Raw genomic sequence first — 124,861 nt, 5'->3', positions numbered from 1 at the left:
TTAATGTTATTAAGCAACTGTGGTACTCTGCATTACAAAACCATCATAATCACGCATGTGCACACGCGATTTGTGGGTAAACCACAATGAAAGCCTTTGTGTGCCTCAACCAGTTCAAACGATGAATGCCACTCTGTTCTACTGCGCTGGTTATCTGGCGGAGAAACAAAGTGTCACTTTGTGCCTCCTCAGCACAGCAGCACTAACAGACATAAGAGAACGCCCATCTCTCTTGGTTCAGCATTCACTCTGCCCCCTGCCACCCTCTTCCACTACGACACACCCCCATCCCCTTAAACCGGACACACACACACACACACACACACACACTGCACATATAGCCGTTTTGTCTCTCCAGTGTGTGACTGTCTTAGAATCAAATATTCATCATTATGAGAATATCAAAGGATGTTTCCTGAGCCATTTCCTTCTGCACCCTCTCTCTCTCTCACACACACACACACACACACACACACACACACACACACACACACACACACACACACACACACACACACACACACACACACACACACACACACACACACACACACACACACACACACACATACACACAGACACACACCTGCCAAGTCCTTACTGCATCTGACACCTGACTCCAGGTAATGCCCTAGATCCACAGTGACAGCAGGCAGGTGGAACGGCCCACACTCACAGATACCCTCGCATGCAGACCGACTGCAGGACGGTAAGACGGCATTCTCTCACACAAATGTAGCCTCAGCTTTCATTCACAGACGAACCTTGACTGTATTTCTGCATTCGGCCTCACGTCAGCCTGCAACATTGTTGTCAGCAGCTCGTACAACCTTGTACTTAGAGATGTCTGTCATTAGTACTTTGCGCCTGGTTTGGTAGATATTGCCAGCAGTGACCATCAGAAGTGCTTGTGGTTTGAGTGTGGGACGCTCAGGCGGGAGGAGATGGACTACTTTCCGTTGTTGTTTGCGTGCACACCTGAGCGTGGTGAGTTCACTGTTAGCTAATGTGGAAAATATAACCGGGGTCATGTGATACATCGTGCGTGTGACTCCATTGTTGCACCTCATGCACATGGGTATGGAGACATTTGACAGTTTAAGAGCAATCTACAGATGCAATAATAATAGTAATTATTATTATTATAATTATATAAATTCTTTGAATGGTTTTAGTGCCACATCTCTAAAGAATGGAGCTGCATCTGATCAAGCCTGCATCCAAACCCAAATGAAATAATAAAATATAATACTTGCGATATAATTTGTGATAGGAAAAATTTTACACCAGAATTTTAATGTGTTAATGTGTTTAATGCGCTGCAAGTTGCAGCTTGTAGAAAAGTAGAATCATGCAAAGATAAACACGAGCAGGAAAATCTCATAACTACATAGATTAATTGGCAACAGGTCTGAATGAAAAACAACCTTTCTAAGATCCAATATATTAAAAAAAATTGGAGGTATCGCCATCAACAGTACAGAATATCTTAAAATTCAGAGAAATATGTACATGTAAGCGACAAAATCTAAAACTTTTTAACAACAACAAAAAACTTGGGAGTGAGGGTATGAGTTTGAATGTCTTTCTTCATTGCATACACAGATGCAAAACTTGACCAAGCGACAAAGTGGATATGAAGAAACCAAATGTAGCGATGCTGCTGTGTCCTTGGTGCTCTTTTAAACTGGACTGATATTAAGTAGAAATTTGTCTTGAAGAACAGCAAATCAAAAATGTAAATATGATCCCTGAAAAATATCCTCTTACTTGAAGGGCAATGCCAGCACCAGGCGCAGAAGTAGGAGTTCATCGACGAAAGCAAGTTTAAATGAGCATCAGAGCAGTTTTGTGGGTTAAGAGGAGCGCTTGATGGGATCATCAGTGGTGGACATCCACTGAGGAGTGGTTGTGAACGAGATGTCGCTGACATATCAAAAAAACAAAATGAAGGGAAAGAAGGAAACTTGTAACCATAGAGCTACATCTTATAACAAGGAAGAAGACTTTGACCAGCTGCCAAACATCAGATTGAGGAGGAAGAATGCTGATTCAGCAGTTCAGTTTTTTACCCTGTAGCAGATTAATGAGGGACCATCGGAGTGTGACCGACAATCTACATTTTTCTCTTGTGGATCTCTAAAAGGCAAACAATTAAATCTTGTTGGAAGTGATTCAGTAGCACGGAACAAATATCTGGTGGTTTCGGTATGCTCGATGTGAGATCTGTGGCCACACGCATGATTTAATCGAGGTGGGTGTTCAGACAGTTTCAGTCTGATGTTTTCTTTCTAAATGGAGTTTCCAGTCCTCCAGACGTGTCAGCCACTGAAAACTTAAAGTATTACTTCTCTGAAGAAGCCACTCCTATATCAACTGATGATTGGAAAACAATGTATGTGTCCAAATACAGAAAACAGAATAGAACGGAATCAGTATGAAGGCAATAGAGTTGTACGATTGACACATAAACAGCATTTAAACTGATTTAACCACAGTGTGACTGGGTTAGGTTCGTGTGTTTGCGCACATGCGGTTGTTTGCCCAGTGAACTATTTCAGTCTGTTTGCACTGGTGAGAGTTGGTTGAGTGTGTTTCCTTGTGTCCATGTGCTTGTGTGAGCGCATGTCTCCTCTCGTCCCTGGCTGCTGCGTACACGTTGCCATAGAAACCACTGCTTCCTTGAACTTCCAGGACAAGCACAGTGCTATAAGACTGTGACAGTTTCGATTAAAGAGGTCACCGATGATGTTGCGAGTGACCGTAGGAAGGTGCAGACCTTGCACTACACATTAATTTCCCTAATCACCTTTGCATTCCCTGTCTGCGGCTGACTTCACTTCCTCGCCACCATCCATGCCATGTTCCTCCCTCCGAATGCTCCTTGATGCTAACACGCCCTAACATAACCCGAACCTGCTGTTTTTGTCTCTGCTCTGTATTTGTTTCACCGTTCTCTCCCCAAAGCCACAGCGGAGGCGGCATCGAGGCTCATCTGGGTAAAACTCGCGTTGTGCATAAAGGGCAGATCGATGTTCCCTAAGGTTTTACTGCAGTGGTGCGCAGCCATCTCGAGCTGTGCTGCTGAAATAGGTAACCCGTTATACGGTCTCCACCACGTTCGTCTGTCTGCTTTGTCAGCAAGCTACTTGTGCTGTAAGGTTATGACTCCTAGACGCCGCAATGCTCCGCTATGCCATCAGGACACCCCCACCCCCTGGTCGCCGTCTGGCCCCATAGAGATGTTTAGCTGCTGGGTTGTTTGGGAAGCGCTGAGACGTGAGCATTGTGTTATGCCGCTGTCATACTCTGATGCAGCTGTATCCCCCGTCAAAGGCATTTCTCTGCTTCTGCAGAGCACATGGCTGCTCATCGTGCTTTATTCATCTCATGTTTATCCCGTCCCCCTGCAGCGATTTGATGGTGCACCTACAAAAAACAAAACAAAAACAAAAAAGGAAACTCTTTTTCTTCAGGGATGGCAGGCGAACAATGAAAATATTACACAACACCTCTTAATTTCAGCAGACACAACGCCACACTGTTTACTTGCTCACCACACACACACTCTCTGTGTTCACACACTCCCAATGAACATGCTTGTTTGCTCCTTGTTCTGCGGCTGGCAAGAGTCACGCAGGACAAAGAGGCTTATTTTAGGGGTGGGGGGTGTGGGGGGGTGAATTTCTGACACAGTCCGTCCGCCGCTTGCGTCATCCTCACGAAGGAAGCCCACAGCATGCTGATCCCACTCGGGACAGCGGGCTTCTTCTCGCTGGCTCTCTCAGTAATCTCTGCCTCACTCTCTGGGGGTTGTTTTTTGTTGTTGTTGTTGTTTTTTGTCCCGCTGACCTGGGTTGCTTGTGATGATTACTCACACACGACATGCATTTCCTTCAGAGCATCAGAAAAACCTTTGGCTCAGCAGATGTGATGTGTTGACAGGCGGCTTGAGGACATGAAGGATGTCAGTGTTGAGAGGACCACCTTGAATGTCCTATTTTTAAAATGCAAATAAGGTGGCATATATGACTTGTGTGCTGTTAGTCTGTTTTATGATCTCCCAATTCCAGAAAATTGGCACCTTTATGGAAAGAAAAGCAAAACTGAACAAGATTCTGCATATTGAAACCTAACAAAGGTTTTGTCTTGGAAAGATGGATGCTTTTTTCTTAATGCATCCATGCTGTATGGTCTTATAGCTTATTGGTAAATTTGCGATAAATCTGATTGCATATATAGAAGAGGGAGAACCGTGTCACATTTAGTCTGTTCGCTTCCCAAACACTTCCAGATTTTTGGATCACTGACATCACATTCAAAATGTACATGTTTTTTTTTTTTTTTTATCTCAATATATGTCACAATTTATGAGTGTGTCAAGCTCATATAACTGCCTTAGCATCTGTGTCTTTACCAGTCTGAAGATTTTCGTGCCACATGCATACAGGCCAATCTCCAAGAGCCCTTCTGGAGGAACCAACAAAGTCGACCTTTCTGGTGAAAATGCTGGAGGCATTGGAGACTTAGATACAAAGCAGGACATCTGGAAGTCAAACCGAAGCGCTGCTCGTGTGCAGTACACATTTACTCATCCTCTTCTTTCCCTCAATTTGAAAGTTCAAACTTTCTCCTTCACTCCTTCTGCAGTAAAAAATAAATAACAAATTTCTAATTGCATTCCCATATTCACTTCCCTGTTCTCTCGCCACAGCCAAGGTGTGCAGCAACAATGGCGACGGACGCCACCGAAACTAAGCATGGCATGCTTGTAGAGGTAACCGAATCCAAAGGCCCAGGTAAATAGGAGAATTGAGTGCTTTTACTGGCATCTTAAAGAGACAGTGTATTGAAAACAAATTAGATCGATTACATCCTGAGGCTTAAGTTACCTCTTGTCACTGTCTTTCTAAGAAGTGCATGGTGTGGCGTTGGTTTTTACTTAAATGAGATTTCATAAAAGTGTGCTGTGTTGTTGTGCAGTGTCCATATTTCTTCTGACTCTATCAAAGCTTCTCCTTTATCCTTGAGAACATTTCAGTAATCTAACAAAGACGTGAACGCCACTATTCAAAAATAGATGATTAAACTAACTAAAGAAACAAGTGTTACATTGTTGAAAAGCTTCATTCGAGATCTTAAATTGTATGCGACAGCACACAGCAGGATCAATGCTTTTTCTCAAGATCAATGCTTTTTCTCATGTCAGTCTGCAGCAGCTTAGCCTAGCACAAACGCACACAGAGTCACTCTGTCTAACAATCAGTATTCAGCCTACAAACATCCTGAGAGGAACTGGGTACTATGCAAAAAAATTGTGTTTTAAAAATATATTTTAAAATGATTCTCTATAATCGACAGAACAACAATAAATTCAATGTCATTTCAAAGAGGCCAATATGGAAACACATCATCAGACATTAGCAAGTTTAATAATTAATCTGACATCATCAGTTAAATCACAGTATATCATTAGATTTATGGAGACACTCTAGTGTGGAGTCTACTTTGCTGCATGAAATGTTCCTGAATCACAATACTTCCGAGTGTACTTTGTACAATGTGGTGATATACAGTCTCTCTGGTCTGCATTGTACTTTGCACAATAGGTTGATGCATTTAGTGTATAGTGCACCTTTTTAATCATAGTTTGTTGTAGAGCCACTGTACGGTCTAATCTACTGTGTACCCTGGGATGATGTAAATTCATCCAGTGTAATTTGTAATATGGGATCATATGAAGTAATTCTAGGGTTTACTGTACTTTGTACCATGAGCCGATATCAGGTCACTCTGGAGTGTAGTGTACTTTGTACTACTTAATGATGTAGAGCCAGTAGAAACAATGATAGCGCAACTGTTTAACAGTGACGGCATCAAACAGCTGAACCTTTAAGAGCCAGACTTATACCAGATTTATTGCACAGCACAGAGAGACAGCCAACCACACACACTCACCTTAACACCTATAGGCATTTCAGGGTTACTAATTAAACATCGAACGCATGCTTTTGAACTGTGGGAGGAAATTGCACAGGGAGAACATGCAAACTCTTCCCAGGAAAGCCAGGACCCTAAATTCAAAGACTGGGATTTCTCGTTAGGCAAGAATACAAACGGCATCCCTGTGTAGCTCTTATTTTTTTTAACATTTTCTGGGAAAATCAAATATCAGTTGTTGTTGTTGTTTTTTTGTTTTTTTTTATAATTTGCCTATAATAATTTCAGACCTTTTTTTTCTAGTGTTGTTTGTTTGCAGGTCGTATTTATTTTCAAATCATGACCTTATACTAAGCTGGCAATCATAGTCTTTTATTTAAAGTATATAAAGATGACATAGAAAAAATATATATAGCAACTATAAAACACCCTGATTTTTATCTTTTTTACCTTAGATGTGTGAAGCAAGAGGTCTTTTGAGAAGTAAAGATAAGATGTCAAATTCTCCCTGATGGAAGGTCCAGGTCCACAGGACCAGAGTCACCAACAAGCTGAACTGCAAGCACACAGGAGGCTGCTCTCTCTGTAGAGTGCTGCCACTGAGTCGTCTCGTCTGCAGAAAAAAAAAAAATTGTCCTTTCCTGTTTCACGCATGAGTGTTTGAGCATGCCCATGGCAGAGCATTATGGGCTTTGTGCACGCTGCACGGCTCCTGATGCTGGGAGAGCATGCTGCAGGGAGACCGACCATCAGTGTAGCACCACAATATCAGACACTGCACTCAGAATCCGAGAGCAAGGGTGCTTCACAAGGATGTAATTAGCCACAATCCTATCAAAACGATATGAAAGAACGCTGTTTTGGTAGTGTGCTTCTGTCTTCATACGATGGGAACTGAGGAAATGATATATTTAAATTTTAACAAAAATGTCTTTTAAAAACCTCTGTGCAAGCAAACATTAGGACATCACAGAGTAACAAGGGCCCACCCCTGTTGTTCAAATAACAATTTATTTGTACCTTTATTCAGAATAATCTACAAAATCAAGTGGACTGCTTTTGTTAGGCATGAGGGTGGAAGAGAAGCTCTTCTGGATCAGCCTTCTTTTAACGTTCAAACTTAGCATGGAGATATATACATGCCCTACCCGAAATGACTAAAAGGAAACTTGTTTGTTACCCGTTTCTCTACAGAGCATAAACTGGCATCAGTTTCCACCAAGAAAAACATTTGAATCAGCAAATAAATAAACCAACGTGAAGTCTTAAAGTGGCCGTAAATAACAACATACTCAGTTAAGCCAGTGATATGAAAAAGAGTTACACACATATTACTTTCAAGTTTTGGCTCATAATACAGAATCTACAAAGTGTGAGAAAATACTCAAAACAGTGTCAATTATCACAACAACAACAAAAAAATCCACATTTGTGGATGTCAAATAGAAACTGCATGAATGTTTCATGAAATCTGGGTCAACGTTTGCCTTGAGTTCTCATACGTGTTGCACAATACTCACCTGAGAGTGCTGACGACATTCAAGTGACAAAGTGTGTTTCAGTGCGGCTGACAGAGTACACACTTGGTGCATCAGTCACGCAACAGTAATGCAGAGAGATTGAGAAACTTGTACATAAACATGTACACACAAGATCCAGTGAGTTATTTTTTCCAAGAAAACCATGTAAAATAAGAAGTGCAGAAGCTTCTGGATGAGGAGCCCAACCTGAACGAAAACCAGACTGGCAAGATTGGTGTGTTGGCAACTCCTCTGCGTATTCCTGTTTAGATTTTGGTGGAGCAGTAAGATATGACCTATTATTTGGAAATTTGGATTTTCCCCATTTCCTGAGGAAAAACTCTTAACCGTTGTAAAGCGTGGGAGGATTTAAATACTACAACATTTCTCCTAACATTTTCTCGTACATTATATCAATATGAAGTGTGGACAAGAATAAAACATGACTGTGCGCAGAATGCACTGTATCATCTCTCCCCTGACCTTAGATGTCCTGTTTCAAAACATGTTTTTATTCTCCTCAGGGTCTGGCTATGGGGGAAAATAGTTTACTGTATCATTTCCCATGATGCCTCTGGTTTAGTGAGCAGCATGCGAAGTGAAATCCCACACCAGTTGCTACTTATAGCTCTGAAAAAGACACCCACGGAGCCCTGAGAACGCCTGTCTGCACAGTGGTGTAGAGTGGCTTTGTAGCTGTGTAACCTCACCCACTTAGTTCAGTCAGTGGCCTTCCAGAAGTACATAGACACACACATACACACACATGCATTACAAATACACAGACAAAGGGAAAACACAAAGTGGGACAGATGTAGACAGAGGAAGCAATGAGAAACGTTCCCCACTGCTGATATTAAAATGTCTGTTTATGATTTTAAAAGACCTCAAGTCTCATCTTTGCAATCCTGAGGAAAAGGCCGAGCGACGTGCTTTTCTCTGTCTGTGGGAATGTTTAGTTAATGTAAAAAGGGTTAAACTTTGCTGGCAGTAAGGCCGAGGAGGAAATGAGGACATGAGTTGAAAGTCCACTGTTGGCTTCTTAACATTGAGTCTTCCACTTAAAACAGCACCAACAAGGTTTATTACACTTTCCTTGTTTATGACATCCCAGTAAACCAGTCTTTGGCTTTGGCAGCGTGTTGCTCCTTTATTGCCCTAACGTCACAACGTTAACTAGATCACTTCACTGACAGACACGCAAAAGTATAGCAGCAACTTTGGCCGTTGTTATCAAGAATGGATAATACAAATGATCCAAAGGACCAGCGTTGACTTTTGGAGCTGTGTGAACAGGAAGGGGATCTTTGTGGGTTTCACTGCTTTCTATTCTCTCTGGACCAATCGTGGATTTTCGTGTTCAGTCAGTAAATCAGGGATTTGGTCACCATTTATTATAAAGCTGCTGTGGCTTTGGATGCTATGTTTTTGTGCCCGCTGTTTATCTTTCGCACTTCCTGTAAATACTACTGAGTATAAACGAAATGAGCCAAGGTTTTCTTCTCACCCCATCTGCTATTTTGATTTGCTTTTGTTCTTAACTCTGGTATTTGCACTTCATCATCTGAAAACACACACTGAGGGAAAAAAACCCCACTGCCATAGGCATTGCCGTTCTCCTTATCTCATCGCCTGGAGGTGGAGATATTGAGATTGATGAGCTGATTGCGTTTAGCTATGGTCATCATCTGATTTCTTTTTTCTGGCAGAGAGAAGGCGACAAGGCAAATTCCAGCCATTCAGGCGGCTGTTCGGGAGGAAGAAGAAAAGAGAGGGAAAGGGAGGCTTTGATGGAGCAGAGCTAAAAGCGAGTTTTTCTACTGGAGAGGTGTGCAATGGGGTTGTGTCAGACGAAGAGGAGGCCTGTCAAAATTTGAGGTCAGTAAATTGTTATTTGTCTGTGTTACATGTGAGAAAACATAGCTTTTCTTTTGTATGTTTAACATTTTCTGACTTTTCCTTGGACTTCTTTCAATTTGATGCAAACTTTTTTGAAACAAAGATTGTCACATTATGATTGTGTTTCGAACTTAAGTAGGGAAAAGGTTGAGGGTGTGCTAAATAAAACAACTGCTTCCACAATAAAAGGCTCCACACGATTCGACTTTCACTTCGTGTAATAACGAAACTGCCCGTGTGTAAGGAGGTCATTCATTTCTGTGTGTAAAATGATTTGTGAGGCGATGCTGCAGTCGGCTCATGATGAATGAATTAACGGCTGAATGGTAACAACTCTGCAATTCTGAAGATGCTTTGATTTTTTTTTTTTCATTCTACAGGGAGTTGAATCCCATTGGCTCTCGGGCTCTCTCGCACGACAGCATCTTTATCCCAGAGGAGCCGGTGAAGGAGCCCGGGCTGGATCACAGCATGTCCCAAGAAAACGTCTCGGATAAAGTCAGAAATCTGCAGGTGAGTTTATTGGCTATATTTGGGTTCAAAAAGTCACTGAGCAATTCTCTTTGGTATGCCAATCAGTTTGCTGTGATCTCTTTGGTTGACCATACAGAGGCAGATAGCACAAGGCATAAAGTTTGGCCAGAGGCCCTCGTCTCTGAGGAGGAGTGAAGGAGATGAAGGCAGTTCAGATGAGGAAGAGGTTCCCCGGAGTCCTATGAAGGTTTTGGCTCAGGTCGAATCTGAGCCACCAAAAGCAGAGCCAAAGGTAAAAATGGATTAACTATTCAATATTGCACATTAGATTCTTTACAGGTCTAATTTGTAAACCTTCTCAAGCGTTTAGAAGGTCCAGAGATAAGTAAATGAAGTTTGATTGAACGTTGACTGCATACTTTCAACTCTTTGGGTACAAAATTGTTAATTGGACTCTGTTGAGCTATCAAATCTAAGCTCAAAATTCCATTCTGTTTGATTCAATCAATTTGTGGTTATCAAGCGCTTCAGCCATAACTGTGTTGCCTGTTACCTCCACCACTTTTGGCCCATGCTGCTGTTTTTTTTTTTTTTTTTTTTGTTGGAATGAGGGGCCAGACTGACTCAGCTGGCAGTGTTTTTACGTGTTATCTGACTGCTCACTCACATTTCGGTTCAAAGAAAATGGATTGAAAATTCAGGTACAATTAAGGAATCAAGGCATGGAAACAGTATACCATGTTAAACAGTTCATATCATGTGGACATTTTAAATTGATGAATCTTTTCATATTTTGTATTGTCCAGATTATGTGGCATACAATTGAAGCATAACAGAGACTATCTAATGAGAATAATTCTACCATGCTATATAAGCAAGTCTATAATCGTCATGATCAGCAAGATGCATTGGTGAAAAAAATCTGGGCAAATTAGTAAATGCTTAAAAAGTGGGCTGAACAATGTCCCAAGGTATGTTTCGCTTGAGTCTGTAGTTAACTTGAAAGTAAAAAGAACTAAAAGAAACAGAACAATAATAAAACATGTATTGGTTGAACATGAATCTGTAAAAATGTAATTTGGAAAAGAAAACCCCAACATAATTTGACTAAACAAACCAAAACAAATCCTTCATTGCTGTCGTTTGAGTGCGAGATTTTTCAGACCGAAATCCTACTGTGACAAAGGAGAGAGGTCGGGACCCAGCATGGCACTGTTGTTTGTTTTTGTAAGGAAACCCTATAGACTTGTGTACAGAGAACAATTAGCTATAATTGTTTAAAAAAAAATCGAGAAAACTCGACATTTGTACGTAAAGATGACGAATTGGATGCTGTTCGTGGTGAATGTCAACTATTTTACTACTTTTGTGGACTATAAAACTAGTGTATTTCCCCTTCAGGGGGAAATTGTGGGGGAAATTGTGAGCCCACCCCCCCGCCCCCGCCACACACACACACACACACACACACACACACACACACACACACACACACACACAGACACACACACACAATATTTAATTGTGTCGTTACACAAATAATAAAAACTTGGGGTTAGGGTTAATAATTAACCCTAATTATTGTATTATTGTGTTTAAAGCAGGTCCAAGGAGCTCCTTCAAGTGGACCACACAGCACCCCAGTGAAGTCGCCGAGATCCAAACAAGTTCTTCCGCCTGCTGGCACAATTGAGTCCATCAACTTGGACGCCGTCCCACAGTTGGTTCCTCGTCTGGATAACACGGCTGCCAAGCATAAGCTTTCCGTCAAACCGAAAAATCAGAGAATTTCTCGTAAGCATCGACGTTTCACACAGGTGAGTCACGTAAATGATACTCAGCATGTTGTTGATTTCATCTCTGACAGCTCACATTCTTTGGTTGGGGTTAGTGAAATAAACACTAATCAGACATTTGTATTCTTAGGACTTCCAAGAGGTTTCTCTTCCTGGTGTGGTGCATGAGGATCTGGAGGCAGCAGGGGTCTCCACTGATTACCAGCGCAGGGCTTCGGTCGAGTCTCTTGAAAGCCTCAAGAAACAGAGACTCCATGAGGATGAGCGACAGGAAGCCAGGAGGAAAAGGGAGCTGGAGGAGCAGCGGCTCCAGCAGGAGGAAGAGGATAGGAAGAAGAGAGCTGAGGAGCTAAGGCTGCGTGAGCTGGAGGAGGAAAGATGTCGTCTACAACAGCGGGAAGAGGAGGAAAGGAGGCTGCGAGAGGAGGCGGAGAGGAGGAGAAGAGAAGAGGAGGAGAGGAGGATCCGGGAAGAGGAAGAACGGAGGAGGCAAGAAGAGGAAGATCACAAGAAAAGAATGGAAGAAGAAAAGAGGCTGCGAGAAGAGGAGAGAAAGAGGAGAGAGGAGGAGGAGGCGGAGAGGAGGCAGCTGGAGGAGCAGAGGAGGAAAGAGGAAGAGGAAAAGAAGAGGAGGGAAGAGGAAGAAAGAAGGAAGCGTGAGGAAGAGGCGAGACGGCAGCATGAGCTTGAGGCAGAGCAGAAGAGGAGACTGAAGGAGGAAGAAGAGAAAAAGAGAAAGGAGGAAGCAGACAAAGCGAGGTTGCATGAGATTGAAGAAAAGAAAAAGATGGCAGCAGAGGAGAGAATAAGAAAAGAGGAGGAGGAGCAAAGGAGGATGTCATTGGAGGAGGCTGATGGGGGCTCTGACACACAAGAGAGGAAGAGGAGGGCAGAGGAGCTGCGTTGGAAGGAGATGGAGGAGAGACAGAGGCCTTTCTCTTTCAAAGTCTCTTCTGGAGAGAAACAGATTCTCTTCCAGAAGGTCAACCTCACGCCCGTTACGCCAGCCTCTGGCCACCAGAGCACCGCTGCTGCTGATCAAAGAGAGGGCGCTAAAGCTTCCTCCTCTGAAGGACCAGATTCCCCCAACCTGCCAACGTCTCCATACGTCCCACACACAGCCATCTTAGTGACCGGTGCCCAGTTATGTGGGACAGCTGTCAATTTAGACCAGATAAAAGACACGGCCTGCAAGTCCCTGCTGGGTTTGGGCGAGGACAAAAAGGCCCAGGGAACGCCACCGACAAAGTCCAAGACCTCTCCAGACCGTAAATCTGGAAAAACAAAATCACTCAATGAATCTGCACTATCTACAGACCAGGCCAGTGCAGCCGTCCTGGCAGAGTGGGCGAGCATCAGATCAAAGATATTCAAGGGGGTTGAGGAGGGGAAATATGATGAGTACCCAGACCCGGGCAAGACCCCAACTTCACCCAGCAGTGAAGAACAGCCTCTGTTTGCCCACACCAACCTCAGGAAGACCATGTCTGCCAGCGCCAAGTTCTCCATCACGCCTGCAAGGAAAAAGTTTGGGGACTCGAATAGAAACTCTGAGGTGTTTGGTCCAGATGATAAAGAATCAGTAGAAGAAGCTGCTCTCTCTGATAGCCACACTGCACCCTTCCCAGGTCCGAACAGTAAACCTCAGACAAGGACAAGTAAAACAGTTCGCATCGTAGAAAGAGGGTCTGAGGAGTGTATGTTTGCCAAAGACCTCCCTTCTTTCCTGGTTCCGAGTCCTGGAGCCAAACACGAGACGGCCGAGCTGAAAAGTAGGGCTCAGAGTGAGATAGAAGCATATGAGAGCAGTGAGGGGGGTGAGGACCAAGGCCAGGATGGTGAGGATAAGCCCACCCCATTCGGCATAAAGTTGAGGAGGACCAATTATTCTCTACGTTTTCACAGCGAACAGTCCACCGAGAAAAGGAAGAAACGCTATAGTGCCGGGGACAGTTTTGATGGTGTTCCTTCACCGCTCACCCCCATCGAACCAGACTCTGATGTTTCATCTGTCTTCTCTGACAGATCAAGTCCCACATCACCTCTGAGAGAGGGTGTGGTTGGCAAATACTCACACGCAGCTTCTTCCCCGTCTGCGTCTCACGGGAAACTGGGTAAGTCCACCAGTCCCACGCCATATGGCGAAGGTGAGAAAGTGTTTTCTAAGCCACCGGTCTATCGAAGACCAACAACCTCACCCAAACCCACGGGTGCAGTCCCAACACCTCCTCCTTCACCACTGCCCAAGGCAGTTCATGGGCTTCCCAGCAGTGACATGATCCAAAGGACAGGAGGTCCAGATTCATGCAGCCAGGACCAGCCATGCAGGAGCGAGGAACCATCAGCAGTGGCCCAGCTTCACAAGACCAGCCAAGGTCAGGTCCAAGGGGAAGAAGAGCAGAAGGAAAAGAGGTCCTTCTTCCCCTCCATTAACATCCCGTGGAGAGAGAAGGCAGATAGAAAGTCTGAGCTCATTAGAAAAGGTCAGTATCAGCAATCTTGCATTTGCTTTGTTCATGATTTATAGAGAAAATGTTTTCCATGGGGTGGTGTCTCTAAAGAAGAGTGACTTTTTAGGGAACATATATGAGATGTTTCTATTCTGGTAAATGTAAAGCTACGGCTATTCAACTCGGTCTGTTGAAAGACAGCTGACTGACACGAAAGATGCACAAGTATTCTTCTTTAAAGGTGCCTGGAAACAGGTGTTATGAGGAATATTTCATTTGATTTGATTGCTTCATTTACAGTGAAGATTTTTTTTTTTTTTTTTTAAAAGGACATACATCTTGTAATGCCATTTCCGGTAGCCAACACTATTGAACAAGATGTGAGTGTGTGTCACTGCCTGGGACTCTGTATCTGTGCTGTGATGGACTGGTAACCTGTCCAGGGTGTATCCTGCCTTAGCCTTCAGTTAGGTTAACAACCTAAAAGAATAAAGTTTTACAGTGGTTTGCTCCAACATCCACAACCAGTCCTGTTGTTGGTATAGAACAGATGTATGCTGATTGTTGAAGCTGTGTACATGTATCAAGGAATGGTATATACATTTGAATGAAATGACTACTAATGAAGGCATCTTTTTGTGTGGAATTTGCATGTTCAATCTGTCCCTGTGTCCTCATCTTCCTCCCGCCATCGAAAAACGTGCTTGTTAGGTCAATAGATGACTCTCAGTTGCTCTATGGTGTGTGGATGTGCGTCTCTGCGGTAGCCATGCGATGGACTTGAACCAAATCCTGGTTGTACCCTACTTTTTGTCCAGCTGGGATAGGCTCCAGCTGCCCATGACCCTAATCTTGATAAATGTGCTATGCAGGATTGATGGATGGATAGATTTCTGTTGGATGCAGATTTAGTAAACCCCCTTGAGACCAGGATGAATTATCACAACCCCTGTCCAGGGTTGCGGGGAGCTGGAGCTTATCCCAGCTTACTGGGGGCGAGGGGAGGTCACCCTGGACAGGTCACCAGTCCATCACAGGGCAAACACACAGAGACAAATAACCGTACACACTCATACAAAAACCTAGGGGCAATACAGCAACACCAACTATACATGTTTTTGAACTGTGGGAGGAAACCCATGCACGCACAGGAAGAGTATAACGCCACAGAGAAAGGCCTGAACGGTTTTTGAACCCAGACATTCACACTGTGAAGCAAGAACGCTAGCCACCGTGCCACCATGCAGCCTTTATACCTATCTATTCATTCCACATTGTACCTACATATTATCTCAACGTGCTGCTGTTTCTCTGCAGAAAAGCCCTCTTTACAGAGCAGGCACTCTTTGGACAGTGCAAAGATCCAGGAGAAAGAAGCTGGACCCCTATGGATCACACTGGCTCTACAGAAGCAAAAAGGCTTCAGGGAGCAGCAGCAAAACCGGGATGATCGCCGCAGCCATAGAGAAGCTAAGTTGGCAGAGAAACATTCTAGAGACAAAGATAGTGTAAGCACCCCAAACCACTCTTCACCCGGTATTCTTAATATCTCTATTAGCAAAATGTTTCCGCTGTTTTACACAATCACAAATCCTATTTGCAGGCGACACTGTTGAGCCCCACAGAGAGCAAAGGGAGTGGGAGCACCAGTCCTTCCTCTAAACCTCAGACACCAGAGGAGCCCAAGAGACCCGACAGCCTCCTGGGACGATTTGACCGCAGAGAACATCTAAAAAAAGCCAACACTTTACCAAGCTCCGTCACTGGTAAAAACCTACATTTACGTTCAACACTGTGGGAATTAACAGTCTTTTATGTGTAATATCAATCTTTTGTTTGGTGAATCAGCTCTTCTTTGTTCTTTTGTCACATAAATATAGTTTAAAGACATTTATTTAAAGCTTTTGGAAATGTTTTCTGGATCAAACTGTATAAATAGAAAAAACACTTGCCTGTGTTCTCATTGGAAGGTAGTCTTTTTGTCTGAGACATAAAGGTCAAACCTTCATCCTGCATGTTTTTTTTTTTTCCAGTTGAAATTGCAGACTCCACGCCGTCGCCACCTGCTGTCAAGGAGGTGTCAAAACGATTCCCCTCCAGCGACTCTCCGCAAGTGTCCACAGAGCCGGCGTGGCTGGCGCTGGCCAAACGAAAGGCTAAAGCCTGGAGCGACTGTCCGCAGATCATCAAATAACACCCCACACACCCCAGTTTGGCACGGGGGACTCTGGCCTGCATCAAAACTGCACACTGCCCATGGACTCAGAAGCACCTGTCCCCTTCCCAAGACCTCCACATCTCATCTCTCACCATGAACACTCGTCCTGACTGTGAAACAAGTAAAAGCCCTCAATCACCTCGTGACTCCACACACACACAGACACGCATACACAAACACACACACACTGGCTGGTATTATCATCATGTTAAAGTGCGCTTCACATTCAGATATTCCAATACAATCGCACAGATATATGTAAACAATTGTTGCGAGCATGCACAGACTGTATTCAAACACACAAGGTATGTCCCCCAAAAGAGTCCTCAGCAGCCAATCATGACCATGTCTGGCCATTGCAATAGCCAATCCTGATTCCTTTATTTTGTAGCCAACTGTGTCAACATGGTTGTAAATATATCATTTGTTCAACTCTTCTGAATCCTAGAGACGAAGCTCTGACATATGGCAGTGTTTACTCAGCTGATGGTAACTGTCTGAATTCTATATTAAGGGCTACCAGTAAAAATAATAACTTCTGGACAACTGATGGAAGTGTTACAGGCATCTTCTTTGCGCTCCTTGGTATTATTTATGTGAAACAGAAACTAAACTATCTTCTATCTGAGCCTTGTTTGTCATGTGAAAGACACGCCTTCCCCGTTTTTTAAACTGGAAACCTTAGCCTAACAATCCACACTGTGTCCGTGATGACTGTGATAGCTGTCTAAGAAGCTATTGTACAATTTTGCTATTATAAAGTAACGGAATTTGTTGTGATCACTCATGGTGGGTGCACCTAAACACAGCACTGACGACAACAAGTGTTATGGGGCATTTATATATAACTGTGCGTTGTCCTCGCAGCTGTGCGATGGCGTAATGAGGATTTTCCCCCCATTTTTTTTTTTTTTTGTTGCTTTGCTTACAGAGACTGAACACCTGGTGGCTGTAACTTCTGATTCTTGTAGCTGTTCTCCTGTAACACAAATACGCCATCACATCCTACATAATGTGATATGAGCTTACAAAGCATTTCCTCAATGAAAAAAAAAGAAAATCAATCCTCATTTCCTGCCACTAACTTAATGATCTGTATGTATGTAAGTATGTACTGTTTGTAAGTCAAAGGCATTACCAGAGCTTCGGTCAGAAAGAGGCCCTCCGCTGCCCAGTCACATCATTCTGTTTCTAACTTTGGTCGTGCACAATAGTGTAGTGTACGCAGTGTTAAGTGTAACAAAAAATGTTTGGTATTATTTGCACTTTTTTGTCCCACTTAGAAATATTCATGAGAAAATTATTAAAAAGATACAAACTGTTATGAATAATGTAAATTAAATTACTGATGTCTGAACCAATGGGACTGCTGGCTGATTATTCCTGCTCTACATCTTAAATCAAGAACTTTAATTAAAAGCCAAGTTCCCAAAGCACCCTCTGTGCTCTGGCACAGAGACTGGATTTATTATTCAACACATGCCTTTTTGTTGCCCATGAATAGTTTTAGGTAATTTACGTGATTGTTGTGACACCTGACTGTAAGAGAGCACACCAATGGGGATGAAACCAACTACCAGAGCAACGTGTGTGAATCCATCATTGACATGATGCCATTAATGAATGCCCAGCCCACCCGAAACCACCTTCTGCCTTCCCCAGAGTCATCGAACAAACCCAGAGTGGCATACACCTTGAAAGTCCAAACCAAAGAGCCATCTGAGCAGTTCAGAGACAGTACAGGCAACAGTCATGTGAGCTGTTTGTTGGACATGATGCACAGAGAGGAGAAGACCGGGCTCTTTGTTAATGACTGCCGCAGCTGCAGAGAAATACAAGAATTGGACATTGAATCAGGACAGTATTTTACTGTTCCTTCAGCTCAGAAATTGCAAACATAGTGTCCCAGTTCTGCTTGTCATTAGTGGTCAAAGCAGCATGTTTCAATCCACAGAGATGATCACACAGTAAGATAATCCCAATGTGACCAGAACGCTGGTCAGTGATGAGAAGCTGTGAAGGAATACAATGAAAGGAAGCACTTGTAAGACGTACAATCCCAACAATACATTATACAATTCTTTGTAATATACCACGACATGCTATTCCTCAATCGGGATGTGAAGTCATCACAAATATATCTAATTTTGCATTTTACCGCTAGATAGTGATGTGCTGGAGGATTTCAAATGGCGTGATATAAAAGTGGAGTGGTCTGTCCCTTTCCTTATTTTTGTTCAATAAAAGTCACCGAGAGGGACAGGTCGAGGTGTGGTGAAGAACTTGTTTCCAAATGCACTGACTCAGATGACAAGGCAAAGTTAATTTATCTGTCGAACCAAGTTTCAGTAATAAAACATTTCAAAGTCCACAGCATCAAACAAGTAAGGTGAGAAAGGTCTAGTTTGGGTTTTTAAAAATCCAATATCAGAAACAGTGAAGTGGTGAATAAATGAGCTCTTTCTCGAAAGTTCACCGTGGGGAGTTAGGCACAAGGTGGGGCGAGATTCAACGCATCAGAAACTCTGTGCGAAGGCAGCGGCACAGACAGCTGGCTCAGGGCGAGGCTATTCAGATCTGAGTCTGTGCCGCTCATCTTCTCCAGGTGGTGTTTAACAGAGGACGGGGTGGGAGGTTCGTTCTGCACGCTGCTGCGTGAGGAGGTGGAAGCTGACGGCTGGTCTCCAGATGCAGATGTCATGACAAGGACAATCAGTTAAAAGCTTTTAAGCAAACCAATAGACTGAGCCACGTAACCCTTTTATTCTTGAAACACAAAGTAACTCTTGATATATAGTCTTCAACGGTTTTCACAAATGATTTTACATTAAACCTTATTCATGTTTCAATGAATTATTTGATAGTATGGGACATGGATGGATGGATGGTTTTACCCCAAACTTGTTTTTTTGTGTGTGTTTTTGCATTTTCCCTCTGTTACTTTGCAACCCTCTGATTTCCAGATCTGTGCTGCTGGTATGCCAAACCTCTGTACCTGATTTTAAGTTTGGCAACTTCATTCAAACATCCACAGTCACATATCTAATGGAATCTGTATGAAACTATTTGATGGAGAGGGAAAAGCACATCCGTAGAAAAATCTGGCTTTGGTTATAGTCAGCTGGGATTGGCACCAGCAAGCTAATAGTTGGATATTACTGTCTGAAATGACTGTACAATGAATGAAACTGCAAAATGAGGAATATTTCAAGGAACTTACTTATTTTTTTAGAGTAAAAACAACAAAACATGACCAACTTTGTGAAAATGTTGGAAAAAGCAAATCATTATTTTTTTTTTACATTAACAAATATAGCAGGTCTCAGTAAACATGACTTTTTATACAGTCTAATGCCCTTACAGTGGATATGTTGTATCCTGGATCACTATTGACCTCGTAGAATTGTATTCTTTTGGTGTTGATACACAAACAAACAAACAGATGGACAAACAGAAAAACAAACATACATATACAACATATATGAACAAATACTAGACTGGTGTTGATCTATAAAAAAAGATGTGCAGTCATTTTAAAGATAAATGTCGAATTCTCATTTCTATGATTTATTCTAATTGTATTAATTAAAAAAGAAATCCTATCCTGCTATGTTGTTTATGTCTGTTGGCTGCATTTTTTGCACTACCTACTCGATGTGCCGTTTAATAGGCCCCCAATGGAAATCTTTTGAACTGAAGTGAATTGAAATATTGCTTCTGAATAATACTCAATAAGCAAGTATTCGATAAACACGTTTTCTATGATATGGCGCCATCTAACGTTGCTATGCTGCAACTGACTGGAGTGCTTTGCATCGACAACCTTGCGCAACCTTGTTTCTTCAGCGTTTGTAGTCTCTATTTAATTACAGTGGTTTATCAGCATAAGTATCATGTTTGGTTGTTACTCCTGTTTTCCCAAGTGTACCAACACAGCAAATAATATGAAGACTCCAAGTTGGGGGAACTGCAATACTTCTACTTCTTACCAGTACTTGGTACCACATATCCTGTAAAAAGGAGGAGGTAAGAATCAGTTGCTTCAACTAATAATAACTTTTTTTTCAAAACACACTACACATACCTAAATGAAGCTTTAGAATTGGTTGGATTCATTGCTGGCATTGGCAGTATTTGCAAATATTTCGTCAACCTTCTGGTGATCAGGCCTCGCAGTTGATGGAAGTGACAAAGCTTTGCAAAGCTTTATTCTGCTGTTCTTTTCTCCATTCACAACTGCATGAACCCATCAAAAGAGAAGCTAACAAACTGGAATAAAAGGTTCAATTCATCATCGATAGATCTTATGGAGGTTGTCATCTTTGATGAAATTAAAACAAATGCTGTTGTCCATTTCTGAAAGTGCCAATCCAGCAATCTACAGCAGTTTATCGGCCTTTTACACATTTCATAAACTCCAAATGTTAATCAGTGAGTTTTGTTATTTGTAGCTTTAAATGTCCTTCACAGTTTTGCAGCTGGACCATTATTGCAACATTTATCAGGTGGTGTGACGCCTCAGATCCCAGCTGATTAGTTCTAATAAATTTAAATAATTAAATGTAGAACAAAGACCTTTAACCTGCTGTGCCATGAAATGCTGCAATAGTCTTAAAATCGTTGTAAAGTGGACTCTCTTTCACAAAACAGGCAAAACACAGCTTTTGGGATCCATTAATAAAAAAGTACCGAAAGAAGCCGGCTGGAGGTTTTTAATTATCCAAAATTTTTAGTCTTTCTACCATAAGTTTTTATCCAAAGCTCTGCCACAACTGGACCAGTTACAATTATTTTACCGGAGCTTATTTTATAACAATAGCTCGTCTAAAATCTGTTGTGTAATGACAAATAGACTGTGACTAGAGAGCTGGGGCTGAGCATGTCCCCTGTCTTTCCTTTCATAGAGGCTCATTGTTCAGCTGATGAAGCGTTGCCCTCAACTGGCTTGGAGCGGCAGCACCACTCACCTCAGCCACCCCCGCCTCCCATCACTCCCATGCCCCCACAACAAGGAATTCAAGAGACTTTCCAACAAGTTTGTTTGCCAAAAGAAATCGAGTTGTTCTCACTCCCTCCCTAAACACTCAGAGGAAAGCGGAGAACTCTATTTCTCGGTCCATTGCATCGATTAACTTTCTTTTCTCTGAAAAAAATGTTACAACACATCACTTTAGGTGAAAATGTAGCTTCTGAAGTTGAAAACCAAACCATTGAAGACGCATTTTCTTTTTGTAGTTTTTCCACTTTATTAGATATTTTCATTCTTTCTTTTCAGGGAATGTTTCAGCGTTAAGAAAAACAATTGGAAAGTCAAACAAATGCAAATCCCCATAGTGGCTATTTTCACATGAATAAAACAAACTGAGGACTTTTCCGTTTTTGGTCACTCGTCTTGTGCGTTTTTTCTCTCTTGACATGGCAGTCTAATGCTCCTGTTTCTGTTTGAAATACATGAGAAAACATTAAAAAAAAACACCTACACTTTCATGTCACACAGTACACGTCATCATCAGTGCCGCAGAGGTAAGGAAACATAATTTTTTCAGTATATTGCTAGAAGCTTGGAGCAGGACAACAACTGTGTGCCGTACTTTTGCACCATCTGTTTGTGTCCTTGGGGACAGTATCAACATTGGATTGTCCTATCAAGGTCTGGGAGTTGAACATTCAGTTCTCCAGCTGGATGTTACCACTCCAGCTCCACTGGGTATTTCCCAGTCAGGCAGGCAGTGCAGTGGCCCACTCTCTTGCTGGACTTATTGGAGTCGATCTTGTCCTTCTTCTGATGGGAGGCAACCCCCTCCTGGACGGCCGATACCAGGCCCTCCACAGACAGATATGAAACACTGGCGGCACCTGTGTATCAACATTAATTGGCGGTTCACCCTCTGACGTGCACTTGAGTTATGAAACTTTGCAGCAGTAGGTCAAGCTATCATATACTTGTTGTGCACTGATACTTTACCAATATAACCAGCGATGTCGTGGAACTCGGGCTTGTTGGCAATGAGCTCCTCCTTGGTTGGAATATTGATGCCCATGTAACAAGGAAACTTGATTGGAGGAGATGCCACCCTGATGTGGACCTGGTTGAGATTACAAAGGCAAATTTAACGTGGTGACTTTCAGCGCTTACTTTTAGTATCAAGCTAATGAACCAAAAAGTGACGACATCCCAAAAATGCATTTCAATTTGACGCTTCGGTAATCCATTCAGAGGCTTTACACCTTCTGATTTAAATAAATAAAGAAGTACATTATCTTGGAATAGGTCAACAGAATGCTTGTTCAATGATGTTATAACATTATGTAGGAACTCCACAGAGGAAGCATCTCAAAACCATTGAAATCAGTTCAAATGGTCTTGGTTTTATGTCTTGGAAAATAATTGGCCCTTCAGCCTAGTCAAGTGTACAGAGGGAACTGATGAAGCCATTTGGATATGATGCGATTGCTTTCAGTAATAGCAATACATTTCAGAAAAAGTGTAACGTGATGGTTCTCATAAAGGATAAAAACATAAAAAAAGAAACATTGAATAGATATTTTGCCTCATCATTTCAGTATCAGTGCTTATAGTCCTGCAGTCTAACCAAAACTACTGATGTTTTCCGTTTGGTTTCATTGTTTGAGGTTTTTAATTGACCAACCTCTGTTGCACCAGCTTCCTTCAGCAGTTTAATGATGGGGGAGATGGTGTTGCCTCTGACGATGGAGTCGTCTATCAGAACCACCCGTTTCCCTGCAAAGTTGTCCGTCAGGGCTCCGAACTTCTTGGCCACGCCGAGCTGCCTCAAGCGCGTGTTTGGCTGAATGAACGTTCTCCCCACGTAACGGTTCTTACATAGGACCTCTATGTACGGAAGACCAGACTGAAACAGAAGAAAACATGAGGTGGAAAAAAAAAGTCCCTTCACTTGCAGACTGGGATTGATTCATCACTTCGGAGCACGTGGGCCTGGCACAAACCTGCTGAGCATAGCCGAGTGCAGCAGGGGTCGCAGACTCTGGAACAGTGCTGACCACGTCGGCGTCTGTTGGAGCTTCGATGGCCAGCTGCCGACCGCAGCGCTGCCTCACGGTGTAGACCATCTGCCCTGCAGGACGACAATGTTTTAACGAGGCTGATCTGCAGCTGCACAGTAGCTAATATAGAAATTATTAAGAGTGTTGCATATTATAAATATTCATACCTTCGAAAATCGAATCTGGTCTGGCAAAATAGACGTATTCAAAAATGCAGAAGGCTGGGAGCTCTCCCTCGGGCCGTGGGACGACAGTCAGAGACTTCACTCCGTGCTTGGAGATCTGAACGATTTCTCCTGGCAAGACCTCTCTGTAATACCTGGGAATTAGAGAACAAGTGTAACCACCCAGCAGTGCACACTGCTGCTGCAAACACGGACGAAGCGCAAAACGTGATGAAGCCTCACTTGGCACCAATCGACTGGAAGCTGCATGACTCTGATGACACGACCCAGCCCTCCGTGTCCTCCTCCTTTCCATCACCTGCGGAGGGAACGAAACAATCAACCTAATTATCCACAGGAAACCATACCTGTAAATGAAATACTCTAAAATAGCTCAGATTTAATTCACAAAATAGGTCTTGTTAGGCTTTATATTACACTGTAAAACTGGCCTCCTTCATAAATTGCATTGAAATATTTATCAAGTCATTTTGAATTCTGATGTTAAAAATAAAAAAACAGATTAGTAAGATAAGGTTGAGGTCTTTTGTGGCCAAAAGCATCTGTTGCCAGCAGACATTTGTCATACAACTACCATGTGGAATAAACATATATTCGGTACCACTACTGTGCAGCTTGGAGATGGGAACGAGCCGTCCGAGGCAGAGGGGCCGATTTCCATACGGGTCACGCACCGCATAAACAACATCTTTGTACATGACCAGCAGAGAGTATGATGTTGGCGTCTCAGTCATGAGATTTTTAATTCTACAATGCAAAAAAGAAAAAAAAACATTTCAAAAAATTATGTGAAAAAGATGCTGTATGTTTATGAAACAAAAAAGCCAATATGTCAGGAGCTTCTGACCTGGCAACCCAGTCAGGCGAGTCCAGCTCCTCCATGGGCGGAGTCAGTGCCAGCAGCTGGGTGATGAGCTCGCTGTCCGAACTGGTGGAGAGGCCCACTCCATGGCGCATAACCTGCATAATGAGCAATGAACAACTCACTTTTACCACTGCGTATGAGCCTGTAGAACAGGCCACAACATAAATAGATTTATCAACATAATGGATGACAGCAAGAAAAAGGGCCATGGCTTTCATTGAATTGATTTATTATTAGAAAACTAATTATAATACGATCCAGACCTGCAAAGTAAAACCTGCAGCAAAACCAATTTGTTTTTAAATGTAGAGCCATTGAAGGCAAAGCTGTTGTACAGTCAAACATGAAATGGGTATTGATCTAATGAAGTCGCTGCTGACTACACGAGTTCAGCACTGACCTTTCAAATAGGCTTAACAAGTAATCGGTTACTTTTATGTAGGTTGGTACAATAGAATGAAGGCATCTTTTATCCAGCAACACACTTTAACTGAATTTGCCAAGTAGCAATACAGTGATAATCCCAGTAATAATTTTTATTTTATAAAATTTTTTTTAATGATATGGTTAAAAACTCATAATTTTGTTTGTTAAGACTGACTATACGCATGACGCTTGATAACAAGAGCTGAACAAAGAATGCTCAAGAAGGGGCCATTAAAATGTGCAACAAATCATCTGGATGAGCATTGGTCAATTCTCACCTTTTTCCGAAGGGCCTGGGCATTCACCAGCTCCCCGTTGTGTGCCACAGCGATCTTGCCATGCAGCGTGTCCACCACAAAGGGCTGGCAGTTCTGCAGCTCCGAGATCCCGGTGGTTGAATAACGTGTGTGACAAATACCAAGGTTACCATGGCGCAGTTTGAGGAGGGCCTCAGGCGGGAAAGCAGCGTTCACTAATCCCATACCCTAGAAAAATAAAATAAAATAAGGACTAAGTAACCAAAATGATTTAAAAAGTGGAAATGGGAGAAATGCAGCGGCCTTGATGTTCATGTTTAATATAATCCTGTGAGTCTGTGTGTGTGTGTGATTGTAGTAACTAGGATTAATTCATAGAGCAGCTTGTAAAACAGCTTAAACGTGCAACACCGGAATGAACAGTCCTGTATAATTACAGAAGGAGCTTCGAGTCACAATTTATTGTTACCTTGTGTGTTGCATATGTGGGGGGGTTCGCTCCATTACTTGTTGCAATCCCAGCACTTTCTTGACCTCTGCGGGGGAACAGATATTCACAGTACAAACTGAAACATATCAGAGTGAAGAGGCATTTTCAACATATTATTCTTGTTGGGTTTTTTTTTTTCATCTCTGCAGGACTAAACGTGAATTGACGTGTTCACGTCTTGGTGGTTTGCTTAGAGCCTTGGGGTGAGATTAAACTGGTTTGACGAGAAGGAGTCAGAAAAAGGAAAACAAAATAGCGAGCGCCTCTCTGCAGTGCAGCTCCCATTTATGGAGAGCCGCCTTGCTGCAGTTCCCAACACATCTACCAAGCTGCTTCTCAGATTACCGTTGGTCCCACCCCCTCGGCACACAGCTTAAGCCAGTGGTAAGGCTGCTTTTGAGCATGGAGGCGTTGCTTTCAGGCTTAGCCGCCTGGTTGCCCAGGGAACTGGGCAGTGGAGACACGCAGGGGAGGGGGGGTGGGGGGGGGAGAGAAAAAAAGCGTTTCCAGGTCAGCTCAAAATATGGAGAGAGGAGCAGAGAGACAAAGAGGAGGTGAAAGAAAGATGGAGGAGGACAAAGGCTTGGCGGAGAGGCAGTGGGGGGAGGCAGAGCAGATCGCTCTAGTGTCAGTGTGGGACGAGGTTGCGGCTCAGCACGTCGCAGAAGGTAGAGCCACATTCGAGTTGATTTCAGAGCGTCTGAGGCGGCTCAGCGTGCTGCGCAGCTGGAGGGAGTGTCAGGCCGAATGCAGGAGCCTGAGACTCCAGGACAGGAAGCCCGGCGCTGCTGCAGGCACTTCGACAGGCTACAACCAGGGAATGGACACCAAGCCGGTGAAGGGCTGGGAGGAAGATTTGGAAGGTGTGGGTACTGAAAGGGGAATCTACGATTCTTCACTCACTATCTCAATGCAGGAAGGTAAATGTAGGCTAAAACCCCAAAACTCACAATAGCAGATTACATTTTTATTTTTAATCAAAATTAATACAAAAAAAAAAGAGTTAGACTGATGGTGGCAAAAGTTTTAGTTTTTTTTAAATGAGCTTTCATTCTGCACAAAACTAATAATTTCCATTGTATGTTAAAATCTGAACTTTATATACAGATATCAAGACTAAACTACAACCACCCATTCTTTACAACTCAACTGTGGCGGAGGAGGGCGGCCGCCACTGGACGGACGACGAAATCCGGGCGCTACTGTGCGTCTGGGCGGACAAGAGCATTCGCGAGCGCCTGAAGAGCACCCTGCGCAACAAGTCCATCTTCCAAGAGATGGCGCGTCAGATGCAGAGAAACTACGGGGTGGTGCGCAACTGGAAGCAATGTCGTACCAAATACAAGAACTTGAAGTACGACTACAAGACTGCAAAGAGTGCGCAGGCTGTAGGGGGGAGTATTGCAGGGAACCCCGGGAAGTACATGAAGTTTTTTGATGAGGTGGAAGCCATACTGCTGGACCGGGAAATGGAAAACGGTGCAATGGAAATGCAGAAGAGGCTGTATAATGGAGAAGTTGGGAAGATGCCACCTCTCACGAGCCACACGGGGCCACCGGCGGCCTCAGAGAGCGAGGTTGTCATAGAAATTGATGATGGTACGTATTCAATTTGCAAACCCGTGTTCCAGTCTTGGTTTTCAGCTTTGACAAATGACTTCTTCGATCTTCAGATGAATACAGTGATGAAAACGGGGTCGAGGGAGACACGGAAGCAAAATGGAGAAGCACAGGTACACCAGGAGGAATCTGCTCACGCGCTTGTATAAGTTCACCAACAAAAGTAAACTCGTATTTGTCTCTATTCCATCCAGATGCCCATCTAGTGCACACGGACTCGTCCAGCTCCGACCAGTTCCACGTCGTCACCGTGTCGGACACGGGCAGAAACTGGAGCGACCAAGAAGTCCAAGCGTTGATTCAAGTCTGGTCCGATGAGCGCGTGTGCAGGCAACTCGAGAGCTCCACCAGAAAAAAGGACATCTTTGTCCAGATTTCCAACCGGTTGATGCAGCAGGGAATCGAGCGCGACTGGAAACAGTGTCACACCAAGTACAAAAACCTCAAGTACCTGTACCGCTCCCTGCAGAGGGGAAAGACCGACGAGGCCGACCCGAGACGCATCATGAAGTTCTACGATGAAGTGGATGCCATCATGAATCACATAGTTAACGGCTCACTGGACGAGACGGGAGCAGCCGACTCTCGACACGCAGGCAGGCCCGTAGAGATGGATTGTTGCGGGGAGAAAAGGGACCCTGTTGCCATCTTTTTGTCAAATACAGACACGGCGATGGTGGGGGCGCCGGACTACAGTACCGATTCCATTTCAATTCTAAGTCATAATATCACAACACAGACGGAAGAGGCCAAGACCTACAAGGCCAAGGGCCAGCATTTGGAAAACCACAGACTAATGGGTAAGCAAGCAACCAGCATGTATTCATGTCTCGTATTGAATATATTAATAAAAAGTATTGCACGCAAAGCATGCAGCTTCCATAAGAGCAGGAAATGCAAGATACAAAATGGTACATATATAAAATGGTCCCGTTTTAATTGAATTTTCCATTTATTCTTAGTCTTAGTGGATTTAATATTCTTGAAAAGGTAAAGAGGCAAATAAATCATTTCACAAGGGTTGAAATACACTCACAAAAATTAATCTGTGTTAGAGTCAGGCTGCAAAGCAGTTATAAAAATTATAGCTCTGTCAAATCCAACTTTCACCGGTTAAGCAAGTGCAATAATCATTCTGTCTGTTAATGTAAAGATTGTTGTTTATTACATAATATTATGTAGCATGTTCATTGGCAGGCACCCCTGAGACGAAGGATGGAAAAGACAACTCAGCAAATAGAGGAATGAAGAGGAAAGCTCCAGATCAAGGTCTGCAATCACGTCGCCTGTCACATGATGTGCACAATTGACTGAAGCCTTTGTAACCTCTCACTTCGTCCCATGATCGACACAGAGCCCCTTAATTGAATTATTGATAAGGAGAACGCTTGTAACTGCTAACAAATGCCAAAACCCATGATGGACTCTATCTTAAGAAAAGGGGCCTTTGTATGTCTAAAAGAAACCAAACAGTGTTTAAGGTGTTGATAAAGCAGAACGTAGTCCAGCAGGAGGTTTAACCTTTATGTTTGAATTTCAGATCCCAGCCTTCACACGTCATCCAAAAGACAAAACATGGGCCGCGACCTTGGCGGAAAACTGGAGACGCAGTGCAAAGAGGAGCAGGATCACGTTCCAATAATAAAGATCAACTCAGTCCGTTCAATGGCCTCGGCTAATTGTTCCCAAGAGAGACAGGTAATGTAATATCCTGTGTGACCCACTAACGTAAACTGCACACCACCAAAGTTCACTTAATGATGGCAAGTTTGCGTGTCAGCTTCAGTAGCTGGAGATTGAAATTAAGAGATTGAAGAAAAAAAAAAAAATTGCGTTTGCAACCCATTTTTTTCCCAACGGATTGTCATTGTTTTCTATTGTAACAAAAGTATTATGTTGCATAATACCACTATGTTTTGTACTATTTGAACTAAAGTATCATGCTAATAATAATAATATAAAACACAATAAACAAGAATATAGAGAATCTATGTTAAATGGTGGAGCAATATAGACAACACAGATTATTTATTTAAAAAAATTAAATTAAATCAGAACTCAACCGACAATGAAACTGATACGATAAATTATCTTTGCCTGAAATGTTTTATGACAGCAAAAGGCAGCGAGATACAATTTCAAGAGAATTTCTTATGACTAACATCCGGTGATAAATCGAATCACGTGACCACGAGAAAGATTGTCAGGTGAAAAAATTTGCAACAAAATCCTGTCTTTTGATCTGTAACTTTTTCATTAAAACGAGCCATTGCTCAGTCCTTGCCACTAAAAATCAGAAAACCTGGTACCGTAAACTTCTGCAGCAAGATGTGATGCATGTCTTTTTTGATAGATGATGTGGGGACATTTTCACATTTGAAAAAATTGTGTCTGAGAGACTGTTGCACAGCAAAACATGTTGATATAATTTCTAGAGAACAACAAATGGCAGCTCCTTAAGGATCTAAAGAGTCTAAAAAAAAAAGGTCGTCAAACTCTTTGAAGACTGAAATAAGTTACATTTCACACTATGAAATTTGCTCTGAAAATGATAGATGAATCAATTGATTTAATATGTACACATTGTTGTAATACCAGAATATAAAAAGAAAAAAAAAGGGAGTTGCAGAGGCTCGACCATCCCTGTTGAGACAAGCCACTTAATTTTCTCCGAGATCTGTCAGGGAAAACTGAGTTTCTTTAGCGGACTGGAGGATAAAGAGGGACAAAAAAGTTCAATGGCATGTTGTTGCTTTGTGAAGCTTTCCCAGCCGAGCTGTTTACCTCATTACACAAAACAAACAAGAGCTGATCCCAAAGCAACCTCACAAGTACTTTCTGGACGAAAAGCTTAACGTTTGCATTAATAACGTGCATATAAAGTTAAAAGAGTATAAAATAACTGTAGTAAATCAACACACACTCACCTGTGTTGTAAGGCCACCAGTCCCAGCGTTAAGACCTGCGCCACTTCCAGCTGAGTGGGCCAGTCCCCGGCTGCGACGCATCCGAAGACCCCGCACTCCTCCCCGATACCGGACTCCTCAAACTCCATGTCGCCGCCGTCAGTACCACCTCACTCGGTCCTCGGTTTCAACTTGACGCGCAGTTCCGTGCAGCAGCACACGCGGCGCGCGTTCACGCGGGCGAGCTCGCGACCATGTGGTTCAACCGTAGAACACGTGGCTCGTTAAAACAATACAACGGGCTATGTTGAAGTGGCACGCTATAATCACGAGTCCGGGGGAAAAGAAAAAAAAAGTTTTATAAGCAAATAAAGACTGTTTTATGTAACTATTAGCGTGAATCAATTAAACGCTTGATTTAATCAAGTGTGGTGATGGGAGATAAACACGTGCTGGTGACTGTCCTGGATCTGCTGCCCAGATCAGATCAGAACAGAACGAAAGTCTCCTTCCCCCCGCGAGAACTTTTAATATCACGAATTGATCTTCTCAAATAGAAAATGGAGGCACTTAAGGAGGAAAACTTCCCCAAAAGTTTCACGTCCTGTAAATATTTGAGGCGGACTCGCTTCCCGTCCACGTGGTGACCTATCCGGCGCTGTGATTTGTTGTTCGATTTCCTGATTGGACGCGATTGGCTGTCGGAGCTCGTAAGAAACGCGCCGCTTCCCTCCTCTGCCTCGCGCACACCTCCTCGCTGCACCCCGAGGTTCACGCACACGCTCAGCTCGTCTCGCTTGTTTCCTCCTCCAGGCTCCTCCAGAACAGACCCGAACCATGGCCTCCACTCCAGGTTAGTGCAGCACAAACTCATGCACGACCCCCCCCCCCCCCCTAAAAAAAACAAACACAAAAAAGTAAACTGCAAACTTTCTTTATTTCCAGAGTTGAATGTCGGCAAGAAGCTCAACGAGGGGAAAACCAAGCAGATCTTCGAGCTGGTGGACGAATCCGGTCTGGTTCTGGTCCAGTCCAAGGACCAGATCACCGCCGGGAACGCGGCGAGGAAGGATCAGATGGAGGGGAAGGCTGCGATCGCCAACAAGACGACGAGCTGCGTGTTCAGGCTGCTGCAGGAGTCCGGTGAGGACCGGGAGGTTGTGTCACATTCAGCCTCGGGAGGCTGTGTTCTGCAGCAGAATACTTTAGGGGCTACTGGTTAAAGTTTTATTAGTGCCCCGACACACATTTCTTACTTGCCAATAAGTTAAACCTACAGTTTTTTTGTTGTTGGTTTTTTTTTGTACTCTACGATATCAAAGGCGGTAAAGAGTTCCAATGGTCAGGAAGAAAACATCAACTTTGACCTGTTAATCATTTCACCTCATTTGAACCCAGGAATTTTATTGCATAAAAAAAACATCTCAGTTCTGCAGTGTCAACAACTAAAATTGTCTACTAGGAAATTGATGTTCTTTTAAACTGATCGCAACACGGCATTTTGCCAGACGTGGCCTGTTTTTTAAATTTTTTATCAAGGCTTCGGCAAAGAAATATGTTATATCTGCAACTAAGATATGGCCGAAATTGCATTGCTTCCTTCCATGCATATAACTTTTTAATACACACATGGACCTGTTGAATGAAGCCTAGTCTGACTCTTTAAAAGTGAAATGGAAGCACCAAGTTTGACCATTAATTCAGTTTAATCCAACTTTATTTATAGAGCACCAGATACAGCAGTCATTACTAGGTGCCTTTAACGGAGAGAAACCCAACAAATCTATCACAAGGCAAGAAAAGCAACTTTTTAATTCAAGGAGTACAGGATTTATTTCTCAAGAGTGAAGTGGTATCCCGCTTGCGTGTCTGACATGTATTTATTTCATTAAATGACTTCCCGCCTCACTTGAATCTACTCAGTTTAAACTACACATGATTCTGTGTGTGTGTGTGTGTGTGTGTGTGTGTGTGTGTGTGTGTGTGTGTGTGTGTGTGTGTCAGCAGACCTGCGGTAATGAGTGTCTTGTGACAAGAAATTATGCTTTTTTAATTCACCAAAACGTGACCACCAATCACATCTCATCCATTTATCTGTAATTTAATTAGGAGTTGAAACATTTCTTTTCTCCCTGGGAAGTCTTTTAACCACCGCCATTATAGAGCTGGATACCAAAGGGATCCTAAAGTTGTGGATTTGTTGCTTTGCTCTTTTCACACTTCAGTTTAGTGAAGAGTCATGGGTGTCGAGTCCACTGATTTTAAACATTTGTCTTCTTTTGTTACAGGAATAAAGACTGCATTCGTGAGACAGCACTCGGACACTGCGTTCGTCGCTACCCACTGCGAGATGATTCCCATTGAGTTTGTGTGTCGGAGGGTGGCAACCGGCTCCTTCCTCAAGAGGAATCCAGGGGTCAAGGAAGGCTACCGTTTCGCCCCCCTGAAGATGGAATTGTTCTTCAAAGTGAGTGTCAATAATGTCTTAAGATGTTTGTTTGTTTTTTTTTCTCTCAAGTCTGAGAACTGATTTAATTACCGGGCGTCTCTTTGTCAGGATGACGCCAACAACGATCCTCAGTGGTCGGAGGAGCAGCTGATGGAGGCCAAATTCTGCCTGGCTGGCCTCACCATTGGCCAGTGTGAGATTGACATCATGAATCGCAGCACTGTGGCCATCTTTGAGATCCTGGAAAAGGCCTGGGCCACACAGAACTGCACACTGGTGGATATGAAGGTAAGCAGTGGAACAGTCGCCCTCTGCTGGTTAACAGCCAATGTTGACCATTAAAAACGGCTTTATCCTTTTCCACTTGAAGATCGAGTTTGGCGTGAACGTAAAAACTCAAGAAATAGTGCTGGCCGACGTGATTGATAATGATTCATGGAGACTGTGGCCCGCTGGAGATCGGAGCCAGCAAAAAGACAAACAGGTAGGCATGCCTTGAGAATAAAAACAAATGCTTCAGACTATATATATACATTTTGTGTTTTTTTTACATTTCCCCCCTTCCCTAATACGTTTTTAATCTTTAGGTGTACCGAGACCTGAAAGAAGTTACCCCAGAAGCAATGCAGATGGTGAAGAGAAACTTTGAATGGGTCTCCGAGAGGGTGAAGGTACACTCAACCCATGGTTTTGAATCAACTTTGTTTGGTTTTTTGGCATTCGTGTGCATCGGGGTTTCCTGGTCACTTCACAGCTCAGTGACTGACCCCATTTTTTTATTTTTTTTTTTGGACTTGTGTAAACACAACTTTGTCCTCTTCTGGCTGCAGGTCCAATAAAATGTTAGTGACTCGCCACACCATGTTGTGGCGCAGAGTGATCTTGCATTGCTCGACTGTCTAAAGCGAGTTGGTTTTCTCCGTAAATAAATGTATTCCATAAGCACAACACTTTAATCTCTTAAGAGCTTTAATGAATGGTTTCCATATTAGATATTTTAATTTGAGTAAACTTTGCGTTTCCGTATGTAGTTTATATTTACCTAATCAACATATGTTTAAAGCATGTTGGAGTACAAATGGAAATGGACACACATATACACATTTTTTTTTTTTTTTTTTTTGCCCCCCAGCTGTTGCTGCAATCCGAGGCCAGTGGCAGGGTGGTGGTCCTGATGGGCTCCGTGTCAGACATGGCCCACTGTGAAAAGATCAGGAAGGCCTGCACCTCCTATGGGATCCCCTGCTTCCTGAGGGTCACCTCGGCACACAAGGGTCCAGATGAGACTCTTCGCATCAAAGCTCATTATGAAGGTATGGCTTCATCCTAACACTCTTGATTACATTTTTTAACACGAACTGAAGACATTGTTGTCATAACCTCTCGTGCGTTTTCCCACAGGAGACGGCGTTCCCACTGTGTTTGTGGCCGTCGCTGGCAGAAGCAATGGTCTTGGTCCAGTGATGTCTGGAAACACTGCGTATCCTGTCATCAACTGCCCTCCTCTCACTCCGGACTGGGGAGCGCAAGACGTGTGGTCCTCCCTCCGGATGCCAAGTGGTGAGCTGTGATATAAATGAATAATCCAGTTTGACTTTATTGGTGAGGCTAAACTAAGCTGGCTTTTAATTAATTATTTTCCTCTTCCTTCCTGCAGGTCTGGGTTGCTCCACAGTCCTCTCCCCTGATGCTGCTGCCCAGTTTGCAGCGCAGATCTTCGGGCTGACCAACCACCTGGTGTGGTGCAAACTGAGGGCCTCCATGCTAAACACATGGGTGTCACTCAAGCTGGCTGACAAAAAGTTAGAGGCCTGCACACTCTAAAGTGACTAGACCGCAGCATTCCCCATTCATCCATGTCGTGCTCTTGGTTAGTCTTCTAACATTAGAGCAACACTTACTCAAATCATTCCATTAAAACATTTAATGAAACCTTGATTGTATTCTTGCTGATTCATTTATTTTAAATTGGGTGTAGTTTTTAAATAAGTGTGGGAGGCCACTGCCATGACTGGTATATATGTGCAATGCTCTGTCTCTGTTTGTTGTTGAATTTGCAGATATAGAATGTATGGAGCTATTGTCACGAGAAGTCGGCATACCAATCTGTGACAGCATTATCTTAAATGGCTAAAGTCATATAATGTTTTAACGACTTGATTTCCCCCAGTTGATGATGCTGATATTTTCTCTATACAGGAACATGTAGCAGAGAAAATCTTGCTTTGGCTTTTATTACAGCCTAAATTCAGCTGAGGCAACTTTCTCCTCAGCCTGTGTTTTTATTATCGGCATGAATGCAGCTGATGACTCATTGGAAGACATTCAGTAAAAATCGAATCAATAAATTTAAAAACCAAAAAATTCATATCTCTTGTGGAAATTCACAACATTGCTCCTCATAAATATGGTAATTCATACATAATTCAGGGGCAACTTTTAAGATGCACTGGGCTTTTTCTAATTTAATTCTGTTGCTATCCTATACGTATGCTTCTAATGCTCATTCTACTAACAACAGTGGACTCTTCAGAGCCGCTTTAAGGGGAAAGAAAACCCTTTCAGTGACCTGCAAGAGTGGTTTGTGCTTGAGGTGGTTTAGCTGTAGTTCTATTTCTGTAATGAATATCTGCAGGATTTCTGCATGATTGTGTCCCACTGTTGCCTTATAATATTATTCCAGTCCAGTGCACTTCACCTCAGCCATTGTCAGTTAATTATGCACAGGGTTGGAGAGCGGCTGATCCCACTTCACAAGCCTTCACCTTCTGTTTGCCATCTCAGACGTGTTTCATGCATCTCTATCGTCCGCACAGTGGCAGGACTTATTATCAACCACACGAGGGAGCTTGGAGCCCATTTTGCCAATGCAAACGCTTAACCTTTCAATTCGTTCCAGTAGTTTGGAGCCAAGGGAATGAGTCAGAATATCATGGCACTATTTTACTTTATTCTTTTTTTTTTTTTTACTTCTATTATAGCACAGCTCTCCCTTTGATAAATGATGGGTATAATGACCTATGATGTGCAAAATCTTTGCTCACGTGTGGGTGGCAGTAGGAGGATGGAAGTGCTGAGGTTTTAGAGTGTGGTACAGATGAGTGCACGGAGGATGATATCTGATACTGAAAACCCTCTGCATTGTAATTTGGAATTGAATTCTGTCCTTTAAAAAAAAAAAAAATACTATTTGATGTACAAGAATCTGCCTTGCTGTCTCCCACTCGATATGCAGCAAAGAGAGATATAGCCACAGAGCTCGAACGGACTTCGTGAGTAAGTCTCAGTGACTCCAGGTTTCCCTGACAACAGTAACATGGCAACAATCACTCTATATACAATAATCTGCCTTTCCTCCACTGCTCCTTTTCTTACTGTCATGCTGAGCTCTGTATGTCCAGTATTCAGCTCTGTAATTCCCCAGTCTCTGCCTGCTGCTTTCTTACTTTTTATGCAGCCGACCATCAAAGAAATGCACATAAAATGAATGATCAGCAAAGTCGAGCTCACTGATAAGTTATGAATTTATGTGCTCACCGTGGTTACACACCGTTGTTTAATTTGATTACTGCTTTCCTCTTCAGTGTCATGGACGAATGGGAACAAACTCATGTATTAACAGAATCCAAAATGCAGCTTTCAAGACTCAAAAAATGCAATTTATTTAGTTTCAAAGCTATAAGGGTGTCAGTTAAGTATCACTACTACAGTTTATTTACACGTTTTCTACAACAGTATCTCTCTTTTATTGTGATTGGTCTTGTGTACAAAATTGTTCTATCATCGTAAAGATAAACATTATCACTAACTTTTGTTCTTCCTGTTTTCCTCTGCTGGGTGTGGGTGTTGATCACACACAACATAGTCCTGCACTGTACTCTGGGACCTTCACACCGCCTCTGTTGGTCACATCCTCTCCTGCCAACTAATTGCTGTATCACCTCCTCCTCCTTCCTTTCTTGGTATACTACACCACTTCCAGCTAGCTTTGTAAACAATCTAACCATCAAACACCTCCTCGTGGCACAGGATCACAGTGCCCCCAAGTCATGGCACGAGCGGGACTTCTGCCTCAGGAACTTCCCCACCTCACGCTCTCGGGGGTGACGAGGCATCAGGTTGGACAGGAAACGTTTGGCACGAGACGTGATGCTTTCACGTTGGCCTCCGCCACTCATGTCCTCTGCGCTGGTCCCCGGCGGCCATGGGGGAAGACCCCTGGCTAGTCGCACCGCACACTCCAGGAGCTCCGGGGTGCGGTGGTCCAGGGAGGCAGAGATCTCCAGGTACAGACAGTTATAGAGGGCGGCGCTGGACATGGCTTCTGTGGAAGGAAAGGGACAAGATTGATTGGTGAATAAAAGGAAAAAGTGTTGCGTGTAGCAGCTACCAATTGATATAAAGACATCTATGCTCAGGTGGATGTTTATTGGACAGGAGTATAGGGTCTCCAATGATCCATTGACCTACTGAGACAGGTTGCTATGATGATAATTACTAGTCAAAAGTGGAAAATGGAGGAATAGAAAGCAAAGGCCAGGTTAGGTTTCAGACGAGCAAAAGTAACTCGAAAACAGACTCATGAGAAAAAAGAAATAAGTTGCACCGATAATATTGCGTCTCCATTCAGGGCAAAAACTGCTGCTGGAGATCCAGATATAATTTAAGACGTGAAATAGGTATTAAAAAAGTAGATGTGACAGGTTTGAGACAAATAGTTTCTGCTTCACATACAAAATATCACACCTCAAATTGAATGTGACTTTTGTTCGGGGCATTACTGACTCTGATCTGATATTAGAAAAATGTAAGCCACTGACTGAAATAGACACTAATGGGAGAGAAACAACCATTTCTATAGTGTGAATCCTGATTTGTGTCATAACGTTTTTTATTTAGCTGTTTTCTTTTACAAATTGCTCTGTAGATTTGGCATGTTTTCACACTGGATTCCCTCCCACTGCAGGACACAAATACAGCAATCAGCTCGTCTAAGAAAACGTTTACATCAGAGAGGTGTGCCCACTTGCTTTTTCATTTTAAAGTAACGAGGCTCGTGCTACGGAAAAATATCTGTCACATGCTGCTGCGATATCTCCTGAATCTTAAAGGCAAATCATCTAACAAGAGCTCGTCCTGCCTTGTGATTCCACTGCAGTGAGTCACTCCACCTCCAGGTCTCTCCTCACTCCAAGTAGTGGATAAAAAGACAGCAAGTATTTTGTGAAGCAAACGAAAACCTTCTCTTGTTTCACACTACCTTTTGTTGATTGTAAAGGATCTCCTTGATGGAACTGCTGTGATTATTTTTGATGTGGTATTTCTGTGTGTCTGTAATTTTCTCACTGCTTTCGATTTGGAAGGGCTCAGTTGGAAAACAATGATGTTTTGTTCTCACATGCACTGATCGTCATTTGTAGGTAGTGGTTGCTGTTTGCTTTGTGCTGACAGCACACCCACACAGTCCCGATGAAGCTGATAGTCTGAGATTTTTGCATGCTAAACATTTGATTATTGACATCTGATGATAGGCGCTGAGGAGGAATGCTTTTAATGTGGAGGTGTCAAATTATGGACTTTGTCACAATACTAAGACGCAAAGCTCGTGTACTGCTGAATGGTGTCCTGCTTTAACTGTAACTGCGCCTCCCCCTCCAACTCCCACACTGCAAAGAAGCATGACATTTACGTTAGTGTTTACTGACAGAGAGAAGCTGAAAATGTCAACTCCAGCTGTGCAGCTGAAAGAAACGGCAGGACAAAACCATGAAAGAGGTAAAAGGAGGGCCAAAGGGGGAAATACCACGAGGATGAGAATGTGGACGTTCCACTCACCCTGATAGTTGACCTCACGTGTGCGCACCAGGTCACTCTTATTGCCAACCAAGATGATGGGGGTCTGGGGCTGATTCTCTCTCAGGAGTAGCCGGAGCTGAGCGGTACGGTGAAAGCTGCGGCGGTCGGTTACAGAAAACACCAGGACGCACACCTCACACTGCAGAGCTGACAGGTCCTGAGAGGAAGACGCAGGAAAATCCACATGTCGTTGCACACGCACGCTACTGACAAGTAGTTACCTCTAATTAGAGACACAGGTATTTTATGTCAGTGTTTATAGTGTAGCCAGAAATGTCGAGGAATGATTGAATGCAAATTTCCTCTTTAGTGAAAATCCCAAAGTTCGGATAACGCCGACGCGGCTGTACGTCTCTTTTTGACACACACATACACTCATTTTCACACAAACCTCCAAAAATAGCATACTCTTGAGTAAATGCTTTGCAGAAAATATGTTAAACGTCACCGTGTTTTTACTTTTAGTGCTCTCCAAGGTCTACTAACTCTTCATTTGGGTTTTAGTCAGTGCACATTCGACGACCGACATTGTCGACATACTGCCAGTTATATAAGTATATTTCAGATGAAGTAAAGAATACAGTGTCTGTCACATTAGATATATCTGGAGGTGTAACACGAAAACCCCACAGCAAATAAGACAGATTGTATCACCGGGTTGTGTGTGCTACCTCAGTGTCTTTTTCACACATTCACCTAAATCAGAAATAATATTGGTGTCAGCCAGCACATCCGTATTGTGGGTGACTCTCTCTCTCTCTCTTTCTGTCTCTCTCATCAACTAACAGATGCCCCTGAACCGTACTCGAGGGAATCGAGGAAAAAAGTGTGCAAAACAACCTGATAATGAGCTTTCCTCGCTTGCACAGACGCAGATGCAGCAGATTTATTGCCCTCCTTTCGTCACAGCCTTTTCTCTTGAGCTTGGCGTCAGTTCTTGCTATAGTGCTATAAACAATGTCAAAGAAGATGCTCCAAATAAAGAATATGGGAAGATCACGTGTTTTACAGTGCCACAAGCACCTGCTCGCTTATTGTAGTTCCTCTGATGCTACTGCTTGTTTACTCTATGTATACTTTGTCTATAATTTGCCAAATGCATTATTGTTTTTTAAGATGATTTTTTATTCTATATGCTAGTGTCCAGTTGTATCAGTGACCTTGAAGACATGAAATAATCCAGAAAAGCTCAAGTTCAAACATGAGTGGAGGGGTGCATGATTTCTTGACACACTCACTGGGATATCTCGTAACACATCCAAGCCCCAACTTTGCAGCATAAAAAGTTTTTTTTAAAGCATAAAAATCTATTGAAGCTCAGAGGTTCAAAAACCCACAAAAAGTGCATTTCTAGTGTTTTATCGAAACACACTCAGCAGCCACAGTGAAAAGTGTGCGTGTGTGTGTGTGTGTGTGTGTGTGGGGGGGGGGGGGTAAAGCAGCTGAGCACACGGTATGCAGCTGCAGTGAGAACTCAGTGGCCTAATGAGGGAGCAGGGAGCAGGGAGGGAGGGAACAATGAAGTGTTGTTTGGCTCACCTGTCTCCAGTTGTCATAGATAATGATGGTGCTCTCCTCATCGTCCACGGTGACTGTGCGCACGTAACCCTCCCCTAAGGACAAGGAGAGCAGCAGTTAAGGTCTCATGTGGGTGATGGGTGCTGTGATTTATTTACTCGCTAACTGTGAAATAGCCCTGCAGCCTGCCTCTCCACTGCATTATATCACTTTACTGTCAATCGCACCATCAGAATCCACAGACGCCGTCCTGTCCATGTCCCCGGCGAGGGCAATGGCCAGAGATGACTTCCCGACGCCATTCTGCCCCAGCAGGGCGATCCTTAAAGGCCCATCGGTCCTGCCCTCCATGGTCACGGTCACAATGTCCTCCAGGCCCGGGCCGAAGCTGATCGGGGAGGTGGAAGGTCCTGCGCCACCTGATGTCCAGTCACACTCATCGTGGACGGCTTCTTCTCGCCTCAGCTGGTGCTTAATTGGCAAAGGAGTGCTTCCTCTGCGAACGGTCGGGGTGCTGGACAGAGTCATGGTGTCACACTGGAGAAAACACCAGAAGGCGGCCTCGTCATTATGTCACATTGAAAACCGCACTGTTCTCACATAAGGTGTTTTTCATGTACCAAACACGCAGATGTGCAAATGTGATTGGCATCATATGTGTGCATGTGTGAAGTTGAATTGAAATAGCAGGAACAGACAGAAAGATTAAAAAAAATCAAAATAAAAAAAATTCTAGTTTTCAATTACCAACTCTGAGTAAGTGAAACCAAAATAAGTGTAATTACCTTTATCATCTATTTTTTTTTTTTTTTTTTTACCATGGAGATGTGTTGTATATACCTCATGTCACTGTCTTTGCAAAGCTGGACAGAATGCATGATCACATGTAGAAATACAAATTTGTCATTTTAACTTTGGTTAAACCAGTGCTTCTCAAATGGTGGGGCGAGCCCCCCTGGGGGGACATGGTGGGGTGTTAGGGGGGGCGTGAGGCGGGCGCGACTTTCAGGATGAGTGTCTTTATTCATGCTTGAACGATAAAAAAAGGGCCTCCAGCTCATTTTATTAATTTATTTTGATAATCAGGCGATTGTATGCAGAATGCTGGTGCCAGCAACTCATACAGTGGTTTATACAGATAAATAAATAAATATTATCAGGTTCTCAATGGTTGTACAATTCAGGGGGGGGGGGCCCTGAAAAAAATTCTGTCCTCTCGGGGGGGCATGACAGAAAATAATTGAGAACCACTGGGTTAAACTATGGCGAATCTCCAGATTAGCCAATAAATGGTACTGGTGATTTGATTTGTGTTAACCACGTTTCAATGGGTCATGCATTCATTGGTTTACCAGACACTAACCAGTAAAGTCAAAAATGATAATATGGCTGACTTTAATGTACATTTCTTATCACCACTGTCAGTTTACTTGGCATACATCTAGCAGACAGTATAATCTGTTTCAGGCTGGCAGTAGCCTTTAAAAAACCCCAAAACAAGCCCTTTCCAAACAAATAGTCCATCAAGTCACAATTCAAAGACTGATGATTAAAAAACAAGTCATCCACCACGACCATAGAACACTGGTACTCAGCTGACAGTGACAATATAAAAACCTTCTTGTTTCTTGATGTTAAACACTTTGAAGTTACCTTGTTGCTAAAATGTGCTTTAAAAATGGAAGTTCCTTCAGTCTTACATATCAGTTTTTACAGTAACTCTCTTTAAAGCTTTGGTTCTGTACAAACATCACACCGTCTTTGTATGGCAAGTATCTTGATTACTTGATAAATGGTTAAATTGATTTTTGTTGAAGAGTGTTTGATGATGGACCTCGCTGTAGCGCAGTGGTTGACACTTTTGCCTCACAGTGTCAATGTTTATCCCCCACGGTACAAAAACATGTATGTGAGGTTAATTGGAGCCACCGGTTGGGCCATAGGTGTGTATGTGTGTGTTGTCTCTTTGTGTTTGCCCGGTGATGGACTGGTGACCTGTCCAGGTTGGACCCTGCTTTCACCATTGTCACCTATTGGCTCCCAGTCGGAAAAAACAGTATAAAATCTGAAACGATTGGTACTTGATATACTTTGGCTTCCACATAAAAGCAAATAATGGAACATGTCCTCCTCAATCCACCTGAATAAAAAAAACCGCTGCTGCAACAAATGGATTTCATTATTTGTTTTCACATAAAGGCTTGAGAGATGCCTTCACTTGAACAGTAACAGTTTAAAAATATTTATTTGTGCAGTATTCAAACAACAGATAAACATACAAAAAAACTAACAAAAAGGAAACAGTGGTGATCTCTGAGGGTTTGAGCACTGTTAAATTCTCAGTTGAGTGTGAGACTCACGCTTTTGGCTCTAAACTCACACTCTCACACCACACGTCTCTTCTCTCAAGGAAATCTGCAGTTTTTCACCAAAACCTCTTGTTATACACACTCATAGTTGATTTATCCACCACCAACAATCCCGAAACGATGATAACTTGTATGCACATATTGAAGCTTTTATTGTTTTTGCCTACAGCAGTCACATCTATCACACTTACAGTTTGATACCAGGCCCTGGTTTCTAACTTTTAATTTGTTGTTGTTTCGCATGTTACACTACTTATACATATAAACTATATAGTTTACATATATACTTATAAACTGTTCCAAAAGACACTTTTGTGAAAAAAATCTAGTTTGTTCTATCTGCTATTTAAAAGCTATTTAGCTTGCTCGATGTCCCCTCCTTCTTCATTCAATTCCCTCCTCCTCCTCTTTTTCAGCGATAGCATTATCCATCAGCAAACAGCTGACTGTGATAGGGGTGATAATTAATACATTGCGTGATCGCTCCATGTGTATACATCTGCAAAAACAATAAAGATTCCACCCTAAGCTGGAAGGTCTGGTAGGTATTCATGGAAGCACAATCAGACAGCTGAATTTTTAATGAAGTCATTCTTAGCAGCCAATACAAACAGTGTGTTTCTAAACCTGCCCCAAGCCTTTGTTCATATTAACAAACATCCAGAGCTTCTCTGCAGACAGTTAAAATAAATACAGGGATGAGAGTGAAAGCAAACGGTGAAGCACCATGAAAACTCAAAACCAATTAACTGAAAGATGCTTTACAATTGTGAGGTCTGGAAACAGCCTGGAACTCTGCTCGACGAGTTTAAAAAGAAATAATGTGCCCAGCTTGCAATACAGAAACGCTCCTATACCTATCCCGCTAAAAACTTCAGTTGTGGACGTAAGAAAGAGACTACGAGTCTATTTATTTTGTAGTGCGGGACACAACCGCCTTCCTGCGATATTACGCACACATACGCGCGCACACGCACACGCACACTCGCGCGTAGATGTACCTGGAGGTGCTGTTCGTGCTCGTGCCGCTCCGTGCGTCCTACCTTGGCCGCATTCTCCTCGTTGTTGAGCCTGTCTTCGGGCACATCTGTCGGCATCTGCAAACTGAAATCAACCGATCGGAACATAAGTAAAAGAAATGAATAAATAAATGAATGAATGAATAAACAAATAAATAAAAGACAGAAAACACCAGCAGCAAAACTACCCTTTACACCCCCCCTCAGTCCGGAACCACTCACTTTACGAGCCCCTTGTCTTTTCCCCCCCTGCAGCCCAGTGTGGTCTCTCACCTGTCAGGTGGCTCGCGGCAACTACAAAGTAAGCTCTCTATCTTCCCTCCCACTCGCGCTCCTCTCTCTCTCTCTCTCTCTCTCTCTCTCTCTCTCTCTCTCTCTCTCTCGCTCTCTCTCTCTCTCTCTCTCTCTCACTCCGTCTCCTCAGATGAGGGCCCAGCTCCAGGTCTGCAGGCAGCAGCTCCGTCATTCATCACAGCTTCTCCAAACTGCCGCGTGAGTCACTGACTTGACGCATAATAAACGCTGATCTCGTGCTCGGGGCTCGTTCTTGCCGAGGGGAGCCGGAGCTGGCAGCCCGGGGATGCGGGACTCCAATGAGTGTGCAGCGGGTGGCACATGCAGCTCGGTGGGCACAGCTTGAGTGGAGATGCAGAGGCGGTGGTGGTGGAGAAGATGCTCGGTGACACGAAGCTCTTGTTGACCCCTGGAAGGAGGTAGTTGCACGCGTTGGTCGGCAGGGGGCACTGCAAACCCAGTGTTCGCCTAACTAATTGGACTCGTATGTGTAAAGCGCTCCATCCATGGGGGGGTTATACTATAGTATATACCTTATGTTTAAAATGAGCCACTGGAGTATACACGGTGTGGAATAGAGGTGTGAGAGTCTCCCTCCTGGTTCACTCAGTCTATCAGTCTGTCGTCTCGTTTTGATTACACGCCTCTTTGTTGAAGACACCCGTTATCATTTTCTTCCATTAAATCAAGTCTTTTCCAATCCATGTGGCAAGGAGCGTATTTATACGTGTTTTCTGTCAGAATGTGAGTGTGGCCATGACCAGTGGTGCGTCCCTCCCACACAAAGCCACAATAGACTCCGGCAGTGAGCAGCCAGGGCGCTATTATAGCCCTAATCCCGGTCCTATTATACAGGCCAGAGAGAGAGAGCGAGAGACAGAGAGAGGGAGGTAGAGCTGAAGATGAGGTCATCCCAAACAGCACACACCCAGGGTCACTGCCTCGCAATAGAGCGACAGAGATAAAATAGAGGGAGGGACGGAGGGAGTGAGCAGGACATGGGCCTGCAGGAGGCTGAAAGAGCAGAGATGTTCAGATAAGTGAACAGAGGAGAGGAGGTTAAAACCTGTGCGTTAAAAGCTCCACGAAAAAACATGCCGACACATGACATGGATGGTAAAATACTTGGTTTATTTCATATGCTTATGAAACCACACTACAACAGGAGCAGGGAGCCATAACGATGGCCATAATTGTTTTTTTCTTCTTCTTTTGTAATAGTGTTAATTCTAATCAAATTGGAATAAAATAATAAACTGTAGGAAAGTAAAAATACACGCTAGTGAATAAAACCAGTAAAATAATTATGATCAGTACATAAATAAACAATAAATACTGAATAAATAAGTGAATAAATAAAGAAACATTTTTTTTACCCTATATACCCAAACAAAATAAATAGCTTGAATGAATAATCCCTGGCAAATGTTTCATTGGACAGGTAAGAGTGTCTCAATGAAAAAAGGTTGTTTTTTTGCATTTTTTTTAAAAATCCCTGCATCATTAATTTTCTGTTGCATTATTCTTTCACAGCACCCGAGTCCACAGTGACCAGCTCTGTGGTGCCGCATATTGCATACATACTATGATTGTCCGTGTTAGACAGAGGTGCTTAATCTACCCACAAAGTAACATCCCTAGTCTGGAGAACCACACAAATCATGCCAAACTTTTTTTGGTTTCCTATGTGCGCTGTGACTTCTTTTTTTTTGGTGCCTCTCTAACTTTTAGTTAAGCACACTACCAGCCCCACATGTCCGTATTTTTAAAAACAACATCTTTGAGAGCAAACAGCAAGTGTATCCCATCTCTGATAATGGCTGAATGTTGACGCTTTTCTAACGAGCAAAAAAAAAAAAAAAAATTGTTTTCTTTGCTAAAACACCAGAGCAATATCCCCCACTATTCATTTAGCACAATCACTGGAAGATTCCCACTTAAGGTATCCTTGTACATTCTTTTATCTATGATTATTACAAAGAATCACAAGTCTTGGTGAGCTTAAACACTTTGGTAGGCAACTGTGAAATATTAGCTGGCAAATACTTGACTGCATGCCATGGATTTTTTTTTTCTTTTTATCCAAGCCCACTCCACATCCAGCACCACTGCACTACTCAGACCTCTGCAGCTTTAGCAGCGTATTATTAAAAAAAACAACACATCTACAAAGAGCCTCAATCACTCATTTGGAGAGCACATATTGCATATCTCTAATATTGCATAGACAACATGCTAAGACTAGTTTCGTTGCAAGATCAAAGCATTTCTGATGTGTTTCCATAGTTGTGTTTATCCACCGATGCACCAACACCACAAGCAGAAGACCTCAGGAAGCTGTCCGCCAGTTTTTGTGCAACTATCATTCACAGTAAAATAAATCGGAGTCCATGAAGCGGCCGAGGCCTGAGTCTAACCCACATGAGTTGATAATCAACTAACCTTTTTGTCATCCAAGGGTGGTTTTCACAGTTGTATAGCCCCCCCCCCCCCAGTCTGCCAATGTCTCTCTTCCACAGTGTCTCTTACTCACATACGCACACACACATGCATGTCCTTGTTTCCTCCCTCCAAGTCTGATTACTCGCCATTGATTAGTTTAACTTCCTCTCCTCAATGAGGTTGAACTCAGAGGAAGTAGTCAGGGGGTGGGGAAGGTGGGTTGGTGGTGCGGGGTGGTGGTGGTGGTGGTGGTGGTGGTGGATCGCTGGCGGCGCTGTGGTTCGTGCTGAGGAGCTTCTCATAGCGAGCCTTGTAGGCGTCTCTCTCCCTGAGCACCCGAGTCAGCTCGCACTGTAGCTGTTCCAACTGAGGAGAGCAGGAAAAACAAGGCAGGATGATGATTTCTTTTTGGCCGGGCTAAGCTGTACTGCACAGATGCTCACTTAGTACTCGTGACACATTCTGTCAGGAATGTAAGCAGATGGAATTTAATGCCGTCACAATGAGAGGTGCAGCAATTTTTGCTGTCCTCGCCTCCTGTAGGTGTTAAAGCGGATGGATGTCACATTTACAATTGTGTTTAGGCAGAAACAAATAGAGGAAACATTATGTTAGTGCTTCTCCCTTTATAGTGTTCCCAAAAAATAAAACTGGGAGTCGTCTAACTTGGACGGTCAAAAAATGCAGTGTTTCTATTACTTGAAGTTGTGAGATGTGGTTTTAGCGCCAATGGTACAAATGGGTTAAGGCTCAGATCGTGGAAGGGTGAGGTCAGACACTTAGATGTGAGGGTTGAGGTTATAGTGCAAGGAGCAAACAATTGCATTACTTCAAGGGAAAAGGTGCCTGAAAGTTAATGGTAGTGTAGTCGTGTATCTGCACGAGCGTGTGCGCACCTGTTGCGTGAGCACATGCTTCTCCGACTCCAGAGCGTGGCGGTGCTGTAGGCGCTTGTAGCGGCAGGACTGGGCATAGCCACGGTTCTTTAGTGTGCGGCGTTTCTGCTTGAGGCGCACCACCTCGTCTTTGCTCACTCCGCGCAGGTGTCGATTCAGCTCGCGCACCGACAGACTCACCAGCTGCTCATCAGAGAAACGCTCGTTCACCCCGCACTGCCGAACAGAAGGCCACACGGAGATGATACACTGATCCTCACCGGTAATTGGCAACTAGACATATGCTGGAAAGGACTGGAGTGTCTACACCCGGAGGCGTGTGAAGATGATTTGTGAAATATTCAGACGTATATGTATATCTGTGGTATGACTGGTGCACATATGATGGTGTGTGTGTGTGTGTGTGTGTGCGCACGCGCGTACATCAGGGGGCACATTTCGGCACCACATGTCCATAATCTGTCGCGTAATCTGACTAAGTGTGTGCGACAGTTATCAGGATTATGCACAGCAATAATAGCAGATATGATAATAAGCTGTGCTCCATATAGAAATCCACCCAGACACCTCGATCAACCAGAACACAGATTACAAAGTTTACTTGAATTACATCAACAACACAAGTGACAAGATTTAACGAGACGCTGCTAAAGTTACAACTGAAAAAAAAAACGTGTTAATGCACTTCTGAACTGCTGTAGGACCTCAAGGAAGGCTTCTTTTTAAATTGATAACTGACAATACAATCATATATTGTAACACCAGTGTTAAAATATGAACAATTTTTTTCATACATGAATGATTTAAAAAAAAGAAGAAGTTTTTTTTACAATTTAAAGGTATATAGATATGTTCATGTGCATAAAGGTATGTCAAAAACGTTTAATTATTCATCTTAATATATTCTTTCAAATGCTAATTCAAGTTAAAGTGTGACCACATTGTTCCTAAGACTTTGCACCCTCAAAGCCCAGACGACCCCCCCACCTTTTTGTTGCCTCATAAAGAGCAACATGTTGATACTTCAGACTGACACAGACATTAATAACCATGTTCTAATGTCCTAATCCTAATCCTTCACTGCACGATCCCTCTCTCCTTCCATCCAGCCCTCTAAAGCCACAAGTGTCTTTGTCTTCTCACTCCATTTCTGTCACATGCTGAAATTCTTCCACAGGTTATTGATTAACGTTTCCTATCATCATCAGTGTAAATGAGCCTGTCTCGTCTAATCCGGGGTCGACACGTACCTGATTGACCTGGTGATGGTGATGATGGCTGCCATGCATGGGGTGATGCTGATGATGGTGATGCTGGTGGTGATGTAAGCGTGCCTGGGGGCTGAGGGGTTGTGGATATGGAGCCGAGCCCGGGGTGGCGTTGGCAAGCGAGTTCGGGCCCGACGACAGGAAAACGAGCGGCCGGTGGCACATGTCGGCTGCCTTGCTGCAGGAGATGTCGCCGCCGCTGTCGCTGCTGGAGTCTCCCAGGTTGCTGCTTGAACTTTGAGAGAGACCCGGGAACTGAAAAGCGGAGGAGAGCAAAGTTCTCACGTGATCTGAAGAGGAAGAGGAAGCACCACCTAAAGCGAGAGAATACACGAGGACGGTTTACCTGTGAGCTGACGGCCGCAGCTGCCGAGTTCAGCAAAGCCTCCACGGCATCCTCGCAGCCCAGAAAACTGTTTACCGACCCCCTCTCTCTGTCGCCCCGCTCCGGCACTCCCCCCAGGGCTCCGAGCAAAGTTGCGGGCCCCGTCACCTCCCCTCCGAACTGCTGCTGCAGCGCCGCCAGCCAGATCAGGTCCTCCAAAGAGGCTGGGGTGGGACCCTGAGGGCCGCCATGAGCTGGGCTGCTCCCGGCATTCCCCTGGGAGCCTGAACTGATGCCGGAGGTGAAGCTGTTGGATATGGAGAGGGGAAAGGAGATGGAGGAGGACGACGAGGAGAGCGAAGACGACCCCGAAGGTGGCGGATGGGCGTCGCTGAGCGTTGGCGAAGGCGGGAGGGAGTTGTAAGGGCTGGAGCTCAGACTGGAGTCCTGTGGCGGGTGGCCGGTGTATGGGGAGCTGGAGGGGTCGTTGGGCAGGCCAGATTTGGGATATGCACACGGAGGAGGAAGTGGAGGGGTGTCAGATTTCACCTCGAACTTCAGGAGGTCAAAGTCGTTGAGATACTCCATGGCAAGAGGGCTTGGTGGAAGCGACGGCATGGGGAGAGACGGGGAGGACATCGTGCCTGTGGAGCTATGACGGGGTTTTATCCGTGTGTCAGGATTGAAGGAAGGTCCACTCGTCTGCCACAGTGCGTCTCATAGACAGCAGCCGCAGTGATTTCAGGAAGTCTACTGGCTGGCGTTTTTCCTCCCAGTGCGAGTCTTTGTCTCTGTTTAATTGTCCTAGACAAAGAAAAACAATTATAGAAAGTTGAGAAACAGAGATAAATGGGAGAGAATTTTAAATCCATCAGGTTATAAATACTTTCTTTTGTCCAGAGATTCAACAAGAGTTTGTCTTCATCCACTCAATCTTCTCGTAATGCAAAACAGGTTAGTGTGAGAGATTAATGCCATGTTCATATAGATTTAAGCCACTAGCTTCAAGCAGTAATAACAAATGAGCTTCAGAGGTATGGTATGTAGTCTCTTACCTACTTCTTATGAATCTTAAATGGTTTTCAGACTTTAGGCCATTTGATCATACTGACTATCTTAACAATGTTCAGTTTAATTATTATTATTATTTTTTTAAATACAAGCCCAGCAGCTGTTGGGTAAATTCAACATTCTTCAAACTACACTAGATTTGTTTCAATACTATTTATTTATCTAATTTAATTTAAATAATTAAAAATGTCTGAATTTTATTTTTTATTTGTAAAAAAAAACACTATTTAAAGCTTATAACCCTGTTAATAGCCATCACTGGAGGCTTTTAGCTCTTTTGTAGTACTCATAGTTCTGGTCTGTATGTCTGAAGATCTTTTTCCTGTTGTGTGTGTGTGTGTGTGTGTCACGTTAAGACTAATCTATTGAACATCCCCCATGCCCACCGTCTTAATACACACATGTATGGCACTATAAATAGATGCACATACACGTGCATGTACTGTCACATGCTATTGTTTGCAGAGTTGATTGACAAACCAGAACTTTCGACTTACAATATCACAATATAAAACTTTGTTTGTGCATATTCAGCAAACGTGTCTTTCATCACTGCAATCAGCAAGTGACATATTGTGATCTTTACAAGGGTTCTTTCTACAACTGTGCCTCTATCAAACCACTAACGTGAAAAGTGTGCCTCTTTGTAGGTTTAAAAAAAGTTCGTCACAGGCCCTGAAGGCTTTTCTTACTTTCAGATTTTGCATCATGTGCATCTGTGATGAAATAATTACATCTTATATACTTTAATAGACCACAACATTTTCAGAAATGTCTGCTCACTGAACTCAAGCCTGAGCGAAGCAGCATAATTCAGAAGAATTAATCATTTTTGACAGAAAGATCCACAAGTCTCTCAGACCAAATCCAATTACCATCAGGTTCAGACTTTAATCTCAAGGCAGAGACATTCCAAAACACATTGACACACATTTATATCAGACTCAAAATGTAAGTTTTGGAAGGATGTGATAGTGAAGATAGAAGTTACATATAACATGAGAAAACATTTCCATTTTGAGTACTTCGTAGTCGGATTCAAGATCAAAAACAAGAATAATTAAAATCTGCACAAAGACGTACTTCCAAACAAAGTCAAGGAGATCTTATAGGTCACACTTCACTGACAAACATGAATCTGAGAGGTCAAATCAATGAAACACAGCTGAACAGGCTGAAGTGGCCAGGGACTCCACAGTATTAAAGGAAAAGTTCAGGGATCTCAGTGTAAACCACATGGTTAATCACATCAAATGAAGCTGTAGAGGAGCAAAGCTATTTCTTTTAACTGTAATTACAGACCTTCAAATATAATAGTTATTATTATTAAAATGAATACCTAATTAAAGATCCACCTTCGACTACAGCCTGTGTGACACAGCTCATTAGTTATGTCCCCCCGTGGCTCAAAATGGATTGTAAAAGAAAGCAAACAGTGACGGCGCTCCATGGAGGCCTCAGTCTGGCGGTGGACCAGAGTCAGGGCACAAACACACGCATGAGAGGAAAAAAAAATAGAATGAAAGGCGGAGAAAGAGATAAAGGCCTAAAACACAAGAGACAGTCAAACAGGCAAAGTTGAATGAAATGACCTTACCGTCTGTCATAGAGATGATGAAGGATGGTTACGAGCTCTTCTCAACATCCCACTAGACACACATACGCACACAGAAATAATTGACTGACTGACTGGGTGACTGACACTTTTGGAAAGAGACACAGAGGAAACACAGAGTGTGTATACGCGTGGTGTGTGTGTGTGAGTGTGTATGTGTGAGCATGTGAGTGGGGATAGCACTCTGTCAACGAGTGCCACTGCCCCCTTTCTTTCTTTCCCCTCTGCTGCAAATCCCTGTTAGCAACAATCCTCTCTCTCTCTCTCTCTCTCTCTCTGTCTCTCTCTCTCTCTCTCTCTCTCTCTCTCGCTCTCCTGAGACAGAGTTAAGCATCTTTGCACTCTTTCAATTCTCACTTCAGTTTCAAGTGAGGAGTAAAAAATGGGAAAAAAATCCATTAATTACTGTGTAGAATTAAGTTTTCACAGTCGTGTTAAAGTGCAAAACTCTGCACTGCCTCACAGTGGACAGTCACAGCTACTCAGAGCCAGTGAGAAGTGATGGTATGAACTCAGACATAGCAAACTCGTGAATGCAGGACAGTTTTCCATGTGTAATACACTACTTTGAAATATTGTTTCCCTAAATTTACACCCTTATTGACCAATGAAGTGTTTGTTGCCTTCTGTTCCATGTCCCCAAAATAAACTGAGCTTTGAGAACAAGTTGCAGAAAAACTGAAAGCTGAATTAATTTCAGTTAGTGCTTTTAAATCAAAACTTCAGATTCATTATTCATCATCTACTTGTAATTTATTTATCTCTTTATTTTTTGCCATGCCCAGTCTGTAATTTTGGGATTGCTCATCTTGGCCAAGGATCCATTGATAAAGAAGTCTTTATACTTGTTTTTTTTTGTTAAACTTTTTTTTTTTTTGGATATATAAAGGTCAATGATGATTAAAAGAGAAATCATTTCTGATCTCTATTATTTTCTAGATTATTTCATCCACTAAATGTCAGAAGTTATTTATGTTATAAACACTCAATCTTCTTCATTAGCATTAGTGTGGCTTTCTTCATCAGCTTGTGTCTGGGCTAATGTTGTGCACTCAGTGGAGCTTGGATTGTTTGCAGCAGAAATGTCTGATGTGCTTTCCATCCATTAAAACTTTGCTTCTGAAAGACACAACATTAAGCTGAAGATGCACCTAACTGTTCCGAGATCTATTGAGGCTGGTGAATTAAAGTGTGTTCAAACTGATGGGCAACTTAGTTTGGATGAGAATAAAGCACGGAAAGAAAACCAGAGGATTTTGATCCTGACTCTTATTTTATATATAACTAATTTCAAATCAGATGAGGAGGATTTAAATGGATGAGAGAATTTCTTAGTTAGACAGCATCATGCAACGCTGTGTAATTACTTTATATCTTACCAGAGTTCATTTAGGAATAGATCCACCAGTAACTGGGACTTTGGTTCCTTTGCTTGTTAGCCCCCATCAAATGTCCATGTTCACAAACCTGCGAAATGAGAATACATAACTCGTATTTAGTCTTGTTCAACATACTCTTCCTTTATCATTTACTCCACATACATTAAGCCTTTCCAAGTCAGAAATCAGTATTTTGTGTACAAATGAGATAATTTATGAAAAATTAATCAGGAATATTCTCATAAACCAGCCAGCTGGGTTGAAAAATGTGATCAAGTGACAACACAAAACTTTTTTTGGAACAATATTTGTATAATATAATTACAAAATCTTCACAGAAAATGTTTGCACTCCCCACCAAAAAAATCCCAATTAAACAAAAAAACAAACAACATATTTTGTTTTTTTAACCAGAGGCTAAATTATCATTATCCTAAGCAAGAAAAAAACAACAACCTGTATTGTTCAGTTTGTCAGGAGTGTAGAAATAATTTGACAAATAAATGACATTTTTAATGATATTCTATATTGTGAAAGTTGTATTTTTTTAAAAGTCCTAAATATTAGTTCTGCCTCTAGAAAGAAACAACAAAAATGACCAAAAATAAACAATTCAGAGTGGATCTTGATGGAAAAATGTGTTGCAAAAAATGTATTTACAAGTTGGAAAGTTGGAAAAAATGTTATATCATCAGTGCAATTATATTTATCGTCCCCTTTTAAGATAATAATAATACAAAAATCAATAATATATAAATATCAATTTTCTGCTACTAGACTTCCAGCATTTTATTTACTGACCAGGACATTCCTATTAGTTTCCTATAAACATTTCCAACCCGTGTGTGTGTCCACTATGCCCCGTCTGTCATAGGCTCAAAATCCTCCAATTGTTTTTTTCCCAACCCATTTAAGTCCACCAAGCAGAGAAATGCACAACAAGCGTTTCTCGGTGCTCCTTAAAAGCTAAACTTGTTAATCCGGAGCCTCTCTGTGTCTTAATAGTGTCTCGTTAAGGAATCAGAGAGTTAATAGTGCCTTCACAAATCTGATCTGAGCAGTAAACAAAACCTTCAAGGCATGCAGACATGCTGACTCATGGAAAGAACACAGGACTCAGAAACACAAGTTTGGGTACATGTCACACACACACACACACGCACACGCACACGCACGCAGACACACGTACACACAAAAAGCCTCTTTAACAAGACAGATTAATGTTTTTGCATGAAATCTAAAGCTGCTCTGTAGACTTGGTCAAACAACAAAACATGCAACGACAGTTTTGCCTTTGCTTCTCTGTTTCCTCTGTTCTCTATTTTAACCTCTCTATCTGCCCATCATTTGTGTTTCCGGGGAAAGCTTAGCCGCTAAACCAACAGGGCCTCCCGTGAGGGTGAGAGGACAAAAGAGAGGGAGAGACACAGAGGAACTTACCTCATGCTTCGTGGCAAACACTGTCCTCCTGCATCTGCAGCCCTGCACACAGTTGCCCTGCAGCATCTCGGTGCACCTCACATTCAGGTGGCTCCAATTACAGCCTGCAAAAACCCACTGATCACTGCTGCAGTCTCATCACCAGAGGGGTGTTTAAGCAATCAGCCACTTTGGAGGAGCCGCCACTGTGATTACAATAATGGGTGAAAGTAATAGTAGTGCTTGTATTGATTGTGCGCAGTGTTTCTCCAACAGCTTATTGATCTGTATTGTTGTCGACAGCCTGATTCACTCAAACACATCACGAGCTCCTCTGGCTTATTTCTTGGCTTTTCTTTGGTGGCAAGTGTTTCTGACCACTGGTGACCAATCAAGATCTGATAATTGCGTGCAATAAGCAGACATAAGTCACTACACAATGGCTAAAACAAAGTTGCTGTTTTTTGTTTGTTTGTTTTTTTTTAAATGGTGGCTCAAACAAATGAAGGTGTGTTATGTTTAAGTGGCTTCACAACTGCACTTTGACGACTATCTGATTCCTTAAATCCGGTCATGCTAAGCAAGCTGCAGGCTAGAATGTATAAAACCTATTTGTTTTGTCTGTGTTAGAATTTTACACTCAGGTATCACAAAACTTAAAATTTTTTAAGGTATGACGACTTTACTACATTTAACTAATTGATTACTGAGTGTAGCTTCGTTCAGATAAACTGAACATTTATATTTTTCATTTGATTATAGATTTATTGGACTTGTAAAACTTAAATTATTGAATGTATGAGCTTTGAGAATTTAATGAATATATTAATATATTAAAAAAAGAGGGACTCTGGGTGTCAAAGAAAAGTTTTATTGCAAAGTTTTTATGCAAGAAAGAAAATAATAAAAACAGTCCAATACAAAGTCCTCCTCATCACCACAGTGAGCGTATTAAGGCATGAAAACAACAACAACTTAAGTTATTTAAATATAATATTTTGGGGTTTTGTGTGTATTTTAAAAGGTTTTTAAGGGATGAGATAACTTTAAATGAGAGCTTAAAGATTTTCAGAGATAACATGTTCGTAAAATTTTCATCGACTGAATTGGCAAAAGTTAAAGTTTTTTCAACAAATGAGCAGATTGGTTGGAGGAGTTTCAAATCTTTGTTACATGAGGGAGTAGACACTCTTCAATGATTTGTGATGCAGGTGGAGTCCAGCTGTTTCTTTTTTTATTATCTGGTTATAGGTACAGAAATGTAAAAAAATTCAAAACAAAACCAAAGAAACTTTGACTTATTGTCAAGACAACCAAAGTGGTGCTAACTTCTGCGTTGGCTTTCTCATATGTGACATTCTTGCTATTCCAGAAAATAAAATTACAAGTATTTAACATACCCGCTTTTAGTCTTTTAAAAGTTGATTCACTCTCAAAAGAAACCTCAGGGGAGTGAATGCCCATGGACTTGTAGTATTAAAGGCAAATTAGAAATGATGCCTTGAACAGACCCTTTAAGCTTGAGCATCTCCCATGATTGTCCCAAAACCCCTTGTATGGGAAGCTGACCCCTCTGTCACCCTATTGACCAGGTTTCATATCCTTCAGTGTTTATCCTCTGAGAAGCTCTAAAGGCCAAGTGGGGTCAGGAGCCACAAGCTCCCGGTTTGGGAGAAACTCCACTTGAGGCCCAATTAAAGACATGGTGAGTGTCTACCGGACCGAATGAGGCCAATGTTGGCAATAACGTCCCAGAAAGAAGAAGATGCGAAGCAGAGAGTGCAGACAGACCGGACAGAGGTCAATGAGAGAGTGACAGAGCCGGTGACGGGCCGGGGCTGCTCGGACAGATGGTGTGAGTTGGAGGCCTGTAGGGTCCCACTAACTCGGTCTTATCCCACAGATACATGTCCTAATCCCACCTAACTCTGCAACAAGCAGCAGGCTTACACATCTCACCTCGTAAGAGGCCCATTCGTTCCCTCCTCCTCCTCCTCCTCCCCCTCCCACCACCGTCTTCTTCACTCTTCTCACACACACACGCACACACACACACACACACCCACACACACACACACACACACACACACACACACACACACACACACACACACACACACTGATTTGTCAAGATATGTGACAGGTGCTCAAAACTATGCCTTTAGGCCAAGAAGAGGATTTCAGGAGTTTGTTTAATTCATTTTAATGCGACAATAATTAATTGGGCAGAATTATTTCAATCATGAAAATGTAAATGTTTCGAGAATTAGGAATAATTTTGATAGTGCAGGTTCATACTTTTCAAAACATGTCGAAAAACAAATGTTTTCTTTTGTTCATTGTGTTTTTTTGGTCCGCTCCACCGACTATTTCAGTGAACCAAACATGAAATCAATAATACATTTCTGTTTGAAAACCCAGTTACAAAGACGGTTTATACTTGTATATTATGGAAGTAATTTGCTTTCAAAGCAGATGTGTTCACTTTTAAGAATATTAACTGGAATACCTACTGTGATATCGCTGGTTCCGATATAAATTTCTTGTATTTGTATACATGAAATAAAAATATATTAAAAAAAAAACCACAGTGTTTAATAGTCAACATTTTCTCGTGATGTCGATACTGTTTGACCAGTAAAGTATTGTAACGTGTCAGATTATATGTTTTCATGGATGGAACATCTACAATAACTGTTTCCAATACATGTGGTGTTTATGTTGCACTCAACTAATTATGTTTATCCATCTATTTCTTGCATATGAACTTTTAATTAATTTTTCAAAGTATTTTTCTACCCCACTGACCCATGATGTGAACTGACATCTGTTACAAGGCTAACAGAAGCTTTGAAAAGAGAGTTTTATATGCTCTTTGGCAAATTGTGTTAAAGCTGTTGCATTATAATGTACCTCATTCCTTAGGTGGATTAATTGAGAGATGTTTGTCTGTTGGTGGCAACTTCAGCGAATTAGTTCACCAGAGTCATGGTTGTACAGACCAGCAGCTGATATTTTTGTCATTCTCATACGGGTCGTCTCTCAATTGGAAGGTTGCAGGTTTGAATCCCTATCTATACACATGCCAAAGTGTCATTGAGCAAGATAGTGAACCTGACATTGCTCCAAATGGATGGATTGAGTGCCTTGCGTGGCAGCCAGCCACCTACATTGGTGTGTGAATGTGACTGATGATGTAAAGTGATCTGGGGACTGTTCAATAGCTGGAAAAGTGCTTTATAAGCTTAATGAAAATAATATAAATATTGCTTTATTTTTGATAATGCAGAATTTATATTAGAAACCCCAAATATATAAAAAAATAAATATCTTCAAAAAAATCTCTATTTGATATTGGCTTTGTTTTGAAAAGAAAAAAAAGAAAAAGAAACAAATTTGGATCTGGGTTTTGAAGAAACTGTTGAAAATGTTTTTTGCAGTCCCTCTGAGAACTGTGTGATGCCCTTTTGTTTCACTTGAAGCATCACTGTAGAAGCTGCTGGATGCCTGGCGGCTGTGTGATTTCTTTCCCTTCCAACTGAATGCTAACACGGTTTAATCAAAAAAACAAATGTGGCATGCTGTGAAGCATTCATTATAATCAATTACATTCAAACCCACACTGCTTCATTCTCTTTTGCAAAACCCAGTTTGGTAAAATATTCTATCGTCATTCCTCCTCCAGCAAGATTGTTTATCAACTTCCTTCCCCCGGCAGCTTTAATCTCAGTGGTTTTTGTAACAGGCTTCTAATCCATCACTTCAACTGTTAAGCTTTAAATTGGCTGTTTAAGTCTGACTTTGAGCTTGTGTACCTCCAAGATTACACATTTCATACCTCCTAAGCTATTTACTGTCTTTTATTGATTTTTAAGCCAGACCATCTTAGTCATGACTATTTTGTTTGTGTCTACTAGTGTGTGTGTGTGTGTGTGTTTACTCATGTTGTCCACACGTGGGGTCTCATTGTGAGTGGACTTATCAGGCTAGTCATGGGATTAACGCTGATTCTCCCCCTGAAACTAGTGTCAGATTAACAGATACCCGTGCTTCGATAAACCGTCTGTAATGTAACACATAATCTGTCAGTACCGCAGCTATTACTTCACCCACCCATCCTCAATCATCAATCTCCCCATCAGATCAATAGAAACACTTACGTATGATGATCATATGTTTTTATTGATACGAAAGTGGATCACTTGGATTTTTGCAGGTGTTTATCCGCAAAATGTCCAGGTTGAGTTCATTTAGCGGACTGACAAAGTAAAGATGCTGCAATTGGTTCTTTTGTGTCACGTGAACAAAATTCTTCTTAAATTCTTACGCTGCTTTTGCACTTACTTCTTCTGTGGGTCACTTATGTACAACAAATAGTGGCAAATACGTTGCCTGGAATACTCAATCGAGACTAAATCTAGACAGATGGCCTAAAAGTGACCCACGCACCACCTCACAACAACACCGAACCTACAAACAAACATAACGTATTAGACGACTTTAATCTCAAAAAAACAACACACAGATGAACAGAGGTGGAAATCGGGGGAGGCAGCAGACAGCGACGGCGGTGGTTTGGGTGGGAAGGGGGGGAGGTGGAAGAGGAGGAGGAGGAGGAGGAGGAGGGAGGAGGAAGAGAGGGATGAATGGATTAAGGTGGTCGATACTTTGGCTCCCCTCCCAGACTGAGAGATGACACTAAATCTGTTAATTCATTCCCCCTCGCTGCCCCCCCCTCTCTTCCTCGCACACGTAGCCGCTCTGATTCCTCTCTCCCCTCTATCACCCTCTGGAAGGATTAGGATATTTTTACTGTCATTCTTAACACCACAAACACTTTGCAGATCCTGGAGTTCAAGTTAAGCATCAGTCCAATTGAAGCTCCCGATTTGACAACAAAGTGTTAATATAGTATTTATGAAGTTTATTCATTGACAAGTAGACATATGATTTGTCACAATTCGTATAAATAAAATAGTCACGTGTATTAACTATTGTCCGAATGAGTATTCCGGTAAATCAAAAAAGTACACCTATACATCAAGTATTACTATAAAAACCACAAATAAAATAAAAATAGTACATCTATCCATTCCTCTGTGCCTGATTCATTCCAGATCAGGCAGCTGAGGCCTCTGTCCCTGCATGATGGAGGGCCAGGACCTGAAAAAGTCAATCAGAGGGCCAAAACATGGAGTCACACAGTCATTAATGCACAGATCTACAGCTACTGTACAGACGATGTTGATGACAGATAAATGGATAAACATGTCATTAGATTGGTGGGAGAAAGCTGGCGTACCCAGGTGGCCACAAAGAGGACACGTAAATGTCACCTAAAAATAATTCAATATTCAAAAATGTCTTTTACAGCATGAAGCGAATACCTTACTATATTTATTCATTCATTTTTAAAGTTCAGGAGGGCCATGTTTCCTTCTAGCTTTAATTACATAATAGAATTGTCTAATCCTGATTAGCAGTAGCTGTGCAGGTTGTGTACATGCGTATTAGCGTCCACAGACCCGGGACTGACGCCGTTTGAGCCGCTCCAGCTCACAAACAAGGTTGCCGGGCCATAAGGTGACTTCAAAGGCAGCGGCCCCTGTTCCCCATTAGGAGGACAGTTCCCATGACAACCGAGTCGAACAGCTCACATATGACCTTTTGTAGACATGCTTGTAATTACATTAAATAACACTGCATCTTATCATTGTCTGCTTTCATGAGTCACTTCCTGCCCAAAGTGCCTTCCGACAGCGTGGAGGATGACTTTGAATCGCCTCGCTCCTCCGGCTGATTCAACAATGTCAGGATACATACTGTATGTAGGAGTTAAGGAATTTCAAGTTCTATTGTACCCTTTTGAAGACGAATACTGAATACGCCAGGCTTTTCGTCATAATCTCAATCCCTCCTCAACCCGGAAGAAAGCACGTGGTATTTGGATTTCCAGGGGAGTGCAAGGCCGATCGTGTACATTTCTTTGGACCGCCTGCATCTTTTTTATTTTCGCACATCTTTTTCCTCTACCCACACATGTTCTCGCTCTGGCTCCTCTCTTCCCTCGGCCTTTATGTGATCATGTTGCTTGGTAACAAGGCGAAGAATGATGAGAGGAGTAGGATGTGTTCGGGTGCCTCTTGCATGATGTGATGTGTCTTCGTATCAGCTGTGAAGAATACTGTGCTGTACAGCCACGATAACGACCGGGCAATGTGTTGACAGACCCCGTGAAACGCTGTCCGAGTGGTGATTCACATATATATTTATATATATATATATTTTTTTTTTTTTAATGTTTAAAACACTTCAAAGTAGAGAGGGGAGTGATCCAGGTTTGATTGACATGGTTTAACAACCATCCTGAAGTGTGTGCTACACACTTGTGCCAGTTGGACCTGTTATTTTCTCAGTGGCGCTGCGGATGGTGAAGAGAGACTCACAAACTTCAGATTAATTTCTATTGGTGGCGAGTCGGTGAACATCCCTGAGTGCAGGATGACTCATCGGACATTTGACTCCAATTTGAGAAGCAGGAAAGGCGTTTTCAGTGGGAACAACACAAAAAATTCTGACAATTAATTGGCGAGGATAAACGTAACAATTAGCTCATAGACACAAGATAAAAACCAGGGAAATGTGTTTTACATGCATGGGGTCTTTAAGGAGCCAGCAATGGAGGAGTAATTCTCTTGTGGGTACTTTTTTAACTGAAGATGATGCAGATATTAACCCTAAGTCCCTCACGGTGACATCTTTATGTTTTATGCCTCAACTCTCGATCTCTGATTGTGCAGCTGTCCTCTTCAGAGATCCTCTGCAGTGGAAACATTAATATTGGGGATTATTATTATTATTACTGTCTAGATTCCACATCAGAGTCAAGGTAGAGTGGGTGTAAAAGTTCAAGCCAACAGCAGGGTGATATTTCACTGCACTGTTATGAAGTCACTGTTGCATGGGCTGCCAATGCACTGCCTGTAATCTCCCCATAAATCAGCATTTGAGATGTTACACTGCTCCAGGAGAGACCTGCTCGTCGCTCAGCCAGAGCAGAGTGACGGGGTTAGGAGTGAGTCGATGCAGGAAAGACATTTAAAATCAGCTTTTATCTGATGAACGATGCTGTCTTATTAACATAATTATCTTCACGACGTGATTACCTTGATCCATTTACCTTCATGCATTTAGGGCTTCCAAGCGGAGCATAAACATCTGGGGGAGAAAGTGAGAGCTCGAGTGGAAATGCAAATGGAAATTGTGCTAAGATATACATGTGTAACATTTAATGAACAGAACAATTAGTCTGAGTAAACTGAAATTCCTCTTTTGCATTTCCCTAGAGGGAGTTTGCTCATTAAAAAATCACTGATTCAGTAGAAGAAGACGAGGAAAAAAAACAGCCTCCTTATCTCTATTGCAGCAAACTGCAAAACAATAAAAGATCTTCTCACTCTGAGGCGGTATTCAAACTCGCATAAGGCTCATTACAGCATCTTTTTTTTTGGGGGGGTGGTAAAAAAAAAAAGGTCACATTACTGTTGCTAATGACAACCTCCACGACTGCCTCGTGTGTGTGTGTGTGTGTGTGTGTGTGTGTGTGTGTGTGTGTGTGTGTGTGTGTGTGTGTGTGTGTGTGTGTGTGTGTGTGTGTGTGTGTGTGTGTGTGTGTGTGTGTGTACTGAAGCCCAGTGGTTGCCTCATTTACAGGGATCAGTCGCCCCCTGCTGTTTCACATTCTTCGACTGTGGATATATACGTGTAGGTGTGTGTACGTGTACGTGTGTGGTTGCCATGCCAACCATAGGGCCATATCTGAAACCAGGAGGTAAATTCCGCCTCCACCTGTGATCAGGGAAGTCCGAGCAGGCAGGCAGGATGACCAGGGCGTTGCCTTCGATAATTTTATTTAATTTCACTAACAATGAGTGATCATTTTCAAGTATTTCCATTTGAAACGTTCATCATTTTGTCAAACTGTCGTAACATATTTCTGAACACTTGGGGGCAGCAGAGATAAAGTGAAATGGACATTCATACCTTTGGACTTATCAGCACCAGCATGTTCTAAAATAATAAAGATTGCTGGGAGATAGATCCAAAATACCAAATACATAAAACGGTGAGTTTTATGTTATTATCAGTGGACTGATCACTGCTTCTAGAGTTATTTATAGACAGTGGAAAACTACTTCACATCTTAACATAAAATAATGGACAAGTATGATGGAGTCTTAAAGGAAATACAGAAGAGGGCGCCTCTCTATCTCATATTGTGCTTTTTGGTTTGTTATTTTGCCATGTCTCATAAATACTAGGAGACTGAGGTGTTAGTTTGTCTGAACAGTGTACCATTAACCTTGTTGCTATTGTCTTTATTATTTGTGTATGTTTGTTTCGTTTTGTTTCTGTTATTGTAATGACAAAATTCAAGAAAAACATTTTTATGGAAAAAAAAATAAAGTCAGTGTACTACTCACTGAACATATCAATTAAATACTTTTTTGTGACACACACACACACACACACACACACACACACACACACACACACACACACACACGTTATATAATGTCTGCTCTGATATATAAAGACTTATTGGATTTTGTTGTATATTCTATTGATCCCTCGTGGGGAAATGATTTCTGCACATTCTGTTTCGAGCAGCTGATTGGGGTCAAGGGTCTTGCTCAGGGTGGTGGTGGCTCAGTGGTGGCCCATCCGCTGCGGGATTTGAACCAGTAATTGTCACAAATCCGCTTCTCTAACCTCTGAATTGTCACCTACAGTATTTCATATCGCTTCCATAAGCACTAAGTGAGTGCAGAGTTAATGAGTCTAAACAGGAACTTAGTGAAATAGTAACACAACTGCTCTTCTGTCATCACAGTAGGCTCAGCTCATGCTAAAGTGAACGGGTCAGGGAAAGACAGCAGATCTTCAGCTCAACAGCTATTTTCATGAATGACAGAAGTGACGAGTCAAAAGCAAACAATACCTTCAGTAATTCTGAATGCAATTATTTTCAAAAAAGTAATCAGTTGGTAAGGTTTTAGTAACTAAACCAAGTAACACGACTTTATGATGCTTTTATTACAACACTGCTCAGCACACCAGCTCTGTAAAACTTCTAGCAAAGACTGTGTGACTTCAAAGTTGTTTTAAGATGCTTCTGATGTAAGATGTTGAAGGCAGTTTCAGCTCTATCTCTATTCTCCAGTCCAGCTACTTCTCAAACGACTAGCAGTTTGATAAGCTCATCATTGTGAGGGTAGAATGCTGGCCACTTTCCTTGTACAACACATCTATACCAAACAAGTAAACAGTAAACATATCCCCACAAATTAAAAAAAATCACAGTATGTTGCTCAATGTGGTAAGACTTTGATGTGCAAGTAGGAAATGTGTCCGGGTTAATAAAAAAATATAACAGCCACCATAAGTTTTTCACTTGTGTTTTATTCATACAGTGAGGGTGCTCATACATAATATTTACTTTGTTCTATAAAATATATTACCTTTCAGTTTCTGAAAGCAAAACTAGTTATAAATCATCAAGTTTTATTTGATACGAAGCAACTTATTTTCAAGTGTCAACCAAGGCAATCAACTGTATCAGCAGTCAGAAATGCATTGCAGATTTTAAGAAATCACATTCTAATAAAGACGTTTTTTTTTTTTTTAAATCATCTGTTCTAGTGAAGCCACAACGCTCACACAATCTGCCTGCCATCCACCAACACACAACAATGATCGTTTGGGTTTTCTAAAAGTAGCAAATACTGTTAAAATACCGTAGCCACAAAAGGAGTTGAGCAGGTGTAAGGAAAGCAAAGACAAGGAAGTCAATTCAGGCAAAAAGGAATAAAAGGGATGACAAGATTGTTTCCAACAGAAGCAAGAGAACGATGCTTTGTGATGTCTGTCATGTAGCGCCGCTTGAAGTTTATCCCTCCCCTTTTGCGCTCTTCGTCTCCTCCCTGGTTGTCATGACAATGGTGGCAGGACAGGTGTAATTTCCTGGACATCACAACAGCTCGCTGTTGCCAGGTGCCGAGTTGAAGCTGTCTGCAAGGTGGAACAGGGACGTGAGCAAAAAATATTTAAATGGGAAAGTTGCTATAATTTCATATTTATCATAGCACACTGACCCACACTTTGTAAATGCTGTCTCTCACACACACACACACACACACACACACACACACACACACACACACACACACACACACACACACACACACACACACACACACACACACACACACACACACACACACACACACACACACACACAAATAAAAACATAGACATGTACCAGACACGTCCAGAGACTTATTTCTGTTTTGGGGTAGTCTAGGTTTTTTCACAGGGGGTTTGCGATTTGGGGGCTTCTCAACGTTATTTGGGCTTTCCCTGTCAGTGCCTGAGTTCAGTGAGAACAGGAAACATAAATTCACAGTTAGATACAGACGCATTACAAACAGATCAACAAAACACACAGTCCATTCACAAATGTTTAGAGTGAAGCAGCCTGTTTGAGTGAATATCAAACAGTAAAAAACTGTACCTGCATCACAGGACATTGCTTTTCTGTTCCTTTGTGGCTTCACTGGCGCTTGAAGTCTCAGTCCTTCTTCACCTGAACAATTATGAAAGATGAAGTAGAAAAAAGATCTGACACAAGTCGGCTTTCTTAATGTAGGGTTGCAGGTATCTGAATGAAGCTTGTCTAGCTTTTAGTTGAAAAAGGCATGGCGCATTCTGGCCAGGCCAGCGTCCATCACAGGGTTAACACAGAGATCCCTACAATCACACAAACACACAAGCCCACACACACATTCCCACTTATTGGCTATTTAGAGTCACCAATTAGCATAACAAGCAGGCCGTTGGACTGTGGGAGGCAGCGTCTTCTAGCTGTAGGGAGTGCCAACCCACCACACAAGCCTCAGTCACGTCAAATCCTCCTTTCTTTTCTCACTCTCTCATCCTTCTATGAACATTTTTGGTTTCCGTCTTCTATCTCATCCGTGAAGTACAACTGGCCCTATGTGCACATTAATTACAAATGGCAATAACGGATCCAAAGAGCGACTGAGATCAGGGTTGGATGACAAGTGCAGTGATCAGCTATATTGCTGTCCCACCGCTCCCTGTTTAATCAAGTGCACCAATAAATTTTCCTGCTTGAGGCATTAAAAGGCCTCTGGTGGCTTCTTCCGCTCTTTCCACTAATGATTATAGATTTTCTCACATCCTACTATTTGTAACAGTCAGTATACCCCAATGAAATTGCCATTTTATCCTATGATAGTACAAACACTACATTCATTCCACCATTAAAATTGATCAAATGTTGAGCAGAGGCTTCAGATTTGGTATATAAATATAACAAGTTCAAAGATACCTTCCCTTTGAGGGATTTATCACTGTGTGGACTATTCAACAGTAAAAGCTTTTGTGTTGTATTTGGTTGTGTTTGCATTGCAGGTACCTTGGCTTGCTGCTCTGTCTGGCAGCCCATGCACTGGCTTCATAGCCGGAGGTGGCACAGGAGGAGGGGGTAGGTTCCTGTCATTGGCTGATTCTTTTGGAAAAGTCACATACGAGGTGGTCTTTGGCTGCAATTAGATCAGAATACAACCGCTTTAGCCATTATGAAATGTACATTACATTCACTCATAAACAGAGCTATGTTAAGTAAGGACTGTTGTAAATGTCCAACCTTTTCGGGAATTGGAGGCGGCTGACCCTCGGAATCTCGTCTTTTGTCCTTCTCTTTTCTTTCTGTCTTTCCGGGATCCCTCTCTGCATCACCTTCCTCTTCAGTGCCTGCAGATCAAAGGAAAAGGGATTGCCATCCGGGCTTGAGGCAAAGATTGCACTAAAAAGCTCTCTGTGAGCCAAAATCGGCTTTCGTGTTGACAGCACGTTAACATGGTCGACCCATGTTAGTACCTGGTAGAGCATCCGAGCTCTCGAGTCGATGTCTGGGTCTCAGCTTGGACAGGTTGGGCTTACTGCTCTGTGGTGGTGGATCAGGTTTGGACACGCATGGAGCTGCCCGATTAGTAGATATACCGCCTCCTACTCCTCCGCTCATCTTCCACCCTTCTGTGAAACCTCCTCCTGAATCGGGACTCGTGTGTCTGTCGCCAAGCATCTCCGGTGGTTGAAACTCTGCAACTGGTACCTCTGGGCTTTTCAGAGGGTCAGTGTCCTGCTTTGGTGAAGGTGTTCTGTCCGATGGGTACGGAGGCAGTGGCCTTTGGGCCAAATAAAGCGCCTGGATCCGTCTATCTGGCTTTTTCCCCAAATGTCTGCCGTCTGTCCACTGATTGTCCACCTGCACATCCATCGACCTGTTCTCTGACCACGACCTGTCTATCTGTCTGCCGCCCATCCACTGTCTTTCAATTTTTCTGTCGATCTGACGCTGTGTGTGTCTGTCAACAGTCCACTGTCTGTCCAGGTGTCTGTCTGGATGTCTGCTCTCGGTCCAGTGCCTGTCTCCCTGTTTCTCCATTATTCTTGGCTCACCAAAAGTTCTTTCCTGCAGCCTGTCGTCGCATCGCTGTCTCTCCATGTGCTGCTCACTTTGCTTTCCCTCAATCATCCACTGCTTGTCTGCTTGCAGCACCTCTGTCGCCCTCTGTTTGTCGTCCGCCCAGTACTTGTCCGTCTCCTCTGGTTGTTCAAACACAGGATCCACCTCAGATATCTGGCACAGCACACAAAAAGAAAATCACACAGAGGCTGAGAAAGCTGGAAACTTTTAATGAGATCAATATTAATAGCGGAGCACTCGGACTGTACCTCTCTTGGAGAATAGAAGGGGTGTTTACTTCCTCCCATGCCCGGGTGAGGGATGCCCGCCACTGGTGGCGGACTCAGAACAAGGGTATTTTTCACCTGCTGACTGTTTGTTTTTCCATCTCCACCGTCGCTGGGAGATCCCGCTCTGGCAGAAGACACTGGAGGCTGGAGGAGTGTGTACACATTCTCCATCGCTGTCCTAAAAGTTGAAGAAAATGATATGTTGATAGTCTGAAATGCAAAATTGTGGATAAAATGTAACAAAGTTGGAGAACAAAGGATTTCGTAGAAGCGTTGTTTCAAGAAAAGAAAAATACATATCCTGCTACCCTAATCTGTATTTGACTTGCAGCATGTTGGTTTCTAATCACTCGGCTGACTGGTGGATCCACTCTCTGAGCCACCAGCTGTCATCAACGTCTGTGTATACATAGTGGTATCAGCCTCACTGTGCTTTGGCAGCCATCAGCCATCTCACAGTTCGGCCACAAAAATGAGGGAGATTTAAAGTGATGTTTGTCAGTATAACAGAGTATTTCTGTTGGAGTTCAATGCTACTTATTGTCCCCATAACAATGAAGAAGAGGCTATCAGCAGGAAATGTGAAGATGTAGGAAAGGACATGGATTGCCTTGAGATATTTTGTGGCGCTGTGTGCATCACATTGTTGTTGTGTACGGTGCTCAAGGCCACACCTTTTTGTGTCTTCGTGAAAGCACTCACCCTGTGGGTGCTGTAGCAACAGTATGGCATCCATCGCCGTAGACCTCTGCTTCATACTCATGCCCCTGATTCGACAGAGTCTGGTTGCGGTTTTTACGGAATCCAAAGATGGCCAGCATGTTTCTCCTCTTCTTCCTCCTCAGTGAATGTGCTTTGTGCAGAGACGACAGCTGACTGAAAGATGAAAGAACCCCATGAACCCGGCTCAGAAAAGTACATTCGTCCTGTGAGTCACCTCAGGTGGACTTCATTATAGCCATTCATGTTGATTGTTTGTCAACACCTTTACTGCTGCAATTTCAGTGTTGCTACGCTACTCTATCTCTTGGCACACAATAGCTTATCTTAAGTTCACTCTTATATTCTAAATGTATTCCGCTGTGGAAGGGAGACAGATAATTCTCATAAGCCGAGGGTGCTCTTGTTGAATCCAGCTGAATATTAATGATGACTTTCCAAACCTGTGTTTAAAAAAGCTGAAGTGATTCTCTGCATGTTTTGTCCCTAAATTCTGTGCAATTTATACCATACCATTCAATATATTGACCGTCTGTTGATAATGAAGAACTCCCAGATATTTAAAGGCTTGTATTTTGCTTTGTTTATTAATAATGTGACCATCTTCTCAACGAATCTCCCGATATTTCCTTGTGATTAGTAAAAAAAACAAGTGCCCTTGTTTTAAGTCATGATTGCTATTTGTTCAAGTTCATGTCTGGCTTCATGTTGGTGTTTATGTGTACTGTCTACACCTTCATCTCTTGTGTCTTGTTGCTGTGTCCTTCATGTGAAACACTGGAAGATTAGCCATGATTGCTTCCACTTGCCTCTCATCAAGCCCCACCTGCTGCTTATACAAGGTCCAGACATCTTGTCTGGTCTATCTGTTTAGCACTGTGTAGAGTCCTTATTCAATTTTCATTACCTGTTCTGCCTCACGTGTCACCTTCCTGAACTCTCTGTTGCTTGTTCTGTATTTAGTTTTCACGGAGGTCACAAAATGTCATTAATATTCCCTTTAATTCAAACCTCATCTGCCTTTGAGGTCTCCACCTGTGTTCTTTGACAGGGCAGACCAAATACAATATGGTCTCTCTCACCATCATATTCCTCCTGTCACTCCCATACTTCCTGCCACCCACCCGCACGTGCTCCACTGTTTCTGATTCTTGACATAGACCGCAAAGGCCTGTTGGATGTGTCTTATCTGAATGTTAACCTTCATCGTTTCCACATGTGTCTCTTCAAGCCCTGCCTTCTTGTCCATATGTAAAGGTCACAGTCTGTCCATATGTTGATCGTTCTGTTAAGCTGTGTTTATCGACATTCTCATGACCCCTTTGTTCAGTCCTAGTTTTGGTTTCTGCACCTTCTGTGTTTCTGTACTACTGTCTGAATTTTCCAAGCAGGGAATCTTTTGAAAAGAATTAAGAGGTGATTGTATTTTACAAACTAAGTCGCACCTGAGTAAAAGCCACATCAGTCAAATAATGTGAAAGAAAAAAAAAACATATACCCATCAGTGATTTTGTTCCTCCAGCTCTGGCCATCATGCTATTACTACACAATTAGCAGTCTTTGTTGTCATTTTATTTATTTATTTTTATTTATTAATTATAAAAAACATTACATAGTTACAGTTTCTATGCTTTTCACGGTCCCTCAAATCAGATACTCCAAATTGTCTTTGTTTTATTGTGTTTTGAATTTTCTCCTGCATAATTTCCAGTTTAAGTTTAGTTTTTCCTTTTTGGAAATTTTGGCAACATTTTGCTGGTGCTATCAGTGAAATACAGGAACAATGGAGGTTTTTTTTTGGTGGCACTGTGGCACCCTTCTGTTTTCATACAGTGCCATCTCACGGTCCCAGATGGTATGTCACACTATGTCTTACTTTAAAAGTCGCTTCTTAATGTGTTGCATGACCAGCATGACAAGTATGGTACGGTAACTAAATTTATTGTAAGTTTAAGCAAGATGAAATATAATGATAAACTGCAACATCATGAAGGCTTTGTATTGAAACACGTGCAGACCATTTATGAAGCCATAACCAGATTTTAAATTAAATGCTTCTGGCACAAGATGTGTTTTCTTATTATAACTTTGATCAAAACAGTCATTAATATTTATATCTTTGAATGTGAAACAATTAGAAAAATCAGCATCTAACTATAGATTAGTACATGGTGGGAGACAAAACATACAGGCTCTTTTGTCGGGACTTGACCTATTTCAGCTGTATGAGAAAAGTACTCATCCAGTCATATTGTCAGAAAACCTGCATTAAACAAAACAAACCTCTCTTTGTGTTTAGATCAAATGGGTGAGGCAAGAAACAGTTTTTGCATGTTTTTCAAAACAGGCAGCTAAAGATAAACCATTTGAAAATAAAGCCTTAGATATGATTTGTGGAAACTGAGAGAAGTCAGCAGGGTTCACACAAGAGAGGAAAAAGAATCTGTCTGAAATCTGATGTGTCTCTTTTTCACTTGAGATTGGCATATAAAGTGTTTGAATGTGGGTGTCTAATTTATAATTTAACTGAAGGATTATTAAATACGGGAAAAAAATTAAGAATTATTTCATCTAATCATGTCTTGAAAGAGAATTCAATGATCGAGACAGAAACAACTTTCTTTAAAGTAATGAAACTTTCATCACTTTCGGCATGTTTCAAAATCCGCTGAGACACAAATTCAACACATCAATACAAAAACGATGACAACGACGACTTCCTTTCATAATGGATCCACTTTTGTTTTAAGTAAATCCAAATCAGCTCAATAACACCACTGAATGTATCTCTTATGCATCTTCTATCAAGATATTCCAAAAAAACACAAGCTTTTTTTTTTTTTTAAACTGACTTCTGAAGTAAATATGTTTTCCTTCATTTCTGACAGATTTGAATCCTTCTATTGGCCGCTGGGTGTGCAGGAGGCTCCCTTTCTGCATTGTAACTAGGCATGGAGAAATGGTCAGGATGAGATGCTGAATTTTAAAACTAAGCATAAGAATGGGAAAGAAATGTGAATTTGAATACGGTAAGGTTGTTGACATTTTGAGTATTTCAAAAACGGTTGATCAACTGCGCTTTTTATTCACAACCATCTCTAGTGGTTTACAGAGCATGATCTGAATAAAAGCAAATATCCAGCTGTTGAAGCCTGGGGTCAGAGAAAGATAGCCAGACTGGTTGGAGACGATAGAAAGGCTTAAATAACCACCTGCTTACATCCACTTAAACTGCTGTTGGTGTAATGAATCTATTTGTGAAATATTTTGAGCCCCTCTGTATCGACTCAGTGTCATTTAAACACCACAGCATCACCCTTGTATTGTTGCAGACCATGTCCATCATTTAAAACCACAATGTAACATCTTCTGATGGATACTTCACCATGACGCGAAGCTCAGACCCTCTCAAACTGCTTTCTGGAACATGACAGTAAGTCCAATACACAATATTCTCCACAGTCACCAGATCTCGATCCAATAGTAATGCTGTGATTTGGTGGAAGAGGACATTCATATCATGGATGTGCAGCTGATTAATCTTCATTAACTGTGTGATACTATCATGTCAGTATGGAAAAAAATCTCTGACAATTTATGAATTCATGCCATCAAGAATGAAAACAGTGCTGAAGGCAAAATGGGTCCAACCTGGGACGAGCAAATTTTTACTAATGAAGTGGCCGGTGAGCGTATGTAAATATAATTTACCATTAAATGGCGCCTTCCTCTCTCACCTTCTACTGTACTCTCTTCAGCTGAGACACAACACATGTCACACACGCTTGCAGATATTTTGGAGTCAATAATTATCTTTATATAATCTAACAAGCTAGATTACAGGAGTTGACCCATAGAAGGATAGGAATAAAAACTCAACACACACAAAAAAACATGTCTTACACCCAGCAAATTCAATCTGAGATCCACATTGCTGCAAGACAATGTTAACAATCACTGCATCAATTTCATCAATGAACAATACGATTGTATTCACTTATGCTTGGTTATAAACATGTATCAGCAGATTAGCTTTCCTGAAAAAAAAAATTTTCTATGGTATTTCCACTGAGTGATTCACTTTTCATGTATGTCAGAGTATCTGTTTTCTCCATTGAAGGCACAATTTTCACTATTTATACATTCTTTTCATTTTACCTCTTTTGTTATGTTTATTTCTCGACAACAACAGTTCCTCCTGTTTGTTTATATTCTGAAATAGAAGATATCATATCAACAGAAATGGTAAATTCTTTCTGTAGTCATCCCCACTAAGGGGCTGTAATTCCCCGTATTTCTACACTACACTGCCGGCTGAAAAAAAAAAAGAAAAGAAGGGAGACGCACAAAACACATTTTGGAAGGATTTTCCCTCATTGATTCCACTATAGAGCATTATTATGTGAATTACAGGTACCTAGTTTACTGTGTCTTGTTGCTTTTAAAAACAGTCTGGCTTGACAGTGTCGACTGCAAAGTGAGCATTCTATTTGAAAACTGTCTTTTAGGAAAAATAAGCCCAAAGACAAACAGCTAAGTAAATATGTTTTCCTGAGTTTTCTATTGAGCAGTAAACACCATTGGATATAGGTATTTTCTTTGAAGCAACAGTATTAATAGCCAACAATAGCTTAAAGGTGAAGTCACATTCATCTAGTAACTTTATTTTCAAAGGAAAATTATGACTGCTGGGAAAGCAGCAGCGGTATTAAACAACCAGCAGTTTGCTTTGGGAAATATTGCACCAACTTTGAGCAAATGTGAGCTCCAACTTCATCATGTAAAATCCAGAGGATGTTCTGTGAAGAGAGGCTTGTGGCAGATATGGTTTTAAGTGAGGTCGAAAACATAAAAGCAGCCCTTACCTATCTGGGAGCACTCGTTTTGTGTAGAAATCCGGCAGTCCGTCATCCAGAGGGCTTATTCCTCCGTTTTCACTGCAGTGCTGAGCACACGCAAACGTAAGTACACACTCCAACTCCTCGTTCAGAGGTCAGTTTAGTGAGTCTGATCGTGTTATGCATGCATTAAAACAAACGTATCCTGCAAGAACTGAGACAGATAATCCAATTCCAGCCATATTTTCTTTTATGGATTGCTTTCGAGTCAGACAGCAGCCATTGCCAGCAGGCACAAACATCAGAAAATTAGAGAATTATAGTGACATTGAGCGATTTGAGTAAAAGTGCCGTACTCCACAATGCTGCATGTAATTGAAGACTCTTGCACATTTTAATATGTCTTACTGTCTCTGCAGGGACGTGCCCTCCCTTGTGCCTCCGCGGAGGTCTGGGCCGAACTCGCGTCACATGATGGAGAGGCAGGCCCTGCGTAGGCAGCTCCGACAGGCCCTCCCACGATGCAGAGCGGGATAGTGGCGATGAATATGACGGCACGGAGGGAGGTGGAGAGGAGCTGGAGTCGTCACACAGGCCTGAGAGGTTTTAGAGAGATTATAGAGGAAGTCAGGAGTTGTCGGGACTGTCAAGGAGACACAGCGGGGGGAATTAGGTGGGGACATCTTCGTTGCTTCAAAGTTGTCAATTTAAGAGAGTCTGTGGCAATTCTGAAATCTACTGAACCAGACTTTACTCTGATGGGATTAAAACCAGCCAGAGAGAAAGAGAGCGCGAGGGAGAGAGAGAGAGAGAGAGAGAGAGAGAGAGAGAGAGAGAGAGAGAGAGAGAGAGAGAGAGAGAGAGAGAGAGAGAGAGAGAGAGGAAAAAAACCCCAAACAAAAAACAAACTAATGGAGCTCTGGGAGAGACAAGACAGGGTCAGAAGTCGCGAATGATGTACAGAAGTACTCACTCAGCCTGGTAGAAACAGGTCGTATTCTTCTTGTTCTGGAGCTGCGCTTCTTAATGGCTATTGTGTCCTGTGTGGAAATGGATTTGTCAGGTTCAGAAGAAGAGACTTTATATAACTCCTGTGGAAAGACATGAAGCCACCACAAATTATGTCAGAGCTTCTTCGGCGTGACCACGGCTTTCATGCAAATGATATCAAGTCAAATTAAAGCCCCGATTCTATTCGAGTTATCAAGCAAATTGCATCACACACATCACAAACTGAACATGTACAACTAGGCATGATAAAGTCCCAAAACCAAACCAAGAGGTTAGTGATTCAACGTGCTTAGTGCCATGTTTAAAAGTCATGACACTCTGTTTAAAAGACTACAATATATCTGCTCAATTGAGGATTTTGTCTTGTTGGTTTAAATTTGACTATCATGCAAGACGGAAGGACATTGAGGAGAGTATCTCTGGGGAAATTCCAATACAGGCACGACGAGGGGGAAAAAAGATTGATTAAACATCTGATGGAAATAGGAAATGAAAGGATCACATTCGCTCTCAAAACTTGGTTAAGGATCAATTCTAAAAGGGGTTGGATGGAAGAGATGAAGATGTTGTGATGGTGCGCCCAGGACCTTGACTTTAACCCAAATAAGTCTGATCTGAGCTTCAGGAAATGGGCTAAAAAGGGTCTCTCTTCATACTGCAACATCTTTCACAAAGGCACTGAGGAAAGAGAATGGTTTAGACAACAGTGAACCTTAGAGATTCCTCTAGGTCCGACATCACTTTAAGCAGCTTTATTTCTAAGGGACAAAAAGTATTTGAAAATCAAACACTGAAAGTTTTTGTCAAGTGCTTACAGGGAATATTCGGGGCTTTAAAATAATCTCAAGATTTTCTAAGGCACTTCAGGAGGTTAAAACAACAAGCACAAGCATTTACATAGAACAAAAATGGGTTAAGAGAAACCAGTAGCTGTATTACAGCAGAAGACTGGGAAATGTGCTATGAGTTTCAGCTGCGGATAACATGCTCAAACTCATGGAGGGCATTTGGCCGGAAAAGTTTGAGCAGATTCTTTATCACTCCTGTCCAAAGTTCTCATCACAGTGGCTCTACTAGTTGTTGGAAGAACTTTGGAGCCCTGGAAGCCAACCACTTTCACTTATTTTGGGCCTGCCCAAAAGTAATTACCTTCTGGCACATGATCCACAAAGAAATACTTGCTGTAACTGGAAAAACAAAATAGAATTTAACTGGAAAGAACTCTTTTTCGGCTTGGTACAATCCACATCCACAAATACAAAATGTCAAGTGCTTATTTGGAATACTGATTCTCGCGACGAGAAAGGCAATAAGAAGAAAATGGCTAAAACCAGATGGCCCATCTGTTAGTGAATGGCATGATATCACCTACGAAATCTTTGCAATGGAGAGAATCACTTTCTCAATCAGGCTACATAAAGCAAAATTTGACAAATATCTGAAAAGGTTGGAAAAAGTCAATTTCCCCAAAACGACCGATTTTCATTAGATATATTTATTTTTCATTGTTTTTTGTAATATATTCCACTTATATTGCTCATTTTTGTAATTGATTTATTTGCAAATTACACATTGTACAACCCTTGTTTTCTTCTTTTTCATACAGTGTAAAACACTCCATGATCTGTTGTGCATGGCCTGCATTTGTGTTATTTATTATACTATATTTTAAAAAAAGAAAAGGATCACTTCTAATGTTGATATGAAGATGAAAGCCTTGTACTTGTTGTTAAATGGCTCCAAATGAAGAAAATTAAAAATAATAAATAAATAAAAGCCATGACACTGATTTATGCATTTTAAACTCAATGGATAAGTGCATTAGATCATGTCTAAATCCATTCTCATACTTCCTACAATGTCTACAATGTATGGCATATGGTCAAACGGGGTTTGCACTTAACCTTTTAATACGCTGCAGGTATGCGGTGAAGTGAACCATCTCCCTTTCCTTTAAGAGCCAGGTGCTACAACTTGATGCTTTGCAATTAGTGGGGCAGCAGAGAAGAAGACTTTTATTCAGAGTTAATGAAGCTACTTGAGCACATCTGACAGCTGTAATGAAGCTCAGGACGGAGGGAATTCGCTTGGAACAAATGAGCTCGGACTGCTGTGACAGCTCACCTGTCAAATGTCAAGCAATATACACAATTTCCTCCGCTTGAGAGGTTAAAGACTGAACTGTTTGTGAGGAACAAGCTCTTGGGATCATGAAATGATTTCAGGAAAACAGTGTACTTTATGCAGTTTTGCCTGCCGCCTCGTAAAACCTGAGTTACTGTTTCAATACAACAACAAACTCTTGCTATTTGAACTTTTTCTTGTTCCCAGCCTCCATAGCTTGCTAGTACTGTGGTGATATGTTGGTAACTTTGCAAACCATATGTACTTTCATTTACAGTTCTCATTTAAAATACAGAAATATACAATTTTATTGCTAGAAACACAGCTAGTATATACTCCCTTATGGCTCATTTTGTTCGGTCAGTTTCATATGTGAACACCTCAGTTTGGTAGTGTTTTGAGTTTGTTTTGTTGACCTCTTTTACAGCAAAAAAAACCCAAAACATGTTTGTATTTTCTTATAATTTTTGGAAAAGAAAGACTTCTTTTTCAATAACCTTCTGTTTTCCTCTTTAGTTAATTTTTTTTGGTCCCTTACAGCTAGTGACAAACTTTCTTTGTACTGCAATATGCTGTGATTTACTTTGATGAATAAATGCAAAAAAGCAAGAAACATAGAATTAATATAAGTAAATGCCAGAAAGAACAGAAAGTGGATCTACCATTTCAAAAATTATATATACTGTAATTGTCATTTGATGAAGTGATTATTTGCTAGTGGATGCAGTGAGTAATTATATATCTAACTGCATCAAATTTGATCTATGTGTATTTTTCTTTTAGGCCAAGAGTACTTGTTATTCATCCCGACACCTACATGCTGCTTTATATAACTTAGAGAAATGGGATACTGCAGCTGATCCCACCCGCCTTTTGGGAAGGGCAGGCTACACCCTTGACATACCTGCAGTATACCACAGGGAAAACGTAGAGACAAATGACCACAGACACACACATTTTTACCTACCAGTAATTCAGAGTCACTAATTTACATTTTTGTAGTGTGGGAGGAAACTAGACTAGCTGGTGAAAACACATGCATACACACATCTCTTCGGCCAGACTCGGACTTAGATCACGTCTATTATTATTATTAGTTGTCTTTTTTTTTTTTTTTTAAATGACTTGAATGCGCTATAACCTCCACACTAGCCTACTATGCGGCTTAATACCAAATATACAAGTTTTAAAATGTAAACAGTCAATAGTGGGCTTCAATCACTCCAATAAGTGGACATTTCTAAAGGGCAAAACACAGTTAATAGACAATCAATTATATTTTTAAGTATTATGAGAGCATCTCCAGGAGGAGCAGCAGCCTTTTTAAATGTTTGACCTTTAACAGTCGTGTTGCATTCAGGAAAGCCAGCATGACGTTTCAAATGCCAAAACCCAGAGGACAAGAAAAACAAAAAAAAACAAAAAACAACATTCTGATTCCTATAAAGGTTTGTTAAAAGTCAAAAGTAAATGACATTTACTTTTCTTTGTTGTAGCAACCAGAATGAACAATATGACAAACAAGGAGGGAAAATTGACCCTCATTTGATCGGAGAAGTCACTGACGCACACATGATTTAGGATGACAAAAATATTATGCTGCAATTATGAAGCCAAGCACAAAACTCCGACAATGATTCGGGTGCCCATGTCAGACAAAACATGGAAATGGGGTCAGGCCTTGAAAAAAACTCTTCGAAGCGATTTTGAAACTCACTTCAAAAGCTCCTCGGAGACGATGCAAATGCTGGAAGAAATGGTGGCTCATTTTCTTTACTTAATACTTGCGTTGAGATATTGGCAGAGAGATAATGTTAAACCTGAGCAAAGTCCTTGTGTCAATAGAATCATCAAATATGAATATCTACTGGAACAAAAGCTGCAATGAAAGGTAGGACTGCAAATGTGAGTGAATTAAATTGTATGAAGAAGGAGTCCATGGCTGTGAGGTCCATTAAAAGAGCATTAGAACGTGCAGTACTGAATGGACTGATATTCAAAAAGTCACAAAACTGCTTAATGGATGAAAAAGAAAACAGGCTGAGACCCTACATTAATAAGATGCATCTATTCACCTATTCATCTTCTATACCCTGTTATTCAACTTGGGTTTGCAGACAGTTGATTCAGACGGGGGTACATCCTCAGAGGATCGCCAATCAATTATAGGGCAAACACCAAAAAACTGACAACTACACACAGTCAGACCTATATGCCATTTAGCATCAAGCTCAAATGAATGTCTGTGATGGACAAGTCCACACAGTAGTCTGAAGGTGATGCCATTCACACTCACTCACCTCACTTCCTTGTTTGATTTGCAGCCACACCTGAACCACATCATGTCCACTCCATACAAATTATTTGATTTATAATTCATTTATTATTCCTAGTCTTGCACTGTTTAAATGGAGTGCACACCTTTGGACATTGGGAGACTAACATTGACATATTTCTGTTGTGCGAACAGTGTTTTTCTATTTGAGTTGCCATGCTGGTGGGAGGTCTCATCTTGGAGTAGCAAAAGGCAATCAGAGACTCTTTCATGGCGACACCCATGCAATCAGCCATACCATCGCTTAGAATGGGGTTTTGATTTTATGTAGTTTCCCCATCATTAGTTTTGTGAAGTGTCATTTTTGTTCCCCCCCATTTGTGTCTTAGTTGGTTTCACCAAGCCACTATATATACTCTCTCATGGCTCATTCTGTTAGGTCAGTTCGTTATTTTGACCTCTTTAATTAAGCAAAGGAAGCTTATGTTTGTACTTTCCTATATTTTTGAGGTAAATAAAAACCTTTTTTTCATTAACCTCCTGTTTTCCCCATTGTTTAATTGCTTGGTTGCCGACAATGTCCAGGGAAGGAAGCAATAGTACCTGGAAAAACCTCACACCCATGGAAAAAAACAAAACCCCGCAATGAGAATGGAATCAAACCATGGTTTTCTTACTGCGAGGATAACAATGATAAGCTCATGAGGCCCTCAAATAAAACACAAAAGTAAGACGTCAATAGGATGGGTGTCAGACCAAGAGGAGAAAAACACACATCTTTATGTGTGCACTCACTATGCTGGTGCTGAGTTCCTCGTCTGTGATGTCCAGAGAGTCTCTGTGCCTGTTAAATCTCCAGCCTGTCCCGTCCTCACACGTCTCTTCCCAGCATTTCAGATGCGACACCTGCCGGGTCTGAGACAGACGGCGCTCGTAAAACCTTTTGACATACACTCATTCACTCAATCTGTGTCTCGGGCGCTCTCTTTCACAGCGAGTGCCTCGTTTTTACCAGGGTCTTATGGGTGGCGTAGAGCTCCTGCAGGATTTGGTCCACGATGGAGTTGGTGAGATAGGAAACAACGGACAGCTTTACTTCTCTGCAAAAGATTAAGGGGAGACAAGGCGGGAAGTGGCGTGGTAAAATTGAGAGTAAATCAATAACCTGCTCATCAAATTCAGAGTTATTGCTGCAGCTCGATTCTTTCTCTTACTCCAAGGCTCGGTGAATGTCTTGCGCTGCTCGCTCCATAAGGGCAGTGCGAATGGCAGAGCGAGGGATGGACACGCGCTCGGAGACAGACGAGAGGGAAGGACTTAATCTCTCCGCCGCGGAAGAGGATAAAGGACACAGCTCGCGACACAGAGAAACCATGGAGTCGACAATCACCTGCATGGGAAAGCCAGTCATAAGTCACTCTGCCATCTGTTGCGGGTCACAAGGCTCACGCAGGTTTTGGAATCTACCTGCAGTTCCTTGTCTGCAGCTTTGGCAAGTTCGCCGGCCAGAGAGTCCAGCCTTTGCCGCACGGGCCCGTCCACGGACAGCACATGAGCCAGCTCACACAGTGAAGGGTAGAGCTAAGAGCGCCAGCGGGACCAAGAGAGAGAGAGAGAGAGAGAGAGAGAGAGAGAGGTTCATTCAAATTCAGTGCAACGCGAATGCAAAGACTCCACTCGTGCATTTCACATCACTCACCGCACGAGAGTTCCGGGCCTCTTTTAGCACTTGTTTAGCAGCTTGAATCTCCTCCATCTCTCCGAGGCTTTTTAACAAACACACCTGCTGCTGGACACGTACGCACAGGCGCTCCATCACCTTGGAAACAGACAGGCGATGGATCGTTACGGGTGCAAACAGTCATAAAGCATACGCGGAAACGAGTGCACGGAGATGCGTCTCACCTGTTCGGCGGTGCTGGTGACCAGGCCCTGGTGCAGCCGCAGAGCCTGTCTCTGAGAGAAGCGCTGGGTTTGGTTGTTCCTTACCAAAGCACGCTGGATCTGTACAACAGAGCAGCATGAGAGCGCAATTAAGTAAACCAATATTGCAGTAAGCAGTAAAATATGTGGCAGATAAACAGAAAATATGAGGTAAGAGTGCAGGAAGCAGATTGGAACAAAGTGCGATAAGCATAGAAAAGGCTGACGTGTTGTTATTTGTCTTCCATTTCTGAGCTTCAGTTCTCAAAAGCATCTTAAGGCTAAGATGACAGTTGAAACCTTCCTAAGCTTTAGAGCTACCTTCAAAAAGCCCTTGGAAATAACCACAGAGTGCAACAGAAAGTACCTTTTACTGCTCGCAGCTTGGAGAAAAAAAAACTCAAGAACTTGCAGTTCTTTTTATGTTTTCATAGTTTATCATCGACTTCTATTTCTTTCATAACAGATGTTTAAGCTGAAGTGACAAATAGTGAAAATTAAAATGGCAAACAAACGCTTTACTTCAGCAGAATAACACACACACACACACACACACACACACACACACACACACACACACACACACACACACACACACACACACACACACACACACACACACACACACACACACACACACACACACACACACACACACACACACACACATATATATATGCAGGTAAAAAAGTCCTGATTCAACTTTTTACATTTAAAAAAACCAAATGAACAAAATTTGAAATTGAAAATACATTTAACCATTAAACCATTCAGTTTTAGGCCAGTTACTTTCTCTATTTTTACAGCTATAGTGTGACCCAAGCGGACAAAGTAGGAACAGCAGTTATTCATATTGTTTCTCATCATGTCACACTGGCCTGCAGAACGCTTGTTGGAGACCCCTATCTTTAAGTTGGTAAACTTTAAACAAAAAACAGTACTTGGCGAATAATTCCATGTCCAACTAAACAGACATTTTTAGCAACCCTCATTACGTTCAGGACCATTCATGAAAGATTTTGAGTAACAATTAATCACCACTGAATCACACAATGGTTGCATCTTTTAGCACATGAATACAGTCTTGAACTTGAAGAATCATCTTATATGCAAAGTGAAATTCAGAGAAAAAAATTCAAAGATGGGGTAAAATTTTCTTGCTTTAGTTTTATTCTCCTAAACTTTCTGTAACGATTGTAATGAGGGCTGGTTTTTGACGCCAACCTTGGTTAGTGCCTGCTCTGTCTTCTCTGGGGCGCTGCGGTACGCTTGGCTGATGTCACCTAGTGGTAGAGGCATGTACTGCAAGGTGAAATTACTGAGAGAAGGTAGATGAAAAGAGAAGGGAGGAGCAGAGGAAGGGCGGAGTTATTGAAGGATGCTGCGCTGGACTGAAAAAAGAAAATAAAGCGGGTTACACATTCCAAGGTTAGTTAAGGTTAATAGTCCCACCAGAAAGATCCCATTCCAAAAATATTCCTTGTGTGCCTTACGCTGAATGACTAAGACTTTGATCTTTTCTACCATGTCATCCCTAGCCTAGAGGTAGGCCTGGATTATTTAAGATAGCAGAGTGGAAACCAGCAATTTGCTCAGCTCACATTGTAAATTTTGACATGGTTAAATGGCATAAAACAGATGGTAGCCAGGGTTCATAGAATTAGTAGATACGAGTACAAATATATTCACAGCAGATGAGGATGGTGTTTTAATGTTCTTACTGTTCAAGTGCCCGGGCCACATCGAGGAATCCTGTTGCGGAGGTGTTATTTCGATCCCATGTCACACTCCTGCAGGGCAACGTTGTGAGTTGCACAGAATACAAAACCTCCAACACGGAGGGCAAGTCACTGCAAATACTGCAAGAAACACTCATTTACACTCTTTCTCGACATTCTCTCCTTTCACCTGAGCGTGGTGTTGATCTGCAGAGCTTTGCTCAGCATCTTGGCCCCAATGTCGTCCATGTTGTTCCCGCTCAAGTCCACTTTTCTAAGGCAGGTGTTGCTGCCCAGTGCATTGACCAGCACGGTGCCCCGAGACCGCAGGCGCGAGTCGGACAGGGACAGCGACTGGAGAGCCTGCACACGGAATGGAAGTACACACGTGTGAGAGTGTGTTGGCTCGAGGGTATTTACGAATGAATGAAGCTCAGGAAAAAGAAAAAAAATAATAAGAACACGTCAGGGAGGGGAGAGAGGGTGAGATAAATTGCAAGGAAATTTACTGCATCGGGAAGTGACACCTCAACAGTATGTCTTTACACGCTGTGTGCATGAATTATTTACATTATGTGTGTATGTGTCGTGATATAGAAACTGTGCCCGCAGTGTTAACAGAGGAACAGTAATAATTGATGATACAGTGGCACATCTACAGTGAAATGTCATACAAAAATAATGTGTCCACAAATCTGGGATTTCTTTTTTTTCTTATCTGCAAACAATATTTGTCTTTAAAAAAGAAACAGCAATATACAGAAATTCAGAAAAATCATTTGTTTTCTCCCAAAATTGGTGAATTGCTGTTGACTGTGTGTGTGTGTGTGTGTGTGTGTGTGTGTGTGTGTGTGTGTGTGTGTGTGTGTGTGTGTGTGTGTGTGTGCGTGTGTGTGTGTGTGTGTGTGTGAGACTGGCGATAAAGTAGCATGTGTGGACTGTGCTTGTCTCAGACAACCTGTGGGAAGCTGGGCATCACACAGAACGCAGCAGAATTACTCTACATGCACAAAACTTTGTTATTTTAGCTTTCTGTAAAACATGAATTCTCCTGCATAATGAATGAAAAGCACTGTTGTCATCCAACACTTACACTTCACAGCTCTTTTTCAACCTAATGAGAACACCATATGTGTTTACATTCTGTTGTCTAATGAGACGAGATTCAGATCAGAATCGAAGCGCCTTGTTTGAACATTGGAGAACAGATTTAATACATTAACTGAGCTAATGACAAAACAAACAGCACACAAGTCAGTTGAAAGTTCTGGTTGAACATTTGATGTTTCCTCATTTAAAGACTATGTGAACTACAGTGTGATGCCTTATCTGACCATTTTTAAATAAAATATAACATTTCCTTTTACTATTTAATGATTGGTTTAAATAATCTAACAACCATTAGTTAAGACAGGCATGTTAAAATGCAAACAGAAATGTATCACTATAGTGATTCATCACTGCCACAGACCACAAAAATAGTTTTACACACTGTGCCTTTCGGGAGATTTGTTTGCCATTTTGTTGTGTATAATATGAGGATTATTGTTTTGTCTGTGCAGCTCATTTATGAGTTTTTTTTTTTTTTTATTTACTAATCTGCTTGTTTGTCATCAAATCACTAAATAGAGCACCAAACCGTATGTCTATATAATATATTTTAGTCACTCACACATTCTTCCTCCTGTATGAGCTGAACCAGCTTCTGCAAGACTTCATCCAGAACCCTGCAGACACGAACACAGAGACGAGACTGGATGAGCTGGCAGGAGTCCCTTCCTACTGCTCGCGAGCTGTTTGCCCGAGGAGTGGCAGCTCGTTCATAAAAAAAAAATAAATAAAAAAAAAAAGAACAAAAATCACAGACGTGTATTCCAGCTGGCATTTGAAACACTGACAAATACAGATGACCACAAAACAGTTGCTGTAAAGCGCGGCATAGAGAACCAACCAGGACCTGTTTTTGAGGTTGAAGTTCTTGCCCAGATGAAGGTTTTTGAGGGAGGGGTGTCTGGAGAGGGCTGGCAGTACTGTGAGCAAATCTGCATCGAGACCTGTCAACACACACACACAAACAAACAAACGCAGAGCTCAACATGGCACGAACCATTAGCCACCCACGCAAACCTCTCCTACCCAAGGGCGGAAAGTCAAGGTCGCAGCATGGTGTGTTGCAGCGTACCACCGTACCGTTGTCAGAAATATCCAGAGTGCCGATGGACGAGACTCGGGGGAACAGTTCCTGGATAACAGCAGCTCCTGCAGACCTGAGCTGGTTAGAGAAAGAGAGAGAGACAAAGGGGGAAACCAATGGATTTGAAACAGAGTCGAGTTGGGTTTCAGTCTATAGGGAATTGTTATTTTTCCACAGTGGGGCAAATTTATGGATGCCTCCTATTTGTCGCTGCAAGCAGTTGGAAGATGGTTCAACAGTCAGCTTTGCTATGTTTGTGATTTTACAACAATTCCGTTCTGCGGTATGGAAAACACTTTCTGCTACACAGGCCTTTGTACTTGTCAGCTTAACATTTTACACGTACACAGTGTAGAAACCCTGATGATTTGAACGAGTTCTTTTCGCAGTCAGAATGGAGCGTGCAGAAAGAAAAGAGTTTCATGATCCCCTCAATACCAGACTTGTCAAATTCATTAGTTATGTCTTCGACAATTTTAGTTTCTGCAACTTAAATCAAATAATAATGCTTTGCCCACTTTGTAAGTCTTATTTCTCAGATTTTTTTTCACCCTTCAGTCATGTTGCTGAAGAAAATATACAACCCCTTAGCTGCTAAAAGCTCTGTTGTGTTAACTAGCAGTTGATTTAATCTTTGAATTGATTTGCTGGTGGGCAGATAGCGCTTTGTGGGTTTGTCAAGAGCAATAGATTTCACAATGCATTGCCTATAGTCAGTTGATCATTGTCTGCATAAAAATATTGGTTATGACAGCTGTGAGTAAATAATCTCACTGATAGTCAACGACTTTCAATCAGCCCAGGCCATTTTGAGGATTTGTAAGATCAAAAGATACACTTATAAATACATGATATCTCTTAAAAGGTCAAGCCAAAATGTATTAATCCACACCTGCTGGCTAGTTATGCTATAGACCCAGGATATAAAAAAATTATACATGAGAAAACCATTTGAAAATTCCTCTGTGAATATATGACTAAAACCTACTTTGAGTTCAGTCATCCAATGGATTTATGTATGAAAAACACCTCGGGCACAACTTTGCAGAATCAAGCTGTGAATGCTATAATTGTGGCAGTGCTGGTATCTTGAATATTTCAGCTTTTGCACAGTGGGGGGAGCTGAGACACGTCATCTATCTTTATATACGGTCTTTAGCACTGTAACTACGTGTGAAGCTATTTGTGTGGCGCCCCAGTGGAAGAAAGAAAGACCTCATCATTTACACATGGCTTTAAAAATCCAACGTGGATCTAAAGACAGGTTCCTACCTCACAGCTGCTGATATCTAGATGAAGGTCGTTGATATGTGGATTGGAGGTTAACCCTGTCAGTAGAGCCCTGTGGAGACAGGTAGAACAAAAGTGACTGACGAGTACAAGACAAGGAGAGGGAGCCCAAAAGACCTCACTGGCGCAGCGGAGCACATCATATGCTTCCGATCAGCCTTCATTGTGCACGGCTCAGGATGAAAGGAAACAGCTCGGCAGAGAGAACAAGAGGCGTCGTGCAGGTACCTCAGAACATCGGGGGGCAGCTTCATAGAGGCCAGGCTGATGTGAGTGAGGCTGAAGGCAGAGCTGAAGAACTGACGAAACAATGGCAGCGTGTCCTTCACTTTCCTATTGGGGGAGAAAGGAAAAAAAAAAGGGAGCAAAGGGGGCATATATAAGGAGGAAGAGGTATTGCAGAGAGTGAATGGCCACATACAGCAGATGAAGTCATACCGTCGACACGCCTTGGTAAATATGAGTGCAGCATCGAGCGCGGAACACCAAGTCAGGATGAGAAATATGAGTGCATATTGCTTTGGAGTAAAGGCAGGGAGCGAGCGAGGTCAAGTGATAGATAGCTCTGCTAAAATATTCATGAGCCTTATCTATGCAGACAGCGCAGAGAGTCGTGGTTTTAAACGGCAGTAGACACACCCACAGAGAGGAAATACAATGTTCCAGTGATTCCCACAAAGCTCATTTCTGATTCCCCATTAGGCAAAAGATGAAGACAATGATTTTCAAAAAAAAAAAAAAAGAAAGAAAGCAGGGGAAGATGGCAGATATAAGGAGGAATATGAGGTGAAATAAGAGTGATGTTGCCCCAGATATGAAATTTGCAGCTGCTTTGATAGTTCAGGTAATCTTGATGATATGACTAACCTGTGGGAGAAGGAATTTTTGGAAAGATTCAGAAAGGAGAGATCAGCGCAACACCCCCTCAGAAGAGCCCCAAATAGCTGCATGAGACACAGGGTGGAAACAGTTAGTCTGGGCAGAGAGCTGCGCAGACAGAAATGTATTTATTTGTCATGTTAGACGTAAACACTCAACCATATTCCATCATTAAATACTCACTGAATCAACAGAGCAGTCTGTGCCCGACAGATCCAAATGAACCAGGCAGTTGGGCTGAGACAAGAAGAGATACAGGTTCTGCAAAGAGAAAATACGAAAGGAGAGGCATCCCATCAGACCGGGAAAGTGGTGCAAAAATGGAGCAGTGTGTGCTTTTTTTGTTTCCAGATCTGTTGTGCCGTCTGACCGAGGCATCTTCCCCGGAGAGGACCCCGGGGTTCTTGCTCAGGTCCAGGTGCAGGAGGGAGTTGGAGTACTCATCACTGGAGCACAAAGCCTGAGACAGCGACACCACTCCTGAGAGAGAGGAGGGAGGGGGTACGAACGGACAAAATGATACAGGGAGATGCAAGAAACAGGAGGAGGGGGGGAAAGTTGTGCAATATTAAAACACGGAGAACGCTCAGAAAACATTTTGTGTCCCTACATTATTCATACACGTCTCGGAGCGCCAAGTGTCAGTGGATCTTATGGGAAGCAGCGCAGCTGCAATGTAATATTTAAATTTTCCACCGTGTTCATGGAAAGATGAGACAGGAACAGGAGACACGCTGCCTGCAGGCCAGCCTATTACTCCATAAGTCAATATGGAGACAGAGCAGGGCCAAAAAACATGAAACAAAATTCTTGGGAGGGTGATCTCAGCCCCTGGATGGTTGGTGCATCCGAACCCCGAGCTATAAGAGCTGCAGGTGAGTCAAATAGTATTCTCTTTATTTTTATGAGCTCCTTGCTTGAATGGTGGTAAATATTGCATACTGTGCTTCCATACTGTCTTCACTTCACTGACTGGAATGGAATGAAGGAGAGAAGGATTGGAAATTGAGTGGGATGTTTTTTTTTAACCTTTGGAGGTGAGTGAAGTCTTGGAGAGGTTTAGGAGCCGCAGTCCCTTACTGAGGCGACACACCTGCTGAATTAAGTTGGACACACCTGCGGCATGGAAACAAGAGAAGTGAAAAAAATATGCTTAATCTTCTTCAAACCCGCTTTTAAGATTATCACCGTAAGTATGGACCAGGTATTGTTGCGATGCAAAGGCGACTGGGATAAATGTTAATTTGTCTCAGGTTTGTGGATGAGATGCTTGTCAAAAGCCTCATGGGAATTTCTTCAAATTGTCACTCAAAGATTTGACCCATTTTCATGAATAAAATATTATAAGGAAGCCTATACAAATATTGTATGGTTCTTTAAAAGGGGACGACAACTATTTCTTCTCATGGAGGCACATGAATAACTTGTTTTTCTAAAAGCTGCTCAATATGAATGTACATCTTATTAAAAATCTGCTTTTTGATAAGCTACTGATTCTATGTGCATTTTGTGATCATGGTGATTCAACTTGCTTTCCAACACAGTAAAAGGCATGCCACAATCACCAACTATACACACTGAAATAATAAATCTGACCCTTTCAAAAGCAAAACTGTTGTATCGCATGCTTTTTATAGAATGCTTTTTATTTGAGTTAAAAAATGTTTCAGTGAACCCTTAAAGGCTGTTCAGAAGCAGCCAAATAATGACTTAGAATACCTAGATAGAGTTTGATCATGAAGCTTGCAGGAAACTAAAAGTGAAGAGGAAGCAGGGCCTTGTCATACCTTGGTTGTCCAGAGAGTTGTGGGCCAAGTTGAGTGAGTGAATTACAGAAGCCGGGTTCTCGGAAAGAGCGGCTGACATCTTCTGCGGGAAGTCTCTGTGAAAGTAACCCACCATTAAAACACGCCATCATTTTTAACTATTAAACTGCAAGTGGTTAGGTGGTTGGTAATAAAGAAATTGCATGTGCTCCCTCGGCATTTTTTTTTTTTTCCCCCAAGTACTTTCCACATCAACCAATAACTGTAAAATAACCAGTGTTGTGAATGTGAGAGTAATTGTCTGTTTGTGTTGAAGAATGTACAAAGCTATTTGGAATACACTTCAGCTCCTTGTGACCCTAGTCAGTGTGAAGCAGGTGCAGGAGACTTAAGAATAAAACTTATAATTGTATTTATTACTTGAACTTGGTTCAGCGTGTTATAACAAATAGCCCAAAAGATGCTTTTGATTCATGATTCCGTCTGTCTTACAGTCCAAACACAGAGATATCAAACTTAGAAAGAACAGACAGCAAACCGTAAAAGATTTTGCAAAACTATTGAAAGTAAAGGTACTAAACATTCCCTACAGGAATTTAGCTATACATTTTTTATAAAGTGAAGTATTTCAAACAGTTATTCAAAGAATGTGCTGGAGGCGACAGAACCTAAGAGACCTTGACTTTGAAGTTTTCAACGTGAGTCAGGCTACAAAATACCAAAATTCTCCATAATGAGTGTTTATATTCTTTAAAATAACTTAACTTTACATTTTTGGATTTGTATCACAGGTCATCCTATTTTTTTTATTTTTTTTAAAGAAAAAAAATACATTGATTTAAACAAGATAATATGTAAGAAACTCACGATTTTAGCCCGGCGTTCTCCAGCGTGATCTCCTCCAGGCTGGAGGATTTGCTGATTGTGTGCAGGACTTGCTCAGTGACTTCTGAACCCTATTGTAAGAAAGAAAGAATGAACACCACCACCATCTTTTTGTTTTCATTGTTGCAGCAATATGCACCAGTGACGTTTGTACGTACAATGCGGAGGTCTTTGCAGTACAATTTGGTGAACCAGGTATTGTATGCCATTGATGCAACAATCACTGCCAAGTCCCTAAGAACAAATGAAATATGAAGCAAACAAAGCACTGCATTCAGGATAGATTGAAGTCTTCACTGGCTTCATTGACTTCCTCACCTACTCTCCAGATGGCTGAAGTCCAGCAGATTAAACTCTCGATTGTCCTGGGAGTGGTAGATGGTGTCCACATCCTAGGAGCAATATTACCCATGAGCCTGTTTGCTGCGGCATACAACGCCCTCATTTAGCACACCGGCCTATAGGTAACACTCAAAAGCACTCACAGCGACACAGGCACAGTCCCACAGCTCTTACCCACTGCACTTCCTCTTTGCAGCTGATGCCATTATAGTCACACAAAGCAGCATAGGTCTCTGAGAAGCCTCCTGAGAGGAGCGGGCGGGGAGGAAAGAGAACACAGACATGCGAAAAGAAAAAAAGAAAAGAAAAGAAAGAAAGAATCAGAGATGATGTGAACAGCTGCTTCCTTCGGCAGTAAAGGCAGAGAATCTGAGGAAAATGCACACAGAAGCATTTGTTCAAATTATCAATCTTTTATTTGTGTGACAGCGCTAAAAAGAACATCTGGGAGAACATTTGTGAAGCACGTGTGCCAACTTCCTCCCGAATCTGCCAAGTGCCTCACGCGCACTAATATATGTGTGTGTTTGTGACTGTGCGAGCATGCATGTGTGCAAATTCCAAGTGTTTGATGATAATGTCTCTTTTACCACAAGCCCTCTGGGTCTCCACTGAAGTTTCTGAGCTGGGTGAATACTTCCTGCTGCCCTCAGAAAGGTCACTGTCTGAATGACAGATGGAAGGACTGTACACATAAAAGAAACGCCAATAGTGTTAGGAAACATCTATCATTTGAAAATTGCCATATAAAGGTCATCATCCTTTTTCCAGCTTTTTTGATGATCCCAAACAGCTCAGAGACACATCTAATTTTTCCCCTCCTCCTGTTTTCAATGTGCGAGACTGTGACACTTACGCAAAAATGGAGTTGTTAAATATTCGAGACAGAGCGAAATTGATGTGGCTGACCACATGGTTCAGGTGCTCGCGAGCCTCGAACCTCAGGGAGTAGTTGGACTTATCAGTGTCGATGATAACCTGCACAGAAAACAAAACTGTAAGAGACTGATCATCATCTAAATACTGGTGCAGCTGTTTAGAGAAGGATTCATTAGTTTTTTTTTATGCTGTCGCATTCAAAAAGGCTTTACAGTAGGAGGTAGTTATTGACAGCTGCATCAATGAACTCTGAAATGATCTTATATGAGCGTCAAGTTACAATATATAACAGAATAGAATAAATTACAATTGATTTGATGGTGTAAGAAACAACCACAAACTGTTTAGCTGCTCTGGCTGGCAGTGCAAAATGAATTTAAAAAAAGATGTTTAATCGGAATCTTTAGTGTAAATCAGATTTAAGGTATTGGAGGTTAGTCTGTATTCCCCTCCAGAAATCAACAGGGGAACATGATGTTCCCGTTCAAGAATTAAATGTGACTACTGTTTATAATTGCAAATAATGGGATAAAATGAATTGTCACATCTCACCAAAGCACCCCACAGCAACAGAGAACTGCATATTCATATCTTACAACATCTAACATAACAACATGTCAACAACAGAGAACATAAAAACGGCACATCACCTTGACTAGTAATAACCTCAAAGGTCGAGTCTGTACATAGTTTCCCATTCAGCAGCACAATATAACTTTTACATGTCCATTTTTTTATACATGTGCAATGAATTAAGTTGAGTACAAAATTCAATGATTGTCATCACAGTTTGGAGATACAGAAATCGTATTTGTCAGGTCTCTGTGTGCCCTTGTGTGCCTCACCTCGTGTTTCCAATTAACCAATGGCCTTCTCCCTCTGTGTGCTCCTATCATTGTGTTCCACCTGTGTCCACCTCTTACTTGTGTATTTAAACCCTCTCCCTCTGCTGTCTTGGTCGGTTCCTCGTGTCAACTTGTCTCTTGTGTTTCCTCATGATCCCTGGACTGCAATAAGCCTGCTTTTTATGGAACTCTTTGACTCTGCGCTTGGGTGCATCCGCACACCACCTCCTATCCCTGACACTATTAGCGAAATATAATGATGTGAAAACACACAGGGCTGCAGTTGTCATGCCATGAAAGGTCCTTCCTTAAGTTTGCAGGCAGAGGTGGATTTCATTTGAGGAGTTTGCAGTAGTTTTTTTGTTTGTCAAATTCCTAGTGTGGAATTAAGAGATAGTTGTGCTTTGCAAAAAAAAAAAACTTACCACCAACAAAGCAATAAAATGCCCTTCTTTAAACAGTGAAAAACAACAGTAATGTTATCAATTCCCAAAGAATTTTCATTGCATCACAAACAGAAATGAACAGGCTTGAGTCGTTATTAGAATTGTGTTGGTTCTGCCTTGAAGGCCAAAGTGATGTAAGTGCTCCATTATACACGCGCACAGGCTATTTAGCCGTAACCAAGGGGTGCACACAGGCTTCTCCGTCACCGTGGAAACTCACCTGGTGGTCAGGCTGAGAATTCAGAGCTCGAATCTCCAAGAAATTGAAGGTGGTTTCTACCTGTGGTCAGAGACAATGTCGACGTCGTGAGAACCTCAGAAGGCATCATGAAACTTAAAGCCTCATTTGGTACATTCATTTGAGAAAGAGCTTGTGAGTGGTACCTTCGCAGGAACCTTGGGCGCCAGGAAGTAGAGACGCCACGTTGTCAGAACCTAAATAATAAAAAAATAAATAATGTGAATTAAGACTATGAAAAAGTTCTCACACTCTTCCCCAGGCGGAAGATCCAGTAGTTTCAAGGTAATGATAAGAGGGAATATTTCTGCATCGATCCAGCTAAAAGGTTTCTATATCAGAGACACATTGTCTAACATTAACTGATTAACTTCCTGCCTTACAGAGTGCAGGATGGTGACACGATGCAATGTTTTGATACAACCCCACAAGTATATCAATTTGAATGACATGGCTGCTGCGGTGATGAAATATAAAATTGGCAAAAAACGTCATATGGGACACACTTTGTGTCATCTCTTTTGGCTGCAAATCGTCTTCTCATGGTTTTCATTTGAAAACTAAAACGGAGAAGAGGAATATCAATATTTTCTCCAGCCTTCAAGCCACAGGACTAATGCGAAACACAGAAATAGCGGTCATGCCGGGTGAGGATGCAAATGAGCTTTTATTTATATATTTATTTATTCCCAATGGTGTCTTTGGTAATTTGTGTTCCATGGAGAATGAAATCATTTTTAGTTCAGTGCAAAGTTAATAGGAGTTGGAACGTGACTGGCAATTTGAAAGCAAACTCAGGGCTTATTTGAGAAACTCCGAACTGAACGAGCAAACTCAGCATTTCTGTGCCTGCACCAACTTATTTTCAGCATGAGCACATTTGTAACATGCAGTTCTTGTGCAGACCTGATCCTAATTGTAATTATTTTTCACGAGTGCCAATTTCTTCTTTTCTTTTTCTTTTTATCTGTAAACACAACTTCAGAAAAGCCAGCGTACCTCTCTGTCACGACAAACAAAGAGCAGTGATTCTTTGGCATTTTGCTGCTCGCCACCAGCCCCTGACTGCTGCCCTCTGCTCTTTTTCTTCTTCTCTTCTGCACCGTCGCTCCCAATCATTTACTCCATTCTCTCTGATGACCCCCGCTAAAACACTCCCTGAGGACAAGGTCTAACCCCTCATCACCCTTCCTACACTTCCCTCCACCCTGTGTGTCTTTCCCCCAAGAAAGGCAGTAATTAAATTACAATCCCACTCCGCTGTTGACTATATCAGAGAGAGAAGCTTGACGCGTGTCTGAAGCACACGTTGATAGTCTCTCTCACACCCACACAGCGGGTGAGGTGTCTAAAATGTAGTCGTTCAAAATTAGAAATGTGCATGTGAGATGGAGAGAGGATGAGAGAGGAGGGTGTGTTCCTCACTTCAAAGACTGCCTGAAAGAGTTGATTAGAAAGACCAGATTGCATCACGTTACGGTGATGAGTTTGGGTTCCGAGAGTGCGCACGCGTAAACAGGAGGAAATCACACTGATGCGGCAGCAAAGAGAGAGAGAACACACACATCATGCATGCCGTAGCATACGATTAGTCAGGATTGTGGATAAACGACAGATGAAGCCTCTGAAAGAAACTGTGGATAAATTCATGTGACCTGTCGTGATTCCACAAAAAAAAAAAAAAAAAAAATAAGCATATCAAACAACAAGCTTAGGCTCGTCCAACTCCACAGACAACCCCGATCTTGTTGGGAAGCGCGGAAGAACAGAACCTTGCCACAGTTAAACTCCTCTTTCCTCTCGCCAAACCCATCACGTTTGATCAAACTCCCATCTCCTTTTCCATCTTCTACGTGGAAACCCAGCAGGAGAGAGACCTCTTGCTTTCCCTTTCAACTTTTAAAAGAGGAAGCAGTAAATGAGACATGAATTGGAAAGGAATTATTGGAAAGATGTTTCTGGCAGATCGACATATCAAAGTGCCTGAATATCAAAAGCTCTACATGCAGAAACTCTCCTAACTGCCCATCCTCACCACGTGATAAATCATTAAAGCGTTCGCAGAGTAGAGGTTTTGCTCAGTCAGGATGAAGAAGCCTTACTGGGCTCATTTTGCACCGAGAGGGGAGTTGCTGGACAGGACTTTGTTAAACAGTAGAGAAAACTGCACCAGTTTCAGTGTGCGCGCACTGGGAATTGTATTAGATTCTGCTAATACAGACATGTGGTTTTGTTGCTGCACTTATAGAAGCTCTCAATCAATTAAACCTGCTCTTCGGTGGGTGTGTATGTTCCCCTTGTGGACGAGCTCCTGCATAGAAGCACACACTGAGGAACTGAATAATGGGGGCTGTAATCCAGGGTCCAGGCTAAGTTCCAGTCCACAGCTGGTTGGCCCAGATTTTATTCGGATAGCGGTCCGAGCCTCCCTCGCTCAAATAGAGATTTCACATCTCTGCCCCACATTATCTGATGAAAGAACCAAAGAATCAAAGGCTGTGAGCTGCTTGCCAGTCTCTCTCCCCGCACTGCCTCTGCCATGGGCCACGCAGAAAGAGGAATCCATAGCCACTTCCACATACCCGTCTATCTATCCAACGTTCATCCTGCTAAGCTACCAACTGGAGTCGTAAGAAGACGTCCTGCAGTTGTAAATCAGTTACCACCACGTTGATTACAAAGGCAAGATGTTAACTCTTGCACTTCAGTTGCAAAAGCCTCAGCTATTACAGAGTTTAACATCACGACTCTCCGAATCCAACACCACAGTGGGAGTTAATGTCTCAGCCTCTGTTCGAACACGATGCATGCATTTGGCTGCTTATGTGGCACAATTTACACTGTTCATTGACTTTAGCATCCCAGCAGAGGCCAATTAGAAGAGAAAAGTGCTCAACTTACCAGGATTCTGTCCTCTGTTTTTCCATTTTTGGTGTCAAGCTTAATTCCTCGAACTAATTTAATGGATGATTTATCAACAATCTTCTTGATGCTCTCTGTGAATGAAAAACCACAGTGAATACATGTATTAATGTTATGTCATCTCCTTTTTCATCCTTTAAACAATAAACATTTGTTTACAAACTTTAAACAACTATTAACTTGCAATGACACTTCATTTTTGTGAAATTTACAGCTTTGATGTATGCAAATTGCCATATGATACTTTTTATCTGTATAGTGCTTTTTAAGATACTCATAGACACTTTACATCATCATATTATATAATCAACAAGCATAAAATGGAGAAAAAACATGAAAAACAGTCCCAAAAAGCCATAATGAAAGAAATAGATTGGTGTTGAGTTTTAAAAGCAGTTCTGAACAGTTGAGTCTTGATTAGGAAGTGGAAGGTATAATATAAAATTCAATGTGTACGATTTGCAGGACAAGCTGGAACTGCTTAAAGATTCACAGTAGAGGGGGAAATGCTTTTACAAAACTAACTGTTGTGATATATTTGGTAACAGTAGCCACTAATGCCAGGGAACTAATAAAAGATGCAGGTGAAATATGACGCATGCTCACTTCAAAAGAATCGCTACAGAAATCAATGCAATTGACCACTGGGTGGACAGACCTGCATCAACATCTTCATCTCAAAACTGAGAGAATGGCCAACCGTATTGCTTTATTCTACATGTGACGCTAAATCCCCCCCCCCCCAAAAAAAAAAATTGTTTCATTTTGTATGCATAAACAGTGCTAAACAAGCAGTTTGTTTGGATTTAATGAAGTAACTGGCTGAGATATACCAGTGATTTTTCTCCAGGTTTAAGCTTGCGCTACACAGCTGCTTCAATGTCTTGATGTATCATGAAAATATGCTTCTGTGTCACTTTCTCCTTCACAGGGGCAGCATGACACATTGGAGCATCAGTGCCCATGATTCACTGAGAAGTGTTCCTGTCAAACAGCATCACTGTTGGTGCTGCGACCCCTGACTCGCGTACAGTGCATAACGTGCCTGCTGCACCCGAGGTAGCATCCTTACACACAGGGAGAGAACACACGGCACCGGCACACAATCGCAGAAACATACAGTTACTGGCAGGAAATACATGATTCAGCATCTCAATTAGTGAGGCTGCACAGCATCCTGATTGACTGGTTTATGAGGAAATCGATAATGAAGCTGCAATGGTAGGATTGGCTACTCCGTTGAAGAATTCACAATAAACGGTGAAGCCACCAGTTGTTGTTGTTGTTTTTTTTTTAAGGAGACTTTTATCCATGACTTCATGCGCACATAAACATTCATAAAGCAAAGTTAGAGTGAAGCCTATTTGATCAAGTAGCATTTCCACATATATTTGGGACTTCTGTTTATTGCTACTTTGCATCTAATGTTCAAACGATTCTCTTTTCATTAAAAAAAATCTTTTTTTTTTTCTATTCCTTTTCATACAGACTCAGGCAGTCAAAATATCTATAAGCAACTGCACATTTTCGATGATTTGTTGTTCCAATATGTGTCTTAAACTCATCACCAAGGTGATCAAAAAAACCAGTAAGGAGCTCCTTCTTGCAATTAGGCATTTTGAAACAGAGAGACCGAAACACACATGACAGTGGATCTCAGGGATCACAGCTGAACACCTCAGCTTTATCACAAGCAGATCCACTTGTTTTTGATGTGGGTCAAATCCACACCACATTGTGGGTGCTACAGCATTGCAACTCTGCTCACAAATGACTGCACATCAAATACTACCCCAACAATACAAGGCGATGGCCACTTTGAACACTTTAACACATTCCTCACTGTGATTAGTGCTCTCCATGAACCAACTTCATGGTGGGGTCACCAAGTGCTGAACTGAGCAACGATTCCAAATCTATCCAAAGAGCAGGTACCACAGTCTCTTTCTGGTGACCTTGTGCAGGCCCGCAGGCCACCAGGTGCTCCTCCTGTCAGTCAGTGCAGGCGGGGCAGCAGGAGGCGATGCAGCCGCTCGGCAGGTGACTGAATGAAGAGGCAGGGATTCCACTGGATTAATCGTCACTGTGCGCCTAATAGAGCCATTAGGAGTAATTAACGCAGCAGCAGAGTCCCTGATACCCCGAGCGTGTGTGTGCAGCCGGGGCGTGCGCGCGTGCACGACGGTGAATCGAGAGGCAGTGTGCTGTGACTTTGACGTTTGTATAAGCTGTTGCTGTTTTGAGGGGGGGGGGGGGGGGGGGGGGTGGGGACGGTATATGTTTGTGCATTATGTTGCGCTTTTGGGTTAGTCTACCATGCGTTGTTTTTTTTTTTTTTTTTTTTTTTATGTTGGCTTGGATACGGTGAACATCTGCCTACTGTACACCAACCCCTCTTTTCACTTTCACACACACGAAAACAAGCACACGCGTAAAATGACCATAGCGCTCTGGTTGGTTGGCTGCAGAAAAATAAAACATAAAATACTCTAAAGGAGAAGAGAGATGAAGGAGGGTGAAACAGCCCAGTGAAATTGGCACACTGGTAAAAACGTGCATGGATACAAAAATTATATTACACACTCACACACGCACACGCACACACACACACACACACACACACACACACACACACACACACACACACACACACACACACACACACGCACGCACACCATTATTCTAACAACGCCCCTTTCCCTCTCTGGCCTAATGCTAGGAGGGTTTATTACCTGATTCCCCCCGAGGGGCAGACGTAAAGCAACGTATAGTGCATTTTTCTCTCACTGTAAACAATGCATGTGCACACCGACCAACTGCCATGCAGAGCGCGAGGCAACGGACGCCCTCGAAAGCTATAGGACGAAATATAAAGGTGTAGCTCATGACAATCAGCCCGATGCGTCTGCTCGGTTGCAGCCTCCCGACAGCCGCGCGCGGAAGGAAACGCATCCCGGAGGCTGACCTCACGCGCAACTGGGACCCGCCGCGGCTCCGTGTCGCAACCAGGCGCCAAGCAAAGCAACCATGCGGCAGTCTTTACCCACCTGTGATATCCTTGCTCACACTAACGAAACCAAAGGCAGTGATCTCTTTAGTGGCCATGTCTGTTCCTTTCTCCTATATCCACCCCTCCTCCTCCTCCTGTTCCTCTCCTCCGCCGCCTCCCCGCAGGCTCCCTCTCCCTCTCCTCCTCTGCGTCCCCCGCCCTCTATTTCGCTCGGAAATGGACAAAAAGGACGGCGTGGCTCCCAGGCATTCCAGCAGAGCATCCGACTGTCCGACGCGCTTCCTGGAAGAAACCCTGAACGTTGGGGAGGCTGGATGCGGGAGCGACGGGAGGTGGAGGGAGGGACGAGGAGGAGGAGGAGGAGGAGGCAGAGATCGCAGGGGGATAATGAGGTGACTGTATTTACCTGTGAGAGGACTGAGCGCAAGTTTGGGAGCGCACCCACGATACCGAGCAAAGTGCTCTCTCGCTGCCCAAAAAAAATAAGGTTTTTTTTCCTCTAACTTTCTCACCTTGGTTTTAGTAGTTGACTCAGCTGATACGCGTAAAAAGCCGAAGGACCGAGGGACTTTTGCACCTTTGCCTCATATGAGGCGCTCTTCAGTTTGCATGTTCTGCCTGTGTGCGCGCCACCGTGCGTTTAAGGTTAATTAAGGACTCTAAAATCCCCGTAACTTCGTGTGAGAGTATGTTTGATTGTCTTTATCCCTGTGATGCACTGACCACCTGACCAGAGTACAGTTGACAGCCTGTTCTTGTATGTTAACTTAAACTTCTGGGGGCTTTTCATTTCAAAGAACCTCCTTGTAACTGACAGCCCACCATCAATCATTATTGTCTTGGAATGACTCTTTCTGCCTTCAGATCAGTTTCTGTCATAAACAAGCCAATGTAACTTTTGTGTCTTTAAGGCCTCACTTTCCACTTCACTTGCAGCTTGCAGTGTTTGTAATTTTACACCAGCCTCATGGCATTTTCAGCTAATGGCCTAGAGAGGAGGGCATTATGAAGACATCTTTGACAAGCTGATGTGGTAAATGGTAAATTTGAGCAGTCTCACTGGGCATGCTTGCATACTTCAGTGACTTGCCCAAAGACATTAGGGCCGGCTATTAACTGTGCGATTTTAACAATCTTATAAGTTCACGGCTCGCTATAAACTGTACGACATGAATCTAATAACTTTAGGCACAATGTGAAGTTTGCTGTGTCCAGATTGCACAATGAAAAAGCTGCTTTGCAGCGTATAATGTACATGAGTTGAAGTGAGTCCACAATAATAAAACGTCATAAGTGTGCACCATTCATTCACAAAAAAGGAACAAGTGAAGCATGAATGGAGCTCGCGCTCTTGTGGCAAATATGTGTGTGGCGAGAAATCCACCCAAAAAAGGTACAGCTTCTGTTTCCGCAGCTCTGCTATGCATTCATAACCAAAAAGCATCTATTTGGGTTTAGCACCAGTGTTGTGCTGATCAGTCAATTCATCCTGCATTTCTCATTGATGTAGGTCGCAGCAGCTGTCACACTCACACAGTTCTGACACGGTCACAAGTTTATCGCAGGTTGTCTTCGGTCGCAAGACCGTGACATCGGCCATTCTTGAACTGGACACACAGTGCGACGTGAGACCATCGATTTAGAGCCGAGACCAAAGATATGGCAACGATTGTTATCTTTTGTCTTGGACACTGGAAAATCACACAGTGTGAAGCAGCCTTAACACATGGATAAGGCAACCTGAAGGGCTTGGAAGGCAACCTGTCCTATTTGCTTTGTTTTAACGTATTTCTGTTATTCATCAATTTCTAGTGTATTGTCATATGTTTTGTAAAGTCCTGTGTCTGTGACACTGTATGAATAAATGTCTTGCATTGCCACAGCTACCTTGTGTTTGCCCTTTGTTGGATTGCTGACTCGTCCAGGATAAACCCTGCTTTTTATGTTAATTGTCAGCTGGGGTTGGCTTCAGTACCCCTGCAACCTTTACTTGGATAAAGAAAGCAAAAGTAATGTATGGATGGAAGTGAACACATTACCAAACTTATGGCTCTTTTATCAATGAGTTGTCTCGAAAATCTTATTGAAAATAGTCCCAAAGCTGTGAAGACAATTAAGTCACAATTATAAATGTTAGTGTGCTGAAGGCACTTGAGAACGATTCTGCTTCTCCTTGGATCATGGTCCCTGGTGTCATAAACGTCGCCCTGTTGATGTTTCACAGAACCAAAACTGGCATTGACATCAAATCAAGACTCTGTTGAGTAGCAAAATCATTACAATTCATCCTTTACGTACCATATATATTCACATTAACCTTGATGGCAATTCATCCCATTCCCGTTGAGCGATTCCATCGTGGATTGCACCGCTGGACTGTGCTGCAGGCTGGCTGAAAACTAATTGACTGGGAGTTGAGATTTCCCTCATTTAATAAACTAGCAAACCCTGCCTGTGACTGACTGGGTGATCGTGAGTAAAATAAAATGCACCACAAAGACTAAATGAGCACCCCCATCATCAGTAAGTGTGACAAAAAGAGGAGGGTATAAATAGAGCAAACAAATGACAACATGAACTCTTAAATGAAATGAGAAAACCTCTTTCAGCTGCAGCAGCTCAATCAAAAACAAAAATAACAAAAGAAACAATTGATTTTCCATATGTAGCTTATGAGGTCCCACGAAAACAAGATTAGAGAAACAAGAAATACAGTATTTTGTGACTTAAACGACCCATTTTTGCTTTTTTGTGCAGAAGTCTAATGTCTGATGGCTCCAACTGTTAGTGCATACAGGAAGGAAATGGCTCCACCAAGATCAGCATCTCTGCCTTTCGGTTGTCTGGGATAGTCAGTTGAAACTCCCCCTAAGAAATGTGACTATTTCATGTCCTGTGGCCTTTAAAGTAAAAGAGGCTTTTGCAAACATCACAGGATTTCTGAAAGGTGTCTACTTCAGGAGTCTACTTCTGAGACTCAATCGTCAACGGAATGATCACCATACTTATCTCCTCACTGCTCGGTGAGTATTATATATTACTTACTTGACTGTCAAACATAGCCAACTATCTTCTGGTCAAAACCTGTGACATTTTGTTCTGTTTTTATATGAAAAAACATCAACAAAAAAAAGTCAATTTTCACTGGAGGGAAAAACCTGTCCAAATGCTTCCAGAGGCATCTGCTTTCAGAACAGTGCTGCCATAGATGCAAAGCTGTACTCACTCATATATATATATACTATTATTATTATTATATTATTATATATCAGTAGCATGCTTTGCAGGGTTATAAACCTGACTGGGCTGTTCGCCTGCAGCTGGGAGTCTCAGACAGTCTGAGTTCAAATGATGAGCAGCAGCCAGAGTCTGAATTGAACTAATGTAATATTCATTTAAGCAGAACATACACATTGTTGTGGTGGCGCCTCCCGTTTTCACCATTTTTAAGAGACATGTTTTTTTTCCATTTCAAATTATATGCTTGCAGTAGTTTTGTAGTGATTGTACTGTGTGTGTGTGTGTGTGTGTGTGTGTGTGCGCACGCTCGTGCGAATGTCTAACAGGGGTGTACAGTAAATGTGTGTACATTCCTTCTGTTCCCATGGGGATGATAACCGTCTAAACCATCTCATTAAGGAGTATGAAGCTCTGCTCGGTGTCGCACTGTGTGGCAGCACTGTAGTTGTGTGTGTGTGTGTGTGTGTGTGTGTGTGTGTGTGTGTGTGTGTGTGTGTGTGTGTGTGTGTGTGTGCCTGAGTGAATGAGTGAGTTTGTGAGATTTTCTTCAAAGCAGAGCGAGGCACTGCTGTGTAGACACAAATGTGCTTCTGGGAGCTTGTTTCAAAATTTGAATGTAAAAGCAAACCTTATTTTTTAAATGTTAGTTTATGTTGTGTTGATTTCTATCATCGATGATTTAGCTGATGACCATGGATGACTATCTGACATGTGGGATCAAATCTTCTCCACTTCCCGTTGGGCACATTTGAATGCTGATTGGCTGTCAGAAGAAAAAACATCAATGTGGTGGACCACAAACATTTGGCGAGATGTGTCTCTTTGTGTGAAACTTTTTTTTTTGTGTGTATTTCAGGTGCATTTGTGCAGCAGGTCGCTACACTTGAAGGTATGGGGTGGAAATGAAAACCAATTAAAAAAAAAGCCTTCATCTGTGGCACACAGCTGAACTGTAGTAGATATAAGCATGACAAGGATTATAATGAGGCTTTATTCCCCTGCAGATTCTTGGACGGCCAATGTCACTGTGTTACCTCCAAGGTCCACAATCTACCTCGGTGAGAGTGTTACTGCAGTGAGTTAACTGCAGTACAGGGACAAAGGGCACACATTCATTCCAAGTACAAAAGCATTTGATTGGAGGTTCAGTCAGTAGGATGAGCTCCTGTCCTGTGAAAAATTGATTAGAAAATTAATTTAGTTCACAAAATAACTGAATGGATTTCATAATTTCTTTGTAGGATTGAAAAAAACCTGATAACTTGAATTTTGAACATGTTCTAAAGCTATGTTTTCTCGCAAAAGAGACTCATTGTAGTTAACACAGATCCGTCAAACTTGTATTAAAACGTTCTCAATTTAATTTTCAAATGATGGGACGTGCAAGAAAACACAAATTATCCCCCAAAACGTCCATCTTGTCTTCATCCAGAGGCGTTTGCACCTGTACTGTGAGGTCTGTTTTCCTTAATATACCTCATGAAGGTAGAATTCAATTGCTTTGCAGCTGTTATGCAATATCCGTGCAACAGTCGCAACAGCTATAGATTTGTAATTTATGTCGTGCATATGCACAGAAACTATTGTGTGAATGTTGGACAAGTGTTGTGTGACACACATGTAACCTCCAGGCAAATGTTGTCCCAAACCTCACAAAAAAATCACGCAAAATTAATGCACCATACACAAAGTACCTATTTATTGTACCTGGAAGCTGCACACTGAGCCATGCAGTTGTCATCGGCAGAGGTGAAACTGTAACTTGTTCAAGAGGGCTCATTTCATGATTTCAGCATGATTTTGTAGTACTATGGTACTGATGAAAGCAGAGTAAATGTTTTACTTTAACATCGACAACATGTAATCACAGTGTGCTCCCTGGATCTTGAAACAAATGTGTTTGTAAAAACGTTTGCTGCCCTATTAACTGCAGACCCACTGGAGATAATATCAGCAGAAAAGTTTTGTCCTGGGATTATCATTGCCCTGGTTTTGTTTGCTGGGCAACTGCATGCCAACTTGACATCACTAAGCTGATATTTGATATAAAAGCACCAGGATGAGGGCTGAGGATGAGGCCACTGTAGGACTCTGGAGCTTTTGGAATTGTTTTCTGCAAAGCAACAAGTCTAACGTCTTAATCTGGCTGTGCAATGAACAAGCCATTTGTAACATTTGGGATGTATAAATAGTTGTTGCTTTTTCTGGGAGTGCCTTAATTCACAAAATAAAAATGTTAATCCTTTTGTTTACAGAGGACCTTTACAAATATTGGTTTTAAAATTGGTGAGAGCAGTTTGTCGGAAAAGCCTTTTTTTTTGTTTCAAGCAACACAGCGCCCAAGGGCAGAAAATAAGCCCCAGGAAGGCTTGGTGGGATGAATCTGGTGTGGAAGGACTTGACTAACCCACACAAAGCTCTGACATAAACCCATTTAACACCTTTGGGATAAACCAGAAAGGAGATGGCCTGTCCTCTTGTTCAACATCAGGCTGATCCTACAAATTCTTTTCTGGATGAACGAGTCAAAGTTCCCACAGACAAAATCCAACATCTTGAAGTCTTGCCAGTAGAGTGGAAGATGTTAGAACTGTATACACCACAATAATGCTTGTGGATTTTGGAATGAGGTTGTTATAATGGCAAAGGATGATTGTATATATTTAGCTGGGTCTCTATCACAGATTACCAAGTGGATGAACACCTGGAAAACAAACTGGAATCCTTACAATGTTGGATAGATTACCTTCTCACACACCATACATATTCATGCAGTTTTTACATCATTATATGACATCCCTCTATTTGTTGTTGTTTTTAATAACTTTTGTGTCCTAAAATATAGTATAGCAGACAGACACTAACAAATGCAATTCCCAAACTGTCTGAATTCCTGTTATCAAATTACCCACTTACATTATATTAATTCAAATATCTTCATCTTCAGTGGTTCGTATCCTCCAGATGGTTAATTCATTTTTATTTAAATTGACCTTTATTTTTCCAGAAATATATTTGACATTAGGAATCTTGTGATCGACCCTAATTGATGATAAAGGGCATTGTTGGAAATACTGCTGATTACGAGAAGAGGCTGCAGCCATGTTCTGGTGGGGCTTAAAGCAAAGCTCTCTGATTATCAGTCAGTCTGCATTGCCACCATCATCTATGGTCATGAACTTTGAGTCATAATTGACAGAATGTGCTCATCAAAACCAGCAGTTGAAATGGGCTTTCTCCACAGGGTTTCATCATGCTCTGTGAATGCATAAAGGGCTTAGCTATCCAGCAGAGACTCAATGCGGAGTTGCAATTGTTCAGACACCTGATTAGGATGTTCTATTGCCTCCTGTTTGAGGTCGACTGGTACCTCTCACTGCAAGGTCAACCTGAAGTCAATCTGAGGTCAACCTGCTCGGACGATTATAGCTCTTGTCTGGTCTAGGACTGGCTTGAGGTCACCTTAGAAGAGGTAGTGGAAGGAAGTTGTTGGGGATAGGGATATCTGACCATCTTTGCCCTTAATATTGCTGCCAAATCTGCACTTAGAAATATGACGGACAGGCGGACAGATTAAGAATCACTTCTACAAAAGAGTATTAGAAAAAGATGATAATAAAGTGGAACATAAGCAGTTCTGAAACATACAGCAGCAACAATTATCAGAGTACAATGGATAGTATTATGAACAGGAAAAAAGTGATAAAAAGAAATCAAAGTACCCAAAATAATTACATCAATAAGTTGTGACCCGCTCCACAGGTTGGAAACTGAAGCACTACTCTCTGGGCCAAACAGGGGGCGCTCGAGGTAAAGAACCTGAACTTTGTTCGCCACATTATGGTGCTGCAAGTGCAGGAAGATCTGACACGTGTTCTATTGTAACTGCCAGTGGGAACAGTGGACTTTACTGGTGTGAAAGCACAGAGGGTCACAGCAGTACAGTCAACATCACAGTAAGCTGTGAATTTTGTGTAAAGGTTTTTTTTTTAGGAGCCTGCACCAAGAACACACTACAGAAAAGCAATTACAATCACAGTCCATGTTGAAACACGGATCAATAATATGGAATTAATTCTATCTTCTGTCCTTATTCTACAGGTGGCAACATGATCTTAAAAACACCAGCTTTCCCTGTATTTGAGGGTGATGAGGTCATCCTATACTGTCAGTCCTTCAGAGCAAACCATAATAAGGTGATATTCTTTAAAAATGGAGAAGAAATCACCACTTCCACTTCCTCTAGTTCAAACACAGTCACCAAGATGAATATTGTGAACGTGACACAGCAAGATGAAGGCTTCTACAAGTGTGCGTCCCAAGATCGAACGATGCAGAGTCCAGAGAGCTGGCTGGCAGTGAGACTTGACCGAGGTCAGCCATAGATCTTCATGGCAATTAGTTAATAGGACCAATAGAATGTAGTATTTATTTGTGCTTGAGATATCACTTGTTATTCTTTCAGGTAACTTCACATCAACTCATGGGACTGAAGCCTCCACTAGAGGTAAAAATAATCCTCATTTGCAATACATTTATCCATAACGTTTTTGAGGACTATGTGAGACAGCAATAACTGATTAAAGTAACATAAGGTGTTATTTTTTCATTTCTTATATGTTTTTCATATTCAAATTTGACTTTATAAAAGCAATACCCATCAAATTAAAGATGTTATTATTCATATTTTACTGTTATCTTTACTATTGTTCAATTTTTAGGTGTGAACGTTCAACTTCCAAGTCAGAAGTCCTCCCCTGTTTATTGCCCCATACAGTGTATATTTCAATGAAAATGCTATCACTAAAACAAAGTATTTGTGACAATATTTGGTTGTTTTACTACTTATTCTACCTAAAATACTGCTGAAGTGCTGAAAGTCTGTGCTAAAATGTGAATAAGGCCCCCTCTGGTGGTGATGAAATTGCTTCACATTGAGTCAGGTGCACTTTTTCCGTCACCTGCACTCATGTTTGATTCAGAATTGTATTCCTCTTAAAGTGGTCGTGCTAGTCAATCTCTGCCACTGACACATCGTCGCACCGAATGGTGATGTCCATGGTAATAAAAACCACTATGGAGGCCTCCATCCAAAGATCCCTCTATCCATGACATATCAGTGACATAGCAGACTAGTGTTTGCACATGGGGCATGGAATTATTTGTGTCGATAATTCAAGACTTTAACTGTAAACTCCAGCTCTGCACGTGTGATCCAAACCCAGCGATCTTACATGCAGACACAATTATTTTTAATTATCTGTATGCTATGGGTGTGAAATGCAGGTTGCATTGTTTTGTTTTTTTTGCTTTTATTTTCATAGTGCACATCAAACGTCAAACTCTCGCAATGATGAGGTATTTTACCACCAATGAAGAACTGAATATGATACAGAGTAGCAAAATATAGTTTGCTTATTATGAGTGGTGATGTCAGATCCTTTTGAAAATAACTTTATTTGCACTTCGTAACAGGTTCCTGGAAATGGATCCTTCTATCATGTGGGGTTGTCCTTCTGTGCGTTACTCCTTTAACCATTTGGCTAATTCGTCACCACAGGTCAGTTTCCTCATGACTACAAGACAAAGATTAGTCTCTTAAAATGTAAAAAATTACATACACAATTCAAAAGGTTTTAGATAAACAACTGAAATGATGTGAATAACTCTATAGAAATACTGCCTTGCAGAACTGAATCACAAAGCAACCAAGGTTTCAAAGTGCTTCACTTATTATTGTGTCCTTTAAGGAAAAACAAGTTTTGCAGCCGGAGCTGCTGGCCTCTCTCCAAAGAGGACGTACCAGCCGTAGCACTTCCTGCTACGAAGCAGGATGTAACAGAGGTGCAGTGGGACTTGTCCTGGATGGAGATGTCCAATCTGCTGGATAAACACTCCTACCCTGGCACGTAGAAGACTATAAATAACACAGTGCATCATATGGCCACTGTGTTTCTGACAGAATACAAGACAATGTTCTTACTTATAAAATGTTGAATAAACACTCTGGAAAAAACAAAACAAAAACATCAGTGTAATGTGAAATATATAGATCGCCAAGAGTTTGTGGTTTATGGTTCCTTTCTGCAGGTTAAAACGGTGTCCTTCTAAATAATACACTGGAGTTTGGGGTCAGGATGGGTGAGAACTGTCGGCCCACAGCAAAACAATTCTTGTCCAGCTTTTGGACTTTGCATGTTCTCACTGTGCATGTGGAGGTTTTCTGCAGGTACAACAGTGTCTTTCTACATGGCCTTCAATAAACCCAAATTAAATGTTTTTCTCTGTCAAAATTATAGGGTTTTATGGGTGTTTTATTTTAGATTTCTTTGTTTGTTGCTTCATGTCTTCCCAGAATTTTGTCTGGTGCCTATATTAAATGGACTCTGATATCTTGTGATGTGTTTGTTCATACTTATGCTTGCCAACTGCTTTTGTGTCAAGCCTTGCCTTTTATAATTACACACTTGTGTTTTGCTCTCCACCCTCTGTTTGTGCTCCTCTCCACAAATAACCGTCAACCTTTGAGTTGCATTCCTACATTGTTTGATCTGTGAAAGATTGTTTTGTGTGAACAGTAAGAAAGAGCGCAACAAATACCAAGGGCAGACGAGATGGTAGATTTGAACTGACAGCGTGCAATGAACATCAATTGAATTATGTTGTGGCCTTTGCCGTCTTCTGTTACAATGTGCCGAATATTCCAAATAATGCATTTCTTTAGGAAAATAAATGTGTGTTGTTTTTTTTTTAGAGGGCTTGAATTATGTGGGAAAACAGTCAAACAAGAAAAAGACATCTCTTATGCTCCTCCATAGTTACTGTTCAACAGGACATGTTTGACAAAACCTTTTCTTTTAAAACTCATCGAGATTCATCCACCTGCTGAAAATGATTTGCTTATCGGAGGAGTTGTCCAACCGGTTTGGCTGTGAATATGCGTAACGTACCTGTTAAACTGACACTGACATTGCGGGCAGTTGTCACTGCATGCAGTCCGAGATGGTGGACAGGTAGCACAATCTGCCTGAATACTTTATTCTTAAAATATTTTTTCCTCTGGAGAGAGACAGATTTGATCCACTCGAGTGTGCTCAGATTTGTTCACCTGGGTGGAGCAGAGTCACAAAGACAGGACCGGAGACGCCGACATGGAGAGCAGCACTGGTGAGTTGATCAAGTACAATCAAAGATAAATGGCTAAATCTGTAGTTAAACTTGCTCCAGATGTAAGTTTATGAAGCTTTAACACTTTATTCATTATGTTGATCTCATACCACTGTTTATTGTTTGTTTGAAATAAATTCGTTTTTACTGGTTAGGACAGCATAGCTACTGTTTCTGTCTGTTTAACAGGGAAAGACAGAAAACTCTCTAATTTCAATCACAATTATTGTAACTATTACTATCTTCCTCAAAGCAATAACTACTGGCAGACTTGTCGAGCAATGAAGTACAGTGTCGCAGTTCATGCAGTTGTACCCACAACAAAAAAACCAGTTTGACCAGATTGGTCATTGCTGGTAAAACAGTAAAAAAAAGCCCCGTCTATGCTTTCCTTATGGGAAAACTCCTCCCACGCCAACACTAGACCGTCGTGAGACAGGTTAGTTTGAACCTACTGATGATGTGTTGTTGCAATAGTAATCCTGCTTATTTAGTACACATATCTTTTCATGCGGAGTTATATCACACAATACATCCTTAAAGCACACTTTTAACTCCGTAGTTCCAATATAACAATGCAACAAAGTATACTTCAAAAAGAAAAAGCACACATTTGAGTTTTTTCCCCCAGGAACAATAAAATAAATAAAAACACAGCAAAAAACCCTTCCCTCTTGAGCACACTAAATTCAGTCCAAGTACAACAACAAACGTATATTATACATATTTACACAGGTAAATTTCGATGTCGGCTCTTCCTATCAGTGTGAAATAGAATTCACCAAGCGTTGAATTGTTCACCCAGTAATAGGGAACGTGAGCTGGGTTTAGACCGTCGTGAGACAGGTCAGCTTTACCCTACTGATGATGTGTTCTTGCAATAGTAATCCTTTTATTAATTAATGAATACTACTGCATAAACAAAACATAGATAATAAACACTTTTTTATATGTAAATGAGAAGCTGAACTGAAAATTGCAGAAATGTGAACTCTTTAAACAAAACAAAAATCATTGTGAAAACTCATTTCTATTATACAAAGACAATCCTTGTTTTGGTGTATTTTTATGTTTTGTCAATGTTCATGGACATGCATATTACAATTATAACTTTAGACTTTTTCCTTGTTTTGGTGTGAATAGTCAACTACATATCCAAAATATGAATCAGTGAATATATTCTAAAATAATTATTTTTTTTTAAAAGTGTTGAAAGTAAGACATTTTACCATTCCACAAAACATTAACTATTTTTAAAATTTATGGCAAGGACACATTGCATAACATTGATAACAACCAGGACATCAATTAAAATCAGAAGCATAATAACGCGGGTATTTGAAAATTGAAAATGAAAATGTTTCTCACATATGAGCTTATAGTTTGTCCCAAGCACGACAATGTTGCTTCACCACCTTTTTACCTTTTCCGCCATCTAATTTACATTATATTTTCATATAAACAAACAGGGCAGCCCTGAAGCTCTTGGAGTCTAAAGCAAGATATTTACACCATAGATAGAAAATAAAGAGTTAATGATTCCGTAAACATGACATTGTATGGAATTAAAATGTCTACAGTTTATTGCTCATCCATTGAAACAATTGAAACTTACTGGCTGTACTTGTCTTATTTTTTGCATTTGCTTGACGAGTGAACAAACAACCATTTAATGGATGAAAGGGAAATGCAAGAGAAGCAAGAGAAGAAGTTTTTATTTTTGTTCTCTGCATTCACATTTGTAACAAGCCATGTAAAGTGGAGAGTAATTAAAATTCGGAAAACAAACCTTAAAAATGTAGGCTATTGCCAAATAAACAATAATAATGTATAAATTGAAATACAAACAATATACAGCACAGACACTGCAGTAAGTCAGTATGTTAAATATGTAAGAAAATAAAGAATATGACTGTTAAAATTTATATACATATATTAAATCGAACCAACATGAAAATACTCACATCCTAAGAACAACAACAACAACAACAAACAAACAAACAAACAAGCGTTCCTTTCTCGAACTTTACCTTACATCCATCTGGTGTAAAGTAAAGTTCCCTCACTGCATCTCTTTCTTTGTTTCACTTTAAGTCAAAAGTCAACCTTGGAAAAGCCTTACAAATTGTTGTTTCCAAAAATAACAAACAACTAACTGAACATTTTAAGGTAATAATCAGCTATTTTGTTGAAGAATTGTAAAACATTTGGCCAATGTTTTGACAGTCTGTCAGATGCTCCCCCCACCAAGTGTAAATCAGAGTTGATTTGTCACTTTTTTTTATTTTGTTCTGCATTTTCTCCTTGTCACTGTAGCTTCCTATTTTGTTGCCCCCCCCCCCCCCCCCCCGTTTCGGTTCAGGGTCATTCTAAAAATGTTTCACTGCTTTGGTTTTGTCTCATTCTATTAATCATACCCAGATTGTCACATGAACAGGAATCAAAAATAAACCAAAACTAGTTTCACAAGGTATCATTCATCAAAAACAACACAGACATCATGTGATGATCTTGTCATTTTGAAATGCAGATTGCTATTCAGCTCAAGGAAATGAGCAACTTCTTTTACAGATGTTTCTGCATCCATTTTATATGAATGAAAATCATTATCAACAAGATTTTGACGCTGTTCTACAATCAGAAAACATCATTGTTGTACAATCTATCCTCTATTTCTGCATAGCGGTCTCAAAGTGATACGTTTGTCTTTGTTTTCCAGAGGAGATCAGACTTGTACTTATTGGAGGTAGATTGTCTGGAATGAGCTCGTGTGCCAACACTATTCTGAGAAGGGAAACATTTGTGTGTGGCCGAATCAGAACAACTCAGTGTGAAGTGCGGCATGAAGAGGTGGAGGGCAGAAACCTTGTTGTGGTCGATGCTCCTGGGTGGAACAGCTCTTTATCCCTCACTCAGATCCCGGAAGGAGACAAGCAAAGATTCAGGCTCAATGTCTCCAAGTGCCCACCCGGACCAAATGTTTTTCTCCTCGTCATTCCTGTGGACACAGCTTTCAACGCAGAGCAGAAGACCATCTTGGCGGAGCACATGAAGCTCCTGGCTGAGCGGGCATGGAAATACACCATGGTGTTGTTCACCTACGGGGACTTCCTTGCGGGGAAGACAGTAGAGCAACACATTGAATGTGAGGGGGACGCACTGAAGTGGGTGATAGACAAGTGCAAGAACAGATACCATGTGTTCAACAACAAGGACAAAAGCAGCACCACTCAGGTCTCGTTGCTGCTGGAGAAGATAGACGAGATGGTGAAGGAGAACAAGGGTGGGCACTATGAGGTGGATGAACAGATTCTGAAGATCATCGAAAAGAGGCAAGCAGAGGTTGCGGAAAATGCAGAAGAAAGAAAGAGAAGGGTAGAAGAAGACAAACAATACATGATGGACCTCATGTCAGGTGAGTGAAACCACATCTGAGTGTAGTGATGACATGACTGTGAGAAAGTGAAAAAAGAAACTAAATGTCAGGCGTGGATTTTTTTCACAGAATCACAAGATGTAAAATATGTGAACCTTTCTTCTAACTTACCTCAGACTTGTTATTTGTTTGTTTACCCCAGAAAAGAAGTAATCCACAAAACATTCTAAGAAGTTATCTGATGCCCCCTGGTGGAAACTTTAAATACCACAACTATTATACAGAGCAGATTCATTTTTTAATAAATAATTTTTTACCCATAATGGCAATTTAATTCACCCACTTAAAGATAAATGTGTTTATCATTTATGTCAGAATTTTCTTAGACTTTGATAGAGAACATAGAATTATGTGAATTTTGATTAATCAGCTTTTTGGTTAACCTGTGTCTGTTGTGTGATAACAGAAAAGACGACGCCTTTAGAAAATCTCCGGATGGTTCTTTTGGGAAGCCGAAGCGTTGGGAAAACGTCAGTGGTGAACACCATCATGGGATTCAAAAAGGGAGAAGAGGGGAAAAGAACGGCACACTCGACGGAACACCAGGGACTTGTGGGTACAACAGAAATATGTTTTGTTGACACGCCGGGTTGGTGGAAAGAATACAGCGCATTTGACACTCCAGAGGCGATCAAAGATGAAATAAAGCGCAGTGTGTTCCTGTGCCGCCCTGGGCCCCACATCTTCCTGTTGGTGATAGATGCAGATGCATCATTTAATGCCAAGCACTTGAATTCGGTGACCACACATTTGGAGCTTCTTGGAGATGAAGTATGGAAGCACACAATAATCGTTTTCACCAGAGGAGACTGGCTGGGAAGTCACACCATTGAGGAGTACATTGAAGGCGAGGGGGAGGACTTACAGATGTTAGTTGACAAGTGTGGCAACAGGTACCACGTCCTCAATAACAGAGATCGAAGTGATCCTGCACAAGTCACAGAGCTGCTGGACAAAATCACCGGGACTGTGATCCGAAACAACAGTGAGCATTTTGCTTGCGATGAACAGCTGTTTGCCACCATTGAGGAGAAGAGAAGAAGAGTGGAAGAAGGAGCCTCGCAGAGGCAGGAACTTGTCATGAAGAGGAGGAAAAACTTGAGAGGTAAGCTAAAGAGTCATCCAGTGATGATGTAGTAAGTGAATCTGCCTGGTGAAGCCAGAGCCGGTTTCCCAAAAATATCACGAACCAGCAAAAGGACAGAGATGAAAGAGAGCAGCAGTAGTACATATAAGCCTGTTGACACTCTTGTATTAAATAATACATGTAGCCTAAACAAAAAAAGTGCCTCTCTGACAGTGGGATGGCTCTGTAGTTCTTGGCCAATGGAGAACTCCAGGTTACTTTTACAGTTTAGCACCATCCCAGTATTGTCTGTGAGCATTTGTGCGATTTAAAAAAATTAAATCAAAATTACACCATTGTGAAAACTGTTTTTTCTTTTTTTCAGGTAGCCATAAGCAGGAGCTGAGGTTAGTGATGCTTGGTCAGAAGACGTTTGGGAAGACGACCACAGGGAACAACATTCTACATAAAGATGTGTTTTCCGTTCGCCAGAATGACCGATGTCAGGTAGATGTGGCGAACGTTGCTGGCCGACTCGTCACAGTGATTGACACCCCAGGCTGGTCGCCAAAGGCCTCCCGCAATACCGAAGAGACAGACGGAGAAATTGTGAGAGGACTGTCACTCAGCCCTTTGGGGGTTCATGTTGTCCTGCTGGTCGTTGCCTTGGAGGTGAAGCTCACAGAAGCTCACAGAGCCGACCTCAAGGACTACATGAATCTCTTTGATGCCAGTGTCTGGAAGCATGCGATGGTTCTGTTCACGTACGGAGACAAGCTGGTCGATAAGTCAGTGGAGCAGCACATTGAGAGAGAAGATGGCACCCTGCGTTGGTTGGTGGACAAGTGTGAGAATAGATACCACGTCCTCAACAACGTGAAGAAAAACGATGTCGCCCAGGTCACAGAGCTGTTGGAAAAGATCGAGGAAATGGTGGCAGGAAACAAGGAACGGCTCTTCTGCCCCAAGATGAGAGACGTCTACCTGGGGATTCAAGACCTGGCCAGAAGGAGGCAGAAGACAAATGTCATGAGGCAGCAAATAGAGCAAGATTTCAATAAAAGAAAGTATTACTGGCTGAGCCGCTACAGGCACATATTTGTTAATTTGCAAGCTGAGCTCATTGGAAGTGCAGTAAAACTCAAACCCAAGTCACTGAGTGAGTATTTTACTATGTTGAGAATCTGCAAATTCTCTTCTAGACAATATATTGAAAACATAATTTTCTTTTAATATTTCAATTCAATTAATTTCTACAGTTGATGTTCCCAAGATCAAAACCAAGGGAATTGGCCAAAAGAAACAGGAAGAAAAAGAGGACAAAATCCTAACCAAGGTCAACCTGGAAATTGAGAGGCTGGACAAGGAAATCCTGATGTGTTCCATTGCCCTCCGAAGCAGCAAAGAGTTTCCGCCCCCAGACAGTGAGTACAAATGACACAATAATTTTAACCATCAAACGCAGTGCCGCCAAGTAGAAACCCAATCAAAATGTGTCTCTGTTTAATTTTCAGTGAGCGAAGAGAGTCCATCGCCCATGTTCGAGTTTCCGGTCAACAGGATAAATTCCACTGACAGTTCAGGACAGCAGTATGGCTGGACCAACAGCCAAGCAACACTCAACCTTAGCCAGTCTTCGGGATTCGGAACTGAGAGTTATGACAGATACAGCTACCAGTCTCTTCCTGATGAATAGGCCCAATAGACCAACACTGGTTTCCATATGATGTCGTAGGCTTTAGAGATGGGTTTTTTTGTTGTTGTTTCAGACATGATAGAGAAAAATGTAAGACACATTTGTGCTGTGCTGTGCAATCAGATTTCGTCCACAACAATTACTTCACCCTTTCAACAGGTGAATGAAAAGTTTGAATTTAAACTTGCATTAATGAAATCTGCTACAATCACTGTGAAAAGTCCACCTGTAAAAGATGTTCTTGCTTTGCATGCTTTGTATTCTCAAGCTGAGTGTTCTCGGAGGCTGGTTTATAGGATGTAATGTCAAATGTCAAACTATTCATGAGCAAAATGAATTGCATTTTCAGCAGGTAACTTGTTATATAACTTAAAAGCATGGTACCTTAAGTAAAAATAATTGGTGACCAGGAAAAGCTGGTGATGTTGTCACCACAGAAGATAATGACATCGCCCATATGTGACAGCAGTAGCTGAAAATTCATGTTTTCTCCACCAATACCCAAGCAGCCTGAGGATAAAGATGTGCAATGAGGGCCTTTTTGTTTTGTTGAAATGATTGCTTGTTTCATCTTGATTATCTTAATCATCGGTTTAATTTTAATGTAAACATTAATTCCTGCTTATCCACTGCATTGGATATTTAAAGTGCTGTTGTTGTGTTGTTGACTTCAATTAATTTCTGTTCTGGAACTGCGCTATTTCTATTATTGATTTGTTAAAGGATGTAATCTGAGATTACACATTGGGCAAATATGTTTAAATACAAGTGTATTGGATGGTGGAATATGGTAATTTTCTAATTGAATAAAGATGTAATTTGACGTAATTGTCTGTTATGAGGGAGTTTTGAGAATTTTGAATTGCTTGTGTTCAATATTTCTGGAAAACATAAATAAAGGTGTTGGGAAGAACATACACTGGGGATTGACTCTCGGATTTATATTCACATTGAAGCACCACAAATTCCCCACTGAAATGAAAATCACCAAACGTAACTTTTTTTAATTCTATTTTCAAAAGGATATATGAAATCTTGGCAATTTAATCCCAGACTGCGCTTGATAGTTTCCCCACAATGAATAAAGACAACACCTGATTAATATAATGTACTCAGTGCTATAAAATAATCATATTTCGTCACGTTTTTGTAGTTCTGTTTACACGCATCAACAAACCAATAATTGACACCAAATACGCATGACCGTCAGAATTAAAATTTAAAATAAAGATCCAGGCTACCAGATATGCAGTCCTTAGCACCATCTTAAATAACACACTGCTGAATATTAAGTACAGTTTATAGACATTACCTTAAGACAGAAGCCACCAAAGACAAAGATTGCTACCGGTTGCTGCTCCTCAGACTCCCCCAGCTTAGTTTTATTCGGAAATCCGAAATTTAGAAGGTTTCTCAGTTTGAAATTGAACGGCTGTCTGATTTAGATTGACGTTTAAGACTAGTGTCCCCACACTACAATGGTGAGGACAAGTACTGCATGCAGGCCGGCAACTTTATTAACGTGAAAGAGTGAAGATTCACCCTCATCCACAAATAAAAATTAAGAAAAACAGCCTAATTTTACACATGGTCATGAAAAAACGGAAAACAAACAAAAAGCAAAAAGGAAATACACAGGCAAAAAACAATATTTTACCAATATTTTAGAGTATTTCACAAATCATGCAATAAAGGCACGCTCCTGTCTCATAATGGGGGTAGTTCGCATCCAGTCAATCTATCTATCTATCTATCTATCTATCTATCTATCTATCTATCTATCTATCTATCTATCTATCTATCTATCTATCTATCTATCTATCTATCTATCTATCTATCTATCTATCTATCTAATTCGCATTTTTGGCCACTAGAAGGCAGCAGACAGACGTGGTTGTGAGGAGACTCCCTGTGACGTATTTCTCCTGCGACGGAAGAGGAGGATTGTAGTCCTTCCTGGTAGTGACACGACAAATCAAACAAATCCCACATCTTTGTGAAATAACATCTGCAGCAGCTGGATTAAGCAGCGCCGGTCGCTTCGTGGAGGTGTCCTGAGGTTCTCGGTGCACGGCGGTGGTGTGAGGTGTGTCTTGTGTCGCTGTTTATTCTGAGCTATTCTCTCACAGCGGGGCTAATTAGCTGGCTAACTACGAACTGAACTGTTTTTGTTTACCTGCCTCTGTAAAACGTATATAAGCACTGTGCAAAGTTAACCAGTAAGGCTGTAATAACGTGCATCCGTCCTGCTCCTATGTTCTCCGTGCTGCCTGACACTCATCATGTTGTTTACACACAAGCAGGTTAACTAAAGAAGTCTCATTCATTCCCATTGAAGATGGTGAGTAATCATTTATCTGCTCACTTTTCTTTAAAGGGTTAGTGTAATCACTGAGGACTGTATGGATTTTTAAATGTTACCTTCTGTGTGTCTTGGACAGCATGGTCGTGTGAAGATCAAATCCACAGCCCAGCAGGAGGAGGAGAAAAGGAAGGAGAGAGAAAAGAAGCTGAAGATCTATGTGGCAGCACGAGATGCATGTTTCTCTAAGGTGCTTTGGAAAGTTGGCCTGCACTGTGTATTGAAGCCATAGCTGGTGGCTATCCAGCTCCTGGCCCCGGCAAGGCGGGGTGATTTTTGGGCCATATCTTGAGTATAGCTTGCAAACTTGTAACAGATAACCAGTATTGTCATTGCAAGACATTACAGAAAAGCCTGTCATGCTTCACTAGCCATTGCCATGGCTGGTAGTAACTTGAATTCTTGTTCTTGCCTCAGAGTAACAAGGTCATGGGTTCAACTACTGGCGGTGGGAGTTTGCATGTTCTCCATCTGTGCACAGGTTTCCTCCAGAGGTTAATTGATGACATGAAATTGTCCCCAAGTATGAATGTGAGTGTGTGGTTTGATGTCCAGGGTGTATCCTGCCCTGTGTCATGTGTTCCAGAAGTCGCTTGTTCATTTTTACATACAAAAACTGAACTCTGACACTGTTGCTCAATATGAATGAAAAGTTTTAGCAGTCTGTAATGACCTGCTCCTAAACATAAGGCTCAACACAACGTTTGCCACAAAGCACAGCAGTTTTAGGAGAAGATGGCTCATCTTTGTTTTCCAATTAAAACATGTCTTCAGTAGAAGTTGATATGCCCACTCCTACAGATGGTGTGATAAAGATAAGAATATAACAAGTATCCCTGTTGCTTTTGGTGTGATTACAGTATCAATGCAGACAAACAGCTTTATACACTTGCTTTTAAGATGCCAAATCTATATTTTATCATGTGTGAATAAGATGTAATTGAAAATGGTATATTAATATTGTCATGTTCAAGTCTCCAGTTGTTTGACTATAAATGACCCAATATTTACTCTGGCGTCATTGAGGTGCAGTGCTTAACAACGTCACCTCACAGCCAAATCATGGATCCAAGTCTGGTTTAAGGTTTCTTGTTTGCAATTTGCATCCTCTCTCAGAACCTCTGTGGGTGTCTCACCTTTTTCCACAAACATGTTTACGTGGGCTTATTTCACCATCTTTTGCCTGCCTCCCTTTCCACTACAGAGGAAGGAGGGCGTTTGGGATGACGAGGCTCTTCAGCTGACCCAACAACTCCTGTCGTCCAACCCGGACTTTGCCACCCTCTGGAACTACAGAAGAGAAATCCTGATGCACCTGGAGACTGTCAAGTCAGAAAATGTTTCTGACGTTTGCCCCCTTTTGTCGATTCACAGCTCCTTCTGTACCGCAGCAGAAAAGTAACGGTTTTGTTTTGTTTACCATTGTCTCTCTCAGAAACGAGGATGAAGTGCAAAAGATTTATGGGGCGGAGTTGGCTTTCCTGGAGTCTTGCCTGAAGGTCAATCCAAAGTCCTACGGCAGCTGGCACCACCGCGGCTGGGTCTCGGCTCGCTTGCCTCGGCCCGACTGGGCAAGAGAGCTGAGCCTGTGTGATCGCTGCTTGAGCCTTGATGACCGCAACTGTGAGTAGGAAAAGGAAGCAGCAGGGTGTTTGTAATGTTTTTTGTTTGTTTGTTTTATTAAATATATATATTTGACATCATGCCCTTCTGTTTTCTCCCAGTCCACTGCTGGGATTACCGCCGAATGGTTGTGAAGATGTCCGGTGTACCCGTGGATCAAGAGCTGGAGTTCACTGACCGCTTGATCGGCTCCAACTTTTCTAACTATTCCAGCTGGCACTATCGTAGCACCTTGCTGCCGCTGCTCCACCCCGAGTCTCCTGAGCCTCCCTCACCATGCCGCGAGCCCCGGCAGCCATCCCCGCCACCCTCCCCTCAAACACACTCCCATCGTGTCTGCGAGGAGCAGCTACTCAAAGGTAATCTCTTCACTTGTAGTTTGTAACAGCAGAAGATAGGGGGCAGTTTAAGTGTTCATAATCGCCGTAAAATGTACTTTGTGTGACATGAACACTTCAGCATGTTTACAATCTGACTACAATGTCATTTCTTTTCTTTTTTTTTCAGAGTATGAGCTTGTACAAAATGCTTTCTTCACTGATCCCAATGACCAGAGTGCTTGGTTTTACTACCGTTGGCTTTTAGGCAGAGGTATGTCAATGTGTCCAATTAAATGCCGTTACTTTCCTGCATGAAAGGAATGTGGAGTTTTTCATCCATCAAGCACAGATTCCACCCATCTAAGCCTTTTGTCTGTCCAACAGCGGAGCGTGAAGAGATGATAAGCTGTGTTTATGTCAGTCGAGATGAAGAACGGGTGGCCGTCGCCTTCTCCAGGCCTGTCAATGTCAGTATTTGCACTTGACTGTCTCTCACAACTGACTCTAAATCCTTGGTGTGCATCTCAAGTTCAGCTTGTGTAGTGGATTTATTTACTGAATGAACCTGCTGCCGAAAAGCAACAGTTTCTTGTGCGTCTTTAGGCGTCGTTTGTCTGACTCGAGGCTTCCATATGGCCCATTGAGTCACTTATCTATTTGTTTTGAATTATGTCGATGTGACAGATTGTGTTGTCATTTGGAATGATTATATGGTGTGTCATGAAATTAGAATGAGCTTCTTTTTTTTATTTATGCATTTATTTATTTATTTTTTAATGAAAACTCACCAGCCACCTTTTTGGGGTACAGTTCTGCAGTATAATGTTATATCATAAATTTCACCTGCATGAAGGTAATCATATTCAATGATGTTTGCTCCAATCACACGTGCAAGGTTTTGAGTTGTCAGGTTGAAGCTCTTGTGTTGGTGGACTATTGTATTGAGCAGTGTTTCTCATATTCTCGCTGCTTGTGAGATGGGCAGAAAACGGCAAGCATTTTGGGATGCTTAACTTTTAGGATGTAGTTTGCAATTGTGTTCAGCCATTCTAATAATGACGTATTTTGTGTGTATTTAATTTCATGTAAATCAATATAACCTTGAATAGTCAACTGGCCGCCTTTTGATGTATCGACCAAAGCCTGCACGTTTTCTAATGTACTGATTGTGCAGTATGGGTGCATAGTTTAATAGTCAGCGGTTTTATTTTGGGGCAACTAATCTCCAAAAAAGTACTACAATTTGTCTGGAGTAGATTTAAAAAAAAATAAATAAAAAATGCTCAAGCAATGCTTCTTGACACAATATCCTGTACTGTTGGAAAGCCAGCTGTATGCGCTTTCAAGTGGTGCAACATTGTTTGAGAACATGCATTTGTGGAATGATCGGCACGGTTGAGAATGAGGGTAGGAACACAGAAACGTGAGCAAATCAAATCTGCAAAAACGAACGTCTTATTTGGACGTTATTTCTTTTTTAGTGGATTCAGCATATATCAGCCATGATATCCTGGTACATGCTCCTCACACTGCTCACAGACATTCTTATTTCTGACTTTTCCTATGTTAAATCTCTATCTAGTACTCCATTCCGCCAGTGAATGATTGATGTATTTTATGGGTTATTATTGAGAAATGTGTGGGACTCATACTCTGGAGAGAAATAATTGTTTTACAGCGTTCATATGCTGCTTTGTGTGACTTGACGAGCTGTTTCCCTGCTTTTGTCCTGTCAGGCACAGTCAGTCGGCCTGTTGCTGGTCCTCGACGGTCAGCCCCAGAGAGTGGAGTGGAGAAGTGTTCACCCACGCTTTAAACACAGCCCCGTCTGGGTATCCTTTCACATTACCAGTCAAGACTGACAAGTTACTGCTGCAGTAACGATATCCTAGTCGACAATCTGTAATAGCGGGTGTCGTGCTGTGTTGCTCTGATTGAGCCGGCTCCTGTGCTTAACACCCTGTCTACATTAGTTTTCACGTACCACACTGATGCAGCACTATGGTATGCACAACAGTGTTCTGTTTTTCTTTTTAATGATGATCATTGTTCTGCCACACAGGAGGACTCCAGCTTCAGTTAGACGGGCAGTGACAGCTGAGTCTATTAAGATTGCTCCTGCAGGGTAGTATAAAGACCATGTTTAGGCTGAACATTTTATTTATTTATTTCATTCTACAGCTATAGGGGTAACTATAGCTGTATCATAAAAAAAAAAAAAAAAAAAAAAATTCTATGTAAATGTCATCTTTATACTTAATGTAGAAAAGTCATTAGTATTTAATGCACGCTTTTCTAGGCCATGTTCATAAAAGACACATTCAGAACCGCCAATTGAAGTGATATGTATTTTTTGGGGGGATGGTATGGAGTTATGATCTTTCCTGGGCTTAATACACCTCTGCATGTAAACAAACCTTGATTATCCGGCTGTTAGCAGCCTGAAGTAAACACTACTACTACTACTACTACAACTATACCATCTTGATAGTCTTAGGTGCAGGTTTATATTGTAATATTCATTATACGTCTTTCAGATGTCCCTTTAACTCCTAACATTTATTCAATTGGCTGCAGTTCTCAAATTTCATTCATACTCAAGTCATACTTGTCTAAATTAGTACTTTGGATGCCTACTTTCTAATATACACCCTGCACCTAGATGTAAAGTTGATATTCAACTTATTTGTCAAAATAATATTTCACACGTGGAACCTTTCTGCCCTTAACACCTGCTCAGATCTGTGACCTCCCTCCTGGAACGATCAACGACATAACCAATGAACACAACCTGACGGTGCACTGGACTGAAAAACACACTCACAGGGACTGTGCGCTGTACACAGGTGCAACCAGTTTATCTCCACACACAATCGGACATATGGATTTGTCAATGTTGTTACAAGCTAAGCTTGCATTGTGGCTAAGAGAAGGATTATAATCCAGAAGTGGTTATTTGTGGAAAATCATTTGTAGCAAATTGTTGATTGTTGATGGTGGTAAAGTCAACAAACAAACAATAATGAGAACAAAATTTGGGATGAAACCGAATTAGCAGCTTGTCACTAATGCAAAGACTCTACTCACACATAACTGAACAAATAAGCAATACAACCTTTATCCTCAAACTAAAATAAAAATCTGGTGATGTTATCAGTAATCTCTCAGTGTGTGTGTGAGCAAGAGTTGTTAAAACGAATAATGAAAGTGATTGTGTTATTAAAGGCTTAATGTTGAAATTAGAAAATAGTCAGGCCATGTACAGGAAAGCTGTCTTTGAGTATCGATCCCATCTTGAGCTGCTGTTGAAAACAACATTAATACTAACATATTGCCACACAGTGGTGTTAAAATCTTAACTGGGAGTCCCAGAAGTTGCCCAAGGCAATTTTGACCATAAATGTGCAGGTCTCGTACAACATTAAAATCACGGATAAGTGGAACACCCAGTGAATGCACAAGGGGGTTATTTTTCTTCTTTCTTTTTTTTTTGTTTACTATGCTTGCATTTTCCTTGCCACATTCCCATGGGTTCTTCAAGGTCATAGCAATAAAAAAAAAAAAGTCAGTCATCCATATTAATAGAAGCATTTTTTTGTTTTACTGTAAAATAAGCATTTGAACAGGGATCGCTAATGTACATCGTCTCTGTTCACATGAGCTGCAGTGGAGATATGTTTACACCCATTTTTTTTTAATGTAGCTCAAGCCGCACCACTTAGCAGTTTATATAAAACATTTTTTTAGTCATTGTACTTTGTGTATTTTGTTGGAAGTAGCAATAATCCTGAGGAGAGTCAATAGCATGTCCTCACCAGTTCTGACCAAGAGATGCATTTCTCTGTGTTTCTATGAGATTCATAAACATGTGGGCTTTCATTTTCCGAAGGTCGAAGTGAAAGCTGGTGTCGGGACTCTGCTACTGATCAGGAACTGTTCAGGTACCGTTCAGTCAACGCATTTTGTTGTTGGAGCTTTTAGAGGAGTTAAAACCAAGTGTGCCATTTGTGCGTAGGAGTGAGCTTTCAGTGGAGAAGACCTCGGTTCTACAGTCGGAGCTACAATCCGTTAACCAGCTGCAAGAGTTGGAGCCGCTGAATAAATGTGAGTGCTTTTAACTTCACTGCAGTAGAGAAGCAAAGCTCCGTTTTCACACACGGTAGCGCTGGTGTCGACCCTTCGTCACTGACCTGTGTGCTCACGTTGGAAGGGTGCTTACTGACCATTATCCTCCTGATGAGGGCACTCGACCCGCTGGGATATGAAAAGGAGACACTTGCTCATTTCCAGACACTCCGAGTGAGTACCGTTCATATTCAGAACGGTCAATGACGCTGACCTGAAATTATATTGTGCACAAGTGTTGGCAGATCTCATCCACTGGATGCTCTCTCTCCTCCAGGAAGTGGACTCCATGCGCTCTGCATACTACAGCGACCTGTGCAGCAAGTTTATGATTGAAAACACCATCCTGAAGATGGAATATGCTGAAGTGCGCGTCTTCAGCATCTCTGACAAGGTCAGAGTGAAGACAAAAAACAAAGCTGACTTTGATATTATTTAATGTGTCATTCTTTTAAATGTCCTTTTTTTTTTTTTTTTTTTTTTAATCCCAAACAGAATTTGACCACTTTGTGCCACCTGGACCAGCTGCTATTGGTCACCCATATCAATCTGTCCTCCAATCAGCTCCAACGCCTGCCTCCTCAGTTTGCAATGTTGCAGTGCCTGGAGGTGATTCAGCTGCTCTTCCAACGACTTTCAAACTTGCATGGACTCAATTTCAAATGTGACTGTGCCTCAATGTCGGGAGTAAGAAAAGAACACATTAGAGTTTGCTTCTCTGCATATGAATGAGTTCTTCTTGCCTGCAGGTATTTGAGGCTGCGAATAATGCCATAGAAAACCTGGAGGGAGTGCATCACCTTCCCAAACTGGAGGAGGTAGTCCTGAAGAATAACAGTATCCTTGAATCAAAGATTTTTGTTCACTTTTGTAATTGTGCCGTTGCTATGATACCTTTGTTATGATATATAAACATAAAAAAAAAAAAAAAAAAAGACAGTACCTTGATGGAGCCTTCAACTAAATGTGGAGCTGTGCTTGTTATTCAAATATGAACTCCTGCTGGTTTCCACAGATCAGCCATAACATTATGACCAAATGAAAAACAGTATAGGGACCCATTTTCTTACTTCATTGTCAAACACTAATGTGTTGGGTATTTGAGCATCTTTCCATCAGAGACCTCATTAACTTTAGCAGCATTTCAAGCTCCAGTAGCTCGTCTGTTGGACTGGACCTCATGAGACGGCCTTTACACCAGTGAGCCGACTGTGACCCTGTTTCCAGTTCGCCACTTTTCAATCCTTCCCGTTTGTTAGATACCAGCCAATGTGGACTCGAAACTATGGAGTACTAAATGTGCCAATATTAATTAAATTAAATACACCACTAAATATTGTCATTGAAATGTCATTAGTTTATTAAAATTATATATATATAAATGTGTTTATTTCCTTAAAATACCAATACATTTTATGTAAAAACATATATCATTATTTCATGGTCCAGTGTTGCACTGCTTCATGAATATTTTTATCTGTCAAACTCGTCCAATCAGGTGGAAGGGTCCGCCCACTGACTTTGAGGGGCGAGTTTGACATGAAATAAATTCATGAAGCAGTGCGACACCGGACAGAATGATTAAATAATGGTTTAAATAGTGAAATAATTATATACGTTTTGTTTTTTTTATATAAAATGAGTTGTTATTGGTATTGTAATGAATTGATACGTTTAGATTTTTAATTCTCATTTTAATTAGTTAATGACACATTTAATTAATTATTCAGTGGTGTATTTATTTATTCAGTTATTCAATTTTGGCATATTTAGTCCTTCATATGAAAGAGAGGTTTCATTTGACATTTTCCTGCTTGATGACAAAATGCTCACCTTCTGTCTGATGATACCAGGTGTCATGATAAAACGCTAATCACTGTTATCCACTTCACCTGTCACAGGTCATAACGTCATGGTTGGTTGGCGAGTGATCACTGGTTAAATTGACAAAACCACAACACTCCAAACTGGTCAGAAATGTCTTTGTTCTTCACAAAAGCTGCTTTATATCAATTTAATATATTTGTGTTTGTTTTCATCATGGATTTGACACATTAGATCCCATGACATGTAGAGTTTGTACAATTTTAAACGTGTGGCTAAAAACATAAAATTTTTGATGATTACATTCTTGTAAAATGGATATATTCTCGAGCACCATAGTGTGAATCGCATACTTTTACATTGCAATCGCAACACTCCCCTTGCAGCTCAGAACGTGTGAATTACCTCCAAATAGCTTATTGCTGCCGAAAAGAAAAACAAAGCCCTGAATTTGAGAAAATTGCAGTTGTAGAGATCTTTTGAATTGGTTACAAAGGACATTTTATTTTACTCAGATCTCAAAATGAAAGTACAAATAAGAGCTGCAATTTGACTGAGCAAACAGCGTCATTAAGAAGACAACAAGCACTTACCAGCACATCACTGGCATCCACACTCCCTCCCTTCATGCTTCACTTCCCTCGCATACAATTGAGATGAATAATGGGGTTTCCGGGTCATGACATTGAGGCTGGGCTCAAGATTTGTTTTATTTAGGTTTTTTTTCTATTTTCTTATAATGACCGCAGCAATCCATTTCGAGGGCTCTGTGTTTTATATTTCGAAATATTCATTCTGATCACCGCGCTTCATTTCACATTGACCTCTGACTTCTTCACCATGCGTTGAGAACATGTGCATC

General features: G+C 41.8%; 8 protein-coding genes across 11 annotated transcripts in view; 4 read left to right on the top strand and 4 right to left on the bottom strand.

Moving 5' to 3' along the window:
- Nucleotides 1–9,192: 9,192 nt before the first annotated feature.
- On the top strand, nt 9,193–17,581 carry cracd (capping protein inhibiting regulator of actin dynamics). Of its 2 annotated transcripts, XM_080506874.1 has the most exons (8): nt 9,193–9,338; nt 9,740–9,872; nt 9,970–10,125; nt 11,435–11,650; nt 11,760–14,112; nt 15,397–15,587; nt 15,683–15,845; nt 16,113–17,581. In XM_080506874.1, exons 2-8 carry the CDS (start codon nt 9,831–9,833, stop codon nt 16,271–16,273), a joined length of 3,282 nt encoding a protein of 1,093 aa, XP_080363000.1. In that variant the 5' UTR covers nt 9,193–9,338; nt 9,740–9,830; the 3' UTR covers nt 16,274–17,581. The 2 variants fall into 2 exon arrangements, with proteins under 2 accessions (XP_080363000.1, XP_080363001.1); XM_080506875.1 differs by lacking the exon at nt 9,970–10,125 and having other exon boundaries at nt 9,218–9,338.
- Nucleotides 17,582–21,544: 3,963 nt separating this feature from the next.
- Nucleotides 21,545–30,341, bottom strand: ppat (phosphoribosyl pyrophosphate amidotransferase). The gene is made up of 11 exons (XM_080506716.1): nt 30,094–30,341; nt 25,526–25,592; nt 25,078–25,284; nt 24,356–24,468; nt 24,110–24,255; nt 23,731–23,806; nt 23,491–23,642; nt 23,267–23,394; nt 22,948–23,169; nt 22,263–22,383; nt 21,545–22,153 (listed from the first exon to the last, which is right to left on the bottom strand). The coding sequence occupies exons 1-11, from the start codon at nt 30,219–30,221 to the stop codon at nt 21,984–21,986; spliced, it is 1,530 nt and encodes a 509-aa protein (XP_080362842.1). The 5' UTR covers nt 30,222–30,341; the 3' UTR covers nt 21,545–21,983.
- paics (phosphoribosylaminoimidazole carboxylase, phosphoribosylaminoimidazole succinocarboxamide synthetase) lies at nt 26,101–34,833 on the top strand. Of its 3 annotated transcripts, none has more exons than XM_080506713.1 (15): nt 26,101–26,466; nt 26,654–27,145; nt 27,220–27,279; nt 27,361–27,966; nt 28,349–28,435; nt 28,707–28,864; nt 30,886–30,925; nt 31,018–31,215; nt 32,361–32,539; nt 32,630–32,809; nt 32,892–33,005; nt 33,109–33,192; nt 33,654–33,834; nt 33,923–34,081; nt 34,179–34,833. In XM_080506713.1, exons 1-15 carry the CDS (start codon nt 26,112–26,114, stop codon nt 34,343–34,345), a joined length of 3,060 nt encoding a protein of 1,019 aa, XP_080362839.1. In that variant the 5' UTR covers nt 26,101–26,111; the 3' UTR covers nt 34,346–34,833. The 3 variants fall into 3 exon arrangements, with proteins under 3 accessions (XP_080362839.1, XP_080362841.1, XP_080362840.1); XM_080506715.1 differs by having other exon boundaries at nt 26,101–26,409; nt 34,179–34,832; XM_080506714.1 differs by having other exon boundaries at nt 28,364–28,435; nt 34,179–34,832.
- A 1,719-nt stretch (nt 34,834–36,552) lies between these two features.
- LOC308137227 (GTP-binding protein REM 2-like) lies at nt 36,553–43,361 on the bottom strand (the record flags this gene model as incomplete). Its single annotated transcript, XM_080505833.1, has 5 exons — nt 36,553–36,845; nt 38,357–38,534; nt 39,917–39,990; nt 40,123–40,432; nt 43,308–43,361. The coding sequence occupies 5 exons, from the start codon at nt 43,359–43,361 to the stop codon at nt 36,553–36,555; spliced, it is 909 nt and encodes a 302-aa protein (XP_080361959.1).
- A 2,844-nt stretch (nt 43,362–46,205) lies between these two features.
- Nucleotides 46,206–49,147, bottom strand: nrl (neural retina leucine zipper; the record flags this gene model as incomplete). Its single annotated transcript, XM_080506300.1, has 4 exons — nt 46,206–46,385; nt 46,916–47,131; nt 48,166–48,438; nt 48,530–49,147. The coding sequence occupies 4 exons, from the start codon at nt 49,145–49,147 to the stop codon at nt 46,206–46,208; spliced, it is 1,287 nt and encodes a 428-aa protein (XP_080362426.1).
- A 14,669-nt stretch (nt 49,148–63,816) lies between these two features.
- On the bottom strand, nt 63,817–97,235 carry LOC308137749 (capping protein, Arp2/3 and myosin-I linker protein 3-like; the record flags this gene model as incomplete). Its single annotated transcript, XM_080506558.1, has 40 exons — nt 63,817–64,063; nt 64,314–64,421; nt 64,566–64,637; nt 65,493–65,619; nt 65,724–65,830; nt 65,957–66,719; nt 66,815–67,013; nt 67,538–67,711; nt 72,421–72,500; nt 72,802–72,989; nt 73,367–73,433; nt 78,599–78,718; nt 78,816–78,903; nt 79,018–79,193; nt 79,271–79,384; nt 79,503–79,622; nt 79,709–79,807; nt 80,951–81,044; nt 81,448–81,516; nt 81,635–81,807; nt 83,117–83,171; nt 83,396–83,498; nt 83,635–83,716; nt 84,911–84,980; nt 85,157–85,261; nt 85,796–85,872; nt 85,991–86,068; nt 86,178–86,287; nt 86,837–86,923; nt 87,595–87,689; nt 88,441–88,529; nt 88,617–88,692; nt 88,777–88,850; nt 88,975–89,045; nt 89,391–89,485; nt 89,657–89,778; nt 91,191–91,250; nt 91,355–91,405; nt 94,110–94,204; nt 97,178–97,235. The coding sequence occupies 40 exons, from the start codon at nt 97,233–97,235 to the stop codon at nt 64,023–64,025; spliced, it is 4,632 nt and encodes a 1,543-aa protein (XP_080362684.1). The 3' UTR covers nt 63,817–64,022.
- Nucleotides 97,236–107,394: 10,159 nt separating this feature from the next.
- On the top strand, nt 107,395–114,669 carry LOC308137673 (GTPase IMAP family member 8). Its single transcript, XM_080506441.1, has 6 exons — nt 107,395–107,547; nt 110,267–110,962; nt 111,390–112,088; nt 112,435–113,208; nt 113,309–113,473; nt 113,564–114,669. Exons 1-6 carry the CDS (start codon nt 107,532–107,534, stop codon nt 113,743–113,745), a joined length of 2,532 nt encoding a protein of 843 aa, XP_080362567.1. The 5' UTR covers nt 107,395–107,531; the 3' UTR covers nt 113,746–114,669.
- Nucleotides 114,670–115,696: 1,027 nt separating this feature from the next.
- Nucleotides 115,697–124,861, top strand: part of rabggta (Rab geranylgeranyltransferase subunit alpha) — a 9,950-nt gene continuing 785 nt past the window's right edge. The window contains exons 1-16 of the mRNA XM_080506047.1: nt 115,697–115,831; nt 116,049–116,086; nt 116,187–116,297; nt 117,312–117,436; nt 117,543–117,730; nt 117,832–118,089; nt 118,238–118,321; nt 118,435–118,517; nt 119,787–119,882; nt 120,791–120,896; nt 121,940–121,991; nt 122,066–122,154; nt 122,261–122,349; nt 122,453–122,569; nt 122,671–122,784; nt 122,925–123,012. Of these exons, the coding sequence (XP_080362173.1) occupies nt 116,084–116,086; nt 116,187–116,297; nt 117,312–117,436; nt 117,543–117,730; nt 117,832–118,089; nt 118,238–118,321; nt 118,435–118,517; nt 119,787–119,882; nt 120,791–120,896; nt 121,940–121,991; nt 122,066–122,154; nt 122,261–122,349; nt 122,453–122,569; nt 122,671–122,784; nt 122,925–123,012 (1,603 nt within the window). The 5' untranslated portion in view covers nt 115,697–115,831; nt 116,049–116,083. The remainder of the gene's footprint in view (nt 115,832–116,048; nt 116,087–116,186; nt 116,298–117,311; nt 117,437–117,542; nt 117,731–117,831; nt 118,090–118,237; nt 118,322–118,434; nt 118,518–119,786; nt 119,883–120,790; nt 120,897–121,939; nt 121,992–122,065; nt 122,155–122,260; nt 122,350–122,452; nt 122,570–122,670; nt 122,785–122,924; nt 123,013–124,861) is intronic.

The sequence above is a fragment of the Blennius ocellaris genome, assembly GCF_963422515.1.
Source record: "Blennius ocellaris genome assembly, chromosome: 12".
Classification (NCBI taxonomy): Eukaryota; Metazoa; Chordata; class Actinopteri; order Blenniiformes; family Blenniidae; genus Blennius; species Blennius ocellaris.
Note: the sequence above shows the minus strand (reverse complement) of the source record. Positions and strands in the feature narration are given on the sequence as shown.

Coding starts and splice junctions, on each gene's coding strand:
- cracd (XM_080506874.1), top strand. CDS start 9,831: ATGTCCCAAGAAAACGTCTCGGATAAAGTCAGAAATCTGCAG. Junction 9,873..9,969: donor ATAAAGTCAGAAATCTGCAG/GTGAGTTTATTG, acceptor TTGACCATACAG/AGGCAGATAGCACAAGGCAT. Junction 10,126..11,434: donor CACCAAAAGCAGAGCCAAAG/GTAAAAATGGAT, acceptor TTGTGTTTAAAG/CAGGTCCAAGGAGCTCCTTC.
- ppat (XM_080506716.1), bottom strand. CDS start 30,221: ATGGAGTTTGAGGAGTCCGGTATCGGGGAGGAGTGCGGGGTCTTCGGA. Junction 25,285..25,525: donor CCACATATGCAACACACAAG/GTAACAATAAAT, acceptor TTATTTTTCTAG/GGTATGGGATTAGTGAACGC. Junction 24,469..25,077: donor CCCAGGCCCTTCGGAAAAAG/GTGAGAATTGAC, acceptor CTCATTATGCAG/GTTATGCGCCATGGAGTGGG.
- paics (XM_080506713.1), top strand. CDS start 26,112: ATGGAGGAGGACAAAGGCTTGGCGGAGAGGCAGTGGGGGGAGGCAGAG. Junction 27,146..27,219: donor TGTCATAGAAATTGATGATG/GTACGTATTCAA, acceptor TTCGATCTTCAG/ATGAATACAGTGATGAAAAC. Junction 30,926..31,017: donor AACCATGGCCTCCACTCCAG/GTTAGTGCAGCA, acceptor CTTTATTTCCAG/AGTTGAATGTCGGCAAGAAG.
- LOC308137673 (XM_080506441.1), top strand. Junction 110,963..111,389: donor CATGATGGACCTCATGTCAG/GTGAGTGAAACC, acceptor GTGTGATAACAG/AAAAGACGACGCCTTTAGAA. Junction 113,209..113,308: donor ACTCAAACCCAAGTCACTGA/GTGAGTATTTTA, acceptor TAATTTCTACAG/TTGATGTTCCCAAGATCAAA.